The sequence below is a fragment of the Phascolarctos cinereus genome, unplaced genomic scaffold (assembly GCF_003287225.1).
Source record: "Phascolarctos cinereus isolate Bilbo 61053 unplaced genomic scaffold, phaCin_HiC Scaffold_9;HRSCAF=440, whole genome shotgun sequence".
Classification (NCBI taxonomy): domain Eukaryota; kingdom Metazoa; phylum Chordata; class Mammalia; order Diprotodontia; family Phascolarctidae; genus Phascolarctos; species Phascolarctos cinereus.
The window spans coordinates 89,921,988-90,066,166 of NW_027556402.1; positions in this window are offsets into that span (position 1 = coordinate 89,921,988).

Consider the following 144,179-nt stretch of genomic DNA (forward strand, 5'->3'; position numbering starts at 1 on the left):
CAAGCTTTTAGATGAAAAACTCATTTGACACATACTGCTAGGAAAACTGGAAAACCATATGGGAGAAACTAGGTATTGACCAACATCACACACTGTACACCAAGATAAGGTAAAAATGAGTATATGATTGACAAATAAAGGGTGACACCATAAGCAAATTAGGAGAACATAAAATTTTTTATGTTCCAGATCAATGGATAAGGGAAGAACTTAGGACTAAAGGATATATAGAAAGGGCAGCTAGGTGACCCAGTGGACCCAGTACTTGCCCTGAAGTCAGGAGGACCTGAGTTTAAATCCAGCCTCAGACACATAACACTTATTATCTGTGTTACCCTGGGCAAGTTACTTAAACCTGTTGCATAACAAAAAAAAATAGAGAGCATTATAAAATGCAAATGGGATAATTTTAATTACAGAAAATTAAAAAGTTTTTGCAGAAAGAAAAGCATTGAAATGAAACGTTAAAAGGAAGGCAGAAAACTGGGGAAAAACTTTTTTTGCAACAAGTATCTCTGATAAAAGCCACATTCCTCAAATATATAGAAAATTGAGTTAAATTCATAAAAACACAAAACATTCCCTAATTGATAAATCATGAAAGGATATAAACAGGCAGTTATCAGATGAAGAAAGTAAAGGTATCTATAGTCATATTAAAAAATGTTCGAAATTACTCTTGATTGGAGAAATGCAAATTAAAACAACTCTGAGGTACCACCTCACATCCAACAGATTGGATAATATGTCAAAAACAGGAAAATTGTAAATTTTGGAGTGCATGTGGGTAAGCCGAGACACTAATGTACTGTTGGTGGATTTGTGAACTTATTCAACTATTTTGGAGAGCAATTTGGAATGTTATCCAAAGGGTTATAAAAGTGTGAATACCCTTTGATCCAGTGATACCATGGGAAAGAGAATGTGAATTTGGGAGGTAGGGAAATGAAAAAATTGATTAATAAATCAAGTCGACTTCTGTTAAATAAAAAGAAGAATAAAAAGAGAAAACTAAAAATAAATGATGTATTTTTGTAAAAGTAATTCCTCCTTTGAATCGTATCTTTGATTCATCTTCCCCCCATTCCTGCTTTTCCCACCCCCTTTTGGGATTGTGGTCTTGTACCATCTCAATAGATTATTTTAATATTATCTCCAATGATTTCCCTTCTCCCATTTTAGCTGTCTTCTAAGCCCTTTTCACTACATTATAGAATGACAGTGGAACAATGATAGAATCAGGATAATTGCCTTTAAAACAACTGCGCAACTCTCTAAATTAAAATTGCTTTTTGACCTAGTGATGTATCTCTCCATCTACTTTCAGATGAAGCAAGTTCCAGGTAGGTTTTTAGGCTTGCTAGAATCACTCCCTGGTTGATCTCTAGCAAGTCCCTTCACATCTTTGAAACTGTTTTTTCATCTACAAAATGCAGGGAATGATCTGAGCACTGCCTACCTGACAATTTTCTTGTGAGAAAAGCCTTGCAGGCTGTCTGTATAAATGAGCAGTAGTATTGCTTTACTTTTAGAGAGGAAATGGGCTGCTTACATAGGTTTTGCACCAGTTATCTAGTTGCGAAGCATTAGGCCATGATGAGAAAACTGATGTGAAATCTGTCACCATAGAAATACCCAAGCCGATATCCTGATTCCTAAAACTGATGGTGTTAACAAGGTATTTTTCTTTCTGTGTTTACTCCTTGAATGAGTGAGTCTCTTTGCTTTACAGCTTAAGAGTTCCTCAGTGGACATTAAGTTCAAGTATTTCATTTTACAGGTGAAGAAAGCAAGTACCTCAGATGAAGTGAATTAGCCAAGGTCACACAGATCCTACTATAGTCAATGGACATATTCAGGTTTCCTGTCTCCCCAGTCTTATGCTCCTTATTCCTCTATTTGATATCCCTGTCTATACCCTTTGTGCTGATTTTTGTCTTACTATTGATTACCCTGATGAACTGTGGGGGAAAGAATGAGGCTAATGAGTTTGCACAAAATTGGCTCACTTAAATCCTATTCATGCTAAGTGAGGACAGCACATTGTGATGTCTTTGGACCTCTTTGAAAATAAAATATGAACAACCGCAATATCTCTATCTTTTGATCTCCAATTTCTGAAGAGTTACAAACTCTTGCTTGAGTGGGATTTCCATTTTTGAATTCCTTTTTATTTCAAATGATATTCTTTTTAATTAAAAATGGTAAATATGTAAGTCTAATATTTCTTTGAGTCATGGTACCATTCACAAGTATTTTAATTACATTTAACTCATAATAATCTTATTTTATTGTTTCGTGAAAGTGCATCTGGAGTTGGAAGGAACCTCATGGATTATTTAGTACAGCCTATTTAGTTTACAGATGAAGAAACTGAGTCACAGGAAAATTTAGTAACCCACCTACGATTACTCAGAAGTCAAGCCTAGGTTTTCCAATTCTAGAGGCATTGTTTTTGTTTTTCGTATGTACCCCACTACTCTCTCCATACAACAGCACATAAATGTCCTTATTAGAACTAATTTTAACTTGAAAGGAATAAAAAAGAAATTAACATCATTTATATTTTATGTACAGAAAAAAATACTAGCAATCCAAAAAAAATAAACATGAAGCCTCCAATATTGAATTTAGTAATGTTTTTCTTGTGAAAATTTGCTTCCATGAGATTATGGTGTAATAGAAAGAAATCTGAAGTCAGAGGATGTGGGTACGAAGCACAGCTTTGACATTTGCTACCCACGTTACCCTAGGCAAGTCACCTCTGTTGGTCAAAATTTTCTCTTCTTAAAATGAGGGGGTTTTGACTAGACTCATTCACTTATTCAGCCAGGTTTTTTTAGGCATCTACTTTGGTTTAAGTATTGGGGACATAAGTTGAAAAACCTAAATAAATTTGCTTTCAAGGAGTTTACATTTCTTTAGCAAAATCTAGGTTAATTATTAGTTCTATCCCAGCTCAATATCCTTTGAGACCACTTTTGTAGTTTCAAATTTGTTTTCCCTCTTCTGTTTGGTTCTCATGGCCTTCCAGTGTCTATAGAGCCACAGAGTTTGATTATGTACTACATGTAATGAAAAGGCACGTTCCCAACTTATATGAGCTAGTGCATTCATTCTGTAGTCATTTGGGTTGTAAACAACTCTTCATTTCACAGTCACAACTTTGGAACTTTATATAAGCTCGTGTTCTTTGCTTTGCACCAACCCTGGAGCCACACGAAATGTCAGGTTCCTTCAATCATTAGAATAATATGTATTTTGTATAGCCCGATTTCATGGAAGGATGGATATTGTCCCTGGGTATGTGCTTTATTAAAAGATATTCTTTGTGAAAACTTTAGGTGGAGTTACACAACTATTGATCACAGTTCATAGAACAGGTTGTTGACTTTATTAACCATTTCAAATGGGATAAAAAGGGTAATTTAGTGTTTTTAGCCCATATGCCTTCTTTTGCCCTGAATCTTGAAATAAGGAGTATCACAAGATCATAGACTCATAGATTTAGAAGAAAGTATGTTAGAGTCCAACATCTCTATCATGTTACAAATAAGAAAGTGAAGACCCAGATATGTTGGTGGACTTGCCATAGTTAAACACAGTTAGTGAGCAAAAGTGCTTTCAGCTAAAAGGTGCAGTGTTATTTCCAATAGGAAGCCGGTAGGGAGGAATCAATGATGTTCATTTCTCCCCCCCCCCCCAATATTCAATATGGTACTAAAAATGTTAGTTTTAGCAATAAGAGAAGAAAAAGAAATTGTAGGCAAAAAAGAGAGAAAGTATAAAACTTCGAAGATGATATGATTATATCATTACAGAATCCTAGAGAATGAAGTAAGAAATTACTTGAAAGGAACTATGGCCAAAGGATTATGAATATGTGCATACCCTTTGACCCAGCAACACTTTGTTCACGTCTGTATCCCAAAGAGATCATACAAATGGGAAAAAGTCCCACATGTGCAAAAATATTTATAGCACCTCTTTTTGTGGTGCCTAAGGATTAGAAATTGAGGGGATTCCCATCAGTTCCGGAACGGCTGAATAATTTGTGGTATGTGAAGGTAATGGAATGTTATTTTGCTATCAGAGATGATGAGCAGGCAGAATTTATAAAAACCTGAAAATACTTGAATGAACTAATGCTGAATGAAGTAAGGAGAACCAAAGGAGCATTGTACAATGTAACAGCCACGTTGTGCAATGACCAACTTTCATAGATTTATTTCTTCTGGGTACTGCAACGATCCAATACAACTCCAAATGACTCATGATGTAAAATGCTGTCCACATCCACAAAAAGAACTATGGATTCTGAATGCAGATCAAAGCATGATATTTGTCCTCTCTTCGTTTTCTTTTTTTCCTTGTTTCTTCTTCCTTGTGGTTTCTCCAATTAGTTGTAATTCTTCCTTACAATATGACTAATGTTAGGATGGGTTCAATGTGGATATATGTATAAATCTGTGTCAGATCACATGCCATCTTGGGGTGGGAAGGGATCGATGGGGATAAAATTGGAACTCGACATCTTAGAGAGGTAAATCTTGAAGGCTGAAAATAGATAAAAAATTTTTTTAAAAATGCACATTGTTGATACATAGAAAATAAAATTAAGGGAAGTAGTTCAGTTGGCTCAGCTAAGGATGCCAATATGTTGTAAAATAAGCAAAGCACTCCGTGCAGCCAGGTGTCACAGTGGATAGAGCAGTGGTCCTCATGTCAGGAGGACCTGAGTTCAAAATAGGTCTCGGTCTAAACCCTTGATGCTTATTAGCTGTGTGACTCTGGGAAGTACTGAACCCCAATTGCCTCACCAAAAATTAAGAAAGAAAGAGAGAAAGAGAGAAACAGAAAGAAAGGAGGCAAGGATAGAGGGAGTAAGGGAGAGAGGAATGAAGGAAGGAAGGACAAAGTTAACCTGGAGTCAGGAAGATCTGAATTCAAATATCACCTCATAGTTTTTTACTACCTCTGTGTCCCTTGGTAAGCCACTTAATCTCCTTCTATCTTAAGTTTCTTCATCTTCAGAATGAGTACAATTACAGCAACTACCTTCCAGGATTGTTATGAGTATTGAGTAAGATACTATTTTGTGGTTTTTTCAAACTTTAAAGTATTTTATAAATAAATGCATCATAATGTATTACATTGTGACCTCTTTAAGGGCAGGTAGTGTCTTTTGCCAGTATTTGTAGCCCCAGCACTTAGCACCGTGCTCGTATAAAGTATGCATGTAATAAATGCTAATTGACTAGCTCTGGTGACATTAATATTATCAGTAATATTATTATTATTATTATTATTATTATTATTATTGTTATTATTAATATTAAGCATAGACCCACTTGTAGTGATCTTAACAGGTATGATATAGATAATCTGTTTATACATCCACTCAATTCTTTCTTTATCTATATAATGTTAGAACATCCTGGCCATATCAACGTGTATCTACATGTAACAGATTTGAGCCTGAAGTTTTCTTTGAGGTATTCCATTGTGAGTTGAAATGTTATTTAGGGACCAGTGAAAGTTTGTATTCATCGTGAAAAGACAAACAAATTCATTTATTTTAACTGGAGTTTATTTCCAAAGAAATCTGAGAGTCCTCTAGCGGTATGGCTTTTATCCCATATCTAGAAGAGGCATGGTTCATTAAACTTAGATCTCCTGGGTTTAAGTTCCATCCCCGATTTCTATGATATGTGTAGCTTCAAGCAAGGAACTTCATTTCTCTTTGCCTGAGTTTCTGCTCGTCCAAGATAAGGATACAAGCCTAGATGATCTTCTAGGTCATTTCTATCTCTAATATTATCTCATGATGTAATTCAATTATTTAACAGCCCATTGTTTTATTGACTCAGTTTTTTTGTATTGATTAGATATGTGAGCCTTTTGCAGAGAAAATCATAATTACTACACTAATCTTACCTTCACATTGATATCAATAAGAGTATACGGACTGAACCTAAGATTTTATTGTTGTAGGGATGTCCCAGTTAAATATTTCTTTTCTTCCAGGCCATCAACTTCTCCATCATTTATTGTGCTACAGAGTTTCCAGAAGACTGAAAGGTTGACTTGGCCTAGGTTACATTGGTCTGACCAGTATTGGTTAGAGATAGGACAGGAAGCTGTCATTTTGATATATGTGGACCTCTACTACATTGAATTAGTGGGCTATTGTAAACAGAAGTTTTCAAACTCATGTATTTTTTTTATTTTCAGGAAATGTACCCAGGGCTAGCTTTGAGAAAAGACACAAATTTTGGATGTTGCTGTGATTTCATAAACGACTGCTGTATTTTGTAAGTTTTTCTATATTCCTTTAAAAGTTCAGTTCGATCTCCAGAGTACAAATCAACGAGAGAATAGAATAGGATTTTTATTTCTAAAAGCAAATAATGGATTATATATTCTTCAATCTTGATTTTCCTGAATATCATTAGGTTTTAGGAATGAGTGGGATGGACACTTGCTAATTGTCTTAACCTGAGCATATCACTTACCCATATTGACCTCAGTTTCATCATGTATAACATGACCTGGGGAAGGAAAAGGCAAATTACTCGATCTTTGCCAAGAAAAACCACCAAGTTCTGTCATAAAGAGGCAGATATGATTGAAATAACTAAAGAAAAAAAGAAAAAGAGTTAGTTCCTTCAAAAAACAGATGTATGTCTTTGATTTGGCCTGTCAGCTTTATTCTTGATGGATTATTGCCTATAATGGATCAAATAATCACATTCCTACGCTTTGAAACTCCTGGATTTCACAGAGAGGCCAATGGAGAGGGTCTTGTTTAAAGAAAGAATCTTGATTTGCTCCATAACCTGATCCAATCACATCATCTGCCAGGTGGTGAAACTTAATCATTCATCCTCAGTAGGGTTGAAATTGATGAACTGAGCAACTTGTTAAGTTTACAAAGATAGAAGCCATTGATTTGGGTTTTAGGTTGCATCTCTCCAAGAAGAGCGATGACCTTCCATTAGATCTCTGATGACCACGAAGCAGCAAGGTAACTCATAAAGTCCCTCCTAGCTCCAACCCTACAATCCTAAAACAGCTGCTACGCACTCATTTTACAAATGAGAAAATTGAGGCCCAAAGCACTTTCATATTACTTGCCCTTGGTGAAATAGGTGGTAAGTGACTGAGCTGGGAATTGAATACGTGTCCTGTGGCTTTAAATCTAGTGCTTCCCTCCCTAATAGTACATCTTCTTGGCCTCTACATTTGACAATCCATTTGGATCTTTATTAGGATGAGTGATACATCTGAGAAATTTTTAATTGACTTAGGTTAGGGGCATATAGAGCCTCCTTCTTTGAGCAGAGCATATAAAAGGGGTAGGTAAATAAGGCAGGATTTAGAAAATGTTGAAACAATTCTCTAATTCTTAATCGCAATGGTTGTATAAGTTCCCAGTATGAGAGATAAAATTAGTGTCCTCCAGAAGGTGCTAGTGGATATATATAACGTGTACACATAGAGACACACACACACACACACACACACACACACACACACACACACACACACGCAAATATGTACCCTCCATTGAGAGATTTAATGTGTATTTATCCGCATATGCATACACCCCCTCCACTGGGAGATTGAATCAATGTCACAATCCATGGTTCAGCTTTCTGTAATCTCACCAAGATGGTTAGGCTATCCTGGTTAACCCTGTACATTAGAATACATCAGAGAAAAATGAAAGCATTGTGTTTCAGTATGTCCGCATGAATTTAGGTGAATATTATGTATCTGTAAAGAAGATACCAGTTCATCTAGATATTTATTTAGTCCTTGGATGCTCTGTGTAGGTGAGGAGGGGTATAATGTTACTCCAAAAAACATACGATGAATAAAGTCCTAACGTGGGGAGCCAAGGATTAAATTCATTTCACATGATACACAGACCTCAATCTAAAACTTAAGATGTATGGCTCTGAGTCTTTAAATAGTAAAATCTTTCGTGATCTGCTGACGTTGGGAAAATGTGCTGATTTACTCTTCTTATTGACTTTTACCTTTTCTGTGCTAACTCACACGTTAGAAATCAGCCATAACTTCCCTTCTCCTTTAAAACTGCCTTGTGGGAATGAGAACAAATTAGCTTACGCCCCTTTCATAATTATCTAACTATTAGGTTGAGGGGAGGGTTAGATGCCATCTGTCTTTGCAATAGATGTGTAACACTTCAGTCACTCAAAATACATTTATTAACAGGTAGGAAAAGTACATTGCAAAAAGCAAATTTCAATACAACTGTCATACCCAGACGTTGTAGGCACTGTAGCCAACTGGAGGGGATTCATAGTGAGGTTTATAACCAAATATTATTAGCTGTCTTCCCTAATGCTTGGGTATGATCAGTCACATAGAGAGTATACTCACTTTGTGGACAATACCAAGTAGAGGAGTGGTAGACCTATTTTGGAGTCTTATAGTAAGTGAGTAATCAATTTACAAGTTGTCAGAAAAACCGGAAAGAGTGAAAGTTTGTGAAGACTGAATGCCAGGTACTAAACCTTGGGGAAAAATCATGTAATGTAAAAGTGCACAATTTAATAAATGTTCATTGTATTACATAGAGTTTCAGTGAACAAGTGTTTATGAAGTGCTTACTATGGGACAGGCACTAGAGGCAACTGGTGTTTGAGTGACTGTAATGCTGGGCCTCAAGTCCGGAAGAATTGAGTTGAAATTCAGCTTCCCACACTTACTAGTTGAGTGACGCTAGGCAAATCATTTACCGTCAGTATTCTTCCGTTTCCTTAAATGTAAAATGAGGTTAATAATAGTATCTATCTCACAAAGTTATTGTGAGGATCAGGTGATATAATGGTTGCAAATAATGCTTAGTGCAGTGCCTGACACATAGTAAGTGTTATATAATTGTTTTTCAGTTATTTAGTAGTAAATCTGTCTCTTCGTGACCCTATTTGGAGTTTTATTGGTAAGAATACTGAAGTGGTTTGCCATTTCCTTCTTCAGCTCATCTGACATGTGGGTGAACTGAGGCAAACTGTGTTAAGTCACTTGCCCTGCGTTACACAGCTAGCCTTTGTCTGAAGCCAAACATGAATTCACTTCTTCTTGAGTATAGGCTGGGTGCTCCATCAATTTTGTAACCTAGCTGCCCCTAGGTGTATTATGTAAATGCTTATTCCTTTCCTTAATTTTCCCTATTCCTCCCTCCCCCTTCCCTCTAAACCCTCCCGACTATACTAAGCAATGAGGGTAAGAAAAAAGGCAAAAACTCAGGCTCAGCTGTCAAGTAGTCAACTTATCAAACGAGAGACAGCAGGCAAACAACCATGCACATACAATATGGATACAGTCAAAATGGAAGGAAATCTCAAATGAAAGGTACCAGCAATGAGGGCGGCAGGGAATGGGAAAGGTATTCATAGAAGGTAAGATTGAGCTCTATGTTTCCTCACAAGATGCATTATTCAATTCTTTATTCAGATTTGTGACCTGTCCCTGAACATTCTCCAGGACCCCTTGATTCCATGGTCTAGAATAAATCACAAAAGTCAAGTAAACATGAAATGAAGAAGTGTACTGACACAATTACCTCCTAGTTGACATTTCTTCTCTCTGTTTTAGTATTGTGTCTGAAAACCACGCTTGCTATAAAGTTGTCAAAAATCTTTCATTTCTGCACACAGCTCCTCCCTGTCTAGTTATACATACACATACACTTATCCTTAAATTCGATACTTCAATTCAATGAATATTCATAAAATTTTTTTTTAAGTCTAAGTCACTATGCTAAGCACTGGGTATACAAAAGTCTTTGTCTACATAGAGCTTACCTTCTATTACATCCTTAAGAAAGTTAGAAGCCTCTTTTAGTTCTATGTCTGTATAAGGGTCATATGTATCTTCGTTTTCCAGGTGCTTTTGGACCATAGTATATATGATGCGCCCACATACATTATCCTTACTGCTACTCTATCTCTTGACTGAATTTGTACTGGTGGCCTCCATTTCTGGAACACTCTCCCTCATCATCCTACCTTCTTGGCATCTTTCAAGATTCAGCTTAAAAGAAAAAAAGGAAGAAAGGGAATGAAAAAATAGTTTTCAAGTAACCGAAGGATGGAGAGAAAAATGGGACCAATTTTACTTTTTTTTTAAATGTTATTAATGGAAGAACAAGTGGAAGTAGATTTATATAGAAGAGTGAGAGAATTCAGGAATGACGTCTTTACCCATGAGAATGGGTAAAGAGTGAAATAATTAAAATGAGAATTTGAAGACTCTACTCTGGGGAACTTTTTAAAAACCAATCTAATACTTCTTTATGAATGGTTTAGCAACTGGAAGATTAGGAGAAATGAATTATCTTATCTCTCCATTTCAAAATTTGTACTTCTATGATCTTGAATATCTCCTCTCTCTCTGTCTCTCTCTTTTTCTGTCAATCTGTCTCTCTCTCCCTCCATTTCTCTCAGTTGTAAATACTTTAATCACATTTGTTTTCTTGTAATTCAACAACCTAGCCACAGAGTTTCCTTGGCATGCTATTTGCTTTATGAGGTTTCAGTTTGGCAAAATTTTCAAATTTTTATTTTTCCTGTGAGGTACACTGATAAGTGTGAGGCCACAGTTTATTTACCAAGCATTTCTTTACATTGTAAGGTTTTGGCATGCCAAAAGGAGACACATTCCACACATTTTATATGAAGTATAATAAGTTGAGGATGTTAAAGGTATTCCCAGATTTGCAGAATCTCAGAATTGGAAGGGTTCCATCAAACTATATAATCCAACCTGTATCCCAGTAGAAATCACTTCTACAAAATCGCTTGTGTATGATTAAGCTGTCAGTTCTTGGACTTCAAGGATAATGAGGTCAGTATCACTAAGTGCAGCACATTGCAGTTTTAGGGAAGAGCTACTTGTTAAGAGTTAATTTGATTATATCATGCTATAATTTGGCTTTGGGAGCTTCTACCCATCTTTGCACCTCTGGGACTGAGTAGAGAAGGAAAAGTAGACTGTACTTCCCCCCATTACAGCCATTCTGTACTTGTTTATTGGTAGGGCTGTGGATAGAATTCTAAACCTGGAATCAGAAAAGACACAGTTTAAACCCTGTTTTAAATGTTTCCAGGCTCAACGACTTTGGAAAGGTTAGTAAGAGACTCTACCTCACAGTATTGTTGTGTGGATCAAATGAGATTCATCTATAAAGTGCTTTATAAACTTGATGTGCCATATAAAAATTAGCGATTACTATTTTTGTTGTTGTTCAGAAGTTACAGTTAAGACCACATCCTTACAACCTTTTTTTGGGTTTTTTTGGCAAAGATAGCAGACTGCTTTGCCATTTCCTTCTCCAGCTCATTTTATAGATGTGGAAAGTAAGGCAAACAGGGTGAAGTGATTTTCCTAGGATCACGTGGGTATTTACACTGTACCATACTATTTACTATATACAATGTTTCAGGTCACATTTGAACTCAAAAACATGAGTCTTCCTGACTTCAGGCAATACTGTATCACCTACCTGCCAATCCCTCTTCCCACTTTTTATTGTTATTTTTATTCTAGTTTTTTGAAAAATATGTTTTGTATTTGGCTTTCATTATTATATCTACCAAATTCTGAACTCCTGACACATTAATTCATTAAAATCTAAGAGTAGGTGTTTATATTTACAAGTTTGAAATTTCTTATTTTCAGCACATAATTTCTGATTCAGATCATTTTTAATCCTTGCTCTGTATTTCAAGTGTATGGTTTATTCCTTCTAGCTTTATCATTCATATTTAATAGGTGCACCATAAATCCTTCTATCAAGTCAAAATGACTTTTTTCTGTCTGCATCCCACTTCTTATCTCCGCAGCAGCTCATTTTGTTAACTAGTCCTCTGAATTTCAGAGAGCTTTTTCTCATTCATTTGGTTCTCAAGTCTTATGCTGTCATGCACTGGAGTAAAATAGGTATCTGACTTCTAAGGTCTAAGGTGGAATGAGGTCATACTGAAAATAAGCTATGCTTTTGTAAGCCAGATCTGCACTGGAATGTGTATTGAATCTGGCTGGTTGAGATCCATGTACTAATGATGAAAACATTCAATGGATACATTTTTTATATAGGCGGACAGCCAATATAAAAATAATAGTAATAGGTATGGTATGTGATCGATGGATAGAAGAAATATTTTAAAAGACTTGGTGACTTTTGAAATTTAGAGGATGATGAAGAATAGCAAGTTAAAGTTGACTGTTGAGTTTTGAGTGATTGAGATGATTGTTCTACCATTGATGAAAATAGATAAGACAGGAAAGGAAATCAATGCAAGGAAAATGATGTTTCATAAAGATTTTTTAGTATTTAAACACATTTTAATAACTTATTGACAAACATCACTTATCAATTTACCATTGCCTCAACCTCTTCTTTTTGTCTTTCATTTTATGGGCCTTTGAGATAGGAGAGAAATGTGAAGTGAGGAAAATTGTTTTGTTGTGGTTTTGTTTCTGGCATTTTTTTTCTCAGTGTAGCTGTTGTTAAAGTGTGAATGCATTCTTAAAATATTCAAAAACATGAATAAACTATCACTTCCTGGAAGATCAAGAGAAATGTTGATGAATTTTGTACTAGTTTTTACATACATGGAGCCCAGAGGTAACATTCTAATACATTTTTTTTGCTTCAATTCAGCCATAAAAATATGTTTTTTCTGCATATAAATATTTCCTTACAGTTTATTTCAGGTAGAATGCCCATATGGAAGTAGATCCTAGTTAACCCCTATCTACTGATTTCCTTTTTGCTATAGTGAGCAAAATCATGTAAAAGATTGGACACAACAAAAAGTTTCAGGTTCTCGGTTTATACATTGTTGGAATCATTGTTTTTCCATTTATTTATTCATTTCTCACATGTTTAGCCCACTTTCAACAACAAGTGAGGATGTCTGTGAGGGATTTCAAGAAATGTTTCTTTGTCTTTCAGAAGTTTAGTTTTGGTAAGTTAGAAAAATAGGAAAACTGGAAAAATTTAAGGTAAAATATAAGCATATATATGTAGAAGAGTATGATATAGATTTTAGTGTTATCATGAAAAGTGTGCAGAAGAAAGAAAAGGGTTAGGAATTACTTTAATACCCTTGTTTCCATGCCTCCTTCATGAATTGTTGTAGGAACTCATGAACTTGGGATCTTTTATCTTTGTTATTAAGTGTTTTGGCAGAGTGAACCTAATGATTACAGAGATCCAGGCAAAGAACCGTGAAAAGAATGTTGTATGTATATAAAATATCAAAAAAAATCTTTTGGAGACTGAGAGGAAATAATATCCCAAAGACACATATGCAAAACAGTATTCATTAGCAATAGGGAAATTGCTTAAGTAGGTGATTAGAGTAGGAATTTAGTTCTAATAATTCCTAACATCCATTTTCATGACACAGTCAAGCAAAACAAAGAAACAAACAAAAAGACATGCATATAGAAAAGGAAGAAAACATACAAAGAGACAGAAAAAAGCAAAGAATAAAGTAAAATCTTTGTCTTGTGTGGAAAGCATCGCTAGAGAAAAAGAAGCCAGTAAAAACCAATACTCCACTTTGGAGATGCACTGAGTGATTTAATAAACATTTAAGTTTCTTCTCCATTAAGGGAACCCAAGGAAAAAAGAGAGCAAAAAACAGTGACCAGAAGAAAACAAAAGGGGGGAGAGGGGTAAACAGAAAAAAAAGGGCAAAAAATCATGAGGCTGTTAAGTTTTATTTTAGGGGCCAACTTTCTTCTTCTCCTCTTTGTTCCTCTAGGTATTAGTGCATGATGAAATTGAAAGCTACACTGGGAGCTAGTAAAGACCTGAATTGTCTGGAGTGTTTTCCATTGCAATGTAGTACGGAGGGGAGGTACCTTCTATGACCCCAAGTGAAGTCTCTTGAATTTCATTTATGTAGCAAATGTTTAATTGTCTTTCTTCCATTGCATCTATTATTTTGCTGCTTTTCAGGCCCTCTAAAGGGCTAGGTGTTTAAAAAAAAAGGATGAAAGGGGATGGCCCCTCATCTTATTTCTGGTAAACCAAATGAGTTTAGCATCTAGGCCTGTGGTCAATCGTTATTCCTTAAAAGAGAAGGCTTGTTTCACCCTAATAAAAACTGCTTTCTAATATTTTCAAAGGAAAAAGAATTTTCTTTTTCTGAATGCAATTTGTAGTGAGGATAGGTAGAATAGTTCATCCACTCTTCATCAGTGAAGTCTTCATAGTGATGGGTTTGGGATGTGGGCCCCAGAAAGGAAAAACTCTGGACTTTTGGACCAGTCTAAATCTCCAGTGTTCCTCTGAGGCGATAATCCCATTAACTTGCCTTTCATTCTGGCTATACCCAATCTCCCTTCCATTCTTATACCCTGCTATAAATGGCCCCCTGGACATTTCCTACTTATCTAGGCTCCATTCTCCCTTAGTCTTGAGGTCCAGGATCTAGGAGTTCTGTTCACCCAGCTTACTGGCCACTCCTAGGTCCCTCCTCACAGTTTTTCTGTATATAATGTCCACCTCATCTCCATTAAGATGTTGAGATTCTTATAATCTAACTACTGCTTAGATTCCTATAATCTAGCCACTGCTCAGATTCTTAACATCTAGCTAATAGCTTCCTAATGTTCAGACTCTCAATATGATGAAAGTTCTAATACACCTTGCCTTTGGCTGCAAGAAGGGTTGGGTCGAATTCTTTGAGGTAGGACCCGTGTCTTGTGATATTGGGGTCCCAGCACCCCTAAACCCCTAAACCACATCGATAGTACATCCTCATTTTAAGTGCTAATTTTTACTTTAATTTTCTTCTTGAAACTTTTAGTACCCTTAAAAAAATTCCAGTAGCAAATCACAGCTGGTATTATACTTCACATTCTCGAAGCTCCTGAAAGCATAATCTAGGTGACTTATTTTCCACTGTTTCTAAATGTTTATCTAAGGCCAATTACTTGACAGATTGGGTTCTTGGATATTCTTATTGTGGCTCTATACCTCATGAGTACTCCATTAAGTACTTGAAATCTGTTAGGAGATCACTCATTTCTCCCAAAATATATACTGTACTTTGGGAAGGGGTCACTCTGCTTACCCCCTACCCCAATGTTATCTTAGCATTGGCATTATCTGTTTTTTAAGGAGTTTCCTAAAAGCACCCTGGCAAGACTTTCTTGAGTATCACTGTGTCGTAGTCTGAATTAATCTGACATGAATGCAGTGAAGATAATGGAAATATGGAATTCTAACGTGTTTTGAGAGGATCAGAATGTAGAAGTTGTATGAAGTTGTTAATCATTTATCGTAATAAAATTAATAGCAGTTTAGCATTTAAGTGCTTTTAATGTTTAGATCTTTAATTCTGTCAGAATGGCTGCAGAATCGTGTCACTTTTAGATAGCTCTGGGAAAAGCATATTTTTTCCTGTACCTTGTCTTTTTATGTCTCCCCATCACTGGGAGTCGTGGCAGTTTTGTTAGATGGTGAAAAGCACTTATAGCCTGTTTATGGAAAATTGCTATATAATATAAATATAAATGAAGAAGATCAAAAATTGATATGTGTCTAGAGTGACAATATGAAGTATCTATTGAGGTGATCAATATGGTGAACATCACTTCTCCGGATAACAAATCTTTACCTTCTATTGATATCTCCTGAACTGCAACCAAGTTTCTTTCAAATTATAAGGTTGACATTTACTTCTGCTGCTCTGGTCATAATTACTGTCATTGTGTCAGAAGTATCCTTGGGCATCCCAGATAGTACAATACCCCCAGGCTAAAGTTTTCCATCTTCTCATGTGCTTAAAAAAAAAATTCTTACATATTTCTGATCAGACCTTCAGCCAGTAGTAGAGAACTATCCTTATCTTTGGATATGGCTGATATGACGTTTTGTTTTTTAATTTTCTTTTAAGCATGATAAATTTCAGTTTTTTTCTCCACATGGTTAACTGCTTTGGCTCCCATTTTAGTTTGTTTTAGCATTCTTACTGATGAATTAACCTCTTGTCCTCTCCTAAGTGGTAATGTTAGAAAATGTTTCATGCTTCATTGCTTCTTAATATTTCTTAAGCAATTAGTTCACCGTTATAGTAGGTTGGATGGTCCTTATCCAACATATTTAGGGGGAAAGAAAGAGTATTATCAATAGACTCGATACCACAGTGATGCAAAATTGGTCTTATTTCAAGGAAAAAAAGGCAATCAAGATTCATGGAAAGAGCTTGGAATGAAAGTCAGTGAAGTTGTAGAAATTAAAGGCAATTTCTTTGAAAAGGTCCTTGTATTTACACAGTTACTTTCCTTGATCAACTCAGGTTTAAATATTCAACATTCAGCTAATTTACCCTCTTGCAAGCCTTGTGGAAAGCCCTTTGCAAGCTTCCATGATGAAGAAAGAGAATTCATAAGCCTTACATTAAATTTCTTTATGCCCATTCACCTTTATTCATCCTATATTTTTTCAGTGGTTAGCATGAACAGCCCTGGACATTGCTGTGTAAAGAGCCCAAGGATCTTTTCTCATTCCTTCTTATTTTTTTCTTGAGTATTTAAAAAAAGAAAAAGAATAACTACTCTCAATGGTCAATATACTGGGGCCGCTGACTTTGGTACAGAGATTCTTTGCACTTATTGGTCAAAGTTAATATTAAAGCAGATTTTTTGTATGAGGACCACTTTCTCCCATTTGAGACTTTGTGTGTCACATTATAGGGCTATGTGTAGGTAGACTGTAGAGAGCCAGGAAATCTGACTTTAAATATCTACTGCAAGTTATTTTCACAACTCCTTGACTTTTTCCAGTATTATCGCTCATATCAGCCATCCTGAGCACACCATTCAATGCATATTGACAGCAGTTGGCAATTCAGGACTGGAGTTCAGGAGAGAAATGAGGACTAGATATAGAGCTGCTGGAATCATCTACATGGCTGTAACTACTAAATCCAGGGGACTTGAAGGGGATAATGTAGAGTGAGAGGATGATGGATTCCTTTTCTAAATGTTTACTGACCATCCCCTTCATTATACATTTTAGAATTTTTACATTAATTTTCATTAATTTCATTTGCACATAATTGGTGAACTCAACCCCCCCTTTTTGTAATTCAGGGCAGCATTTGCCCATCTTTGTTCCTGTAAGAGCTCTCCATCTGTCTGAAATCTTTTAAAGATCATTGATAGTAGCTCAGCAGTCACATCTTCCAATTTCTTCAGTACATTAGAGTGTTGGTCATTTGGGTCTGGTGACTTGAATGCCTCAAAGGCACCTCTCACCATCTCCTTACTTAATGGATGTCAAATTCGTTTTAGAAAATTTTGCTCTCTCCTTTCTGGTCCAATAATCATACTTCTTTTCAGAGAAAGACATGAAGTAAAGCTTATAATTGCCTCTGCTCTTGATCCTAAGCTTTCTTCCTAAGATCCACTTTGACTTTGTTTCTTATACAGTAATAGATAAATGAACACCTAGTATTTAAATTTGAAAATGGTATTTTGCCATACAGTCAACATATACACATGCCCATAATTTGCTGCCAAAAATACAATTTGCTTTTATTGTTTATGTGGACAACACAGATGTTAGCTATTTCAAATAGGCATCACCAGTATCATGAGATCATTTAAATTGCCATCTCAGTTTCTTATGTTGTTTTTATTGAACAGCTCTACTCATACTTAACTTTCTAAGTCATAAGTTCTAAGGAAATTTAGCTGAGATCTGTATGCCAGTTCTATCATATTTGTATTTTAGGGTCAGTTATTGCCATGACATTTTAATATTCATAATTTGAAATCTCCTACTACTATATTTCACTGTATAGATACCATTGGACCATGCACATTTTTCAATAGTTTTATCTTGATTTAAGACTAGCTTCTTACTGTTTTTCCTCTCATGCTTTTTTTTTGATGATAGCATTTATGATCCTTTTCTTACATTTTGATTTCTAATCTTGTTCAATGAACTCCATTGGTTTCCTGTTACTGCCAGGATCAAATAAAAAGTCTCCTTTCATGTAGAGGTGTTCATTACCTAGCTATTGCCATTTTTTCCAGTGTTTATGCACATTATCTTCTCTTTATACTTTATGATCTAGCACCACTAGCCTATTTGTTGTTCCTCACTCATGACATTTTATCTCCTATCTCAATGTCTTTGAATTGCTGCTTCCCATTCCTGGAGTCCTCTCCTTACTCATATCTCACTCTTGGCTTCCCTGCATTCTTTTCAAATTCAGGTCAGATTCCACATTGTGGCAGAAGCCTCCTTCCTCTAACCTCCTTGTGCCTTCCTCTCTTCAGTTACCTTCAATATCCTTTGTATAACTTCTATGTACCTCATTATTTACTTGGTGTCTTCCCTATTAATATGTATGCTTCATGAACATAGGGAGTATTTGTGCTTCTTTATATGTCCAAGATTTATCACATAGCCCAACAGTAACATAATAAGCATTCAATAAACTCTTGTGAAACTAGGTGGAAAGAAAAAGAAATAATATTGCCATAAGAATATGCCATGGAGAATATCAGTTGTTAACAGACTGTCTTGGCTTTTGCTTCATGGAGCCTCTATTTTTTCTGGGTTGAGACTAAAATATCACCATTTGTAATCCTCAGAGGTAGTGTTGCATCATAGGTATAATGTTTACCTCAAAAACCAGAAGAGTCTGGTTCACACTCAACTTTTGTCATGCACTGGCTGTGTGATGGAGGATGAATTGGTTAGTATCTCAGTACTGTAGATGACTCTCTATGGTATAAGTTGAAGACATGGTACCCATGGAAATTGGTAGTAGCAGTTTACTCAGCGAGTAGTCCCCTATTATCCAATGCTTATGTGTGCCTCATATGTCTGAGTCTCTTCTTGGCACAGATTTGTTTCTTAGAATTTATTTTTTTTACCTGAAAATAGCACAGCACCAAAATTAGTTTGTTAATCAAGTGGTACCAGAAGTAATGATTTGAAGTATAGTGTATTCAGCCCAAGACAACCTGGAATGTCAACTGGATGGTTCTGTTGCACCTGGCTGAAAGTACAGCACAGTCTAGTGCAGGTCTCCTGATCACAGACCCAGCCCAAGTCATCCTGGGGAGACTGAATCACTAGTAGCAGTAGTCACTTACACACCTCTCAACCTACAAACACCAAATACACCTTAGGTCAATAAGAAAGATCTACTGGACTTGGGTGGGAGAGAAGCATGATCTGCCCTTGTCCCAGCAAATCAGGAGTAAAGCTGTGGGAATGACTGAATGTGCAACAGCAGTAGCTGCTCTTGGAGCCTTCAGGCCACAAGTGGAATATTTGAAAGTCAGGTATTTTGACTTTTGGTAGCAAAGTCAGTGGAGTAAGTAAGAAGTATCTCTCATCTTTCCTTATTGACCTTGAAAAACCCAGAGAATAGTGTTCTAGGAAAAATTCTGGAATGGTGAATCCAGCAGAAAGATGAGATACAGCAGTCTTTTAGCTCTTGAGGCTAGGGGGTTTAATGGGAAAAGTCCCTGTTGTTATGGCTGAAGGAGACCAATACAGGTTGGACCCTAGAAGTACCACTTCAGCAAACCAGCAGAAGTTCCGCAGCCCTGGGGTGGTGGAACAGGTAATCACCAACACCAGCCATATATATAACAGATATCACCAGTAGTTAAATATCAGCTCCAGATAAACTACCATATGCCTATAGCCTCCAGCTGCCCCAGCACACTAAACCTGTAACCAGGCCCCTATCCACAAGCACCAGAAGCCTGGATTAGTGGCTCCTGTGCCCTAGAAGCAGAGATCAACTTTAAACGACAGAAAAAAGGCAAACAACATGAACAAGAAGTAACAAAGGAAAACAATGACCATAGCAAAGTATCTTGGAGGATCAAAACACAAATTCAGGAGTGTACAACATTGTCAATATAACCACAAAGGGGAGTAGGAACTGTTCTCAAGCCCAAAAAATGCCTTTGTGGAAGAACCTAAGAAGGATTTTAAAAGTCAGACAAGAGAGGTATATGAACAACTGAATAATTCCTTTGAAAATACAATTGACAAAATGGGAGAAAAAAGTACCCTGAAGAAAAGAATTTTTAGAAAAAGTAGAATTGAGTAAATGTTACCAAAAGAAAAGAAGTTACCAAAGCTAACTGAAGAAAATAATTTGTCAAAAATTAGAATGGGGTGGGGGGCAACTAGTTGGCGCAATGGATAGAGTACCAGCCTTGAAGTCAGGAAGAACTGAGTTCAAATATGGCCTCAGATATAACACTCAGTAGTAACCCCAATTAGTTCATGAAACAAAATTTTGCATTGGGAAAGTGGAAGCTAATAATCGTATGAGACATGAAGAATGAGTTAAACAAAATCAAAAGAATGAAAAAATAGAAGAAAATATAAGATACCTCATTGGAAAAACAACTGACCTGGAATAGATCCAGGAGAGATAATTGAAGAATTATTGATCTACTTGAAAACCATGATCAAAAAATGAGGTTAGACAGCATCTTTGAAGAAATCAAGAAGGAAAACTGCCCTGAGGTCCTGGATAAAGAGGATAAAGTAGTTATCAAAAGAATGCAGTGATCACCTCCTAAAATAGATCCCAAATTTAAAACAACAAGGAATATTATAGCCAAATTCCAGAATTATCAGATCAAAAAGACATTTCTGATAGCAGCCAGAAAGTAACAAATTCAAATAACGTGGAACCATAATAAGGAGAATTCAGGACCTTGCAGCTTCTACATTAACAGATTGAAGGACTTGGAACATGACATTCCATAAGGCAAAAGAGGTTGGATGACAACAAAGGATCAAGTATCCAGCAAAATTAAGCATAATCTTTGAAGGGAGGGCTTGGACCTCTAATGAACTTGGGGACTTCCAGAGTTCCCTGATGAAAAGATCAGATCTGAACTGAAAATTTGATCTTCAAATACAAGACTCAAGAGAGGCAATAAAAAGTTAAACTGGAAATAGAAAAAAATATGTTATTGAATAAGGGAAAACTATTTCCATCTCTACATGGGAAGATAATACTTGTAACTCTTCAGAATTGCAACTGTATTATGATATTTAGAAGGAATATACTTAGGCAGAGAGAGTGGGTTTGAGTTGACTTTGATGTGACAATAAAAAACATAATGAAGTGGTGAAAAGGGATTGTAATATAAGAAGAGAAAAGGAAGAAGAAAAAAGGGTAAATTACATCACATGAACAAGAACAAAGACATATTACAGTAGGGGATAGGAAGGGCTGGAGATGAGCATTGTTTCAAATTTACTCTCATGTGATTTGAGTGAAGGAGGGAATAATATACTCTGTTAGGTATAAAAATCCAAATTGTCCTATAGGTAGTAAGGGAGGAAAAGTGGAAAGAAAAGGGAGGGGGTGATTTAAGGGAGGGCAGAATGAGGAAGGTGGTGGTCCAAAGCAAAGCTATAGTGTTGAGGCAAAGGAAGAAAGGAAAAGGAAAAGAATAATCAGGGGTGGGTGGGTGAGGGTGGTGACAGGATGGAGAGAAAGACATAGATAGTAATCGTTACAAGCTGATAGCAGAATGGATTAAAACAGAAGAAACAAAGAAATACATACAGTGTAAAGGTATGTACCGCAACTTATCACAAGAATACAATGTGACTTCATTGGATTTATACTAGGAATTCAGCACTGGTTCAATATTAAGAAAACTATCAGCATAATTGATCAGATTAACACGAAAACTCACAGAAACCATACCATTATTTCAATAGGTACAGAAAAAGCTTGTGAAAAAAGTATAATACGCATAATATTAAAAACAATAGAGAACATATGAATAAATTGAGTCTTTCTTAAAATGACAAGTAGCATTTATCTAGAACCTTTATTTTTAATTTTTTTTTATTTTTAGGCAATTAGGGTTAAGTGACTTGCCCAGGGTCACACAGCTTGTAAGTGTCAAGTGTTTGGTCTTAGTATAGATGTGTACTCAGGTCCTCCTGACTTCAGGGCTGGTCTGCTATCCACTGTGCCACCTAGCTCCCTATCTAGAACCATTAGCAACCATTATATGTAATGGGGTTAAGGCAGAAGCATTTCCAATAAGATGGGGGTGAAACAAGGATGTCCATTGTCACCACTGTTATTTAATATGGTACCATAAACATTAGCTTTAGCAATAAGAGAAGAAAAAGAAATTGAAAAAATTAGACCAGGCAAAGAAGAAACAAAGCTATCACTCAGTTCAGATGATATGATTATATACTTAGAGAATCCTAGAGAATCAAGTTAAAAAACTAATTGAAATAATACATAACTTGAGCAAATTTCTAGGATATAAAATAAACCCAGAAAAATCATAGCCATTTGTATTCATTACTGACAAAGCCCAAAGACAAAAGAAAGAGAAATTCCAGTTAAAGTTACTGTAGACACTATGAAATATTTGAGATTCTACCTGCCAAAATAATTCCAGGAAGTTTATGAACACATTTCCAAAACACTTTTAACATAAATAAAGTCTTATCTAAATAATTGGAAAGATACCATTTGCTGATGGGTAGGCTGAGCTCATATAATAAAAATGATAATTGTAACTAAATCAATTTACTCATTTATTGCCATACTAAACTACCAAGAAAATAATTTATAGAGCTAGAAAAAATAACAAAATTCATCTAGGAGAACAAAAGTTCCAGAATATCAAGAGAAGTAATGAAAAGAAATGAAAGGGAAAATGGCCTAGCCACCAGATCTCAAATAGTATTAAAGCAGCAACCATCAAAACTACTTGGTACTAGCTAAAAGTCATGGATCCGTGGAATAGGTTAGGCACACAAGACACAGTAGTCAATGACTATAGTAATCTACCGTTTGATAAATATAAATTTGTGGGATAAGAACTTACTATTTGACAAAAACTGTTGGGAAAACTGGAAAAGAGCATGGCAGAAACTAGGAATAGATCAACATCTTATATCATATAACAAAGTAAAATCAAAATGCGTACATGATTTAAATATAAAAGTTGATGTTATAAGTAAACTGGGAGAGCAAGGAATACTTTATCTGTCAGATTTGTAGAGAACAGAAGAATTTATGACCAAACAAGAGCCAGAGAATATTATGAAATGCAATATAGGTAATTTTGATTAAATTAAATTGAAAAGATTTTGCACAAACAAAGCCAATGCAGCTAGGATTCAGAGGGAAGCAGAAAATCGGGTTAAAATTTTTACAACAAGTGTATCCGATGAAGTATAATGTATTAACAAAATTACAGAAGAGTATCTAATATCTAAAACAGTGTTTTAAAATTTTTTGTGGTTTATGAGGAAGACCACTAGAGCAAACTGCAATAAACTTGGGTTTAAGCCATTGCTTTGTCATTTAGTTAAAAACATGATGTGGATTACTAGATGCAGAGTGAGGAAGATGTTTTCAATAACTAATTGAGTGAAGGCAAAAGGGTTATCGAAAATGGAGTATACGTCTTTCAGCAGATGGCAAGAAGTCACTAGCAAGAAGATGGGCTGTAAAAAATCTTAAGAAATAATGAGATTCATGTGTATCTGTGGAGAAAAAGAGTTTTCAAGTTCCATTTTGATTTCTTATTTAGTATTAATATATCTCGTAGTATTGCCACATATGAGTGATACAGTGAATAAAGAGGCAGTGATAGAATCAGGATGACCTTTAAAGTCCCATATCTGACATGTACTGGCTTTGTGACAATAAGCAAGTCACTTAAGCTCATCATACTGCCAGGAAACTCACTAAGACTCTAAGTTGAAAGCTGTTGCTCGCCTGCATTGTTAGAAACAGTTTGCTCACTGTTAGTTCCATATTCCAATGAAGTCACTGACATAGTTTAAAAAAAAAAAGGATATAGAGGAAACATAGGGGGGAAAAAAAGTAAAGATAAATGGGGAGGAAGAGCACGTAAAGTAAGAGAAAGGAGATGACAAGAAAAAGAGAGAAAATATCAGAATATTTCATAGTAGATGAGGCATAGATGTAGAGTTAGGAGTGATCAGAGTTAGAGACCTGCTTATGATGCTTCCTTATTCTATGGCTATAAGCAGGCTGATTCATTTCTCTGAACATCAACTTTCTTATCTGTAGGAGGATGAAAATAGTTGCACTCACTAAAGTCAGTCAGCAAACATTTAGTAAGTACTTAATATGTACCAGACACTGTGCAAAGCAGTGGTAATACAAAAAAAAGCACCAAAAAGAAAATCTGCCATCCAAAATATTGTAGTGTAATGGGAGAAGACAATAGAAAAGGAAGTTGAAAAGTGGGGTGAGGGAGAAGAGTGAAGGTAGCCAGCCTGAGGGCGTGGGAGAGAAAAATCCATGGTGTAGCCTCTGTCTGGTTTGGGAAATTGATGTCCTCAGGGGGTTCTAGAGCAACCATCCAATCAGAGGGAGAGATATGTAGGGTACTTCTGGTTTTGTGAATTCCAGGACATGAGTGGGTTTTCACAATGAAGATGTTTGTGGGGCATGGTAGAAAAAGTCCAGAGGGGTGTTGAGAAAATGCTTCACAAATTTTTAATACCAAGTTCTTATTAATAACTGTGTGGTATGGCATCAGGAAGACTTTATTCCACATTCAGCCTTAGGCACTTCCCACTTGTGTGTCCCTGTGCAAGGAAGTTAAACTCTTACTACCTCAACTTGCTCTGTTCTAAAATGGGCATAATAATAGAATCTACTTCCCAGAGTTGTTCGAAGGATCAAATGAGATAATGTTTATAAAAAAGCATTTAGCACAATGCCTAACATCTAGTAGGCACTTGAGAAATGTTTATTTCCTTCCTTCCATGGATGGGCAAATGATTTCCTCTCCCCGAGCCTCAAATTCTTCATACATTAAAAAGGACTGACTACCGTCCTACTTTAAATGACTCCTGTCCTGGGCTGTAGTGAACAAAGGATTTTATATGCTATAAAGTGATAGATAAATGTAAGTTGCTATGATTTGTATATAATTTGTAGATTTCAGTATGACACGGGCTGCTATTTCCCTCTTATCATGTGTCTTTGCATGTATCATTTTCTTTATAGTTAGGTTACTGCACTGGATTCACTTTCTGAGCAGTGTTCATGAGTTGTCTCAGCACCAAATTTTTGTGTCTTCCTTTTTCTTACTCTGCTGTCTAACTTGATGTACTGGAAAGAATTCTACATTAAGAATCACTCATTAATAAGCAGTAAAAATTTTTTAAAGTGCTTATAATGTGCCAGGCAATGTGCTAAGTCCTGGGGATTCAAAATAAGGCAAAGGCAAGTTCTGGCCCTCAGCCCTGAAGATCCTCATTTGTTGGGGAAGACAACACGCAGACGCATAGAAATAAAGCATGTTACATACAGGAAAAATAGGAAAAAATGCATTGAAGGAAGGTGCTAAAATTAAGAGGCTTGGGAAAGGCTTTATGTACAAGGCAGCAGTTTTAGTTGAGACTTAAAGGAAGCCAGGAAAGGCAATCGATAAAGATAAGGAAGGAAAGAATTCTGGGCATTGGGAATATCCAGAGAAAATGCCTGTGGTTGAGAGAGGAAGAAAAGCAAGGAAGTCAGTGTAACTGGATTGAAGAGCATGTGGCAAGAAGTAATGTGTAAGACAGGATATTAAGGAGGGAACTGGGTTAGGAAGGGCTTTGAATGCTAAAAAGAGGATTTTGCTGGCAGCAACAGGGAACCACAGGAATTTATTGAGTTGGAGAGGTGACATGGTCAGATTTGCACTGTGGGAAAATCCCTTTGTTGGCATGGAGGGGAGGGACTTGATCTAAGCAGACCCCCCAGTTGCTAATGCAGTAGTCCAGGCATGAGGACCTATACTAGAGTAATGGCAGTGTCAGAGGAGAGAAGGGGGCATATTCGAGAGATGTTGCATAGGTGAAATTAAAAGGTGTCTCGGCAACAGATTGTATGTGTGGGGGGGTGATAGATAGTGAGTAGTCACAGCTGACTCCTAAGAAGCAAGTCTTAGGGATTGGGAAGATGGTGGTGCCCTCTGCAGTAATAAGAAAGGTAGGAGGGGGAAAGATATTGAGTTTGGTTTTGAGATATGTTTGATTTAAGGTGTGTATCAGGCATCCAGTTCAAGAGGTCTAAAAGGCAATTCTACATGTGAGATTGGAAGTCAGCAGAGAAGTTAGGGCCGGGTAGATATATGTAAAGAGTCTTCAATGTAGATATGGTAATTAAATACATGCGAGCTGCTAACATCTCCAAGAGAAGTAGTATGGTTGGATAAGGGAATTTTGAAATTCTTGATTGTGGAGGTCGTATATTTGTGGGTGATCAAAAGATCAAGGTTATGACCACTTTTGTGTATGGCTGAGGTGGTCTGGAGGAGTAGGTCATGGAGGTGAATAGGAGTAGGAACTGAATAGTTCTGGAGTTTGAGGGAAAGTCAGTATGTATGTTGAAGGTATGTATGTTGAAGTCCCCCAGCATGAGAACAAGAATTGGGGAGGATAAACCATGGTCTCTCCTAGATTAACTATATGACCTGAAGTAAGTTGTCTACCGCTGAGTATCCTTTTCCTCTCCAGTACTTTCTACAAAGTACTATCCCTATAACATTACTATAAGATAAATAGCCTAAGTTGTATTACTTCCATTTTATAAATGGAGTAGGTGAAATTTAGAGCTGTGAACTGGCTTTGCCTTAGACCACATAGCATCTGAGGACAGAATTTGAAGCTTTCATCCCAAAATTATGACCCCTAGTGCACTGACACACTGTTTCTCCTTGGTTCCTTCCAGCTGGGCCATTTTATGATAGTTAACTGTGGAAGTAGGCAGAGACCCCTAAGAAGAACCGAAGTAAGTGGAAAATTAGGCTATTGTAGTCTTATCCCTAGATTCTCTATTTCCTCTTTGGGATACTGGGGAAAGAGGAGAATATAAAAGCAATAGCCTTAAATGACTGGAGAGTTTCCACAGGTTTAAATTTCTCTTAGGTATGTAAATGAATGTCCTTGATTTTTATTTAAATTACTATTTGGCCTAGAGCACAGAGATAGGAGATAATTTTCCTGACTAGCTAATTTATTCTAACTTTTCAATGTCCTACATATAATAGGAAGGAATGATTTTTGTGTAATTGATCTGGAAAGCAAAACTCAGAGGGATTAAGTAGTTTTTCTTCGTTACACAAGGGAGCTGAGAACATATTAAGAATATATCATCTACCTACAGAGTCTCAGTCTATAGTTTTTTGGCCTTGGCCAAGTCACTTAATGTTCCATTTAGTTTAACACAATGTGGCTTTGGTTCTTGCCCAGGAGCTTGGTTTAAGAACAAAGGACTTCTGAAATTTTAACTTTAGCTCTCTTTTCTTAGAAAGGTTTTCCTTGGGAAAGTAAATCCATAAATCACAGTTTAGATATTTGCTCCTACAGAAATGTACCAAATTTATTTTTTGTAATTGATTTCTTTCTTTCATATTGAAAAAAAAATTATTTTGGATTTCAAATTTTTTGAAAAATCCTATGCTGTATTCCTTTTTTTTTTTTTGCTTGTACAAATCGTTAAAGTACCTAATGAGAAAAGCATCTCAGTTCAGAGGGCATTCATCACAGTCCCTTCCCTTAATAGAAGATAATATTATAATACAGGGAAATGCAGTTACTTGTCCAGGTATGAGGTTTATGGCTTTAGGGGTACTGGGACCCTGAAATCACAACACAGGGATATTTCCTGAAAGAATTTGATGCAAGTTTTCTTTCAGCCAAAGACAAGGTGTATTAGGACATCTATTATATTCGGAAGACTTTTAGGGAATCTGCACATTATTATGCTATTGGCCAGATTTTAAGAATCTGAGCAGTAAGTAGATTATAATAATCTGAGCACTCTTAATGGGGACAAGAGGGAACTTATATACAGAAAGACTGATGTAGAGGTCTTGGAGGCCTGGAACACCTTGCCAAGGGAGGATGTAGCCTATGTAGGAGTAAGGGTGGGTAGTAGTAATGGGGGCCATAGGGAGGTAAAATAGTGGAGGGCTTGACTAGGTGAAGGCTGACAGAGAATTGGGAGATGGGGTTTAGCCATAATGAAAAGCCAGTTTTGGGGGTTATAACCTGGGTTGGGGAGTTCCAGAGATTTGGCCAAGTAGGAAAGTCCAGGGTTTTTCCTTTTTGGGTTCTAGATCGTTTTTCCTTTTTGGAGTCTAGATCCCATCTTAATCACAGGGTTTCACACATAATATCAGAGCCCTGCATCCAGGCCTCTTGACTTGTGTACCACAATGCCTCTAATTGGATAGTTTGCCTATAAATACAGTAGACTTATGTGAACATTTGCCATCCTTACAAAACATAAACTTAATCAAAGGAAATTCATTTGATTTTCCCTTTGATGGTACTTGTTCTTTTGTATTCTACTAATTTAAACATAAATGAACCAATTTAACTTTTTTGAAATGAATAACTTGTATCATTTCCCAAAGAATACTTTGATTGGAGCGGGGAAATATGCTTGGTGTTAGAGAACATCTGAAACCCAAGTATTGGTCCTGTCAATTTCTTTTTATGATCATGGCAATTCATGACTTCTTTCTGGATTGTCATTTTCCTCAACTACAAAATGATGGTGCTGGCTAGATAATGTCTTTGGACACTTCCATTTCTAAATCTTTCTAATAACATGATTTCAATTTGGGTATTCCAAAAAGTTGTTTTAACCTTTGCTGACCACTAAGGCATGTGAAGACATAAACTATGAAGAAAACCTAAGATTTCTCACTTGCATAATCACCAAATACATAGATAGGGAACCAAATTCTTGATTTTCTTTGATTTTCCTCAGGGCAGCTGAATAACACAGTCAATAGGGTGCCAGGTCAGAAGTCAGGAAGGCCCACCTCTCTGAATTAAAATCTGGCTTTAGACACGTAGTTTGTGGGACCCTGGACAAGTCACTTAACCCTGTTTGCCTTTAAATCAAGCTGTAAAAGGAAATGGCAAATCATTCTGGTATCTTTGCCAAGAAAACCTCACATACAATCGTGAAGAATCAGACACAGCTGAAACGACTACATTAACAGCAACTAGAACAAAGCTCTCAAGTCTTAATGATAATATGTAATATTGACGATAATAATCACTGTTGGAGAGATGCATGTATGCAACTTGAGCCAAAAGTCTTAAGCTTTAATAAACTTCAGAAATATAAATGCTATAAATTTGGAAAAAATCACCTGAAAACTTTAACATTTAAATTTCTTATGTTATTTAACATTGTGAACTTTGAATAATAAATCTCAAATTTAAATTAAGCCAAATTTAAATTTACATCTCACTATGCATCATTTTTGGCTGTGGCTACAGCCATTTAGTGATCAAGGTAAGAAATGAAGCAAAAGAAGTCCTTTTTTACCTACTCAAAAACAAAAAATTCAATCTTTGAGGGGATACACACAAGCATACCCTGAGTTTATTCCCATCTCTGATTTTTTTTTTGTTGGAGTAGGTAAAAGAGCCTTCTTTTGCCTTGTTTCTTGCGTAACCTTAATCAGTGAATTGATATAGGCCCAGACAAACCAGAGACTTGGAAAAGACCTCAGCTTAAAAAGCCCAAAGTCTTCCAGAGCATCCAGGGCCATCTGCAGTTCTGATCCATATCTGGCCACTGGACCCAGATGGCTCCAGAGGAGAGAGTGAGGCTGGTCACTTTTCAGAGCTCTGTCTAACTTAAATCCAATTCACTTGCAAGTGACGACATCAGCTTCCTGAAGTCATTGGTCCAATGAAGGACAAGAAAGAACCAGAGCAACCTGTTTCTGAATGACACTTTATCCAGTGGTTGAGGAAATCCTACTGCTTGGCCAACTTGGTGATCTTATCTTTGTTAGTTAGCTAGGCTCTTTCTTTGAAGGGGAAGGAGAGGGTCATGTTAAAACTGCCATGGGTACATCAAAACCTTTTATTTTGGGATGATGTTATAGGTCCAAGATGAGAAATGCAATGTTTTTAGTTATTGAGAACTAGATGTTAAAAGTTTTAGAAAGTCTGATAATTTGTGAGAGTAAATGTTAGTATAAGACAGATGTATGTTGAATTTTCATGAAAAATATATCCATATTTTAAAATTCAATAAACTTTCAGATGTTCTTGTAAACTTTTATAGCATTTATACTTCTGAAGTTATTAAAAGCTAAAACTGCAGTAAACTTTTGGGATATATCATACATATAATATTGTTTAACTAGATAGAATTGTCTCCTGAGAAGAAAGTTGTAGCTGTCTTTACTCTTTTAAAATAAGTAAGTTGTACATTATTTTTTCCCCTCCACCATTTTTCTTCTGAGAGGTATGAAATTATTTTTTTGCTTAAAACCACCATATTTAGGGCATTTGTTTATCTCCAACATGTCTCTAGATTCTAACAGTCATAACCCTCCACAATCTGGCTCCAACCTACTTTCCCAGAAGTATTTCATAATTATTCTCCTTCAAACAGTCTATATTCAAGCACAACTGGCCTCCAACTCCTAGTCCCTCTCCCACATTCAACTCTAAGCTGTGCATTTTTTTTTCAAAACCTCTGCTCAACCGTATTTCTTAGAATATTTTATCTTATTTCAATTCAGTGTAACCTACTGCATGAGAAGCACTATGCTAGTCTCTGGGGATACGAAGAGAATCAGAAATAATCCCTGCCTTCAAGGAATTTTTTACATTCTGTTGAAGGTTCAGCTCATTTCACTTCAGGTATGATATCTTCCATGAAGACTTTTTTATTTTTTAAGCCTATTTATCTCTTTCCTCAAATTATTTTATATACTGCTTTTTTTGGGTGTCAGTCTCTTGTGTAAAATCTGTGTGCTGGAGTTGGTTTAAGTTGCTAGGAAATCTCCAAACCCTCTTACTGCATAGGTTCCATGAGTATTCTTAAGTCAATTTGTAGGTAAACAATGAACTTGAATTAAGGATGTAGTGAGGGATCCTTCTATTTCTCCCTAGATCATTCTAAGAGTCCAAAAACTGAACCAACAGTTTACTGTTGCATTCAGTCATCGACTCCTTTATCCACTGAGTCTTGAGGTGTTTCAAATTAAATTCCTGTCTTCATAAAACTGTGTTACCATTAAATTGCAGTGCCATTTTCAAGATGTTAGAAGAACATTGCCTGAAATGGTCAAATTTTACTGCCCTCACCTTCATTAACCAAAATAGCAGGTTTATCCTGTTGTTGAATTGCTAAAGTAAATAGACATTTCTTATTTTTATTCTCATCAATGCATCTATTGTAATGCCTTACCTCCTATATGGCCTATTTGGATTTCCAAAGAAAATCTCTACTCACGTGGCCACATGAGAATTTCTTGCGGACATGGGATCATAGATACAAAACTGGGAACAGATCTCCCAGGACATGGAAAACAATCTCCCCCTCCCCACACCCCATCCCTTCATTTAACTGTTGAAGAAACTGAGTTCTAGAGAGGCTTAGTCACGTAATTCGTAGGAAGGGAACAAACATTCATAAAGCACCTAATAGGTGTAACCTTGTGTGGTAAACACTTTCCAAATATTATTTCATTTGATCTTTAAAACAGCCCTGGGGAGGAGGTGTGATTACTATCCCATTTTGACAGATGAGGAAACTAAAGCAAACAGAGTTAAGTGACTTACCCAGAGTTACAGAACAATAAGTCTGAGGCTGATTTTTAACTCAGGACTTCCTGATTTTAGTCATAGGACTTTAACTACTTTCTTATGTAGCTGTCTGTAGTAGGAAATAGAGAAGCAGGATTTATAGGGCAGGTAGTTGCGCAGCAGATAGAGCACAGGCCCTGAAGTCAGGAGGACCTGAGTTCAAATCAGGTCTCAGACCAAACATTTGACAGTTGCTAGCTGTGTGACCCTTGGCAAGTCACTTAACCCTAATTGCCTAAAACATAACAAAACAAAGAAACAACAAAAAAAAAAGAAAAGAAAGAGAAACAGGACCTGAACCCAGGTCTTCTCTTTCCAAAGTCAGTGAGTATACTTTCTACAGTGGTTGGAACAAGGGCATGGAAGAAGAGAGAATGTGTTGTCCACATTTGATGGATGAGAAAATTGAGCAACATGTAATTCAGATGACTTTGCCCGTTAAACTGTTATTCTAAGAGTGTTATTACCTCTGAAAAGATACAGGTATACAATTTTTGGTCCATGCATGAGAAGCTAAATTTGAGTTAAATCTTCAATATAAGGTTCAGTTTGAAGGGATTGGGGGATGGCTTCAGAAATGATAAGGATTCGAAAATACAGTTAGCAATGGTAACTGGGAAAACATTTTTGAAGCAAATTTCGTTGTACCTCCTACATAAAGCATGGTGGTATGTAACATATCTACAATAAATAAATAGTATTCTGAAGCTATCTTAAAGACATATCTTCTGATAGTTGTGAAATTGGCCACTATCAATACTAACAATAATTAGTCAACAATCAACAGTATAAAAAAGAAACTTCATTGTAGTTTGAATTTTTAGTTGTGATATCTTAGGAAAAAAGAATAGATTAATTTTTTTACAAAGTTTACAGGAGAGATTGTTCTTAATAGATATGAATAGTTCTCATTTATGTAGGTACACACACAAATAACTTTATCCTATACCACTTTTCAAAAATTCATTACCTATTGTTCGAGATACAAGTCTACAGAACAGCTACAGATTAATAGATATTTGATTGGATGGACCACATGGAATGTGACTTTTTCTAATTGCAGTTGGTGTTTTCTAAGGTACTGAAGAAATCCATTTAATGAAAGCTGTTTTCCTCCACTTGAAGAAAAGAACATTAGTACTGGAGGGAATGCCTTTTCTTTCCAGTTATCACTTAAGTGAACTACAAGGGTAATAAAGTTTTAAATATAAGAGATGCTGTACTAGGAAATACGTATAAGATACCTAGTTCAACATTTTGTTTCTGATAATGTTCACAGAAATTGAATCATCTGTGCCTTTATTAGGTTTTTTGTTATTTGTTTTTTTTTCACCTTGTACCAACTCTTAGGGTAACTAAATGTAGACAAGTACTTCATTGTTATTTGTCCCAAACGTAGTCTGTTCAAATTTTAGGAATGTATGTCAGAGTATATTCCCGGGATTTGATTACTCGGCCCATCTTCACTTTATTCATCCTTTTTGTAATGTTAAAGACTTCAATGATATTTCTTCTTGGCCTTCTCTTATTTTTTTCTAGGCTGAAAAGTTCTAAATGCTTGTTTGACTTTGCGAATCAGAGGGCCATATTTTCCTATGAAAAATGACATTTTAGGTTCACAGAAACACATTGAGGTCTTGGTATTTTGATTTTCAACTTCTCACCCTAAAAAAAAAATCATCAAATGCTAGTAATAGCATCCTAGGGCTCAAAGGGACTTTGAGTGGTAAATTAATTTATATTCAGTTCTCCCAAAGTTAGGTTGCAGATGAATTATTTTGGACAAATGAGTGATTAATTCATTCTTAATGACCTTAACAGTATCCCTTGGAAACAGGTTGTGTGTCATTTAACAAAGTTCCAGATAGATAGATACAGATAATCTGGTTTTCAAATACTGAAAAACTTCAAAATACCCAAACATCATCATCATCATTATCACTACTATTTTACATACCATTTTAAAATTTGTCAACCACTTTACATATATTACCTTAAGTTCTTCACAAAATTATGAGATAAAATATTAATATTCCCATTTTCCAAATGAGGAAACTGAGGCTGAGAGAGGATCAGCGAATTCTCAAGGTTCATACAGCTACTAAATATTAACTTCAATCTTCCTGACTTGAGGCTTAATATGTCTTCTACCTATATAGATCACAGCCTATCTTTACCTTCCCATTCTGTGTATTAAATTCATAAATCTCACTGTGCATTTCCTTTTAATCCTTATAAAATATTTCAAAGATTCCCTAAGTCTGCTATCCCTCACAATCCTAACAGAGCATTTGTTTAGCAGATGCAAGTTGTCCTTGGTATTATTTCTACAATTTGACAATGTTAATCATGTATTTTTTTATATCATTTTAGGTTATTTGCAACTGTGTTACTTGAAGGATCATAGAGTTTCATGATTGAATGCCAAGTCATACTAATAAAATAATTTGTTGTGGTTCATTAGTTTAATTGTATCTGACTCTTTGTAAGACCACGGACATCATGTCCACTGAGTTTTGTTTGCAAAAAAAATTGCAATGGTTTCCAATATTATTCTCCAGTCCATGTAGGGAAACAAAGGTAAAATTACTTATTCAAGGTCACACAGCTAGTGTCTGAGGCTATATTATATCTGGCCTCATAATAACCCTAGGACGTAGATGCTATTATTACCTCCATTTGGATGATGAAGGAACTAAGGCAGATAGCACTTGAATGACTTGCTGAAGGTTACACAGGTAGTATGTTTCTGAGACTGTATTTCAATTCAGGTTCTTCTTGATTCCTGTCTTAGTACTTTATCCAGTATGTTACCTAAGTACCTTGCAGGTAACGAAGAAGAGACTATTAAAAGCTGCACAGTTTCTGAAAAGAAAGTCAGTATTCCTCTCAATCAACTTTAAATTCTCTTTAGTATTTACCTGGGATTCTTTTCCATGATATTTTGTACTGATGGACTAACTCAACGTATTACCATTGAACTGAAAGTTACAATTTGGAAAAGATACGTATTTTATTTATATTATTTTTCTTGTGTGAATTACTAGGTTGTTTTATTTTCAGTAAATATGGTTCCAATTAGAATGGCCCTGTATATATTATCCAAAATTTGATGACATCAATAAAATTTTATACATAAACAAGAACCTCTTCAATGAGTTATCCCTTTCCTATTTGTAATTTTGTATGTACAATACTCCATGACACTAGTCAGTATTTTCGGTGAAGTAATGCTTCCTTTTGCGTTGTTATTTTATAACATTAAAATTAATTAGTATAATTGTATATATTATGGACCATTGTTTGTGTTAATATGTGAATGGATTTCACCTTTTTGAAGAAAGCATTTTGTTCTACTAAATAAAATATTTCTCTTTTATCAACAAAGAAATCCTACTAGGATCTTGTCATTTTCATACATTTTAGTTAATTGTCTTCCGTGGAAGATGTGGCCTGCTGGAAAAAAGCTATTAGTGAAACAATGCCTCTTCTCTTCTCATATTTTCATCTAGAAAACCTCAGTCTGTACATAAACTAGTACTATAAAGGTTTTACAGATGTGGAGTCAAATATACTGGCTAAGGAAATGGCAAATAATTCTAGTACCTTTGCTAAGAAAATCTAAACTGGATTCACAAAGAGTCAGATACAAATGAAACAACTGAACAGTGACAAAAATTGCCCTTACAAGTTGGTATTTGGAGATGTATTTTAATTTTTTCTCATATATTACTATCATTTTTAATCGTTTAGAATTTTTACCTTTTTGCTATAAATGACACCCTTTGAAAACTTACACCCTTCTGGCTTGAAAATTATGACACCTCCAGTATGGATTTCATTTTGTGTATTCAATGAGATCCAAATGTTCTTTTAATTTTGTCTTCTACTTCATCAGTGCTATTTCATTCCACAGTATACTTGTAGTAAGTTAATGGCATGTAAATAAAGTGTAATTCTGCTATGGTAGCTGATGAAAATCAGATAATGCTGTTAGCGTTTTCTTTCTGACAATTTGTTTTCATCTTTCTACATTTATTTACACATGCTCTATGGAGTAGTTTAGGAGTTATCATCACAAGTATTCTGCCTGTTTGCATTCTTCTTACTTGCATTTCATTGGTTTGTGATCATAATTTTCTATCTTCCTACTCCAAATTGTGTTGAAAATGAGCTTGTCTTCAAAATTAATGTTGCCCTTAATCATCATTTCCTTCCATTTGGCCAGGTCTATAATTTGTTGACTTAAGTAGATCTTGTTCCTTTGAAGATTCACTGTGATAACTATTTTTGCATCTGTTGATCTCTAAGAAGTGCTGAGTGGGAGGATCAATGTTTTCAATTTTATCTCTTTCACATTTTTCACTATTGACATTTTATTTAACATTGTTGTTTTGGAGCTGGTGTTATGACAAGTTCTTAGGAACATTGCTTTAAAAGTGAAAGCTCAGATTCAGAATTCATCCAATAACTCATTTTACACATGAGGAAACTTGAGACCCAATGATTTTGAATGGTTCATCCAATATCCGGAAGAAATAAATTATAGAGATCGGAATTGAACCTCTTTCCACTGATCAAAAATTTAGCCCTCTGATTTCTTTACATTTGATACTGATGACCTTACACTGTAGCTAATTAGTGGTCTGATTGTGTGAACGGCTAATTCTGAAATGACTCCTCAATTATGTAATCACTTGTTTCTTTTAAGATGCAAAGAAGGGGTAGCTAGTTGTCTCAGTAGGTAGAGCAGTGACACTGGAGTCAGGAGGACCTGAGTTCAAATTCATCCTCAGACACTTGACACTAGCTGTGTCACCTTAGGGAAGTCCCTTAATCCCATTACCCAGATTAAAAAAAAAAGATGTTGTCAAGTTCATGTTGTGTGGCGCTTCTCACATCTAGTGGGTTTCAACCGTTTCCTTGAACAAAATATTCTTGAGTACAAGGTCAAGGCTTGTGAAAAGCTTGCAAATAGAAAATAGTCTATTTCATATTTCATTCTTTGATTCCAAATCATATTTTCCAACATATTTTTGATCCCCCGTCCACAGTTGCCTTGAAGCTATAGAGATTCAAGGCAGATCTTGTTAAGTTTATAATAAAATTTATCTACATCTGTTTCAACTGATGTTGGTGTATAAGCTCCAATTATTTTCATTGTGCTTTTTTGTTTATTAGCTTGATAAAATGACAAAATATCTCAAGAAAAGATGTTTCCTACTACCTTGAAGAACATTGTACCAATAAATAGTATTGTAATCTTTGCTAAATGTTTGGCATATATAATCTCATTTGATCCTCAAGATAACATTGTGAGATGGATATTATAGATATTACTCCCATTTTACAGGAGAGAAAATTGAGGCATCATAGATGTTAAATGAGTTGCTCAGAGAAGGTGTGACACAGGACTGAAAGCTGGCGGTCAGTCTTATCTGTTTCATGAGTTAATTTAGTAAAATTAAAAAGAAATAAATCTAAGTACCTAACAGCCAACACTACAGAAATAAGCTTCTCTGTACTTAACCATTCTTTTAATATCATACTAAACATGACATCAGAACTGACCTTGAACAAAACCTTTCCTACTTATTTATGATCTTGCTTACAGATTATGAAAAAGAACTAACTAATAAAAAGGTTTGTTATGTCTATTCTAAATTACTTTATAATTTGTTTTATCATTGTGTATTCTTGAGGAGTTTATTTGGGTTTCAAATATCTGTTCATGTGCTTAAAGAAAATTGCTAGATCATTCTTCTTTTTAATGTATGCTATCAAGTCTGCAGAGTGGGCAGAATCTTGGCTTTGTTTCTTAGTGCTTGTTTAACCTTGGGCAAGTTGATTTATCACTCTGGCTCTCAGTTTTTTGCAGTTTCAAATGAAGTAGTTCTGAAAGTTGATTATTCTAAGATAGTGTCCAGCTCTTTAATTCTCTGAGCCACTGAGTTATTCTTTCCTGCATATACCCAAACCCTCCCTCTTTGTTTCTCTTTCATTATCAGCTCTGTGACTCCTCAAGGGTTTGTGTGTGGGTGTCTGCGTGTCTGTTTGTGTGTTATAAACCCTTTCGAGAAAAAGGTTCATAAGTGCATAAAGCAATATATAAGATTATAAAGCAAGTATATGATATTGAAATTAAGAATCTTTGCTCTAGATTAACAAATTTTGGCATTAACAGGGCAAAAGATGAGAAGTCTTACTACCAGAGACCAGTTTGTTTGTATAATTTTTTGTGTGTGGTATACTTCGGTAGACAAAGTCCTTTCTCAGGATGACCTGAAAATTTATTTTTATGCTCATGTTGACTCAAATTTCCTGAATCTGTGGTAGGATTAAATAGAGCATTAATTAAGCACTTACTATATGCCATCTCTATGCTAAGTGCTAAGGACACAAGTATGGACATTTCTTGTCCTTGAGGAGCTTATATTCTAACAGTGGAACAAAGCACATGGAGGAAACCATAATTACGGGTTGAAGAAGTGTGGTTAGTGTATGCTTGGTTGCATGGAATGGAATATGGTAGTAGAGCGGTGTAGACACAACCTGGCTCCTGTGATATGAGTTAAAAGCTGATCATTTGATCAGTCTTTGGGCCCAAGAGTGGAATCTGGATTGCTGGTTGGAGGTGGGGAAGATATGGTCCAAAAGGAATCTGAAATGTAGATTGGGAATGAAATCAGCAAGGTCTACTCATCTCCCTCTAATTCAGATACATCCTTTCTCAGAACAAGATCTACAGTCCTAGAGTTGAGCTAGAACCAAAAGGTCATCAGTGGGAAGTCAAAAAGGAATAGCTTCCTGTGAATACTTACTTCTTTGCTCTTGCAGGGTATATTATTCTTCCCTTACTTTTTTTTGTTTTCCTGATACTCTATCCCACTCTACTTTCTATTTCTCTCTACCTTCTGTCCTTCTCTACTTTCTATCGTTCTGTACTCTCTATTGCAATCCATCTTCTACCTCTCTCTACCCTCTATCTCCCTTTGCCCTCAATTCGCTTGTTACTCGTTCTCTTAACTCTGTTCTGTCTCATTTTCTTTGTTATTTCTTTGTGTATGATGGAAAAGGAAACTATGATCTATTTAGTTGCTGTAGGTTCAAGACCAAAATGAAATGCTGCCTGATCTCAAGGAGTTTATATTTTATTAAAGTAAAAACATCCTTAAAAATATTTTTTCTGTGATCCCCAGCTCAGAAAGTTTGATCATGTTTATTTTGTTGGTGAAATTTTTGTATTGCTGTGATGATATTAGTTCTGGTGTCATTTCCTTTCAGTCAATCAGTAAACACTTATTGAGTGGCTACTATTTGCTAGGCAGTCTGCTAAGCACTGAGTATACAAAAAGAGTCAAAAGAGAGGCCTTGCCCTCCTGAGCTTACAATCAGTAAAGGAACAAGAAATTCCTCAATAAGTACTCATGACAATTCATTGCAATTTGACAGTTATATATTTCTCCACCAAGGCAGATTTTAACAATGCACTATAGAGAGATTTCGTAGATTGAAAAATTTGAAGTTTCATTTGCCTATGAGTGACCTATAACTATAGTTCCTATCTCCTGAAAGTTTTCGCTCTAGGTAACTAGGCATCATTTTTTACAAAAATTATAAAAGAACCTGAAATTACAATTTTCTAACTTCCCTCTGTGCATTCATTACAGTGGGCAGTTGGTAAATGAAATGAATATAAGGAGTTAGTAGGAGGGAAAGTGTGTCTTACTGAAAGCATACTTTGGGTTATTGCTATTTTGTGCTATGAGGTATGAGAATATGTAATTCCACCATGTTATACCTGATTATTCAGTCCCTTAATTCATAACTCTTATCATTATTTCAAAATTGTGTAGGGTGAAAGAAATAGAAGGATCTCATGTCTTTCTTATGTATTAGAATACAAAATGGATCTTAACATGGTGGAGAATATGTGACCCAGACCAAGTAAGTATAATGTAGAAAACCAAAGTACCCCATAAAAATGAACATTTTTCACCTATTTAACTAAGAATGTTCAATATATGACTTACCAAGGCATAAATTGGATTTGTGTCCAGGCCTCCAGAAGTTAGATCATGATCAGTAAAGTTGGTTTTGAGTTATGTAATATGAATATTGTATTGCAGATTTCTTTTTCATTTCTGAAGTAGAAGGTACTGATGTGTTTTTGAAGTGGCATGCTAAACCAGAAAAATGAGAATAGTTTATTAAATTGATTAGCGAACAGAAAGCTTAATAAAAGTTTGTATTATGCTGAAGAAAATAAATAGGTGAAGGGATTAAGTTAGAAAGAATCAGAGCTATTTTTGATATAGTGTAAGAAAGTTTTTGTAATAGTGTCAAGAAAGTGACACTTTATTTTATTTCTTTACAAATAATTACTTTTTATCTTAATTAAATATGATGAAGTCATTATTCTACTGCATGATAGCTGGTGAAATAGCTTAGATAGTTGATGCGATCCTTTAATGTATGATGATTATTCTTTTTACACTAGTAGTGTTTCATCATTTCAACAACCATAGAAAAAAAATCCCTGCAAGGCTGTGTCTTAGGAGCTCAGGATGCAAGACAAAAAGGAAATAATTTTTGTTGTCACCTTAAGTAACTTTCATTTTTTTGAGAGAGATAAAACATGAATAAAAGAAAATAAATATAAAAGCAATATAAATTAATAACAGTAATTTAATTAAAACAAATCCAAGTGGAAAGAGACATACTTTACAAATATGATCCTGCTAGACTGTAGCCACATTTTATAACCTGACTAACTTCTCAAAATTGACAATGAGATATGTTGTAGTTTGCATTTTTATAAAGCTTATAGATATTCATCTATAGGAATGGAAACTGTAAACTCTAGTTACTTGAAATAGATTTGTCCAGGACTACATTATTCATTTTGTCTATAAAAAGTTCATATGAAAATTCATTTGTAAGGCCTTTTGCTTTCCTTTTCCTTTTTCCCTTCTCCTTGGAAAGGAATTGGTAATAAAAACAATGCATGAGTCTAAATTTTTATAAGCAAAATACTCAGACTGCATATAGACTTGGAAGTAGGATGTTGAGGACTAGTGTTAACTTAAATGAAAATCACAAATAATATTTCATTTTTGATGTTTTCAGCTGTAGAACTCATGTTTTTGATGCACAGATGTCTTTGTGACAGAATAAACTTTATTAATAGTTAATCATTTAAAATAAGTTGACAAAACACAGGATGATGCTGCTGAGAAATCTTATGAAAATACTGGATAATATTATACTTTACTGTTATAGTAAATATACTGAAATATAATACAGGCCAGAGCTTAGTCTTTGGAGAAATACAATGAATGGCACATATTTAATTTTTCAGGTAGGCTTTTGTGTTGACCCTGAAAATCAGTAGGAAGAGCACTGAATTCAGAATCAGGAGACCTGGGTTCATATCCTGGCTTTGCTATTTGTTACCCGTGAGAGTTCATGGAATTATTTAACATCTTTATGTTTCCATTTCCTTATCAGATAAATGAAAGGTTTCAACTAAGTGAATTTATTGGTCCCTCTCAACTTTAACTGTGTTCTGCTGGTTTGTTGTTTTTTTTTTTTTGGACTGAGATATTCCCTTGAACTTTAAATTAAATTAATGTTGTGTAGCAGTGGTTTTATAGTAATAGGTAATGATATATGAATATATTATCTTGTATAATTATACTTTTTAGTAGATTAATATTTTAGCATGTTTTAATAAAGTATATTATAAACCGGTATGTTATATTGTATATACTACATGCCATAATATTATTATATATAATACTTTAGTATATTCCATAGTAGTATAACATAATATGGAGGAACTAGATGGCACAGTGGATGGAGTGCTGGGCCTAGAGTCAGGAAGGCTAATCTTCCTGAGTTCAATTGTAGCCTCAGATATTACCAGCTGTGTAACTTGTCTACCTCAGTTCCTCATCTGTAAAATGAGGTGGAAAATCAAATAGAAAACTTTGCCGTAGCTTTCCCAAGAAAACACAAAATGGGGTCAGGAAGAATTGAACACAACTGAAAGTACTCAACAATACTATAACAAATAGTGCATTTTGTGGTATTTACACACCGCATATAGTATTCAATATTATAGTTTATAGTGTAACAATAGTATAATATACAGATACAATATATATGCTCCATGATGTTTATAATATATGCTATAGTATGTAATGTACATAATATATACTATAATATAGAATATAGTATACATGGTATCATATACTGATATATAATGTGTTATAATATTAAAATATAGATTATAATAACATATCTATGCTTATATGTGGTGATATATACATGTATACATATACTTCTACTGAATTATATATTGTTTATAATATTAGTATGTAATATAATATAGTACTAGTATAGTATCTATAATATGTAAGTATGCATGTGCATATATATGGCTTGATATGGTATGGTATGGTAGGGTATGTTATGGTATATATCACACAGAACTGTCAGCTGTGATCCTATAAGGTTGTAGGGAGGGCTAGTAGTGAACTTATGGCCTAGCAAATATGACATGAGATGAGAAAGCTCCTCTGTCATCAGTTTAATTAAACAAGTATTGCTTAAGTACTTGCTATATGTTAGACACTATAGTAGGTGCTACGTATATAAAAGAAAAAATGAAATAGCTCCTGTTATCAAGGACTTTAGTCTTCCTCAGTTATGTGTCGCGTGAAATCTAATTGTTTGGGACTAAATGGATATGATGGAATCCTGGTTTAATGATTTCTGAATTACTGATGTCTCTCAGAAGAAGTCTCGGAGGATAAATACAGAGTGAGGAAATATCTGACTAAGCCAGTTCAGCCCTGATATAAGAATTATCTCATAATTTACACAATGGTAGTGGATCATTACACGTCATGTTAGAAAAAGAATGCCATGAATGTTATGTCAGTTATCCTTTAGATAGAGATATCTTTTTTTCGATATTAATGGATAATGACAGTGAGATTAGAACAATACATTAGAATGCTGATGTTCTTCTTTGTTGCTAAACCTGACTAATAAATAGAATGATGGTATTTAAAACACTTGAATAATCAGGTTATTTGTTTATTTTAAGAAAGTGAAAGTTGGGCCAAAGAATAGATATTGCGTGAAATCAATCTCTTGTTTTGAGACTTCCAAGTGAAAGTATTCTTTGAATGTGTGCTACTTAATTTTGGATTTGATTGAAGATTTGAAAAGAAGCCTGATTTGGAAACTTAGTGTATGTTTTTGGAATAGTGTAGTTAAATATATAGAAGATTATGAATAATTGATATTGAGGAAAGAGAGATCTGAGGGAGGTAAAACAGCTAAGGCGCCAAAAAGCCAATTGAGCAATATGTGGATGACAGAAAATTGGAGCAACTATAGGAGTTAAATGACAACAAAGAAGGCAAATACCGAGACATTTTATATAAGAAGAAAGATCACTTAAAATAGTCATTATCTTCTGGATGATACAACATTTGGCTATGAAAGGCCCAACTAAACCTATAATGTATTCACTTTTGTCTCAAGATCATCACCTCTTATTTACTGAGTGCTAGTAAATATTGTTACCCACATAAATTAAAGTAAGAAGCTTTATCAACTATTTAATGTTTCATATATTGAGTTGTATATCTTCTTTGATGAAGCCAGATACAGGTCAATTCACATAAAACCAATTTGACTAAAGTCAGTCTATATAAAGAGTAGTTCACCTTATGCCATATTCTCCGTAATTGCACCCCAACCCCATAATTTTATGTTAACAGGACCATAATCGTGACCCTGTATTTTTGCCCCAATTGCATGGCATTGTAACTGTGACCCTTTGGCTCTTTTAACTGAACTCTATTATTATTCTTTTCCTCCTCCTACCCCTATTGCCTGTCCCTTGTAGCATTTCTATATTGCTTTTAAATTTTCAAAATGCTTTAGAAATATTATCTCATTTTATCCTCACAGTAATCTTGGGAGGTAAATATTATTATTATCCTTGTTTTACAGACTAGGAAACTGAGACAGCCAGAGGTTAAGCGATTTGCTCATTTGCACAGCTAGTAAATATTTGAAGTAGGATTTGTAATCAGGACATCCATTTCCTTTGTCCAGCCCTCTTTTTATTGTGCCAGCTGGGTATTTCACATATATTTCCCACTAACTTCAGCACTGAACAAGCCAGGAAAGACTACAGAATATCAAATATAGTTCTTTAAAATAAAATAAAAAAATGCAGATTTCCTGTTAAGATGATGGAAATAGTGTAAGTGACCTCAGCTCTCATATTCCACCAAAGATCTGGAAAGGACACACAATCAATTTAATAACCAACTCTGGGCTCCCTTATCCAGTCGAGGATTAGACAAAAAAAAAGGTAGAAGAAGCCTACAGGAATTGGAAAAGATGTTCTGCCACAGAAGCCAATGCAAATTACAAGATGTCAGTGTTGAAGCTTATTGCTCTCCCTCTGACCAAAGACACTCCATGTACCTGAATAATATAGTGTGCTATTCTCAGGAGGGCAGGAATCCAGTAGTGAGCAGATGGTGAATATCCAGGGGAATCAGAAACCACCAGCTGTTTTACTTTTAAATCTGGGCAGATTTATCTCTGATCAGAATTACTGAAGGCAACCAGAAGTCTGCAACACCTTAACTTGAAATGTCCCATTGGGAACTAAAGAGTATAGTTTTTTATATCCAGATCATCCAATGGGGCATTCTAAAATCTTAAAGTATTCAAAGCATAATGGAGATGTCCAGAAAAGGAAAAACCCATTGTTAAGAGCTGAGGAGATCAAGGTGAAGAGCAAAAAGATCCAAAGGTACAAGATGGGGAAGAGTCTGCCCCTGGTGAAAGCTCAGGTTGGAAATACTAATAAGAAGAATGAGATAACAAACACCGTGTAGAAATACTACCAAGAAATGAAGAAAAGCAATTCCTAAAGAAGCAAATAAGCACAACTACAAGCAGATTCTTAGAAGGGAAAAAAAGGCTTTAGTGATAAGAACTTTAAGAATATCTGAAAGAAATTACATGAAAAATAAAACAGCTTTGTAAATGAAATAAGAGCAATGGAGGAAAAAATTAAATGACATGTGGATCAAAAGACTAAAAAATCATTTTCCATTGTTTGAAAATTAAAAACTGGTAAACAGCTCATTGATTCCTTGACATAAAAAGATATATTAGAATAAAATGATAAGCATAGAAAAAAGTAGAAGAAAATTTAAGATACCTGTCATCATTAGTTACTAACCTTACAAATAGGTCAAGGACTGATGATTTAAGAATAACCAAAATCTCTGAAAATTAAGAATACATAAAAATCCTGGATGCCTCATTTTAAGAAATCAAAAATGAAAACTAGTCAAGTTTATTAGAAGTGGAGTTCAAAAAGAGGGGTGGGAAACAATCCATTGATGACTTCTTGAAAGAAATCCCAAAATGAAAGCTAAGGAATGGCATATACCAAATCCAGGCAAAGAAAAAAATACTGCTGGAAGCCAGAAAGCAATTGTTCAAATGTCTAGGAAATATAGTGCACAATAGTTAGTAGCAAATACTATACAGGAGATCATATTTTGGAATATAACATTGCAAAAGGCAAAAGAAAAAAATTAGCTTACCCTATAAACCTAAGTATGATACTATGGGAGAAAAGAGGTCTTTCCTGATAAAAATACCAGACCTGAGAAGAAAAGAAATAGACATTAGTGAAGAAAAATTAGAAAGTTAAGTACATTTAAGTAAGTGAAAGGTACTATAGGATGATAAGATGCTCATATTCTAATGGAGAAGTGACAAATGTCCATTCAGAATTCTAATGTCTTCCAGGAACTTCTTGAGTTATGTTTCAGTCATCTCTAACTGTTGATGATTCCGTTTGGAGTTTTCTCGGCAAAGATGCTGGTATGGTTTTCATTTTCTTCTCCAGCTCATTTTACAGATGAGAAAACTGAGGAAAACACATTTAAATGACTTGCCTAGGGTCACACAGCTAGTAAGTATTTGAGCCTGGATGTTTACTCAGGAAGATGAGTCTTCCTGACTCCAGGCCGAGCACTCTACTCTACCAGGGCTTCTTAAATGTTTTCCACTCACGACCCCTTTTTGTTGAGACATTTTTACATGATCTCAGGTATATAGGTATATAAAATATTTATACAAATCAAACATTTACTGATAATAAACCATAAAGAAATTTATTTCAAAATAAATCTTGGGTATACATCAAATTTTACCATTTATTGAAGATGAAATCAAATTTGGATATTAATAAGACTGATATGCCTGTTCAATTTTACATAAAGAATTAAACGTTAGTGGCATATTTGACTTTACGGTGTATAGACCATTTTCAATTGTTGTCAGAGTTCATCAATATATTGATTTTATTATTGTCAATCCTGAGAATACCATTTTGCATAAATACATAGTGAAAACTGATGGAAGTATGTTTAGCGCCATTTCAGAAAGTGTTGAAAATTCTGTCCAAGCTAAAATCAATGTAATAACTTTTTAGGAAACTCAAGTTTAAAACTGTGTTTTTATTAAGTTGGCAAATTCTTTGTGAACTTTTAATGGCAGATGAGTGACGTTTTTTTATTTCAGTTGAGCTCGGTTTATATACCCAAGTTAGTTTTTTAGAATCAAAATTTGAAGGAAAGAGTTTCTGCAACTGAGCATTCAGGCACTTTAGATGATCACATCACGCTTAGAGTTAAATCATTCGGAAGGTTATTTTAAATTATAAAATCTTCTATAGATGTAAACATTCCTAAAACATTTTGCACCTATTTTTCCATGTTAACTTTTGAAGTAAAACCTTCAATTCTATCTTTAACATCAATTTTATAATTTTGTCCATGAAGTGACATGTTTAAATCACTGAGTTTAAAAAAAATCCAACAAATAACAGTTTTGAAAGCTATAAGTCATTTTGAAAAAAATTAACAAAATTGGATTTCTACTTAGTCAAAAACAAAACAACTCCATCTTTCAATTTCAATAATTTGTTTAAACTTTGCCCTCTTAAGAGCCACCTTATTTCTGCATATGGTAATAATTTTTTGTTTTTGTAATCAGAGGCCATGTCTTTCCAAATGTTTGAAAACAAATTACTCTAAAGGAATGACTTTTAATGAAGTTAATGATTTTGATAGTATCATGAAGCACATCCAACTCGGGTGATATTGTTTTTTGGCTTCGAGTGCCCCCTGGAGGAACATGTAGTGAGTGAAAGTGATAAGTTTATTGCCAGCAGTTTTAAATTTTGCTGCAAATGCAACATTTTTAGGTATCATTGCAGCATCATTTATACAGACTTCAAGTCAATTTTTCCAATATAAACCTTCATTTGTTAAAAATTAGTCAAAATTAAGATATATATCTTCCCGTCTTGTGTGCCCTTGCAAAGGCTGACTAAACAATAATTCTTCATGTATGCTTCCTTAATAAGCATATCTTATATAACGTAACAACTGTGCCATGTTAGAAATATTAGTTATTTCATTTAACTGAATTTCAAACTTTGGTGTGCCTTTAAGCCTGGTAATAAAGTGCTGGAATTTTTAATTAGTAATTTCAAAAATTCTTTTCAAAACTGTATCTTTCAATAAAGAAATTTTTATAAATTTCATCCTCATACTTTTTCCTATGAAATATTTCTGACATTTTAATAGAAGTAGGTAACATGAGAACTGCTATCATATTAGGCCTTTTCGTTTTTGCAATTAAATAAAACATCTTGCAAGATGCAATAAATAATTTTGGAATTTGACATATTTACACTCAGATGAAACAAATTTCTTTAAACATTGTTTTTCTTTATATGAAGATTTTATTAGTCATTCAAAATATTCCTTTGGTTTATTAAAGTTAGATGCCTGTTTGGTATTAAGATGTGTTTTCGCTTTGGTTGGTTTCATGCTCTCCACAGCCACAACTTCATTACAAATTAAGCAATCAGGTTTTTCCATAACATTATCATCATCATCATCAACATCACCATCATCATTATTATTACTATTATTATTATTATTATTAATATCAGAAGTAAATCCATAATGTAATAATGATTCAACATATTTTCTTACTCTTTTCAATTTATTTCCACTACTACGTCATAGCAAAGACTCTGGTGCATTGTGATCCGTATTTTTAACTGTTCTGTCCAAATTTAGCCAGTTATGTATAACTAAAAAATATTTTTGTCCTAAAATATGAATCTTGCAAATGATTTCTCATTCTAGCTTTGGTGAATGAAATTATATTTAATTTTAAAAATTGATGTTTATATCTAGTTACACATACAGTGGTGATAGTAGAGAAATATTATGAAAGAACTTTTGCCTTTACTTCCTGCAATTAAACAGTTAGGTTTGTGTAAAAGAAGGAGATAGCAGCAATTTATAAAATCAAATATTCCAACACAATATAATCCAAAGTTAGACTAATTTGATACTTACATGCTGAGGAATGCCAGTAGGAAAATATTAAAAGTCTTTGTTTTCCATAACTACACTTATAATCTTTCTATAAAAGCAGAAAAATTTGTATGTACAATAAAATGCTGTAATTCATAACATACAGTAGTCTCAAATTTGAGCAGAGGCATTCTGGCAGCATTCATTAGTATTTCATGGAGTGACAGTATTTGCAGTGCAAAGTGTATACATGTTCACATGTTGTGTTTTCAGAACCAAGGTTTCAGTGAAGTCACATGATGCAACATAGGCAAGTGCTTCCAGAAACATGTTGTATTTATTACCCATTTGATTTTTAATTAATTTTTGGTCATTAACCATTTAGAAAGCTTTTACTGCCAAATTTTCTAAGATCCTATGTGGAGTCATTACCCACATTTTAAGAAGCACTGCACTACACCACTTAGGTCCTTTAAGGATCTTATAGGGAATTAAAAAAGGAAAATAGTGCCTAAGGGTGGGTTTGTTCTGTTTTGATGGTCTTAAACTAAGAGAGGAAGAGGAATTCACTAAGAAAGAAATGAGAGAGTGGAGATGGAAAGTAGTATTTCTTACAATTAGTGCATATAAGAAGAAATATATAAATACACACACACACACACACACACACACACACACACACACACACACACACACACACACATATATATATATATATATATATATATATATATATATATATATATATATGCATTCATTCACACATACAGACTGTGGTGTAGAAATATTTTAATCTCATCAAGAATGTATATAGAGACAGGTAGAGGGGAAAGTATAAGTCCAGAAGGAGGGATACAGTATTCAGAAGTAAAACCAATATTAACTTCAGAAGGCATATCATAAGGAAAGAATTGAAGGAAAAAATGAAAAAGTTGAGGGTGAGGGAAAGAATCATAGGATTTTTTATGTGGAGCTAAAAGAAAATTTAGTTGTCATTAAGTTAAGGTTGATTTTACATATAATGCAGGCTCAAGAGTTTTCCTAATAAAATTGCTAATAAGTTTGTGAGGGGAGAATTAAGCCCAGGTTTTCTGACCTCAAGGGCAATTCCCCTATCAATCAAAATATGCTTCTCATTGCAAATTACTTCAACTGTAGATCAATAGTAATGACAACATTGCTTCTTTTTAAAGTGTGGGGTTGGGTGTGGATTGTGAGGAGGGGAAAGGAGGGAAGAGGAGACAAAATGTAGTAGAAGATATGGACGTGCAAAATGCTCACTTAGCAATCATAACCATGAGCATGTCTGGGATAAGGTCAATGATAACAAAAGAAGTTATGGAACAGATTAGAAAGCAGAAGCCAACAATATATTTAGAAGAAACATAGTAGAAATATTAAGATTCACACAGAGTTGAAGTAAGAAAGAAGGGTGAACTATTCTTTAGATTGTTGGTAGACAAACTATGGCTTAAAAGGCAAATCTAGCCTGTTTTTGTTATGGCCTACAAACTAAGAATGATTTTAAAATTTTTAAAGAAGATTTTATTGTATTTTGAAATGTAAAAATCAGTCTTAGTTGTTGACTTATATGAAAAATAAGTGTAGCTCAGATTTGGTGGCCAGGTTGCATATTTTGACCCCCACTTTGGATGATCTGAGTAGCAGTTATGATTTCAAACTATATCATAATAAAGTTGATATGGTCAAAAGATATAAACATGGAAACTTCCTTATGCTTAAAGACATGATAGACAATGAATTAATAGCACTATGTCATAGAAATAAATATAGGTATGCCTGTATCTATCTATGTATCTTTAGATTTAATGTAATAGCATCGTATTTTTAAGAAAAAATTAGATTAATCCAATTATAAGGAGAAATAAATAGCATAAATGTTAGTATTCGGAAATTTCGGTGTATCCCTTTCATACCTACACAAAGGTAATAAAAACATAAACATAAAATAAGAGCAGGAATAGAATTTTAAAAAACTTATATACAATAGGTCTCTGGTGATTAATGAATAGAATTTAAAAAGAACATGAATATTACTCAATTATAATTGCAAAAAAAGTCATATAAAAATGCAGAAACGTAGAAATATTAAGTGTTCTTTACTGACTACAATACAGTAAAAATTATAATAAATAAATAACCTTTGAAATAAGGATCCAAATATAAAGAAGAGATTAATTTTATCGAATTTTAATGAAAGAATCAATCATAGAAAAACCACAGATTGGTGAGTGAAACTAACAATCATATAAATCATATAAACTAGTTAAAGAAAATCATAACAGTGAGACAATATACCAAAACTTTTGTGATACACTCAAAGCAGTCTTTGGAGGTAATATTTTCTCTTAAACAATTTCATCAGCAAGAGAAAGAAGAGATTAATGAATTAGACATGTAACAGAAGAATAACTAGAACATCAGGAAATTTAAAATCCAAACTAAACGCAAAAATAGAAATATTTAAAATGGAAAAGTGACTAATAAAATTGAAAACCAAAGATGTTCAGAAATAAAACAATCTATAAATTGCATAATAGTTATTGAAAATTGAAAAAAAAACTACCTTGAAAGGAAAGTTTTATATTTAATGCAAAATTTCCTTAAGACATCATGTCACATGTAAAATGTGCTATCTAGTCTTCAATGACTCTGTGATTTATTTTGAACCAGTCCTTAATATAAGCTTATGAAACTGTACTTGAGTCTTTCCTCTAATACTTGAAAATTGAGGGTAAGGGGAATATTTCTATTATTTCTAACCTTTTTATTATTGGTATGTCAGTGTTTTGTTGGTTGCAAGGTTGAAATCTGGAAAAACAATATTGAAGTGCTCTCCGGACCTTTTGAATTCTCAAGGTCATAGCCTCCCTTCCTTTAACTAGTTACTTGAGAAAAAGAGACAGTAGCGGAAGAAAACAAATTGTGTTAAATGCATCCACAGGCAATAAAAGAGCCTCTTATTCAACATATGAAAAGGAGCAACTCAGAACCAGTTATGGAATATCTACCTAGGCTCCTCACTGTCTCTTTCTGACATTTTCCTTATATGTTATCATGATTTTCTTGTAAATGGGCTTCTCAGGTTCTCCTTTCCTATAGAGATACCATCCCAGCTTCTGTGTTCATGTCTGAAAACATCATTACACTTATTTTCTGATAGGGCAAATAGATATGGGGGAATGATATGTAGCAAAAGGTGATTTGGGTTGTAAAATTACATTGATGCTGAGTGTAGCTACGTTGGGGAAAGACTGATACATCCTTTCTCGGATTAGTAACTGGGGTAATTTGGGTAAAGTTCAAGAATTGGAAAGCTGGGAGATTATAATGTCACAAGAGTATTATTGAAGGGGCTGGTCAGAAAGTGGTCATCCAGAATGTAAAGCATGGCTGGAGCTAGTCTAGCTGTTCGTATTTGGCAATCAGTTCAACAGGAACACAGAAGAGGGTCCAAAGGCAAAAGGATAAATTCCTCCAGACTCATATCTCTGATCCTGATGGCAAAGTCTTTCAGATGGCTTCAGGAACAAGAGTGTTTATTAGGGAGTAAGGGAACTTTGTAGGCATCCAATTAGTGTAAGTAAAGGAGTTCTGTGATATATTTTAAGGATTTTTGCAAGGTGAAATGATATAGATCAAAAATTATCAGTGCTGGAAGTGGCCTGAGAAATTATCTAGTTTGAGTCATTTTAATAAGCATGTATACAACACCCAATATTATATAGGCATTCTGCTAGTTGCTGGGTAAATAAAGGGGGAAAAGAAGTTCCTACCTTTAGGAAGCTTGTATAACACCTCTTTAAGGAAAACAAAGATGTCTCACTGCTCAGAAACTCTTTCATTATATTTTAAATGAGGTATTCCTTGGCCCTCTGTTTCTGCTTACTTAAGCTGTATAGAATTTACAGGATTTTTCAAGTTGGAAGGGACTTTCTAGATGATTTAATCCAACCTCTTCATTTTGCATTTTGAGAAGCATAGGTCCAGAAAGGTTAAATTAGAAGCCTACTGTCACCTCACCAGTGTTAGAGAGAGTGGGGATTAGGTTTCAGGTTCCTTATCTATAACTCCACTTGTATTTGCATTTTGCCTAACTGCATCTTTAACTTCATTTCATCATCCCTGATGGGGTTCTAAACTTGCCCATATAAATTCTTGCCTGACTTTTCGTAACAGAGACAGTATCCTCACACAAAATTGACCTCAGCTCCTGAGCAAGCACAAATCTATGCATGATCCATAGCTACCACTCATTTCAGTTAAACAATATCTCATAACTCCCTAGCACGATGTGCTCATTCCGCAAAGACATCTTTCCAGTATGTACATCCCTGACACGAGAGCTATAGCAGAATTATAGAATTTGTTCCAGTGGTCCAGTCCATGTACTGAAGTATTCAGTGCAATTGTAACACACATGACAAGGCTGTGCTTAAAGAACTTGAAGAAGCGGAAACCTACCTTTTATTGCAGTAGCCCGTTCTACTTTGGGGTGGCTGTAGTTGTGAATATCTTTTTTTTCTGAAATTGAACCTAAATTTCCCTGTGGTCAATTTCCACCCATTTCTCCCATTTCTATCTTCTGGAGCCAATCAAAACACACTTTGATTTCACTTTACATATGCATACATATGAAATGTAATGAATATTTACTTTGATAATTCAGCAAATCCATGATGTCATTAGTAGAGGGAATACTTTCGTCAATTACGGTTCATTCCTGCTTTCTAATACTTCATGATGCTTATTCATGGCTTTCCATAAACTTTCAAGCCAACATGCTGGGAACATTTCTCTGCTTTGGAATATTTTATGATTGTCATTGGGTTTGCCATCTGTTATCCCTCATAGTGAGTGTATAACCCACTTCATTTTTTAGTTACATTTATCTTTGTTCGATATTTAATTTCTTATTGGTGCAAAGCAATTCTTGGTAGCATGCTGCAGCCTGCTCATACCCACTTTGTATTTTTCAGATACCTTTAGGTCAGGCCTGCAAAACTTGGCAGTAGGTAGGGGCCATAATTAAAATAGGCTAAACTTCTTCAGGTTGCAGATAGATATGTAGTGGGTCACTTTCCAAGTAAAGGTATAATTAATGATTAAACTATTTTTGCACAAACTTTATTTTAAAAGGGAAATTTCAATTAATGCCAATTAATTATACTTATTACTTTATGTTTTTATTTATTATGAAATCATATTAATGTTAAAAAAATTACTTTGCTACGTGGCATAAGTTTCAATAAATTTTTCAGGCTTTCTTTCTGTTTACATTTAGTTTATGGATCATATTACTCTTCTTGTCAGCGATCAGTGTATTGTATCCTGGAATCATGTTTGAAAGTGATTGAGTTCACTTTCTTAAAATCCATTGTTAACCAATGAGAATTTTTCACAATTTGGTGGCTTTAATCTGTTTTTTTGTTTGTTTACAATTTGCTGAAATCAGGATGTTGTGATTTGAAATAGTGACAAAAATTGTATTCCTTGGAGTGGCTGTTACTTCTGGGAAAATAAGGCATGATATTTTGTTTCTTGTGTAAGTAAAGAAGCACATATTTATTACTCTGCATTAAACACTCTATGTTCTGATTTCATGTTTTGTTTCTTTTTATCACCATTTTATAAAATAATCACAAAAACTTTAATGTTAGAACCAAAAAACTGCACAGCAACTGCTCACATACAAATAAATACCAAACTGAGCGTCTGACCTTGGAGACAGTGTGAGACACTCATGTAACTTGGAGAGTGTCAGCTCAGCCAGGGAGAGGAAGAAGCTCTCACATTGTTATTACTCATTGTATAGAGGGTCTCAGCTGCATTGGCACATGGCTGCACTCAGTATCCTTGTATAGTGCCAGTAACAACCAAAAACACAGTGAAAACATACAACTCTTGCTCCCCTTAGGTTAGAGTCAAACTGATGATGGTTGCTTGCTGTTGGTCATCTGAAAAATAGGAGAGAGTGTGCAGTGGCATCCTACCCTCCAAATTACATGATAGGCACAATAGTGACTTGTAGAAGGAGGGGGTTAAGCAGGGCATGGACAAAACACTTGTTATATCTTTACTTTCTTTTACATTCTCTACATTTTTCACAGGCCACCCAAAATCTTTTTGCTGTGCTGCTTTTGGCCAACCGGACATTTGTTGTGCAAGCCTACTTTAGGTCATTAGATCCTTTTGAGATCTTGGTATAGCACCTTAAGGTGAATATTAACAATAAAAAGATGGCCTTTTATGGGATGAAGTAGTTCTTGATTCTTCAAAAGCACTTCACAAATCCTACTTAGCCAATTTTCTTTCTCTGATTCAATTTTGAGATTAATTAATAAACTGTGTGCTTGTCTATGTGTCAGCTGATGGACTAACTTAATGGTCCCCCATGACCTCAGTCATATGAATTATTTATCTACTCTTTTGATTGATCAGAACTATCTTTGAGAAGATCTATAGTGTTTTGGGCTTTTTTTCACTCAGCACAATGGTTTCTATACACTGAAGAATTTGTACAATCTCACCATCATAAGGGCTCTCCCTACTTTTTGGATATGGCATCCTCTTGGACAGTGTTGAATGCTTTTAATAAGCATACAGCTCCCTGATTTGTGCTTACTGGATTTTCTCCACCACTTAGTACAGTGCCTTGTACATAGTAGGTACTTAATAAATGATTTTTTACTAACTAGTTATACCTTATATGGATATATTCTAAATCTCACATAGATGGTTCTATGTTGTGTCCATCATTAGACTGTTTTATGCATGAGAACAATGATTGTCTTGGTTTTCTTTTTTTTTTTTAACTCTAGTGCTTAGCATAGCTCCTGGCATTGAGTCTTTGTTTAATAAATGATTATTGATTGATTTGATACTAGAGTCATCTGACAAAGTTATCTGAGTTCTTGCATCTGTCTTATATTCATGTATAAAAGTACTATATTAATAAAAGCTAGTTTGGAGGTTGGACATAAGGCTTCATCTTACTCTACCAAGTGAATTTCCCCCAATCAACAAACAATAAGCTCATTAAGATCTTACATTCTCTTCATCTGTATTTAATGAGTAGAGCATATTAAATATGATACATTCACCTACATTAATGGATTTGAAGAGCTTTTGTAGACCTTACAAGCTAGTTAATCATTTGCTTTCATTTTGTGAATGGGAAAATTATGTCTCAGAGAGGTTAGGTGAATGGCCAAAACTCAAGATATTAGTTTGTGGCATAGCTGAGAATTTCCTGACTCCTAATCCATTGCACTTCTCAGTATGGTATGATGTATCTGCCAGAGGGTGGGCTTGCTTTTAGCATAGTATTTTGTACATACTAGTTTCTCATAAATTTTATGAGACACACCTTTGTGTGGTCTCACCACACCCCCTGGAACACATATGCTTTAGTCTTTGATAATCTATTTATGAAAATTCATGCCAGTGTGAATAATGAAAAATTTGAAATCAGGATAGAATGATGTTATACATAAATTCATTCATGCATACATAAATACATATATGTATATGTGTATTGATACATGTAAATGTATACTTATATGTGTACATGCATATGTGTGGATATGCAAAAGCTCTAAGAATCCACATATATACATGTGTGTATGTATATACATACCAGTATATATGTATATCCATAGATTTAACTTTATTGAAGAAAAAGACTATAATAAGAACACAAGGGAAAGGGGTCTGGTACACGTTCTAATTTAAAGATTTTGCATGAATGCTTAGGGTTTGTTGCAGTGATTTGTCAGGGCCATGCATTATTAAAATCTTGTTTCTCTGTGCCCAAAACAGATGATGAATCAGGATAAAAAAGCACCAAGGTTGGTTAAATTCCAAAATAATGTAACTTTGCAGTTTATGAGTTTGAAAAAGATAAACAATTCATTCAAGAACTGATTGGCATTCAATCCATCCAGTGGTTTAGGACAGATAAGAACAAAGACACAATGTTAAAATTCTCACCTGTGTTTTGTAGAAAAGCTTTCAGATGGCATACAACATTCAATATAAAATAGGAATAATAATATTTGGATATGAGTTCTTCTGAGACAATCTATAAATCTCATAAAGAGTGTGAAGTTTTGTTTGTGTCTGTTTTATTTCCTAAAACTATATAGTTGGCACCTCTTAGACTAAAAGACGAGCTTGAAGACTAATTGTGGGGGTGTACAGTTGAAGGATGTTCATTTGAATGTTTCTTACCTATTGATTAATTGTTTATTATGTAATTTTTTTTAAATATAAAGACTACAATGGGTCTGTAAATTGATATGTCTGAACTGATGACATGAAGAAATGTAACATCTATCCCTAGAGTTCTTGAGAATAATTTAGTTCACTGAGACATAATTTCATGCATTGTTAAAATGAGAACTCCTGACTGTTGAGGTGAAAAGAGCAGATAGGCTTTTTTGGAGAAATACAAACATCTGTGTTTTTAACAGAATTTGATATTTAGAAGTAAATATGCATATGTACATAGAACCAAGGGAAGACTTTGGGGAGAGTAGCCTCCTAGGGTATGTTAAAGCTGTTTGAGGTATTTGGAAAACACTACTTCATTAGTAAACTTTCCTTGCTCTGCTGGCAAGGTGTACATGATTACATTCGTAGAACAAAGTTAGAAGACATATGTGTTCTTGCTGGCCAAATGGCACAAGTGAGGCTCTTAGCAGTGTCCCCAGTTGATGTCTCCATTAAACTTTTCAGTTCAGATGACCAGTCGTCCAAATGTGCTCCACTGAAGCTGAGAATAAATTTAACATATTAGGGTTTTTTTCATTTTGAAAATCAAAATTGAATAAATCAATTAAGACGAGTTTATTAAGCACCTACCACTGTCCTAGGCACTGGGGATAGAAAGAGAAAAGTGAAAAAGTTCCTACCCTCATGGAGCTTTCAGTCAAGCAAAGGGAGAAAACTAAGTAATAAGGCGATGACAGTACAAACTGTTGAGGGGAATCTGAACAGGCAGACAGATATAAAAAGTATGGTTTAATGGGTAAAAGTTCCAGACTTGAAAGGAAAATACCTAGATTAAAATCCTGAGAGTCAGAGAAAAATGTATTACAGATCTGTACATCTCCAATGATCCATCTTAATGTCTTACCTTATTTGATATAAAATCAAGGGTCCTATGAACTCTCCCTATAAATGTATATTCAAGAAATATGTACTGTAGTTGGAAGATAAGCTTAGAGAGGATCATAGACCAATTGGTGGTGCTAGGAAAGGCTTCCTGTAGAGAATGGAGTTTTGAGCAATCTTGAGGGAAGTCAGCATTTTTGGAGGTATAGATGAAGGAGAAAGGTCCAGAAATAGGGGTCTGCCAGTAGAAATGCATGGACATGCCTTTGCGTGATTCACAGCAAATAGGTCGGCAGGTATGGATGTGTCTTCGAATGTATGAAGATTAGTGTATATAAGAAGACTGAAAATATATATTACTTATGGCCATCTGCACATTATGACACCTGTATTCCTGCTATCATTCTCATCATCCCTCTCATCAGAACCTTGCATTTTGTCCTTGGTACACCAAGCTTGGTGGAATGAGTCTTTGCTGTATCATAAGCAAAACTAGCCATCCATGACACTTCCCAATCGTTTTAATATCATGTTTTCATGAGTGGCCTTCCTCAATTTTGATTGTCATTTTCTTTCTCTGCTAAGAATGTAAGTTTCATGAGGGCAAATATTGTCTCACCTCCTTATATTTTTATCCTTAGTGCTTATTATAATACTTGGAAATAATAAATGCTACATCTGTTTTTAATATGGAGCCAAGATGTGAATAGTTTTAAATGCCAAATAGAGGTGTTCATATTTATTCTGGGAGGTAATAAGAAACTACTGAAATTTATCATGTAAAGACCTGAGGGAGAGACCTAGAAGTAGATTTATAGATTTGGAAATCAGCTGGATGGATTGATAATTGAACCCATGGGTACTTATGACATGACCAAAGAAGATAATATAAACAGAAAAGGGAAAGGACTTAGATCAGAGCTGTAGAGAAGTTTCAAAGTTAGTTAGGCATTTATGGATGCCTATCCAGCAAAGAAAATGGAGTAGGAGTAGTCAGAGAGATGGGTGTAGAACCAAGAGAGAGGCGTGTCACAAAAATCCAAAGAGAAGAGAATATCCAGGAGTAGAAGAAAGTCAATAGTGTCCAATGATGCAGAGGGGTCAGTAAAGGATAGGGATTGAAAAAAAGTTACAAAAGAGAGACAAACAAGGGAGAATTGGAGAGGGAAAAACAAATGATTGAAAATTGAAAAAAAATTAAATATCACAAAGAATGAAAGAAAAAAAGACATAAAAAAGAGAAAAAAGAGAAACAAAGTAGGAAAAGCTGAGGCTAGACCTGTCCCAGAGTGAGACCTAGAAAGAACCTTGTGACCCTTTGTTCTAGTTCTCAGAAGAGAAAATTGAGCAAAAACAGTAATCAATGAACACCTGCCTCATTTACTGTCTGGTTGGGTCATCTGCAATGACCTTGCCTTTAGCTAACATCTCACAAACCTATTCCTAAGGTCAACCCAAGAGTTTTAAATAAAATTTGCAACTTCCGCATTCTAAGGTGTGTGTCACTGCTTTACAGGACCATGTTTTGGAAGGCTAGTATGCTTTTTGTAAATATAGGTCAGTTAGGAATTAATGAAGTCCTTGTTTGTTAGCAAGAGAGAGCTAACTCTTGAATCTGTTCTTCTTCCAAGGTTACCCCATTTTCAAAGTAGTATTATTAGTCCTGAAGCTAGGGATAGGGGAAGAACCCCCGCCCAATACCTAGAAGTCTCAAATCAACTGTAATGGGAAACTCAAATGATTCCCAGAAATGCACTTTTTCTGAAACACTTCAGTTTAGCTCTGTGTATTTTGATGTAGTGGGTGGGGTTGGGGCTGGGGAGGGTATAGTAATGACTTTTGAAGTCATTTAGCATTCAAAGGTTTTATTTGTTCTATAAATGTAATTGTATTTCATCACAGATTTTAGAGTCCACTTGAAGCTTAAAATCTTTTAAAAAAGTATAAGTCAAATTTTAGGATATAAGTAAAATAATAGAACCTCTGTATTTTAGAGGTAGTAGAAAATTTAAGCATGTTCAAACCATGCTTTCGATAACATATGAAAAATATATCTGACTTCGATATTTTCCAATACAAATCATTTTTCTATTTGAAAAATAAAATTCTAACTGGATTTTGGTTTCTTTATTTATGACTTAGGTTCATCGCACTAAATAAACGTTAACTTTGCTTGAGCTCAGTGTATAGTTCAGCATTCTTTTCCTTTTTAACTGCCAAGATTTCCAGAGATTCTCCGAGAATTTAGGGACCTTCAAAATGTTCATGACTTTTGCTAAATACAATTGTGTTCAGCAATTATACATGTAAAATATGTAAAAAATGTAAAGTGTGAAAGTGTAAAAAATATAAATCCCACTTTATTAGGTTAGTAGATAGGGATGAAAAGAAGCACATGGACAATATTTCTTGGAAAGTAAAAGTAGAAGAAAGTGAAAACTTAGAAGCAATATGGATCAACTCCAATGGGAAAATCATCATACTTTATGCGAATGCTTCCAGTACTTAAGGTGGGTCCATCTCAAGTATCCCTTCCTTCTTTCTTCCCTCCTTCCCTCTATTCCTTCTTTGCTACTTCCTTTTTCTTTCTTCTTTACTTTCTTCTTTCCTTCCTTCTTTTCTTCTTCCCTCTCTTCCCTCACACCTCCTTTCCTTCATTCTTCTATTCCTTTTATGTCTTCTTCCCTTCCTTTCCTTCCTTCCTTCCCTCTTTCTCATTTTTCCCTTTTTTTCAAAGAAAAGGAAGAGAAAAATATTTTTTATAGATTGTAATTGGCATTGGTCTTGTTATGTTTAAAACTATTCTGTGTTTCCATTACGTAGACATTTCTTTGTAGTAACATTGTGAAAAGTAAGGTTAATTGGGACTAATAATTTATTTTACAATACAGATGCTATGAATTTATATATACTTTTAAACAACAACTGTACTGTGGCCACTGAAAAATTATAATTGGTTTAAAAGAACAGTCACATTCAATTGGTTTACTTTCAAATAAGTATTTCAATCCTATTATATGCATTTTGTTATCAAGGAACCCTTTGTTTATTCACTGAATTTAGAATATCTGTAAAACTTCCCCTTTTTCTATTCTGGTAAAATGACATCATCTTTTGTACTTTTGGAATATGCAATCTATTAAAATGTGTGCTTTTCCTCTGTACAGGCAATCTAGAAACTAAAGTATAAAACATTCATTCTGCTACAGATATTCTATAAATGTTACTTTGTATAGCCTGAAGAGTTGTTTATTTTAGTGACTTGACATATATCATTGGGATCATTCATATGAGGAAATTTAACAATCATTGAACAAGTATTTATCACCTATCATGAGGTAGGTACTAAGCTGGGTAGAAAAGGTACAAAAACAAAATTGAAACAATCTCTATACTCAAGGAGCTTCCATTCTATTGGAGGATAAAAGATGTTCAGAGAAAAATGAATATATGGCCACCCTGGACAATTTACTCCACCTTTTTCAGGTTAAGTTTCACAATCTATCTAATGGGGAATCCTAATTGCATCTACTCTATAGGGTTTTATTAGGATTAAATGTAGTTATATAACATTTGTTAAGCTCAAAGAACCATGTAAATGTTTCCCATTATTTTTTTGTTGCTGTTGGTTTATTTGGTGGAGGGTAGAATTAACAAAGAGCAGAATGGAAAATGGCTTCTTGAAGGACAAAGCCTTCAAGGAAGCTGGAGTTTATAAAAAGAGTAGGTCAGGAGGAAAAGCTTTCAGTCATGGGATTAACATAGGAGAAAATAAGAAGTCAAGAAATGCAGTGTTGTTTGTGGGGAATAGCAAGTGGACTAGTCTGACATTAGATTTACCTACAAAAGATAGGGTCCACATTGTAAATGCATTGTTTGAAATATCTAATAGAGATTTTGTGTTTTATTAAAGGGCACCCAACTTAAAGGTTTTTGAGTAGGCAAGTTACTTGGTTAGTTCACATAATGAAATATAGATTAAGTTCATTTTGCCAGTGTTTCTAGTTTTTGAAAGTTGCATTTCTTTAAAAATGGATTTTTTCCTCTTTGTTTTTTTTTTTTGTTTCTCAGTACATTATAAAAACATTGTCAAAATAGGTTAGCTTAATATTAAATGAATTAAAGTAAATAAAAAATCTTCTTGTTTGGGTACAGTTTAAATATACTTTATGTGTTATGCGAGGGCCCTCTGACAACATTGTTAAAAAATATGTAAAATTTGTTGATTTTAGTTAGAGGAAGAGATTTATAATAAATGTGCAAGGAGGAAAAATTGTTGTTGAACTGGCATTCTTAAACAATCTTACATGTTCTTGTTCTCCTGAGGTATAAGAAACATTAATTAATTGCCTGGGGAGTAGATTCCGTGGCAAATTCACCATATCTGAATATTACGTATTTTTCAATGAAAATATGATTTTATGCCCTCATATTGGTTTCATTTATCTATTGTTTAAAAAAAAGGTAATATTCATGCTATCTAAGAAAATGATTTGGAATCACATCTTATTATATGTTGTAAGAAATTGGGCTGTGGCTAATTTCTACCAGACTGCTTTCCAATTTTCCCAGAATTTTTCCTGAAGTAGTGAGTGCTTCTGAAAAAGCTTGTTTTGGGGGCTTTTAAAACACTGAATTACTGTGTTCATTTCCTGCTATATATCATGTACCTAATTTTTTGTGTTGATCAACCACTCTATTATCTAGTATCAGATTGTTTTCATGATTCCTACTATTTAGTATACTTAGAAATTTGTTACTGCTAGGCCTTTGGTGGGGTTTCTGTGGACTGCAGGCCATATGTGGCCTTGTAGGCCTTCAAGTGCAGCCCTTTGACTGAATCCAAATGTAACAAAACAAATCCCCTTAGGAAAAGAATTTCTTCTATAAAAGTTGGACTCAGTCAAAAGGCTTCACAAAAGGTCATAGCATCCCACATATGGTCTTAAAGCCACAGATTCCTCACCCCTGTGTCAGGGTGTCTCTTTTCACATTTTTCAAAATTAATACTTTTTCCATTCTTGAACTTTAGTTCATCCAAGTGAATTTTATTTTTGTTTTTCCTAACTCTGTAAATTAATTCCTTGGCAATTTAATTATGGTGCTAAATAAATAAATTAATTGATATAGAATTATCATTTCTATTTTATTGGCTGTGTGTACCCATGAGCAATTATTTTCTCTGTTTGTTTTAAAGCCATTTGTATTCGTGTAAAAAGTGATTTGTAATTGTGTTCATGATTCCAGGGTATATCTTGGTAGGTAGACTCCCAAGTATTTTATACTGTCAATATAAACATATAATTTTTTTTCCCCTCCAACTACCCTAATTCTCATAAAGGTCTCATGAGTTAGAAATATCATCTTTCCAGGTACATGATTTCGACTTGTGGTGATACCATAAGCAAATCAGGAGATCCCGGATAATATTGACTCTTAGGTATATGGATCAGGGAAGAGTTTATGAGCGAACATAAGGTAGAGAGAACCAAGGGAGGTAAAATGAATAATTTTCATTACATTGAAAGAAAATCTTGATACACATACAAAACCAATGCAGCCAAAATTAGAAAGAAAGCAGGAAAGTCAGGGGGAAAAAATACAGCCTGTTTCTTTGATAAAGGCCTCATTTCTCAAATGTTTAGGGAACTGATCCAAATACATAAAAATAAGTGCAATTATCCAATGGGCAAAGGATATGAATGGGCAGTTTTCAGAAGAAATCAAAGCTATCAAAAGTTATATTACAATTAGAGAAATGAAAACACAAGTGTGAACTTACACATATTCGATTGATTAACATGATTGAAAAAAAGTACAACTTCCGTCGATGTAAAAAAATAAGCATATTAATACACTATTGATGTAGTTATGAACTGGTCCAATCATCCTTGAAAACAATTTGGAACTATGCTCAAAAGGCTATAAAACTGGTCATACACTTTGCCTCAGTACACTCCTATGAGGTCTATATCACGCAGATATCAACAAAAAAGAAAAAGGACCCATATATTCAAAAATATTCATAGCAGCTCTTTTTATTTCGGCAAAGAATTGGCAATTGAAATGATTCCTATCAAGTGGGGAATGACTGAATCTTGATTATGGTACATGATTATGATGGAATAATACATATAAGAAATAATGAAGACAAGTGTCAGAAAAAACCTGGAAAGGAGTATATGAACAGATGCAAAGTGAAGCAATCAAAAATTTGAAAACTTTGCACACACTAACAGCAACTTTGTAATGATAGCAAAATATGAAAGACTACAGTTGAATTCATGATGAAAAGACCTCAGCTGAATAGAAAATTTCACTTTCAAATACAAGACTCAGGAGATGCATGAAAAGCCAGACATGAAAGAGAAATTATAAGGGTGTGTTAAAGGTGAACCATTTTATATTGTTTGAATTTAGTTTAAGTGGAGTTTCTCCTATCTCATCTTGCTAGGTTTTATCAATAATCAATTGTAATGCCAATGATTTTTGTGATTTTATTTTTTATCCTGAAACTTTACTGAACTTCTTCATTGCTTCAACTAGTTTTTGTAGTTCATTTTCTAGGGGTCTCTAAGTGTGCCATCATGTCATCTGGAAAGAGTGATTGTTTTGTTTCCTCATTGCCTATTATTATCCCTTCAATTTCTTTTTTCTTGTTTTATTGCTATAGCTAGTATTTCTAGTACAATATTGAATAATGGTGATAATGGACATTATTTCTCCACTTCTGATCTTAGTGGGATGGCTCATTCTCATTACAGATCATGCTTGCTGATGGTTTTAGATAGATAGTTCTTGCCATTTTAAGGAATACTCCCTTTATTTCTATGTTCTGTAATGGGTATTGTAATTTGTCACATATTTTCCTGCCTCCCTTGCGATAATCATTTGACTTTTGTTGGTTTTGTTAATGATATGGTCAATTATGCTTATAGTTTTTCTAATATTTCTAATATGTATGCTTGGTGTAAATCCCACCTGGTCATAGTGTATAATTTTTGTGAGATATTACTATAATCTCCTTAAAATTATTGCTTGAATATTCATTAAGGGAAATTAATTTATAATTTTCTTTCTTTTTTCGTTCTCTTCTTGGTTTAAGTATCAGCACCATATTTGCGTTGTAAAAAGAATTTGTCTGATCTCCTTTTCCTATACTGCCAGTTTATATACTATTTGCATTAATTGTTCTTTAAATGTTTGGTATAATATATTTGTGAATCTAGATTGTCCTGAACATTTATTTTTAAGAATCTCATTGTTGTCTTGTTCAATTTCTTTTTTTCTTAATAGGTTTCTTTAAGTATGATATTTGTAATTCTATTAATCTTGTAAACTTATATTTTTGTAAATATTCATCTTTTTCACATGGATTAACAGATTTATTTTCATATATTTGGGCAAAATAGCCCTTAATAATTGTTTTGATTTCATCTTCATTGGTGGTGAATTTACCGATTTCATTTCTGTTAATAATAATGTGATTATTTTAAAAATCAAATTAACCAGTGGATTAGTTGGGTTTGGGGGCTTTTGCAGAAAAATAGCATTTTATTTGGTTTTTTTTAAAAATTTTATTGATCTCTCCTTTGATTTATAGTATTTCAAATTTCGTGTTTATTTGCGAATTTTAAATTTGTTCTTTTTAATAGTTTTTTTAATTGCATGTCCAACTCATTGATCTGTTCTTTTTTTATTGATGTAAACATTTAGCGATCAAATTTTCCCCTAAAAGCTGCTATGGCTGTATCCCATAAATTTTGGGAATTTTTGTATTCTTTTTTTCATCATTTTTGTCATTATCTTCAATTAAATTATTGATTGTTTCTATATTTTATTTTTTGACTCACTCATTCTTTAGGATTAGATTATTTCACTTCTAATTAATTTTTAATCTATGTTTGCATGGCACTTTCTTGAATGTAATTTTTATTTCATTATGATCTGAAATTAGGTGCCATAGAGGGAGTTAGGTGGCATAGTGTATAAAGCACCAGGCCTGAAGTGAGGAGGACCTGAGTTCAAGTCTGACCTCAGACACATAATATCCACTGGCTGTGTGACTCTGGGCAAGTTACCCAATTGTCTTAGGGAAAAAAAAAAAAGGAGTATTAGGTGCCATGTATCACTGAGGAAAAGGGATACTCATTTGTATTGCCATTCAATTTTCCCCAAGTATCTATCATAGCTAAATTTCTAAAATTCCATTTATATTTTCTTTATTTTTTGGTTAGCTCTATATAGTTTTGAGAGGAGAAAGAAAGTTGAGGTCTCCCACTAGTATAATTTTACTGTCTATTTCCTCCTGTACGTCATTACATTTTTCCTTTAAATATTTGGATGCCATAGTATTTGGCGCATATATGTTTAGTTAGTATTGATATTGTTTCCTTGTCTATGGTACCTTTTTTTTTATCCAATTGTGATTTCCTGCAGATATCTTTTAATTTGATGTATCATTGCTTTTGTTTCGTCTGAGATCATGATTATTTTCCCTGCTTTTTTTTCAAGTTCAGCTGAAGTGTAATAGATTCTGCTCCAGCACCTTACCTTTACTCTTCACTTAAAGCATGTTTCTAGTAAATATACTGTAATATCATGGTTTTTGTTTCACTATGATATCCAATTCTTTTCTATGGGTGACTTAATCTAATTCGCTTTCACAATTATTATTGCTGTGTATTTTTCTCCATCCTATTATTCCCCTGATTCTCTCTCTGTCTATGTGTCTTGTGTGTTTCTCTGTGTCTCTGTTTCTGTGTGTGTGTGTGTGTGTGTGTCTCTTTCTCTCTGGGTGATTCTCTGTGTCTCAGTGTGTGTGTCTCTGTCTTTCTGTCTTCCTCTCTGTGTGTTTCTCCCTATTTTTATATATGTTTCTCTCTCCCTGTCTCTGTCTTTATCTCTCTTTTTGTGTCTCTGTCTCTGTCTGTCTCTCTGTGTCTCTATTTCTCTATCTTTCTCTCTGTCTCTCACTTTGTCTCTATGTCTCTCTGTCTCTTCCTCTGTCTCTCTGTCTCTCTCTTTCACCTAGTCCCTTTTCTTAAGTGTTTTGGTTTTGGCCACCATGTACCACAGTTTGTTCTCCCTTCTATCAGTTCTCATTTCTTTTCACTTATCCTTTTTCCTGTCTGCTCCTACTTCTTCACAAGGTAAGATACATTTCTATACCTAGCTTACTGTGTATGATATTCCCTCTTTAATCCCGTTCCAGTAAGAGTAAGATTCAAATGTTGCCCAGCACCACCTTCCACTTTAGTGTGATAGCTCTTTCGCAACTGTTTTACATGAGTTGATTTCCCATTCTGCCACTCCCTTCTCCCTTCTCTCAGTGCATGTCTTTTTTTTACCAACAGAAACTTTGGATATCATCCTATTATAGTCAACTCATACTCATCTCTGCATTTGTAAAATTTTTCTGACTATCCTAATGATGATAAAGTTCTTCCGAGTTACAAGTATCATCTTATATTATAGGAGGGTGAACAGATTATCCTTATTGAATCTCTTGTGATTTTTCTTTTCTGTTTACATTTTTATGCTTCTGTTGAGTCTTGTATTTGATAAATCACATTTTTTAATTCAGCTCAGGTTTTTTCATCACTAATGGTTGAAAGCCCTTTATTATATTTAATATCTATTTTCCCCCTGAAGTATTATACTCATTTTTGTTGAGTAGATGATGATTGTAATCCTACTTTCTTTGACCTTAGTAATATCATGTTCCAAGCCCTTTAATGCTTTAGAACATGATAAATCTTGTCTTATCCTGCCAGTGGCTCCATGATATTTGTATCATTTCTGATTGCTCATAATATTTTCTCCTTGACCTGGGAGTGCTAGAATTTGCCTATAGCATTCCTGGGAGTTATCATTTGCAAATCTATTTTGGGAGGTAGCGCATGGATTCTTTCACTTTCTTTTTTACCATCTGTTTCTTGAATTTCAGGGTAGTTCTGAATGATAATTTCTTGAAATATGATGTTCAGGATCTTTTTGTTTTAATCATGGCTTTCATTAGTTTAAAACTTATTAAATTATCTGTCTTTTGTTTTCCAGCTCCATTTTCCATTGTTTTTCCAATGAGACATTTCACCTTTTTTAAATTTTTTTATTCTTTTGATTTTGTTTTATCATTTCTTGATGTCTGATGTAGTGAAAAGCTTCCATTTGCTCACTTCTGGTTTTTTCTTCATATGTCTTTGTTTTTGTACAATTTATTTGGCATTTTTCTTTAATTACCTGTAAAAGCCATGTTTAACGTTTGTCTTTAAAAGTTTTGACTTCCAAATTTTCTCCCTTCCTCCCTTTACACTCCCTCCATTGAGAAGGTAAGCAATTTGATATACCTTCTACATGTGCTGTCATACAAAATATATCTCTATATTAGTCATGTTTTGAAAGAAAACATAAACCAAAATAAACCTTAAGAAAAATAAAGTAAGAAATATGCTTCTGTGTATATTCAGACATCATAAGTTGTTTGTCTGGGTATGGATAGCATTTTTTCATAATAAGTCTCTCAGAATTGTGTTGCATCATTGTATTCCTGAGAATACCTAAATCTTTCACAGATGATCGTCTTACAATATTGCTGTTAATTTTTACATCGTACATTTCACTTTGCATCAGCTTATGTATGTCTTTACAGGTTTTTTGAGAGCATCCTGCTTTTCTGCACAGTAGTATTCCATCATATTTACATAGCAGAATTTGTTCAGCTATTCCACAATTGATGACATCCTTCCAATTTGCAACTCCCTGCCACCCTGTTATAAATATTCCCAAACATACATGTCCTTTTCCCTTTCGTATTTTCTTTTAAATCTCTTTTTGGATGTAGACTTTATAGTGGCACTGCTAGGTTAAAGGGTTTGCACTGTTATATAGACCTTTGTGCAAAATTCCAAATTGCTTCAAAGAATGGTTTAATCACTTCACTACTCCCGCAATTAATGTCTCATTTTTCCCATATCCTCACCAGCATTTGTCATTCTTCTTTTATGTCCTGTTTGCCAGAGAAATAGGTATAAGGTCTTTCCTCTAATTAGTAATGATTTAGAGCACCCTCTCATATGATAACAGATACCTTTGATTAATTCACCTGAAAATTATCGATATCCCTTTATCATTTATCACTGGGGGCATGGTTACTTTTGTTTTTAATATAAATTTGACTGCATATTTGAGACAGAAAGTGTTTATCAAAGAAAACTTGCTTCATTTCTTTTTCACAATTTGCTCTATTTCTCTCCATCCTGATTCCCTCCCTGTTTATTCTATTCTCTATCTCCTTTCACTCTGTCCCTCTTCAAAAGTGTTTTGCTTCTGACTTCTACCTCCCCCAATCTGTTCAGCCTTCTATCAAGTCCCCTCCCCCACTTCTCTTATCTTTTTCCTTTCCTACTTTCTTGTAAGGTAACCTAGATTTGTATACCCAAATTGAGTGTGTTTGCTGTTCCTTCTTTGAGCCAATTCTGATGAGAGTGAAGTTCACTCACTCCTCTTGCTTCCACCCCCATCTTCCTCTCCACAATGAAAGCTTTTTTGGGCCTCTTGGGATAAATTACCTCATTTTCTCCCTGTCTCTTTCTCCTAGTACATTCCTGTATCCTTAATTTTATTTTTTTAGATACGATCTCTTTATATTTTATATATATATATATATATATATATATATATATATATATATTCCTACCTGCTCTAACAGTGGAGATGTTTTGTTTAATTATAAGTGTCATCTTCCCATGCAGAAATGTTAAAAATTTAACCGTATTAAGTTCCTTATGATTTCTCATTCCTCTTTAACTTTCAATGCTTTTCTTGATTCTTGTATTTGAAAGTCAAATTTTCTATTCAGCTTTGGCCTTTTCATCAAGAATGATTGGGAGTCCTCTACTTCATTGAATATCCATTTTTGCCCTTGAAGGAAATGCTCAGGTTGTAAGGCTAACTACCTTGCCCTCTCAACACCATATTATAAGCCCTCTGATTCTTTAATGTAGAAAATGCTAAATCTTGTGCTATCCTGACTATGGCTCCATGATATTTCTTTTCCTTCTGGCTGCCTATAATGTTCTCGTCTTGATCTGGGAGCCCTGGAATTTGGCTAAAATATTCCTTGGAGTTTTTATTTTGGGATTACTTTAAGAGGTGATTGGTTGATTCTTTCAATTTGTATTTTACTGTCAAATTCTAGAATATGGCAGCAGTCTTCCTCGATAACTTATTTATTCATTCATTTGTTTGTTTAGTTATTTATTTGTTTGTTTGTTTATTTGTTTATTTATTTTTATTTGCTTTTTGGTGAGGCAAGTGTGGTTAAGTGACCTGCCCAGAGGTATACAACCAGTAAGTGTCAAGTATCTGACATCTGATTTGAACTCAGGTCCTCCTGACTCCAAGACCAGAGCTCTATGCAATGTGCCACCTATCTGCCCCAATAACTCTTTGCGAGATGATATACAGGCTCTTTTTTTTTATCATGGTTTTCAGGTAGTTCAATCATTTTTAAAATTCTCTCTCCTGGATCTATTGTCCATGTCAGTTGGTTTTCCAATCAGACATTTAAGTTGATCTTGTATTTTTCATTCTTTTGGTTTTGTTCTATATTTTTCCAACTTCTCATAAAGTCATTAGCTTCCATTTGCTGAAGTCTAATATTTAAGGAATATTTTCTTCAGTCAATTTTTGGTCTTCTTTTTCCTTTTGCTCAGTTCTGCTTTTTAAGGCATTTTTCTCCACACTGGTTTTTTTCACCTTTCAATATTTGGTGTAATCTGCTTTTTGAGTTGCTATTTTTTTCACTATTTTTTGTGCTTCCTTAACCAAATTATTGAATTACTTTTCATGAGTTTCTTCTATCACTCTCATTTGTCTTTCCAATTTTCCCTTTACCTCTTTTACTTGAGTTTCAAAATCCTTTGTGAGTTCTCCCAATTCATATTTTTCTTGGGAGCTTTGGATGTAGAATCCTTGACTTTTGATTGTGTTTGTCATCATTGTAACTGTCTGTGGTTAGAATTTTTTTTTGTTGTTTGCTCATTTTTCCAGTCTGTTTCTTGTCTTTTATCTCTTTGTTAAAGTGTGTCTTTGCTCCAGGAGTGGAGGGTGCATAGTCCCAAGCTACAGGAGCTTTGGGTAGGTGTTTTCAGAGATACTTCCTGGGACCTGTCAGTTTTCAGTTTTTCCAAGGTGGTACAGAGAGGTGTGTTTACTATTCTTGTGGCCTGTACTTTTGTCTGTGACCACAACCAGTCTTTCCTGTTCTGGAACTGTGCAAAGGATCTCTGCTCCACTCTGGCCATTAATTGCTTGTGCTCCTCTTTGTCCTGGAATGGCCACCCAGGCCTGTGACCCAGATCTGAGTACGGACAAAACATTAGAGGCCTGCTCCCAATACAGCAAAGATGCCACATTACTGAGTGTGAGCAGAGAGCTGTGGAAGCAGCCGCTGCCAGTTCTGATTCAGTGGCCCCCAAGGCCTGCTGCTGGTTTGCTGGGGGTCAACTAATGTAGCCTGTACTAGACTGTGCTCTATTATCACCCAGGTGCAACAGACCTTTCTTGCTGACCTTCTAAGTTGTCTTTGGCTAGAAAATTATTTAACCCTATTCTTTAGTGGGTTCTACCACATCAGGAATTGTTATATTTCAAGATGATCTCAGATGGGGTTTGGCTTAAGATAACACAAGTTGCTACCTTTTTTCTGACATCTTGCTCTACCTTCTCTTCATAAGTTCCCGCCTTCTAATTTTCAAGGAATTCTTTTCTTTTTTAAAATTTTTTCTTAATTTATTTTGATTTATCAACAATCACTTAGATATGCTTTTGAGTTTAAAACTTTTCTCCTCATTCTCCCCCCCCACACACACACACCCTTCTTCGCAAGATTTCACACAATCTGATATAGGCTATACATATACCTTCCTTTTAAACATATTTTCACCTTAGTGATGGTGTAAGTAAAAATTAGAAACAATAAGAGGAATTAGCAGAAGAGGAAACAATAGTCATCATAAGAGAAAAAAAAATAGCTATTTAATTTCCTTATTTCCTTCTTTGCATGTGGATAGCATTTTCCATCAGGAGGCCTTTGCAGATCCTTGTATTACTGTGAAGAGTTAAGTTTTAGTCATCACACAATATGGCTGTTATTGTGTACAACATTGTTTTGGTTCTGCTCACTTCACTCTGCATCAGAGCATACAAGTCATTCCAGGTTTTTCTGAAGTCAGCCTGTTCATCATTTCTTCTAAGACAATAGTATTTAAGGAAATATTTTCTTCAACTAGCTTTTGTACTTTCTTATCCATTTAGCCAATTCTGCTTTTAAGTAGTTCTTTTCAGTGTATTTATCTGCCTCTTTTATGATTTGGCCTATTCTGTTTTCAAATTATAATTTTCTTCAGTATTTTTTGTATTTCCTTTACCATACTGTTGACTCTTTTTTTATGATTTCCCTATATTACTATCATTTCTTTTCCTAGTTTTTCCTCTCCTTCCTTTACTTGATTTCAAAAATCCTTTGTGTCTTCTTCCAGAGTTTAAGACCAATTTACATTTTTCTCTGAGGCTTTATGCTTGGGTTCTGTTGTTGTTGTTGTTTCTCATTTTCCAGCCTATTTCTTGACTTTTAAATTTATAGTAAAATTGAATGCTTCTCCCTAGTGGCTGAGGCATCATCCCAAATTTAACTTCATTCCAGCTGCTGTTTTCAGAACTAGTTCTCGGAGTCTCTTAAGTTTTTAGTTCTTCCAAGGTAGTATGATCTAAGGAGATGTGTGGTCACTGTTCTCCTGGCTTGTGATTTGTTGTGTGAGCAACCAAAAGTATCCTTTTTCACTCTAGAATTGTGAACAGAGTCCCCTGCTGATTCAATTGCTGCCAAAGCCTACTCTTGGCTTTTCCGTTCACCTTGTCCGGGAATGCCCTCTACTCTCACCACAATGAGACAGACCTTTCTGCAAACCTTCTAAGTTGTTTTGTGCTGGGAAATGGTTTCACTCCATCCTTTTTTTGGTACTGCCAGTACAGAATTTCTTTTGAAGAATACTTCAATAATAATTGTACATTCTTTGAAGGAAAATTTGAGGGAGCTTTCTTTCTTTTCATTAGGAACATTGTAAACTTTTCTATTCCATTAAAAATTCCATGGGTTCCACCCCTGCATTATAGTGAATTTTGTAGGCTAAGTTTTTTTTCTTGATTGCAACTCTAAATATCTTTTGCCATTTTGGATATTATATTTTGAGGTCTCTCCCATATAGTGGAAGCTACTAGGACTTGTGAGATTTGGACTGTGAACAATTGGTTCTTGAACTCTTTCTTTTGGGATGCATGTGGTATTTTTTTTCTTTGATCTGGATGTGCTGGATTTTGCCATGTTACGTTCCTGATACTTTCCCTTTTGGTATTTCATTCAGGAGTTGCTTGGTGGATAGTTTTTTATAGATTCCCTTTACTCAATTCTAATACATCTGCATAATTTTAGTTTGAGATTTCATTATGGAATAGATTGTCTCAGAGTCAGTGATTTGTATTTGAAATATTCTAATTTTTAGACATTCTATTACATGGGTACGGCTTATTACTTTCTCTTCTAAGCTATCTCTTTTCAATTCTTTCCACCAGAACTTTTACTTAATTTTTAATTTCTTGCTTCATTTCTTCTTTATATTCATGTAGTTTTTGTGAATTTTTTTCAACCAACATATATACATATATACACAATTGTAATTTCATTGGTGTAGATCAGTGATGTGAAACTCAGATACAAATTGGTGTTATTAATCTGCATGCATGGATCCCTATGGGATGCATCATGAAGTAGTTTAAAAATATATCATTATTTATGGTATGCTGTAGTGTTATTATGTGAAATGTTTCCTAATTAAATTTTAATCTGCTTCTGCAATAGTAGGAAGTGTTATGAAACTCATGGTTGACACAGCTGGAGTGTATAACTGTGTAGACTTATGGACAATAGGTAATGTAGGTATTAAGGAAACTGATGGAATAGGGAGAGAAACCCTAACATCTTGCAGCTTTTGTTTGTTTTAACTGTAAGTAATTTAGAATGCCAGAAGTTATGGGCTCTTTTGTCCTTGGTGTTGGTAACCCCACAAAGTCACTGTATGTAATCTATATGCAACGATCCTGTGGGATGTATATTGAATTAGTTTTAAAATATATTGTTATTAATGATATACTATAGCTTCATTTATTTTTGTTAAATATTTCTCCACTACATTTTAATCTCATTATGTAGTAGTAGGGAGTGTTGTAAACCTCATGTTTGACACCTCTAGTGTACATAATTGTGTAGAACTGTGATTTTTTGCTTTTGAAGAAGAAGTATTTAACAGGGATCATAAAAATATCAACTATATGGGGAATTCTTTGCTGAGAAATAAACATGCTCATCTAATATAAATTTTAATATGTGATATTTCAAGTGGTTTCTATATAATAGCAAATATTCTGAACAATAAGTCCAGAAATACTCAGGTACACAATTATTCTTATTATGAAGACAGTAGTAGCTTATCTTCCTGGACCAGTTGGGCATTTCTGGATTTCACCAAGAGAAAGAAAGAGAAGTAGAGGGAGAGGAGACATAGAAGGATAAGGGGGAAAAAGAGGAGAGGGTTACTGAGGGGAGAGAGCGTAGGAGCGAGGGAGAGAAGTGAAACGGTGAGCAAGGGGACGTAGTAACAGAAAGACACATAACCTGGGAATGATTTGTAACAATTTGAGACATAAAATAACATAGTGTAAAGTGTGATAAATTTGGTATAAGGAAACCTAGATTAAAATATGGATTCTGTTACTTATTATTCCTGTGACTTGGGTAAGTCACTTTGCCTTTATGGGCTTTAGTTTCCACAGCTGCAAATGAGAGGATTATTGTCAAAGTCAAATTGAAATGGATCTTCATAGGCCACATATTGACTTCAAAAACTACTAATTAACATTATCAATGTTGTATTTCATTTTTAATTTGCAAAATATTTCATAATTACATTTTAACCTGATTCACTGGTACCTTGTGTCCAGGAGTCCGTGCGTTTGACATCTCTGTGCTAGATACAAATTGTGTAAGGTCCCTTCCAGCTCTACATCTATGGTCCCATGCGTTAGTTGAGTAACATATGCAATAAAGTGTTTGATATAGCATCAGTAAGTCTTGGATTCAAATCCCACCATGGAATCCACCTGGGCAAATCACTTATCCTTGCAGTTCTCTGTGCTAGTGATCTCCAAAGTATTTTTTTAATGCACATATGTCTTATTACTAATATATTTTGTATATAAGCTCAGTATATATTTACTTATAAATTATATACACATAGAACTGTATAATTTTGTACACATTGTTGTAGCTTGTACTTCATTATGGAAGAAGAACCATGACCTCAGGAAGATGATTCCATGAATTGCAAATGAATTAGATTTAAGTGAGGGAGGGCTGTGGAAAGTCACCAGCCTTGCTTTTTTCCTGCAGAGCAATCCGGGTCCAGTGGCCAGATATATAAAGCTGGATAGCTAGAAATCGCCCAGGATGCAGTTTGAGAACTGGTCTATTTATGCTAAGGTCTTTCTGAGTTCCAACTTTGACTGAGGCAAGGGCCCATTCAGTGAGTAGGGCTGTTGAAATGTCCGTTAATCCAATTAATCAGTCAATCAATCAATGAATCAATCAAACTGGGAGGGTAAGTCTCTAAGGGTTTCTGGCCAAAAAAGAATCAATTGCTATTTGTGTTCACTCTGAGCCATCAGGGCCCAAACAGAAACAATTAAGTGGTACTTGGGTTATTGGCTCACCTGTTGTTAGTCAATTAATGAGAGACAGCATGAATTGGGTTTAAGGTATGGTTCTTAAGAAAGAAATCTATCCAGTAAACTCTTAAGATATCTAGACAGGTTTCAGCCTTCAAAATTTACCTTCTTTTGGGCAGAGTACCTTAGATAAGGTCATGGTACTGCATATGAAGAGAGGAGAAAAAAAAGGAGAGGTTAAAGGTACATTGATAATTATATACATGATAAATTTTACACAAAAATAGAAATTTAACATGAGAAAGTTGAAATAATATTTGATTCTAGAGTCATTAGGGCACCAGTGCATGTTTTTTGCATAGAGAAATGACCCAATGATATCTGGACTGGAGGCAATTGTGTGGTGCATTAGACTCTAAAGATGCTTGAGACAGAGAAAGCAATTAGGAAACTATTGAAATGCTCCAGGGAAGAGGCATAGAGGGCTAAAACTAAGGTGAAGTCCGTTTGTGTGGAGAGAAGAGAGATGTGAGATATGTTGTAGAGGTTGAAATGGAAAATTTGGCACGTGATTTAAGAAGAGAGGTGAGGAAAAGGAAGAAGTCAAATTCAACCTGTGTGACTGGAAAGTTGATAATGTGTTTAAAAGAAATACAGAAATTCAAGAACCAGTTTGATTGGAGTGGGGAGGGCACTTGATACAGTGCGTTGGGGATTAAGACCATAAACCATTCATAACTCCTTACCCTATCAAAGTATTGTCTGTCTCATTTAAAATGAAAAGGTTTGTGGAGTGGAGGGTGAGAGAAGGTGGAAAGTATATTCTTTCTCCTCACTAGTCACTGTGAGGGAATAGAGCTTGCCTTTCCAGGTGTGCTAATGAAGCCAGGGAGTGATCCAGAGGCCAGAGGCTAAATTTGTTGAGTGGAGGAGAATTTCCCAATCGTGTTTATGAAACAGCTAATCTGTCAGAGAGGTGCTTAGGTTATAAGTGCCCTGATGTGCCTACCTATACTTTAATTAGAAGAGGTGTAACCTTGTACCAGAGTGGGAGAGAGCAAGTAGAGTTGTGGAATCAAAGCAGGTATGGTTGCGTTAGAGAAAAGACCAAGTTATCCCCAGGAATTGTGGGTTAAGAGTTGGGTCAGTGCCTCATTTTTTGAGATCAGTTCCCTAGGCAATTGTCTAAAACAAAATTTCTGTATTAGTAGAGGGAGTTTTATTACTAGCAGTTAAAATCATAGTTCTTGACCACCTTTCTCCACATAAATGATCACAAGGGCACATACACCAAGAGTATTTTTAATTCTTTTAGTCTTACTCATACAAACATTTCATTAATTATTCACTCATTTACTCAATATATTCCCCATTATGTATGACACTATACTAGGTGCTTTGGGAAACACAAGAGATGAAAAAGACACTATCCTTGACTTCATTCATAATTACTAGATGACAGGGAAAAGACTTTAATGCAAATAATTATAATGTAAAATAGTACAAAAGTTAAACAAAAGGCCAAATTCTTCTTTTAGAAGGACGGAAAGTCTTCCTCTTTTTCAGCCTTCAGTGTCAGAACCTTTCAGTGAACAAAGACCTCCTCTTCTGATGCTAGTATCTTCTGCAAGAAGATATGACAGTATCATAATGTGATTCAGCCCCTGGTATTTAGGAACTGGCTCAGATTCAACAGTTTATTTTATTTGATCTAAATGTGGTTTTATTTCAAGCCAGTGAAATAAATTTTCAACGGCTGATTTGTTTAAAAGAAAACACAGGGAATAACAACACAGAAAAGACAGACAGTTCCTATCCTGAAAGAGCTTACATTTTTCTTAGGACACAGTTTTTAATCAGATAAATGAATACATAACTTTTGGAGGAAGGGGAGTGATATGGAAAATAAGGAGTACCTTTTAAGATGAATCTTGAAAGAAGCAAAATATTCTACAACGTGGAGTTGAAGCTGGAGCACACACTTCAGGACCATGGGCAGCCTGTACTGTGGTATGAAGTTGGGAAATGAATGTGAAGTTGAGGGAATAGCTTTTTCCCGAGACTCCTTTTAAGGTAGACTGTGGGGAGGGGAAGGTGGAAAGGTAGATGGGAGCTAGATTGTGAAACCATAGTATACTGATATTAATTCTCCATTGATTAAGTATATCTAATTGGAATATTTTTGTTGGGATTGATGGTAGGAGCCAAGTATTTTTTCTTTTAGGAAGCAAGGATGCTTAATTAGAAGTAAAATAAACATTTTTCTAGTACCTTTATTTAAATTTCATGATTTTGCTGATTGCTGATTTAATTCTCTATATGTTGAAGCACATCGATCTACTGTATGCATTGTGTACTGATGAGGTGAAAAATGAAAATGTTTTCCAATTAGCACATGATGAAAGATATCCTATATCTATAGTAGTATGTCAGTTCTAGTAACCTGCTATTAGATTAAGTTTAACATATCAGTTGAAGATGTTATTGTTATCATATATAATAGTATAAATTTTAAAAATGTTCTTGTACTCCTGTGCTTTTGGGATGGAATAGTCTAATTTCAGTCACTAAATTGTACACCATCATGTTTTTTGAGAACATGTGTCATCTTCTGCTCAGTTATTAGCCTTTCTTGCTTATTGGTTAAGTATATTTCTAAAGTAAATTGTATGGAGAAACCATCTTTTCTTTTAATCTGCTATGAAAGTCCTCCCATGACATAAAAGAAGGATAATTAGAATGGAAAAGGGCTCTTAGTTTACAAGGTGTCTTATGTTTTGGTTTCCCACTTTTCTTACTTTAAGCTTCAGAGAAATTTTACTTTTATTAGTATATGAGTCCTTATAGTAGATTTAATCATCATTAAGAACTGGAAGAGAAGGGACATGATATAGTCTAGAATCATGTTTTCTTTAGAACTCTTTACTTTGAATTTAAAAGGTATGTTATTTTGATAATGTTAGAAACAAAAACCAAATAATAATGGTGGTTTATAATTGAAGAGTATCTAAGTGGCACAATGAATAGAGTGCTTGGCTGGGAGTCAGGAAAACCTGAGTTTAAATCCAGCCTCAGACACTTAGTAGCTATGTGACTTTTCACAAGTCACTTAACCCTGTTTGTCACAGTTTCCTGATCTGTGAAATGAGCTGGAGAAGGAAATGGTAAAACCACTCCAATATCTTTACCAAGAAAACTCCAGATATGCTTTTGAAGAGTTAGACACAACTAAAATGACTGAACAACAAAAATATGTATTCAGCTTATAACTCTCATTAAAATAACAGCTCCATGTAAGAAATGATGCTTGTGTTATTATATCTGTTGTACAAATGAGAAAACTAAATTTATGAAAGTTGTGATTTATCCAGAGTAATGCCAGCTGATGAGGGTGAGCTAGAGCCAAAGATGACTGATTTCAAGGTTATAAGTAGTCGACTAGGACAATGTTCGTTCCGTTATGGAAAAGGAGAGAAGCATGTATTAAGAACTTTACAAATATTATGTCATTTAATGCTCATAACCACCACAGTAATGAGGAGTTGTCATTATGCCCAATTAAGAGAAATGGAAACTGTAGGCAAGCACAAGCTAAATGAATTACCCAGGGTCACACAGCTAGCATCTAAGGTTAGATTTGGACCCAGGTCTTCCTGACTGTATACTGTGGCTAATCCAGCTCCTTAAAGAAACCTTTCCTGCTCTTCCAACTTGTGTGGTATCTATTTTATATTTACTTCTCTGTTTCCTGTTGTCCTAAGAGAGAACACAATCTGAAGATAGGGACGCCTTTCATTTTTGTATTCCTAGCAGTAAGCACCATATCTATTATGTTAGCGATGCTCAGAAAAAACTTGTTGAATTAAATGGAATCATTCTTTCCCCTGCACCAAGTTGCCTTCTATGTTTGTCATTGCTAAGGCTTGGATCAGAAAGCAGGTTCCAGTATTGGTATCTCTAACCTCAAGAAATGGTTTGTCAAAAAGCTATGGGGGATCTGGAGAATCAAATACACACAGACCTCCAGAAATGGTATATCAGCACTGGCTATGCCTAGTAACAGCTGTGAATGCTCAAGGCCAACACTTTGAATCAGATCTGGTTGGCTGTCTCTGGTTTTATGGACATATTCCAATGGCCATAGTTACTCTGGTCTGTGGATTAAAGGTTGACTGGATGTTTCACTTCCCAGGCTGCTCAGAGTTTCAGTTCTGGTCAGAATATCCTTACTTTATGTATAAGAGAAACTGATTAACCCAGTTAGAACTTTCTCCTGTAGTTTAACAGTCCTATACAGAGACTTCCTAATTCCCATAAAAATTAAATGTTGTTTGTCTCTTTTAATTTGGATGGGTCATCATCCTTTTAATTTTTTTTTAAAGGAAAAGGGAAAAGATGTGAGTGAAGAAGGAAAATGAAGGAAAAAAAGTCTCCTTGGCAACAAAGACAAATGAAAATTGGTAATAATAACTGTCTGTCTATGATCATTTAGGTGATAATCTGTTTATACCCAGGGAATAGATTATATTGTCTCTAGGTACCTTTGAGCTTTCTGTCTAAGAGTCTTTGGCTTCCTGGAAGGTGTTCAAAGTAAGGGTGGTAGTTAAAATGGATTTTATATTCCTACTTGATTTGATTTTGTGTGCTTTTGTTGGGTTTACAATCTTTCTAAAGGTACCAAAAGCCATTGGTTTGATTCCTTATTTAATTAGCAACAGCCTCTCCTTTCCATGGTGTGAATTTTTCTACCTTTTCTTCTTGATTTGTAAATTTGCACTGTGCAGTGATGTGTTGTATGAAGCAGTTTAGAATTGTTATCATTAATGGTAATATTGAGCCCCAACCATATGTTAGGCTCCTGAATAGAATTTAGAGGTGGTATCCATTTAGGGAGTGGAGTTAATAAATGAGAGAAGATGAAATAGGCAAAGCAGTAACAATGGATCCCTGTGGCCAGAATTTGTATTATTATTTGTTTATTCAACTTCATGCCATAAGCATTGTGTAAAGGCCTGAATTGTAGAAGATATTGTGTAAGGCAGCAGGGAGAAAAAGTGAAGTGAAATATCTTCTCTGCTTCCAGGTTGTCTACTCTCCAATGAGGGAGTTAAATATGGGCTAAGAGTAAAGGGAGAAATCTGTGTCAAATGCTCTCAGAAATATGAAGACGGTAGAAACTAATTTTAGTAAGCTAGAAGGAGTCTCTAGGGTCAGCTCGGTGGTAAAGTGGATAGAGTGCTGGGTCTGAAGTCAGAAAGACTCATCTTCAGACATTCAAATCTTTCCACAGACACTTACAAGCTGTGAAACCTTGGGCAAATCACTTAGCCCTGTTCGCTTTTGTTTCCTCACCTATGCAATGAATTGGAGAAGAAAATGGAAAACCATATCACTGTCTTTGCCACAAAAGTCCAAAAGGGGTTAGAAAGAGTCAGACATAACTGAAAAATGTGGAAGTAACAAGAGGGAACCTCTGGGAGGCCTGAGCAGCTGGGTACTGGACATAGGAAGGGTTTCATCAAGTAGCTATGGAAGGGGACACACTCTAGGTGTTTGGGACAGCTTATGTGAGATCACAGAATAAGATGGAATAATAGCAAATAGGTGGAATGTTGAGTTTACAGAGGAAAGAAAAGTGAGAAGAAGCTCCCTTCTAGCATTTCGTTCCTTCACTCATTCCCAGTATTCTACTCTTTCCGATGATTGTTGGTAAAAATGATTTTGTGACTCTTTTTGAAACCTTTTCCCCATCAGCATAGGCAGGTACATAGTATAGTGGGTAGGGCATTGGACCTCGCATCAGGAAGACCTGAATTCAGATCTAGCCTCACACATTTGCTATTTGTATGACCCTAGGGAAGTCACGCAACCTTAATTTGCTTCAGTTTCTCCAATTGTAAAATGGGTAAAATAATAGCATACCACTAAAGTTCTTGTGAGGATCAAATAAGATGATATTTGTAAACCACATAGGGCAGTGCCTGGCACATTAGAGTAGGAAGTTGATAAGGGCCTATTCTCTTATTTCCTTTGTTCCTCCCTTCCTTCTTCCTCTCGCTTTCTCCTTCCCTACTTTATTACCTCCTTGCTTTCTTCCTTCCTTCCAATTTGAATGTAAGTTCATTGTGAACAGGCAATGTTTCTTTCTTTTTACTTTCTTCCCCAGTGCCTGGCACAAAGTAGATGCATAATATAAATACAGTGCTTGTTTTCCAAATCAGAAGACAATAAATTTCATTACAAAGTCAACAAATTTGTCTCAGATATTATAGACAAGCTCAGTCAGTCAGTCAGTCAGTCACTAAGCATTTGTTAAGAACCTCCTATGTTCCAGGCACAACAGGCTCTGGTGATATAAAGAAATCCCAGGAAGCCACATTCTAATGGGGGGTATGACAGGGAAACAAACATTAACCAAGAAGTCATATACAGGATAAATTGGAAATGATCAACAGAATGAAGGTTTAGAACTAAGGAAGTTGGGAAAACGTTCTATAGAAATTGAGATTTTAGCTGGGACTTGAAGGAAACTAGGGAAGCCATGAGGCAGAGAGGATAAAGAGAGAATTATGGGTTTGAGGGATAGCCTGTTAGAATTCACAGAGTCAGCAGACGGAATGTGTTATTCGAGGAACAAGGAGGTTAGTGTTACTGGATTATACAATATGTATGGGGGGGGAGAAAATGGATCAAGTACAAAGAATGGAAAGAGAGGAGAGGGGTGTCTGGTTACAAAAGCAGCTGAATGTCTAACGGGATTGTATATTTGTTACTGAAGGTTTTTAATAAGGAACCATTGGAGTGAATTGGGGTATAGGGGAGTTGACATAGACATGCCCTATGGAAAAATCTCTTTCACAGCTAAGTTGAGGGCAGGTTGGCATGGGGAGAGACTTGTGACAGGAAGACCAATTAGCCAAGTTTGAAGTGATGAGGGCCTGTCCCAGAGTTGTAGTCATTTTAGAGGAGAAGAAGGGCAGCTGGAAAGGAGTGGAACATATTTTAAGACAAATTTCTTCTCTAAAGGACCTTAAAATCCATCTTAGGAAATGATATTTACTCAGGAAATGATAAAAGGTAAAAGAGACTGACAGTAAATGCCATTGGAATGCTGGAGGGGTAGAAAGTGTCTTTGGCTGGGAGTGTCAGAAAATGTTATAGGGAAGGGTATTAGGTTAGGTGTTGAAGGACACATATCATTTTTATTTTATTTTCTTTTTTTCAACCAAAAACAAGGTTTATTAAACATGCATTTATATAGGCCGGACTGTTAAGTAACCTGAACACTTGTCAGATATTTTTTAGATTATAAAAATCTGATTCTTTGGCTAGACTCTTAAACAATCAGCAACTTAAAGGTGACAAGATGGACCTTATATACAGAAAGACTGTGGGAGGGATCTAGGGAAGATCTTGATGGCAGTGAATGGGGTGGGGTCAAGAGAATTCCATTGACCTGGACCTTGTGGACAAGGGAGAATGGAGTCCAGATAGGATTAAGGGTGGGAAATGGCCTTGGGCCATAGGGAGGTGAAACATTGGAAGGCTAGACTTGGTTAAGGGCAGGTGATTTTGAAAGGCCCGTTGATAGGATTATACCTTAAGGTGAACACCAGAGATTTCATTTATGAAGTTGGAGAATTCAAGGAGAGTCATGTAGACAAATAGGACACAAATTATTTTTGGGGTGAGGGGCTAAGATTAGCTTGGGTCCATACTCCATCATTCCCCTATGAAACAAATGGGACCCAAATTATTTTGGAGTATGGGGCAAAGGTCTCAGCTTCTGAAACTGCTTCCTGCTGGTAAAGAGTTCAGTTCTAAGGTTCAGAGTTCAGGAACATGGGGAGATATGGCGCACAGAGGGAAAAGGGAAATGGGAAGCTTAGAGAAAATTGGCTCACAAACTTCACCTTCCCTACAAGGGGTCAGGGTAAGAGGAGAGATTAAGGACTGAGTGTTCAAATATCAGATCCTCAAATAGGCAGGAGAAGGGATATGTCTGGAGACATCCCTTAGTTTTCCTTTTAATGCCCATGACCTGACTGGTCAAGGTTCGGGTATAGCCAGAGTAATTGGGTAAAACATAGAAAGTAGCTATGGTAAAGTGGATAACCTTACCTTCAGCATCGATTTTTGTCTAGGGCTCAGCACGAGAGATGGAGAAAGTGGGAGCTCTCCCAAGCCACAGCCTCCCGTGTCATTCTCAATCTCAAGAAGACTGGACTATGGGATAGTAGGGGGAGTCTGCACCACTTTCCCAATCTCGGGTACAATCCTTCTTCCAATGTCCCTCCTGGTCATGTCTTGGGTAAGGTCTCAGAAACATCAATCCTGGGAGCTTTCTGGTGGGGTGGGCACCCTGGAGGAGAATTCATTGGACCAGTGACCCTCCCTGGAGGCATCGAAAGTAGGTTTCCCCACTGCCTGAGTTTGCAGGAGTGCCCTTGGGTGTTTTCCTGGCCATAGCTGCTGTCAAGAATTAAGCATGTTCTCAGTTTCTAGCCCTTTCCCTGCATTATTTCTCCTCTGCTGCTACCAAGTATCTACTGTTAAAAACTCCAAAGGCTGTTTCCAGAAATCAGGCCTGAGGTATTTGGGGTCCTGTTGTTAATTCCTGAAGTTTCCTCCTAATATCTGAGGCAGACTGATTAGCCATGCTAAAGTCTGCTGTCATTTCTAGAGAGTCAGCATTTAAATTCGTGTGCTTTTTACAGCTTCTAGTCTCCAGTCTGGGAAAAGGGCATGGTTTCCTTTTCCCTTTGTGTAATTTCCATATTTTTTTTTTAAATTTACTTGCTTTCAAAATGCAGGTCCTGGGCCTTATAAAGAGACGAATTAACAAGTGGTTTCTCTTTCTCCTATTCTCATTCTTCTGACAATCCCATCCTGGGTCACTAGTGGCAACAAGAGGTGTTCCTGGGGGTTATTTTGTGGGGTCATCGATTGCCAAACAATCTTCAAATTTTTGGTCTCATTCCTAGATTGTCCTCTTCTCCTCAGTGGTGCAATACATGGCGAAGAACATATGCAAATCACCCTAAGGAACCTCAAATTGTAGGGATATGTCTCTGAAGCCCTCAGCCCTCAGTAAACTCAGTGGGATCTTCTGAATATTGCCTGAGTTCCTCTTTAACCTTAATGAAGTCTGAAATGAAGAAAGGAACATGCACCCTGATTGTCCCATTAGGTAATGCAGGAACTTCCCTTAGGGAAAAAGCCCTGAAGGGGCTATGGGAATGGGGGGGATAGAAAGTCCCACTTCTCCTGAGTGAAGGACTGGTGGTTGCTGGATGAATTGGACTGGAATGCAAAGCCAGGGGATCTGGTTGAGAAGGGGAAAAATCAGGTAGCATAGGAGGAGGAGGAGGGGTCAGAGGAGGAGACACCACTCAGACTACCATGGCAGCAGGGGCCTAGGCCAGGGTCTGGGTGGTCCTTGCCTTAGGGGGAAGGGCCACGGGAGGAAATGCTGAGGCAAGGCCCTTGTCTGAAGTCTGAGTAGGGTCCCCTGGGGGGGGACTTAGGCATCTAGGGAGGAGGCATTGAGGTGAGGCCATTTTTCAACACTTGAGTAGAAGTCACCTCCAGAGCATGCGGTTAGGGAGGCAATGCCGGGAAGGAGATAGGTATGGTGAATTAGGCAGGAAACTAAGGGGGGAGGGGCTAGAGAAAAAGGTAAGGAAAACCAAGCGAAAGAGGGAGTGGGCAAGGAGGTTGTGGCCAGGGGAGAACAGGGAGCAGCCAGAGTGGCCGGAGTAGAATGGGGTGGAGATAGGACCTGTGGAAGTGTTGTTAACAGAGGCTGGCAAGAGGGATAGACTTGGGGCCCGTAAGAAGAGAATCATTCAAAAGTTCCAGTTGATCCCCATTCCTTGTTTGTGAAGTGGCTCTAGCTATGAGCATCCTTCACTGAAAATTAGGGCTGGAGAAACAGTCATTATGCAGGAAATCTCCACCCATTTTCCTTCTCTGCAACAATATCATTCTAACTCTGAATGAGTTTTTTGCTGTAATGTCCCAAAAACGGGCCATGCCTTGCAATTTTCTAAGTGACACTGAGGCCAAACAGTGTTGCAAAAGAACACCAGCCTGTTCTTTTTAAGTTCTTTAGAGAAACCTTTTTTTCCCAAATTTTGTAAAAGACAACGCAAAGGCTAATCTTTGGCAATTGAAGAGGATTGACATTTTGCAGGGATGGGGGATGGAAGTACCTCCCTCCTTAAATGAGGATTTGGGAATACGTCTCAGGAAAGAAAGAAAGAAACAGAGAAAAATAGGACTAAAAAAATACCTTAAGTTTGCCCAATTCACTAGTCCTTAGAGAATTGAGAGGATTGGGCCTATGTTTCTAAATAGGGAGTCTGCAAGGGTGCCTAGGTCCTTGGCATCAAATAGAACCACTGCACCAAGAGCCTGAGAGAGTCAGGCTGAGCTTGAGACAGGCTTGTAGCTGTCTGACCTGACCTGAGCAGGGACCTGACCTAGGTCCAAAAAGCATTTCCAAGCCAAGCCTTCCTATGTGCTTGGAAATCCAACAACTACAGGGAAAGAAAGGGATTAAGGAGAGGGGTGAGGTTTACTTACCTTCCTGTCTTAGCCGGAGAAGAGCTTGAGGTTGGGCAATTTTTTCCAGTCAGGGAACCATCTGTTCAAGTGTAGGGGCTTAGGGTGCTAGGACCTCAAAATCACAACATGCGGGTTCTACCTTAATGGACTTGAAAGAAGCCTTTCACCAGCCAAAGAGAAGGTCCACTAAAGATCTGCCACATTGGTTAGAATTTTAAGCAATCTGAACACTTATGAGCTAGTGACTAGATTATAAAAATCTGAGCCCTTGGTTAGACTCTTAAAGAATCTGAGACCATTTTTATAAGAAAAGAAGAGAGGAAATTACATTTTAAATATGAGATGACACAAAAATATGATGGCAGGAGGGTATTAACCTTTTTAGAGGAGTTAAGTATCAAAGGAATAGTGATATAAAAGTTTAAAGAATTCATGAGGAGAATTGTGGGAAATTAAGTTAAAATGGAAGGTTGAGTCAGATTATAAAGAACTATTTAAATGTACACCTCATTTTGTGTTGAGGATCCATTAATATTGTTGAGTGTACAAGTGAAATGATCACAGCATGTTTTAAAGAATAGTCATTCAGATATTTTCATAAATCTATATCATAAATGAAAGTTGAAATCTGGAAGGGACCTCAGAGATCACCTAGTTCAGGAGTGGGGAACCTGTGACCTCAAGGGCACATGTGGCCCTCTAGGTCCTGAAAGGGCCATTCGACTGAATCCAAACTTCACAGAATAAATTTGCTCCCCACTCCCTGATCTTTAATTTATTGGTTTCATTTTGCAAATGGGGAAACTGATGTCCAGGGAGATGGTGACTTGTTTAAAAAGCATGTAGGTAGTAAGGATCAGAGGGGTAGGATGTGAAGAGAGGTTCTTTGACTACAGGGTTGCTGTGTTTTCTACTGAACCCCACTGCAGTGAAAAAAATGAATTCATGTCACTTTGTACTTGATTGATCCAATGAGATCTGTAGCTAGGTGATTTTGATCTGCTAGTATTGATAAGATTGGAATATTAGCATATTCATATTACCCACTTAGAAACATTCCTTAGAAGAGTACCATATGTTTCCAATGTGCTTTCCCTTACCACCCATGAAGATGTCTTTCTCTCCTAATTTAAACAGCTCTTCAAGCCCTCTTCCTTTCTCATGAAATCTTTCTATCCCAAAGAAAAAGAAACAAAAAACCAACAAAAACAAAATCAAAAATATTGGTCATCTTTCTACTGACCAATCTGGATATAGAATTCAGGGTTTTTTTCACCAATTTTACTTCTATGTGTGTTTTTGTTTAAAAATCTCATTCTGTGATTCTGCATATTCCCTGCCAATGAGTTCATATTACTATTATGCAACGTGTATGGGAAATTCTCTACATATAATATTTGAATGGAGGAGGGAGTTGTTGCCCCATGTAGCCCTTGCAGGAATTATGGCACTGTGTTATCTCCACTCACTTGTTCTCTTCATTATGAAACTTGCACTAGTTTAATTAAGGTAATGACTTTAATGAACCTCCATTACAATTGTACCTGGTTAATAGATTTAATAGTTTTCTCTTTCTCTCACCCACACCTACACCTACAGGCTATAGCTTTTAAAACCATCCCTTAATGAAATCAATGCAGGCAAAATAAGAAGGGAAATAGAAAAAAAAATGATAGAAAGTTTCTATGATAATGGTCTCACTTATGAAATATGTAGGAAACTAAGCCAGAAAAATGTGTGAGTGTGTATGTGTGTGTTTAACAAGCCATTCTGTAACATTAAATGGTCAAAGGATATGAGTAGACAGTTTTTAGAAGAAATCAAAGGTATAAATAGTAATATAAAAATACTCTAAATTAGGGTTTCCTTTATCCGCTTGTGACCTCTTTTCACTTGAGAAATTTTTATACAAGCTCACATCTATAGTTATATAAAATGGGTATAGAAATCAAACATTTACTGATAATAAATCATAAAGAAATTTATTTTAAAACAATTCTTTGTTATGCATATTATTTTGCCAGTTCTTAAACACATAAGCAAATTTATATACTAATTCGATAAATGTGCTTGTTTATTTTTTCCTAAAGAATTAAATATTGGCAGAATATTTGTTACTGCAGATCACAGAGCATCTTCAACGTTTTTCAGAGTTGGTCGATATGTTGATTTTATAATTGTCAATGCTGAGAGCTCTGCTTCGTATAAATATACAGGACAAAATGGCAGAAGTATGTTTCAGGCCATTTCAGAAACTGTTAGAACTTCTGTCCTAATCCCAAGTCAAAATTCATTCAGTCTTGAATCTGGGCTGAGGTGTTTCTGACAGTGTTTGTTGGTGTTGCATGGTGTGATGGCATGCGTAGTGCAAAGTACACATGTGCATTTAGAACCAAGGCTATAGTGAAGTTCTTTGACACAATATGGGCAAATGTCACCCAAAACCCCTTGGATTCACTATGTGTTTGAATTTGAATTAATTTTTGATCATTTCTTGTTTAGTGGAGCCAAATTTTTCATGACCCCTACATTCATTTATGTGACCCTATATAGGGTCATGACACACAGTTATAAAAAGCACTGTATTAGGTGGATGGAGGTGCCTATTAATACTAAATGTATAATTACATATTGAACACATTAATAACCAGAGACAGGTATCATTTATTTTGTGCAGCTAGTGTGGCACCTGAGGTTTCAGGAAGACTTATATTCTGGAGTTCAAATCTGGCCTCAGACCCTAGCTGTGTCACCTTATATAAGTCATATAACCCTGTTTACCTTAGTTTCCTCCTATGTAAAATGACTTAGAGAAAGAAATGGCAAACCACCCCAGTATCTGTGCAATGAAAACCCCAAATAAGGTCCCAAAGAGTTGGCCATGACTGAAAAGAACTGAATAACATTATTACAATGAGGATATTGTTTACCTGTTTAGTCTGCTTCATATAATAATAAGAGCTTGAGTGCAGTAATGGAAAGAACACGGGATAAGGATGTCAGAATCTTGGATTGTAGCCCCAAACCATGGTAATAACCAGTCGTGGAACATTGGCGAAGTTCTTAATGTTTATAGTTTCCTGTAATATAAGAGGGATGGATCAAATAATCTCTAAAATTTCTTCCAGCTCTAAAATCCTCTGGTCTCTGACCAAGGCTTTATATACACTATTTCGTGATATGAATGACACAATTTCGGTTTGTTAACTTGGAAAAAAACAAATAAAACTGGGTACAATTTTCCAAAGTCACCTGACTGAAATCAGAGTCAGTAATTGATTGAAGAGGGATGAAGGCTAGTTTATCTCCCCTGCCTTGACCAAAGTATATGAGGAATGAGAGATTAGAAGTATTTCTAGACTATTGGGGCCCTTAGAGATGGAGGTAAAGTTATTTTATCCATATGGAAGACCTAAAACTCGTTTTACATGACACAGGCCAATTTGGCCTTCATCGTCATTATCATTGACTGAGTCAAAGCTGTTTCTTTGAATATCAGTCATGCCACATAAGGATCATCGAAAAGCAATAGGGGCTTTTAGTGGGATAATGCTAAGTGCAGGTATGAATCAAGTCAACAAGCATTAATCAAGGTGCTAGGCTCTATGGATACAAAGAAAGGCAAAAGACAGTTCCTATTTTCAAGGAGCTCACAGTGTAATGGAAGAGAAAGCTTACAAATAACTATGTACAAATAATTACATACACATTCATATACATAGTTCTATAAACACATGCATACATACATAGATATTAACACACATACATATGCATATACACTTATAAATATTCATTTGCAGAAACCCATTTCTTCCGAAAAGCTTTTGCCAATTTTACTTAATATTGGTAACTACCCTCTGCTGATTATGTTAAATTATGCATACATACATGCATATGTGCATATGTAGATATAATATTCATATCACATTATTATATGCACATTACGTATGTGTTACATAGCTATGATATAGAACTATTTATAATATACAATATAGTATACAAATTTTATGTTGTATATACTTCTATTTGATGTAAATATATTTATTTGTAATTATATGTATATATCATAACATTTATATTATATGCACAATATTATATTGAGTATTTATGTATATGTAAGCATGTTTTTGTAAACTTAACATACATATACACATTATACATATATATTATTACATATATTCATATTTATATAAGCAATGTAAAGATTATATCATACCATATTATTACATGTAAATTATATATTGCCATTGATTATGATTATTTAATATATCATATCATATGCATACAAACACACACACACACGCACACACATACACACACACACGTATTTACAAGTGTGTATAATTGGAGATAACCAGCAGAGTGAAGGTGCTTGTGTTAAGGATAGCTGGTAAAGGCTTCCTTTGGAAAAAGAGCTTTAGGTGGAACTTGAAGGAAGACAAGAGGTAGAAATGAGGAGGAAGAACATCCTTGGCATGGGAGACAGCAAGTGAAAATGCCTGAAATTTGGAAATGCAGTGGTATGTTTCTGGAACATCAAGGAAATCAACCGTCTTGCAGCAGGCATCCCTTCGAAAAGTAGAACTAGTTTTGGAAGGGCTGCCCTATCAAAGATGGTTCACATTTGTTTTTCCTTGATCCAGAAGGCAAAAATAGGCATAATGGTTAGAAGTTGTTAAGAACAAATTAATGCTTAACGTAAAGGAAAAACCTCCCAACAATTAGAGGTGCCTAAAATTAGAATGGATTGTCTTAGAAACTAGTGAGTTTCTCCCCATTAAAAGGAAATGCTAAGTGACCACTTCAGGTATGTTTCAGAAAAGATGAAAACCATAAGATCCTTGAGATCAGTCGCTACTCTTTTCATTTGTCCTGTATCTACGTTACATAACACAGACCCTTACATAAAGCATCTGACTAACAGACGTGTATATATTTGGTTGTTGGTACTGGAAAGTTTTCTTGAGACATGAGTTGGTCTAGAATAAATGGCCACTGAGGTCCTTTTAGCTCCCGAGATCCCATGATTCCGTCTGTGGCTTATTGCGATTATCTACATTCTTGGTACATATGATTGTTGTTTATTTGTTTCCACATGTGGAGGCTGAAATCCAATTCTCTGCCTGCATTAAATAGCAGAGCTATGGATTCATTTGCCACCAACTGGGAACAGGAGCAGTCTGGCTTGGTAACAAAGCTCGGGGGTGGGGTGGGGGAAGCAAACTTAATGTATCCTACTCTTGCTAATGAGCCCAAAGTGTCACTTATAATTACCTATGAGATTTGGTATGGAGCTTAGACATTGTGTAGTAATGAAACTGAGCTTTGTAGGAAAAATGGCAGGGGGGCTGACATTCTCTTAACATTTGCTTGTAAGGTCTTCATGGATTGGGGCTTTTGGCCCACCCAGTTTTATTGGCCTAAATGTGATATTGTAATGCACAATTTAGCCTTTTTGAGCTGCATTCTATAACATTCTTTGGCTTAGGTTTTCCTTCCTAAATGTAATTTGTACACTGGCACTCACCAAGTCCAAAAATCAAATAAACAAAGAAAAACACACCTCTCTGTTTAGTACAGGAGTAATAAAAGTAACAGCAAATGTGTTTGTTCTTGTTGAGCAAACTCTTATTTTTAGTATTAACCAGAAGCAGATTGTGTCTAATGTCTCTATTCAGCAGAAAGCCCAGCTTGACACATGTCATTCTCCTTCCCGTCTCTTTGCTTCCGTTCTTCATGTGGAGTTAGTGGATCTCAGCTAACTTACACAAAAGCTCAGGAAAGTCCCTTTACCTTCACTAGCCTTCAGTTTCCTCAGCAGTAAAATGAGGGGTTGGATTAGAGCAGTGATTCTTAACCTTGTGTGTGTGTGTGTGTGTGTGTGTGTGTGTGTGTGTGTGTGTGTGTGTGTGTCTGTGCGCGCGCGTATGTTTGATGGATCCCTTTGGCAGCTTGGTGAAGTTAATGGACCTTTTTTCAGAATAGGTTTTTAATAATTGAAAAGAAATGGTAAAATTTAAATTCCAGGTTACTGAAAATAAAGGTGATTTTTTTTCCTCATCCAAGTTGACACAGTTCCTGAAATCTATCCATACTTAGGGTTCTAGTAACTCCAGGTCAAGAACTCGTGGACTTAATGATCTTTAAGGTTAGTGCTATACTTAGACATTTGATCTTCCAGCTCCCCCTTTGAGAGACCATTCAAGGTAAGTTTTCCTCTCCAAAGCATGATTTGATCCTTTGAGGGCAAGATTAGTTTCCATACAATTCCTTAGAATTCATTGTGGGCTCAGGTTTGTTATTCGAGTGGTGAAATGTGGTACATTTATGAAGTCATACTTGACCAGCAGTTTGTGCCTGGATTTTCTCAAGATTTTCGGAAATATTGGGGCTAAGTGATGAGCTGGAGGTGACAAATAACTTTGAGGCAGTGGATAGGTAAGCTATATGTAGCACTCCCCTGGATGATGTCATTTTTCTTTCTCCTGAAATGGAAGAAAAAGGAAGGCAGGTAGAATTTCTCCTTCTTTATTACTGTAACCTGATTTCAGTCAGGTGCGATATAGTCGGTTGTTACAGGAAAGATCCATAATGATGCAGTTGTACACTCTAGCCTCCATTTTCACCCTATTCTTATCCTCTCAGTGATATGCTTTGCTCACACTACACCCATCCCTTTCACCTGAGATAGACTTCTTTCTTCAACCCCTCACTTTTGAGGTCCTCCCTTCTACCTACCATGCCTTAATTAGCTTCCAGTTCCTCTGAGTATCTTTTCTGATTCCTTCTAACTCCATCCATGTGTTGAAAATGATCTCTCGTCCCATTCAAATGACATACATATACATATACATATATATGTATATATATATGTATATATATATATATATATATATATATATATATATATATATATATATATATATATATATATATATATATATAATATAGCACTTTACCTCATTCTCTCCACTCTTATATCATGTTTGTTTGTATACATGTCATAGGGTTTGGGATACAGAATGTACCTATGATTTCATTGGTATAGGGAAACTCGCAGGTGAGGATATATCATTCATTAATGCAGGTTGGTCCTTTTTATGAAACCTGCAGCCTTAGTTGCCTAGAGAACCAAAAAATCAAAGAACTTCCATAGGAAAGGGTTGTCACAGATAGGACTAGAACTCAGCTTTTCCTACTTTCATAGATGGCTCTCTATTTACTAAGCCATGCCCACCTTTCTTACACCCATATTAGTCTACACTTTTTCAGCAGGAGCTATCATTATTTAATCTTCATATAACAGGGACGTTTTCATTGAACAGTTTTCCCCCATGGATTCTGATCAGAATATATCACATAGAACATGTGTGGAGCTAAGATAAACCCCCATAATCAAAGGCAAATATGTCTTATTATGTTACATTAATTATTACATTATTACATATGTATATGGGTATAACACCTTCCACGTATTAAAACTTCTAATAATAATCATGGAATTTAACAACAATAACCACAATATCACCCAATGGCAAGGTTTTGTAAAGTATTTTACGTCCATTTTCTCTTTAGATCTGCATTGCAAGTCTATAGATAAGAAATTTATCATTTTCATTCCCCTTTTGCAAATTAGTGCAATAGACCACAAAGCTAGTAACTTTTAGAGGCTAGATTCAAGCCCAGATCTTTCCTAATTCTATACCTAGTTCACTACATACCATGTTATATCCAATAAAAGTTTATAGAAATGAATTGAAATAGTTTTTGAAGTTAGAGAAAACAGTGTGTTCTGTGTTATGAGGTAAGGTATTACCAAAAATCAAAACAGAAGTTCTGGCTTCAAGGTGCCTTCTCTTCCCCTTGTGTATCATTGCAAATACCAATTCGTAGGTGAGTTTTTGAGCATGAAATGAAGAGGATGAGAGATTTAGTTAGTTGTGATTAAGTACCCCTACAGCCCTCATATTGTTTCACAGAGCACATAAAAGCCTTCCTATATTAACGACATCCCCACTCTCCATCTAATTTTGTTGTATAGGGACTTATTCTGTTACATGGGTAAATGCAATTTCAATTCAATTCCTGTGTGAATAGTGTTATCGACATGTCTAAGGCAATATGCATCGCTCAGTTGAGAGAAAGAAACTCCTTGACTGGTTACATTCCAAGTGTATGTTTTCCAGAGCATTCATTTCTCATAAAAATTATTAACAAAAAAAATTGAATAGGAAAAAATATCAATATTCGGTGCATTTAAAAACACAAGCCACACAGATGGGGTTTCCTATATGCATAATGTTTAACAACCTAAGGTGTAAGATACATTGTTCTATTCCCAATTTTTTTTGGCAAAATTTTTGGCATTAAATTCCACATTAAATATAAACCATTGAAAAGTTTGCATTGAATCAATGGAGGTAGCATAGCTTTTTGGAAGGAATCTTGCATTTATAGTCTAGAGATGCGGGTTAATATCTTGGTGTTGATATTCAGTCATTTTAGTTGTGTCCAACTCTTTGTGACTCTATTTGTGGTTTTCTTGGGAAAGATATTGTAGTGGTTTGCCATTTATTTCTCCAGCTCATTTCACAGATGAGGAAACTGAGGCAAATATCGTTAAGTGATTTGACCAGGGTCACAGAGCTAGTAAATATTTGAGGCTGGATTTGAATTCACATCCTTTTGCATTCAGAGCTTTGGCTGTATCCACTATGGCACCTAGCGGTGCCCTAGTTTTCTCATTTTTAGAAATGAAGTAGATTGATTAAAAAACATCTAAGGCTTCTTTTATCTCCAGCTTTTATGGATATATAAGATATAGTTATTTCTAAGTGTCTTTCTAATTAAAAAAATCCTACACTCCTGAGTGTTCTTATTAATGTTTACATCTAATAAGCCTGAGTTAGTGGTATAATTTACTGTGGGAATGTTTTCTAGGCAAGTATATTTTGTATAACAGTAGTTAAACCATGAATTGTATGCACTGGTTCCCAAAAAAATACCTCACAGTTTAAAAAGGAGGAGTCATGGAAACTAATGAACTATCAAATCTGACTACCATTTCTTTTGTGTGTGTGTGTGTGATTCTTTTTAAAAATTTATTTAATTTTAGTTTTCAACATTTTCTTCCACAAGATTTTGAGTTTCAAATTTCACCCCATGTCGGCCTTCCCACCACCCCAAGATGAGATCCATTCTGAATATCCCTTTCCTTAGTCTGCCGTCCCTTCTATCTCTCCTCCCACATTCTCTTATCCACTTCCCCTTCTACTTTCCTGTAGGGCAGGATAGATTTCTGTACCATATTTCCTGTATTTCTTATTTCCCAGTTATGTGTGAAAACTTTCTTTTAAAGACTGTTTTGAAAACTTTGGGTTCCAAATTTTCTCCTTTCTTCCCTCCCCACCGACCCTCATTGAAAAGGGAAGCAACTCAATCTTGGTTATACATGTGTAGTTATGTAAAACACTTCCATAGCCTGACTATGTATTTCTTAGAGTAAACCAATGAAAATAATTTCCTTCTCTGAAATTTATATCTCAGTTATTGAATTGCTGAGAGGATAAGTACCTTTTCTCGGATTACCCAGCCTGTAGGTGTCAGAGTCAGGACTTGATCCCAGGTCTTCCTGACTCTGAAGCCAACTCTCTATCCACTATACCATACTTTTTGATATTCCTCTTTCATTAAACACACACACACAATACTGGAATGGAAGAAAAAGTCTTCTAAATTACATAGGGAATGCTAGAAGTCATGAGAAAGAAGCACGATATTGTGAAGTTAATCATATTCAATGTTAGATGATTCAGGGCTTCCAGTACTATTCCTTCCAATTTGTCGTTGTTCAGTCATTTTGGTTGCATCTTACTTTTCATGACCCCATTTTTCGTTTTCGTGCTGGAATTTTTTTTTTTAATTTCCTTCTCCAGCTCATTTTTACAGGAGAGGAAAGTAAGATAAACATGGTTAAGTGATTTGCCCCAGTCTCACTTAACTAGTAAGCATCTGAGACTGAATTTGAACTCAGGAAAATGAGTCTTCGTGACTTCATGGTTGGTACTCTATCCTATGCACCATCTAGATGCCCTAGCACTTTTACTTATTTATTATGTAACCTTTGTTTAGTTATTCAAATTTAATGGACCTATGTCATTATCTGCAAAATATGAATAATATTTACACAGTATACTTCATGGGGTGGTTATAAGGATTAAAACAATACCAGGAGATCCCCTGATGTGCAGACCATCCATTTCTATAAATGCCTTAAACTCAAAAAGTTTTAAAGAAATGATTAATATGGCAGATATAGAGTAAATATAGCTGAATCTACAAGCTAAGAAGATACAAACCACTGCAGTATCCAAAGTAAAAACCTAATGAATTAGATACACAGAGAACTCTTGTTCTGTGTCACTTTGGCTCTCCTCTGTTCCACCCATGAATCTGCCCTCACTGAAGTGATCATAAGCAATCTAGGGCTCTTGTGACTTTAGATGTAGTTGTAGGGATCTTTTATAGCAATGATTAACCTTAAATGATCTTTGATTAGCCTATGATAAATGGCAAAAACTGATTTTGCTTAGCCAATGAGAAAGTGGACAGAAAGGAGAGAATAGACAGAAAAAATTAAGCAGATATAAAGACTTGCCACGTGGACCATTCAGGGACATAGACTAGAGGATAATAGAAATTAGGGCCTGATAGAAAAAGGTCTGGAAACCAAGTGAAGGCGAAATCTTCTAGGTTTCTCAAGGTAGGTACCTAGGATCGTGTAACCTTCATATGTATCAATGGGAGAAGACCCACCAGCCCAGCTTGAGGAAATTCTGTGACATTGGAAAGGAGAAGAATTGAAAATTGACAGAGAATACAAGGGAAAAGGTGAAATGCACCCGAAAGATTTTTTAAAAAACTAGGCAAGAATTAACATAGAAGCTAAATATACAACTGAGAAGATCCTGAAACAGAAAGTATAATGAGGAAAATGAGTAAAGTGAAGCCCTATCATGTTAAAAAAAGAAAGAAAGAAAATGAACCAATATTGCCTAATGAAAAACAAATTTCTTTTTACTCTCAAAAGATAATGAACAGCAGTATAGAATTCCTGAATGGTTGATAGATAGAAATGAACTCTTAAGGAAATGTGGAGGTTTTCAACACAGAATTTAAAAGTGTACATACAAATAGTGAGTAGAAAAAAATTAAATATCGAGGTGAATGTCTTTAAAGTAGAATGTGTAAGAAAGAGAAAAACAGATTTCAAACACAAAAATTCCAAAATGGAGGAAAACCAAAAAAGATAAGCAAATGGCAGCAATATTAAAAGAACATATAAGTTCTGTACAAATTACCATGAGTGCATTTGAAGAGAGGTTGTGCAGAGATAACTTAAAAATTTTGGGGCTCCCAAATGAATATAGCAAATTACAAAAAACTGATTATAATAAGAAGGAGAATAATACAAGAAAACATGTTAGAATTTTTGATTATATATAACAAAGAGTCATTTTGGAGAATCTGTACAATCATAATGACAACCACAATCAGAAATGAAAGCATATAACCTACATTTAAAACTTTAAGGCGTGTAGCTATTTAATTTAATGTTAAAAGAAAAAGATCTAATGTAGGTAAGGTTTTTATTAAATGAAAAAGAAATATAAGTTATTAGATAAATACCATGTTTTTGTTATTAATTAGCCATTATTATACTATTTTGGGGGAGATGAAAAAGGGAAAAGTATGTGAGTATGCCTGAAAGACAATGTATTTCCGAATTTTGTGTAAGGTTGTTCCCATCCACCTCTAAACACCCCCTCCTTATATAAACCAGATAAAAGGGTAGAAAACAGGACCCCAAGGGGAGGAAAATTATTTGGCCTTCAAGTAATCCATTGTTTTTCTTTGAGCAGTGTGAAATAACAATAAGAGTAAGAAGTGTTAGGAGAGAAATACTAAATAATTTCAGATGCCACATTTACTCCACCAGTTAGAGATTTTTTTGTGTCAAAAAAATAAAATAAAATACAGAGAATTCCTAGGAATAAATCTAATTAGTCATTGATACCTCAGTATGAATTATTTTCCCTCTGACAGGAAGGAAATTAGACAGGACAACTTAGAACATAAATGGATATGCCAGATAAATTAATGCAATTGTCTTTGAACAATGCATTAGGTATCTGGAAGGGAAGAAAAGAATGGTAGAAGGAACAATGAGAAGTATGCAAGAGGTGAAGATAAGGATCAGGCAGGATGACTGTGACATCTTACTTGATGTTGCATTCCTAGAATTTATTTCTTCAAGCACACAAATGAAGTGGATAATTAAATATTTTTACTTATTTTGTTTAGTTTCCAGAGAATACTTGAACGTGTAATAACTTCTGAGGAAGCTTTAATATAACAACAGAATCAATAACTGTCAATATTATAATGGTATTCAGAGGTCATCCATTCCAACCCATACCCCAGCAGGTACCTCCTGGGAATATTCCAGAAAATTATTTATTCTGCCTTTATTTGAAGACTTCATTCTTAGGAATGAAACCTTAATTACTTTTATTCTAACATTTCAAATCTAGAGGTCATTCTCCTTGGTAGGAAAAAAGAAAATGAATAGATTAGATATATGTTTTTCCATCCTTAGTCATTATAATTTTGACTACAAATAAAAGTAGATAAAATCAATTGTATCAATGAACAAATCTTTAAAAAGATATAATCTGTCGGAGAAAAAGATTTGGAACAGAAAAAGTATTGAAATGGAGAAAAATGTAAAAAAAGAAAAGTAAAAGGTAGCAAAATTAAGGAACACAATATTAAGAAATAAGTTTTCAAATGGTTATTTTCTGAGGAAACTGAATACATTCTCAGACCTGATGCAGTGTGAAGTGAACACATAACAGGGAATAGTTTATATGTAATGAAAACAAAGTTATAAAATAAAAAAAACCCAAACAAACAGAAACTTTGAAAGACTTTTGAACTATGATTAATGCCATGATAAAATACAGTTTAAAGGTTCGAAGGTGAAGCATGCTACCTACTTCTTGACGGAGAGGGGTAAGACTTAAAAATGATAGTATAGCATAAATCTTTGGCCATGGCTAATGTGGGAATTTTCTTCATTTGACGATACACACTTCAGTTATCAAGGGTTATTTTTTATTATTATTGATGTTGTTCTATTTGTGAGGATTTTAAATGATAGGGAGTAAAAATAAATGCTTGCTTTTGAAAAAGGAAAGGAAATGAGAACATAAAGAGGATAGGCTGTTCATGTAACAATAGTGAGGGAATATGGAGAAGTCAGGTGAAATACTTGTATCCACAAAATGGAAAATACCTAAAAGATCTCCAATACATTAGGTAAATCCTATGTGGAGGATTTGTTGGAGAGTATAGACAAGAAGTGTAAACGATGAGGGGGAATGGATGTGTTAGATATCACAGAGCCTTTTGAAGTATTGAAATATTGATAATATTTTTACAAGAATAATGTTCCTGTCCTGTGTTCATTCTGCCTCCCTACACACACCTACCTTTGCTACTAATTTTGTATTTGTATGTTAAATATCTAAATTAATAAGTTCCCTTTGCAATGATATGGATCTCTTGAAATAGGTACCACTTTTCTTTCTTATTGGTTTGACTTCTGTGATATTAGAATTTTGTTATTAAGAACTTCCCATCCATCCTAACCCAATGTAGCTTTAGGATTTTTTCTGTTTTATTGGAAATTTGCAAAGTGTACTTCCACAAAATTTAGGGCACGTGTGAAGCCATGTTGTTTCTCTCTTTTTCTTTATCCATTGGGAAGGTGGTAGAGGAGAAAGGGAGATAGTGTGGTCACACATTCTACAAATATCCTCAGTACCCATCATGTCCATGGATTGTTGCAGGTCATCTGAGGGATAAAAAATTGAATAGATATTGACTGTCTACAAGGTTCTTTTAATAAGAAACATGGAAACAAAATGTTCACAATTCAGTATAAATAAGACAATTTTTTATAATATATTTATTTTATTCTGAACTAAAGAAATAAAACCAGCATTTCCATCATATATTAGAATAGAAAAAAAGATGATTGTACATGACACTGCAAGTCTGTTATGTACAACTTGCTATTCCTTTTAAATACATAATAAAGTTATCATGTAACTTTCTTTTTTTTCTTTCCCCCCCAATCCTTGAGATAGCTACCATCGGATACAAATATGTGTGTGTGTGTGTGTGTGTGTGTGTGTCTAAAACCAATGTATATATTTATTTATCAGTTCTATTTCTGGATCCAGATAGCATCTTATTTCCTATGATCTTTGTAGTAAATTTGGGTATTTGTGATAGTCAAAATATCGGGGTCACCCAATGTTGTTTTAAAACAATGTTGCTGTTACTACATACAACATTCTCTTGTTTCTGCTTATTTCACTCGTCATTACTTAAATATAATTTGAAACTTAATAACCAGAAGCTTTGGGAGTTCACAGGTAAAGGAGAATCCCTTCCATTGTAGGAATCAGTAGAGGATTCTGCAGAGAGAAGGGGAGATAGCAGTAGAGATGAAACTTGACATTAGAGAAGAAGTTGAACGTCACCAATCCAGGAAAAAGAAAAAAGCGTGTTTAAGAGAATGACAAATAAACATACCAACTTCATTTTTTGGGATACTTTGTCATTTTAACTGTGCATGCCTCACAATATAAAAAAAAAGAAAAGAAAAGAAAGAAAAACCTGCCTTCCTGCTAATGCTCTTAATGTCACTTTACATCTAAGGAGACCAACTTACCTAAAGGTTAAATGGTTTGGTTGAAATCAACTCTCCTATGTTGAAGCCAGTGAGTGATCCTTCTGTTTCACCTGAATGAAAGGGGATCATTTGAGATAAGGCCTGAGAAAGGTTGATTGATAGATGAGTAGAGCTGGAAGATATTTCAAAGGAAAATTAATCCAAGATTCTTTGTATAGATGAGAAAACTGAGCTCGAATTCAATAGGTGATTTGCTTAAGATTACAGAGCTAGGACTGAATCCAGGTTCCTATCAGCTGGTTAAAAATTCTTTCCATTTCAAGATTCCATACTCCCCTGGGAAATAGACTAGCAGTTAGTACATTGCCTTGTATGTAGGAGTTTTTCAGCAAATGTCTTTTTATTAAATAAAAATTAATGAATGACCTTTGCTTCCACTGTTTTAGTTTATATTTTTATTCTAGACAATGTCTACTTTAGTATTTGACAAATAATTCCTGAGGCAGTGTGGGTGAGGTGAAATTTGACATCAGGAGTAGAATGATACTAAAGTATATATAACCCATGGAAATTTGAATTACTTGAAGGAAAACATAAGCATTTTGTTGCAGGTTCTAATTTAAAGATTCTTTACTTATGCTAAAGCTTTGCAGCAATTGGTGAGGTGTATGCTTCATTATAATCTTATTTCCTAACACCCTAAAACAGATGATTAAAAAGAAAAAAAAATTCAGGTTGGTTAGATTTCAGGATAATTACACTGTCATTCCTTTAGTTTTATTGAGTATAGGCACTAAATTCAACAATTGATTGGATTTTAAACTATCTTTTTCAGATGCATGGCTCCTCAACTCCTCATGTGTCTTTTGTACAATGACTTTAAAATGCTACACAAAATTAAACAATGATTAGAAATAATATTTAAATATGGATAAATATAAATGTAGATTTGGAAATCTGTAAGTCTCTGTGAGAGAGAGTAGTTTAAATCATGTCTCTTTCACTTTACAAAGTTTAATTAATTTTTCACCAGTATTAACATTTGTATTATACTCCTGAGACTGTGTGGGCTCCCTCTAGTGGTTCATTTCCATGGAAATGTTTTGTTGTTCTTATACTTTGCTCCTTAGGGGTTTTCACTGATGAAAAATGAAAGTTGGGATTCAAATCTTGCATGGAGAAAGTAGTGTAGCAGACAAAAATGACTGCTCAGGATTAGGAAGCAAAAGGAACGGAATGGTAAAAGTTCACAGGAGTGAGAGATTATACAATTCTGGTGATACCATTGTTGAACTTGCTGACCATGGCTTCTGGTGATATAGAAAAGTTAGTGAACCCAGATGAACAAGATCTATAGTGAGATGATGAGGGATTGGAGGTCATTATGAGGACAAATGTTATTGTTGGCTCCATCTCAGGGAATATTAGAAGTATAAGGGGAAAAGAATGTTATCCTGTAGAAAAAATGAGTTCAGAGTTGTTGGGTTTTTTTTTAACATCACAGTAATTTCTCTGTAAACTGTGCCCTTTTATACTTCCTTGAAGCTTCTTAAAAAAAAAAAAGCAGGAGTCAGCCAAAACAGCAACTGTGATTTTTGTAGTCACCATCATTTAACTGACACCTTTATCATATCTTATAACATTTGCCTTTTTACATACCTGTATTAAACCGCCTTCCTAATGAAGAAACTTATTGTTCTTTTGAAGTTGAAGGTGCACTGAGCTGAGTTCCAGTATGCTTTCATATTATTTTTCTGTTCATTATTGTCATAATTGTATACTGTCTCCTATTAGTTCTACTTACTTTGTTCTGCATGAATTCATGTCCCTCCATATTTCAATGAATTTGCCTTTAATATGTCACAGTGTTTCATGACTTTCATAAATGATTCTTTGTTTAGCTGTTACTTGATGGGTACACTAACTTGTATTCAGTTTTCTTATTTTTATAAATTGTCAGGGCATATCTTTACTGGAGGGAAGGGTTCACTTAAGAGAGGTAGAAGTGAAGGTCTTTGGAAATGAGAAGGTCAAAGAAGTATTAGAAGTTGATATTAGTATGAATGTTGAAATCATTAAAGAAGGTGCCAGGCCTGGAGTAGAGAAGGGGATGGTGAACCAGATTCATTAAGAATTAAGGCAGGAGAGTGATGTGGAGGTGTTATACCGAGAAATAAGCGAGTTGATGACCCGAGCTAATTTTAAATTGTGGACTTTATTAGCGCGCGGCTGCCAGGGATATTCACATCCAAATCAAGCAGCCCCCATCAGGGGTTGAGCTAGGGTTTATATAGGGAGTATACAGGACAGGAAGGGGGATGGATCTTTGAAGTCTGGCTGGTCAAGGACACCCTTCTCCCTCTGTGTAGATATGATAATGCTCTGTAAACTTTCCGGAGCAGCCAGATAAGGGTCTTGCTAAGGAATTTGGAGTTTTCCAGAGATATGATCTGAGGGCTAAGACCTGAGCAGCCAGATAAGGATCTTGCTGAGGCCCATGCATGAATACTGCTAGGCACAGGTCCTTGGGCTGGGGAGTGGTTGTTAGAGATAGTGTTTCTGAGACTAGGGAGGCATTTTGGGGCAAAAGTATAAGCACAAGCACCCGAGCACCCCATCATTACAGGTCAGGGATCACACAAACCAGACCAGGTGTCCTGGTTTCTGGTATAAACATAATTATCTAAAGCCATTGTATTGCAAGTTTTCTTATCTATTTGCTTTGGAGGTATGGGCTGTGCTTAAGCCATGCAGGAGTACATTTCACTATTGTTTAGATTTAGGAGGAAAGAGGTCTGGGGCAAGATTAAGCAGCAACTTCTGCTTTCCATTGCCTAAAGGGCCCTACTACCTAAATGGTAAAGTAATGTTCTGCATTACAGAGGTACTTAGACAGCTGGATGGGGCAGAAGGTGGTAAATTCATATTCGAGTGACAGGAATATAAATTACAATATATGTTACAAGCTTATTGTTTAATTTTAACAAAGAAAACATTTTATTCTTGAAATAATACAAACTATACTTAATAGGTTAAATATCTTTCAAACCAATAACTAGAAAGTAATCAAAACTGTATTCTTATAGGACGCTTTTTTTTTATCTCTGTATCTTCAGTTCATTATACAGGGTATTGACCTTAAAACATATTAACAAAGCCCTATTAAAGGAATAAATTAATAAATGAATGATTGAGTAAGTAAAAACTAGGTCAAAAAGAAATTGCAAGATGTTTAAAAAATATGTTTTTTTTCGTTTGTTTGTTTTCTTAGTGCCTTTTGACTATACCAGTCTTAGAATAAAGAGCTATGGATTTGAGTACTAGATTTAATATTCACTTAATAATTGTATAACTTCAGGAAAGTCTAAAATGGAGACAACCATAGAAATACCACTTATCTTACAGGGTTGATGTGAGGCATGTACCTTTTTTTTCCCTCACTCAAAGTCTTATGTGTGAGCTCTAATTTTAATTCGAAGTACATTTATAATTAAGGCAATTATCTCCCCCCCCCGAATAGCAACAAATTTCCCAATTTTAGGGTCTATTCCCAACCATGTAGATTCATTAATACTGAAAGTGGAGTTTTTATATCAGACTAGAATGCTAAACTTTATTTCCGTTTTTTGGATATAATATTATAAACAATAATTTAATTTCATTATACTACCTGTAGCAAAATATGAAATTAATATTTTAAGCTTTTTTTTTGTTTTTTTTACATTTGCAAAATGTAAATGTAAAAAAATCAGACTGATTTTCCCATTCTTACAGTACTTGGGGTAATTCAGAAAATTATTTTGGAGTTGCGCTTTATTTAATTATATTTGTCACTTTTATTTTGCTTGTTCATGTTCCTCATAAGAGAATTTCTATTCATATTCTCTCAAGACCATGTTTTTATTCTCGCAAGTCTTCCCAAAGGTATCTTGTTGTAACACTGTAAGCAAGTTAGTAGGATGGAAACATTATTTGGGTGTTTGAAAGTTTGGAATCCAAAGGGAACTGTTTCTTCATTAAAAATGTTTGTGTCCTTGTTTCTCTAAGGGTGATATGCATGGCTGAATTGTCTGAACTTCATCATCATTATGAAAAGAAAGCATGTACCATTCATGAAAACATTTCAACAACTCTTTTTTCTTTTGTTGTTAAAGAAACAAAACGTAATAAATTGGATCTGATTTCATTAAGCTTCTCATGCATGTATAGCTTAGTTGGACCTAGGGAATCTGCCCTGTTTGAACTCAGTTGCCCTTTTAAGAATATTTAATTACTTTTTGCCTATGTCAATGTTTCTATTATCCTCTTGAGGTAAGGTAGGTTCCCTCTGTTGGTTTATTTACATGCAAATGTTTGCTGCTTCTTCCCTGAAACTGTGAAATAAGGGGTTTCCTCAGCAGAGGAAGACATTGGGGGTTCAGAACTTGTATGTTTTTTCAGTTAAAAAAATTCTAAGTAATATGTATTTTGCTTTGCATAAGATATAGGAAGTTCAAAGACAGAGTGAATAAGCATTTATTAAGTACTTACTAAAGGTGGGGAATCTGTCGCCTCGCGGCCACATGTGAACTTTTAGTCCTGGGGTGTGGCCTTTTGACTGAATTCAAATTTTATAGAAGAAATCCTTTTATTAAGGGGATTTGTTCAGTGAAGTTTGGATTCAGTCAAAGGGCTGCACTGGAGGATCTAGAAGACCACGTGAGGCTTCGAGGCCACAGGTTCCCCACCGTTGGAGGCACTGTGCTAAGCAGTGGAGATACAGAGAAAGGCAAATTTTAGATAGTATGAGATAGTTAAAAAGTAGGTTTAATAAATTTAAAAGTTAGGTTTCAGTGGTTTGTTTTTACAATGCTCATTTTAGTAATGGTCTGCTAACTTCAATTTTGTTGGGAGAAAGAAGTTTCTTTAATTAATGTTTGGGTTCTATTACCTGCCACACCCCAGTTGGACACCCCCCTCCTAAAAAAAAAAAAGAACTGACTGTGTTTGGTTACTTTTCTCCATGTGGTTATTTATGTCACATTCTTTTTGAAGTCTTACTAAGTAAGTTGCAACTTTGATTTATGGTCTGAGCACTGGGAGCTTGAGTTACAATTGTGGAGAACCTGGTAAAATTATTTGTTGTTTGTTAATGATCAACAGAACACCTTAATATTCGAATCAACTATTCTTATGTCATCAGTTTTTCCAGCAGTGTCCCAGAAGTCTTTGAGAGTTGTCTTTGGTGAAGCATTTCAAACAATTCATTTTCCCCTAAGGTATTTGCAAACTTTTTCATTGATCAGGGATTGAAATGGGATAAGTTTAGGTAGAGGTCTAGTTTTCAATCAACTCCTTTTAGTGAGAATGGAAATGTATTTTTTTTTGAGACATTTAAAGGAAGGAGACCAATTCCTTTCCATGACAGTTGAGCTATGCTTACTTCTTACGTCATAACAACATTTCTGTACTGACATTAGTCTCGATCTTTAGTTAACTGTTTATTTTAAAGTCTTTGAAAAGGAGAAGATAGGAAAACATTATTTTAAATGTGAAATTCACTTTTATGGTTATTTAAATAGCAATGAGGGGTTCAAAGAGAAAAAAAGAAAAGAAAAAAGAAAATGAAAAAGCCTATTCATTTTTGAAGCACCACTTGGTTTCTATTTATTCATCATTAAAATGAAAATAATAATGATACACTAAAATGTATTATCTCTTTAATGAGGCATTCAGTGCTAAATGTTTTTTGTCTTTGTATTATATGATATATGTATAGAAGATTATAGATTGTAGCGTTTGGATCATAAATCAAGAACGAAAATTGCACCAGAAGAGAGTTAGAAGTCACTTCATTTTACAAATAAGGAAACTGAAGCTCACTGCAGGAACAAAGTCCTGGTAGAGTTGGGATTTGAAATCACAGTGCTAAATGATTTGACTGCCTATATGATTTGTAAAGCATTAAGTAAAACTATTTAGTATTAGAGGCATTGAATTGATAATTAATTTATACATTTATGAAACTGGGGCAGGTATACCTGGTTCTTTGGGAATTCTCCCAGAAATCTGAGGATGGCAGTGGGAAATAAGTCTGAAATTATACTTAAATAAGGCAAAGAGGGTAAAGAGACAAATAGCAAAAACGGTATGAAGGCAGATGGAATGGGAATGGTTTTTGGAGGTCTGATGTGTAAAAAGTTTGAGAGACATAATTTCTCATTAACTGGTCATTTTACTAATTACTGCTAGCAGGTAAGTAATAAGGGGGTCATTTGGCTATCTTTCCTAAACTAAAGACCAAGTATGGCAGCTTCAACCATGTGGCAAACTTCATTGTTGTCTTATTTTAAGAAATTGCCACAGCTACCCCAATCTGTAGCAACCATCACCCTGATGTGTCAGTGGCATCAACATGAAGGCAAAATTCTCCACCAATAAAAAAAGAGTACAACTTGCTGAAAGCTCAGCTGCTAGTTAGCATTTCTTAGCAATAGTTTTTTTTAATTTAAAAATTTTTTCAATTGAATACCTATATTGGTTTTTAGACATAGTACTACTGAACATAGACTACAGAACAGTATACACTTTTATATGCACTAGGAATCCAAAAAACTTATATTGCTCAGTTATTGAGGTAGTTCTTTATTGCAGTGGTCTGGAACTGAACCTACAATATCTTCTATGTCTGAATATATTCTTTTTTTCTCATTCATTGGTGTAATACAAATTTCAATTAAACTAATACTGAAGATAAATGGCAGTCCCCCTACGCACTTGTATTCACAACGACATGTACTATGAGTAGGGTTACATCATATAAGTGATCTCATAATAGAAGCAATATGGTATGGCAGACAGAGTCTCACAATTGGAGTCAGGAAACACAAGTCTCAGATATCGCTATGAAAATTATTAATTTAGTGACGATTGATTTTTCACCTTACTTTTGTATGTTGCCTTATCTGCAAAATGGAGTTTAATAATTCTTGTGCAGCTTACCTCATAGTCTTTTTGAGGTCTTTGTGAAGATAGAGGACATAGAGTAGAAGCAGCCATGTTAATGGCTACAGCCTCTATCATCACAATATAGGCTATAGGCAAGGTAAAGTACAGGACAAGCAAAGGAAAAAGTCTACCTTTCCATATGTACAGGGGTGTATGATGTCGATTCCATTTGTCATTTGAAACTGGTAGTTTCTCCCAGGTTAATGGTTTGGGACATGGATATTTCTTTCTTTTCTCTGGTCCAGTATTGATTAAAAAAAAAAACAACAAGGGTTGTTCAGTTGTTTCAGTTGTGTCTGTTTGAGACCCCATTTGTAGTTTCCTTGGCAAAGATACTGGAACAGTTTGTCATCTCCTCCAACTCATGTTGCAGATGAGAATAAGGAGGCAAATAGGGTTTAGTGACTTGCCAAGGGTCACACAGCTAGGGTCTGAGGCAAGATTTGAACTCACAAGGATGAATCTTTCCAACTCAAGGCTCAACACTTTATGCACTGTGCCTAGGTGCCACAAGAATGTTGGGAAAAGTTTTAAATTTAATAAGCTTTTTAATGACACCCAGGATTTGAAGAATTAGATAGGGAGTATTTATTTATTTATTTGACTTTATACCCCCATCATCTCATAAAGTATCTATCACAAAGTTGTCGCCTATTTTAAAAATGCTTGTTGGTTGATTGACTGGTGGGAAGTTGGTGATTTTTTATCAGTTCTCTTCCTCTCAGTTATCATTTTTAGAAATAAATCTCATAGCTACATAACTAGGTTTGGTCTTCTCTAAAAATCCATTCACACATCAATTCCTTATTAGATGTTTCGAAGCAGTTATCCAATAGGCATCTTCAAACTCACTGTATCTAAAATAAAATTCTATGCTTTTGCCCCCTTTTTTGTTCCTAACTTCCCTTTTTGTCTTACTGGCACCTGGCCAATCTTCCTATCTCGTAGGTTTACAACAATCTGGTCATCTTCACCGTTTCAATCTCATTCTCAACCCACCACACAAGTAGTTATCTATTCTTGTCATTTCTACCCTCACACTATCTTTCTCATTGGTCTCTTTCTCTACACTCATCCGTCCATTACACTAATTTAAGCCATCACCACCTTTGACCTGGACTCTTGAAATAACCTTCCAATTGATCTCCCTATTGCCAGAACATAAAATATGAAGTCTTCTCTTATTTATTCAAAACCATTCTTTGTCTGATTCCAGTCTGCCTTTTCACCGTTATTATACATTAATCTCTTTCACAAACTATGGTCCATCTATACTGAGTCACATGTTCTTGAAGCATAGCTTTCAATCTCTTATTTTTCTGCCTTTGTATAAGTGGTCCCCTAATTCTGGAATGCATTTCTTTTTCCCTCATCCCTACCTGTTAAAACCCCAAGTTTGCTTCTAGACCCTGCTCAACTGCTACTAACTACATGAGACTCGTCCTGAAGTCACCTTCACTCTTTGTGTTGTTTTCTCCAAACAAAATAATTTACTTTGTATTTTGTATTTATTCAAATGAATACATATTGTTTGATCCAATAGGGAATTAATTTCATGAAATAAGGGGCAGTTTAATTTCGAAGTTTATATCCTTAGCATCTAATAGTTTCTCGCACATAATACATAAACAATGTATAGTAGGTGATTAAATTATTGATCTTCTTTTAAGAGGTGGAAATTGAGGCAAAATAAAATAACTCTACCCAGAGTTGAGTGCAATACTTGGGTGAAATGGTATAAATTTTGATTTGCTATGTATTTAGTCCAAAGTGTCCCTCTATTTCCCATGTACAGTTTAGATATTTGAGAATTAAATAGGATATTGAGAATCGAAGCTTTTCTCATTTTGAACTTTTTATCAAGGATGACTATTTTAGTGGAATAATTTATATAATGGATTTCAGAAGGGTAGGGGAAGGAGAAGAGTCTTTTTTTTAAAGACTCTACTAATGTTTCCTCAAAGGCTATATATCATGATAATTAATTCGGTATAGTTACTTATTTTGGAATTTCATTTTTAGTCTGTTTATCATCACCATTTAGAATCTATTATGGCCTCGCAGGTACATGGAATAGCATTATTTTATGCTAGAGAATAGATAATTCAAGCACACAGTCTTAGTCTTCAATGATTTTGCAATGTATTTGAAGCAGCACAAATAAATACACACACACAAATCAAAGAAATTAAATATATTTAGAGTGACATACTGAAATATTGTGACACAGGTAAGCCCTAATGTTCTGGAGAGATCATAGAGAGAAATCTTGTCTTTGTGTAGAAATATCTAGAAGTAAATCTATTTCCTTGATATAAAGCTGTGAAGAGTGTAGGAAAGTAGTATTACAGCAAATGATTTATATTTACTATAATAATATAATAATATGACAAATAAAAATTAATATTATACATATTATACATTTTCCCATTATTTGCTCTGCTAATTGAAATGAGTTTGATTTTCTAATGAGTAACAAACTAATACTGAAATGTGCTCGTTAAATTATTCATATGTTAGTAAGATCCAGGAGATTTCTTCTGGCATTTTCAGTGCTCTATTATCTGGACACATCTTGCCTATCAAACCTAGGGACTTAGGATCTAGTCAGGATCTTAGCAATTATCAATTCCAAACCCCACTCCTCCCCCATCTTACAGATGGAGAAAGTGAGACCCTTTCAGATGAAGTGAGTTGGCTGAGATTTCAGAGGTAGTAAGCTGAAGAGTCAGCATTCATTCTGTGAACTCATCATTCTATGGCCAATGTTCTTCTCATTCTACCACACTGTCTTATCTTCTCTCCTTCATCGCAAATCTCCCATTCTGTTAAGGACTGCCTGCTTACTGTCCAACCCAAATATCATGCGTATTCCACCTCCATTTCTTTGTCCTGATATTTCTTTTACATGGAATATCCTCTCACTTCCTTGTATCTAATTACTGCTAATGGGAACAATGATTGTTGGCAAGTTGAAGAAAACGTGATGGTATGGGATACAGGTAGCAAGAGAAGGGGAGAAGGAGATAGTAATGGAAGAAATCTGAAGGATATGAGATGAGGAAAAGTCAGAGGATAAGCAGAAACTCTTAGCAAATAGCTTCAGCTTCTTCAGTGATGTGTGAGGTGAGGTTCTCAGATGAGATGATGCCATGGAAGGTGTGAGGAGGGAGAAAAGGCTTTGAAAAGGAGATAAGCTGAGTGGGACAACAAATTAATTACAGTGGTGTGAATGATTGTCCTGCTACAGTGAGGGTCCAGTTGAAATTACGTAACATAGTAAGGGGACAAATTCCTTGACAAAAGATCCCATGTCTCTTGTGATACTTCTAACATCCCGGCATTTAGCACTAACTAAATACTTGTTTATGCATTGATTATTGAGAGGCAGTATGATGTAATGGATTTGTGGCCTAGGCTTGAAAAAGATTACGATTCAAATTCTCCTCATCTCTAAAATGTTCTAAGTAATTACCTCACAGGCATCATAGTCAGATGTATGTGTTTGTGTGTGCAAGTGTGTATGTTATGTGTATGGTGGTGAATTTATACATGTAGGTGTAATACATGAAGTGCTTTAGAAAGGTTAAAATATTATAGAAATGCCAGCTATTATTACTTACATCATGTATTGTGGGGAAAAAGCACACTGATTTCCTCTTCAGGCAGTGCTTCTTATAACATGTAGGTTTGAACTCCACTTAAAATAATAGGAAACATGAAACTTGACTGATGCCTGAGTTTTAGAACTAGTGGTTATACCTGTTCTTTTTTCATCTTCATTATGAATAGACCAAAAATAAAAGGGCTTACACTTCAAATAATTTTTAAGTAGTTTATATGCGGAGTAACCAGCTCTGTTCAGGTTGTTAAAGAAATAGGTCTATAGACTTCTTGTTTAAAAATCTTTTCGAAAGATGAGTTAGGTTGTTCATTTGTTCAGTATGAAATTGCAACATGTTACCTCCTATCTTTTCCCTTTTTTGTCCCTCTATGCCTTTAGCACAGAATGATGGTATAAGCATCTTTTAGTTTTGATATCACTTTTTATAAGAGGCAAGTGATAATGACATAATTGTTAGTAAGACTGACCTTGACATCAACATCAGTGGTCAGAGCTCTGTATCTGGTACGTACCAGCTTAATACCACTTTCTTTGTCTTTCAAGTGCCCTGAGTAAATTTGTAAAATTGTACAATTGCAGATGACGTGCCTGTCTGCTTCAGTGAGGTGATTATCACTTCCAGAAGTTCTTTAAACAAAATAAAATTGTAGATTCAGAGCCAAAAGAGATCTTAGAGGTTAACTAGTTTCACCGCCTCATTTTACAAATGAAGAAAGTGAGATTCAGAGGAAAGGAAATGAGTTACCCAAAGTCCCTTGTGTAAGAAATAGAAAAGCTGGAGATAGGATTCATTTCCTGACTTTAGATCTGGGGCTATTTTCACCGTACCAGAGTGGCTACCAAAGATCTAAACCGGACCTGCACAACTTGGCAGTAGGTAGAGGCCAAAGAATAGGGTAAACTTCTTTAGGCTCAGTAGGTGTTTAGCAACTCATTTTCTGAGTAAAGGCATAATTAATGATTAAAGTATTTCTCAAAAACACTTTTTTGAAAATCAGATAATAATCCAAAAACTTCAATCAGCAAACACTTCTTCATGAGGCAACTTTCAATAAGAATAAGTACCAGTAGCAGAAATGTCTTTAGAAATCTAAAAACTAACCTTAGTAGTTACCTCATTTTCTCAGTTTACTTTCTTGAAAAACCATTGTTCCCCACTGAGACTTTTCAACAATGTGGACACTTTAATTTGTTTTTCATCGGTGTCCAATTTACTTATGTCAGTATGTTTTGTTTCAAAATGGTGACAAAGATAGTATTCCTCTAGCTATTCTTGGCAAACAAGGCACAATATTTTGTCTCTCATGGAAGCAAAGAAGTATCTATTTGTCCACTCTAAAGTAAACACTTTGTGTTCTAATTCAATCTTACATTTCTTTTTATCTCCCCTTTTACAAAGTCATCTCAAAAATTTTAATGTTAGAACCAAAAAATTTCCACAGCAACTGCCCATACACAAAGAAATACTGAACTGAATGTCTGATGTTAGAGAGAGCACCAGACCTCATGTAACTTTGAGGGAGGCAGCACAGCAAAGGAGGGGAAAAGGCCCCTATGTTGTTGCCTCTCATTGCAGTGGGTGGCTGTGGCATTGGGAAGTGGCTGCACTCATGTTTGTCCCTCTTCAATGCAAGGAAGAACCAAAATCACAGGGAACAGATATGACTCTCTCCTCTCTCAGACTACAGACTGACAGTGGTTGGTTGTTTCAGGTCACCTGACAAAGAGGAGAGAGGAGAGTGCACAGTGGCAACCCATCCAGCAAGTTACATGAGGGGCACAATAGTGAGCAGTGGAAGAAGGGTTAAGCGGGGCATAGACAAAGCACGAGCTATATGTTAAATTTCTTTTAAATCCTCTACATTTTTCACAGCCTTCCAAAATCCTTTGGGAATCCGTATATTGTACAGGTCTGGCCTAGACTCTAGAAAACAACCAGCAGACAAAAATAACTTTTGTATTCAATCATTTTTTTCTTTCACATGTTTGAATGTATGTCTTTGCTTTTCTTCTTCCATATGACTAAAGGAATAATTTGGAGGGGGAGCAGAATCCTATTTGCTACCCAATGAAAAGATGTGTAGTGGTTACATAAAAACCTATTTAAATTACATATTCTTTTACAGAAAACAAATAATTATCTTATTTGCTATTTCTTCCATACTGACACTTGTCAGTTGATCTTCCATAAAATCTGCAGATAGCAGTTTTTTTTTTCCTATGGGGGAACAAAGTCACTAAAATTTTATTTTCCCTTTTTAAGAAGAAAGTTCTATTAAAATGGATTCAATCTTCTTAAAAATGAAAAAAGTTATACCTGATGAAAAGAAATCTCCCATCTCAGAGACTTAAAGAACAAGAAAACACATCAGTAGATTTTTAAAAAGGAATATTTCAGTCTCTGAGAGCCCAAATGACTTTTTCAAAAGAATTGAATACCTGGTTCCTACAAATCCAGTGCATCAAATTTAGCAAACCGTTAGTAGCTAAGGAAGTTTAATATATAACATATGCCTGAAATGAATTGGAACATTTTCTGATAGAAAAAGCTCGACCGTAGTTGTATTTTAAGAAGTGTGAACTCTCAGCTCACTAGAGAAGAATGATACATTCACTAGAGAAGAACGGCATGAAATGTTACTGTGTTGATTTGGCTAACTTTTTCTCTCCTCTCCACCTCCGCCAAAGAGACCCTTTTGGCAAAGGGAGGAAGGATTGATAGGAAGGGTGATATGGCAAAGTAATATTATTTTTTTAACGATGTGGTCAGTCAGTGACAGTCATTCAGAATCAGAGTTAGGAAAGCCTGACATAGTAGATCTTTGTTCTGGGAAGATCTCTGAATTTCCTATTTATCATCACTTCACTTAATTAAACCCCAGGTAACTCTTGAAAGCATAAATTGAATAACTCTTGCCTATCTGCAGTGTTAGAAGCAGTTTACTCTCTGGGAGTTCCCTGTATAAATTGAAAACAAATATCTGATTTTAAAAAATTAAAAAATAATAATAGCAAAGAAAAAAGGTAGAAAATAATGCTTCCTAATGAATGTTTGCATTCCACATGTTTCTGGAAATAATCATTCTGATTTTTAAGGTCATTCATGGCTTCCAAAGCATTTTCTTATAATACCATGGTGAGTAAAGTAGTTAGAAGTATTTAAGCCTCAGTTTTGGAGCAAAGTGAGGCATAGAGAGATAAAATAATGTGTCTAGGATCACATAGTGAAAAGCAGAATCATATTTGAACTGAGGTTTTATTTTTATTTTTGTTTTTCCCCCTGATCAGGAAATTGAGACTTAAGAGATTATCCTAGTGATTCCGGTATGTGTTAGTTTGAAAGGATTTCATAGAACTAAAGACAAAGGTATAGCCACAGTGACCAAGCTTGTTAGCTTACTAGCTTGATTAATACATAAACTAGCTGGGTGAATGTACTCATCTAAGAATAGTATGTGATATGTGAGCCTCTGCCTCACTGCCATCTCAGGTTCTGCCTTGGCCTGTTGGGGTAAGTTAAGCAAAGATTGTCAATTCCCAATTTGAGGGCTTGGCTCTGACAACCAAGTGGTAGCAAATGACCACTGGAAACTGGAATGGGTGATATAGGAGTTATAATGAGGTAGATAATGAGAGCTAGAGGCTCCAGTCTAGGGCAAGCAAACCCTGGCAACTTTTCACGATTCCCTTGATGAATAGGCTGCAAAGGAATATGGTATACGATATGATAGAATTCATGAGTATTCATCAATCACTTTTGTTGCATCTGTCAGCACATTCCTTCTCCTTTTGGTAAAGGAGCTTCTAACCAGATTTCATTTCTGATAGAAACAGAGTTCATGGAAACAACATGGTATTTGAGCCATCACTCATATTTGTTGTTGTTGTTGTTGTTTCGTGGTTTCCTGCTCTGTATGACCCCATTTGGGGTTTCTTGGCAGAGATACTGGATTGGTTTTCCATTTCCTTCTTCAGCTTATTTCATAGATGAGGAAACTGAGGCAAACAGGGTTAAATGATTTGCTCAAGATAACACAACTAGTAAGTGTTTGAGACTAGATTTGAACTCAGAAAGATGAGACATGCCACTTAGCAGGTGGCAAGTGTAAATGAACACATTCTGGAGAATCTGTAGATTAGAGTGCACCATAACCTAACCATTCTGCTCCTTAGAACAGATCATGCTGTGCTTTCCTATCACTGATTCTATCTATGGACTGCTTAAAACAATACTACCTATTTAAGACCACTCTGGGAGGCCGCATGTAGGCATGGTCAGTATCATGTGATTCATAAGCACTTCAGAAAGATAAAGTTAGCTCTGTAATCCTTGGTAACCCAGATTCAATCTACCATTCATACCCAATGGAAATTTATGTAGAGATCCATGAGATGTGTGACTATCCATATTGGATGGTATGGGGGTGGAGGATATTTGATAGGCTACTTGAATATAACATTAGGAGTTAACCAGAATAATTATAGAATCCCACAATATGGACTAAGGTCTAGATTGGAATAGTCTCAACTAGGATTCATGGCAGTCTGCAAAAGGGTATCTAATGAATTTGGCTACTTTCTAGGGATATACCAAGATAGAAAGAAGTCAGATAGCTGGATACCTTTGGGGATCACACAGATAGTTCTTATTGTGATTCTGCATACAAATATCAGTGTCCTTGTTCTTCCAAATGATATAATATTTATAAAGCACTTAACACCCTGCCTGCTACATAGTAGGTACTTAATAAATGCTTATTTTCCTTCCTAACCCACATGAGTTCCATGAGATAATTGGAACCAAGAATTAATTTCATAGATTTAGAGGTGGAACAGTATTCATAGGCCATGGAGTCCACTTCCAACCCTTTCAATAGATAAGAAAACTGAGTTTAAGTGATTTGTCCACAGTCTTGTATATCCCAAATCTGAACTAAGGCCCTCTGAAACCAGATTAAGCATTCTTGAGGCTGCATTTGTGACATAGCTACTTCAAGAAAGAGAAATTTGCGATGATGGCTTTGAATTTGTGGTCAGGTAATTTCCTCCCATCAACTCTAGTACTACCAAGAAAAATGCCCTGATCATGTGGAAGAGAGAATACTATTTCCTATTCAGCTGTCTTTTGTGGCATTTTTAAAAAAATCTCGTTTAAAGTCATACAGAAAAAAGTGGATGGGTAGGAGATTTAAGAGACATCATTACAGTATCTCTTTCCTGAAGACAAGTTGGTCATCACTCATTCAGGATTATGTAAACAGACCCTTCCAACTTGCAGAGAGTAGAATCAGGCTCATTATTCCTTAATCTCTTTCATTCATCTTGATCTGGATTTGTATAACTCTGTTTCCAAATATTTGCCATGAGTCGAGTCATCTGGAAAATGAAATTGTAAAAATACTCAGTTTATAATGATAGATCTACTACATCTCTTGAAGACATTTAGATTTGTTCAGCAAGGAGAAAGAGTGAGCCAGTTCCTCAAATTGCATCTGCACTTGTATGGCACTAGTGAGTGTTTGTTATGTTTTAGGGGCTTATCGCACTTCCCTGGCTCAGGACCCCCCATTCAAGGAACTTGGCATAATATAGCACTAAGATACTAAAAGCAACCCCTCCCTTGTCTAGCGACAGATAGAGTACCTCTAATTATCTCTTCCATGCCAGAGAAACTGTCAGAAGAAAGAAGTTGGGATTATTCAGATCAATTTAAAATGCCATTAACTGTAGATGCTGAAAGCCTTGAACTCTGTCATCTCTCCAGAATGCATTTTTCAGGCAGGGAGGGAAGGAGAAAAAAAGAATGAAGTACTTACAGGCCATAACTATGCATATCAACAGACCACCCCAGACGAGCAAATTCAAAAGCAGTGTTCAGGTTCCCCACCAGAGGTCACTTCTCCTTTCCCCAGCCAGGTTCAACATCTCTACATCATCACAATTGTTCCTCTTCTTGATCACTGCATGGTTCACATCTGATCATCGAGGCCCACCCATTCACTCTCCATCATCAATTCTTATCTTGTCAAGAAGGTAACTGAGAAAGCCTTTGGCTGAGTGTCCGCTTTACATCTCTCTTATAATTGCTGGTGCCTTGACTTATCTAATTTATCTACCTGAATTCCTGGCCTCTTGTTTATGCATGACTGCTACTCCTCCAAATCTTGACCACTTAAATTTTTGATCCATGGTCTAGCTACCCTTGGATACTCAACCCACCATCTTGCTGATCTAGAATTTGTATTACTAGCTGTCCCAACCTCTGTCCTTCCCCGGTATTCTTGGCTATACCTGACTCAGATCAAATCCCTGGTATCTTAGGTTTGTTATTTAAGTGAAATGAGATACTTAGAAATTTGTTCCATAAGTAACAAAAGGAGATTTATATAGTTATAGCAGGGAAAGTTTATTCAAGGAGGATAAGCATCAAGGATATGTTTCTTTGTTTCTGTGTTGCTCATGATGGTCTACCAGCCGTGTATCAGCAAGAGCCTCTTTTGTACTCTGGCAACCAAGAAGTGATTCTAACAGCCTAAGCTTTAGTTCTCTGAGCCAACTAAGTTTCAAGGCTGGCTTTGACACCTTTCAAGGAAAATATAGCCTGAATTACACAGGGGTGAGGATAAAATATTGCTGACACCCCACCTCATGTCCTTAAAATGCTACCTTCCACAATTTTAACATGGCATATGTGTGGTGTGGAAGGGGGAAAAAAAGAAAAGAACATATTCTAATATAATATTGGGGGGGGGGGCTCAGGTACCAGTTGTGAACAATGGAGTGGCTATAGCTGGTTGAGAATGGAAGAACTATGAACACAAATTGATTCTGAGTAAGAAGTGCTTGATAGCAGATTTTGACCCTTTTTAGTATTATCACTGAATTGTCTCCTTTTGGATAACAGGTAAATGCTATACATGTATAATTGTCTTAAAAGAAGCATTGTTCTGTACTCAGAGCTGATGGTTTTGGCAGTTGAGGTTGACCAAATATAGTGAGAAGAAGTTGAAGAGAGACATGTTAATCCAATTAAATTTAATAAAAGCAATCAAGAAATAATGAGTAATCTTCAGAGAAGATATTTTTACACAATCCTAAAAGATTAGATTTGCCTAATCCCAGAGAGACAGTGATCCTTTAAGCAAGTTTATTCAGGAAAAAGAGAGCACCTTCTATTTAATCCATTTTAAAAACAATCTATATTGTCATCCTACCTCTAACTAGGGATCCTAAGTACCTAGGGGAAGTACCACAAACTGTCAAGTTAACTAAATATAGAAAATTGAGGTAAAGGTAGGTCTCAATTGGTGACATTAATGAATCTCCTGAAGTGATTGTGTATATCTGAATTCACATTAAGGAATTATTATAAAAAATATTGTAACTAGTTCCAGCCAAAAGGAAATATACTGTGCTGATTCCATTAATGTGACCAATTCTAAGGATACATATTGCCACTGAAGGGGACTTAATCATAGCTTCTTATTTGGTGTAATTACGCTTTCTAAGTAGTTGCATTTAAATGTGATGTGTAAAAATGCAGAAAAGACAGCTGAATAGGCAAAAACACTAAGTTGGTGTTTGTTACACTGCTGAAAAAGTTGCCAGTAGTGTTAGTGCCTTCTATATTTTACCTCCCTGGCAAAGGTCCTGCTTGCCCCTGCCTTAGTTACAGCTCTGATAATTGCTAATGAATAAAACTTCCTCTTTCCACTTAGAATATTTTTATGATGTTTAGCTACTATCATTAATTCCTTTTGTAGTCATAGGATCACAGGGTTAACAGCTACAAGGAAAGGACTTTAGGGATCTTCTAAGCCCTATCCCTTAAGTTGAGGAAACAAAGCTATAAGGTTGAAGTGATTTGCTTAAAATCACATAACTCATTCAGCAGCAGAAGTAAGATTAAAAATCCAGTTTCCTGACTCCTGATCCAGCATCTTTTCTCCTCCACCTCCATATTTGCATCTTTAAAACTGTTGCTTTTGTGGAAGTTTTTTGAACAAGTGTAACAAGGATTTGGCTTGTTTACTAACCCCATTAATGATGCAACTTTCCCATGTGGAGAACATGAGAGCCTGTTTGGAGAGAGTTATGATGGCTGAAAAGGTAGCTTCTTGGAAAGACTCTGGAACATGTATAGACTTTTGCCATTGGTTCTGATCAGCTCACCCTAAGTTTAAGAGGAGGCTCTTTGTTGAAACACCTTCATCACCTCTTTGATCACTTGCTGAGTTATTAAAGAAAGTCCTGTTTCAAACACTACTTCTTTGAAATATTCATTTATTTCTTTGGGAGCTCAGTGATTCTTTTGTTCATGTCAAAGGGTGACAGACCCTGCTGTAGGGGAAGAGACCTTGATTTCTTCTTCTCTCTAAGATCATGATCTACCAGTAAAGCATCTTCCTTGGTCTCTGTGTTTCTTCTTCTTTTTTTCCCTCAATAAAGATAGTGGAACCTCAACGAACCTGTGAATTTTGAAAGGTCCAGCACCATCTCATCTTCCTGATGTTTTAGAGTCTGAGTTGGTAGATCCTGATTACCAAGGTTTCTTAGAAAATCACAACTTAAATAAAATAATTTATGTTTTTTAGAGTTCATAAAGCTCTTCTCTTCCCAATGAGGGGAGATGTAGGTACCTTGTGGGATAAGTTGTGGAAGTATTATTAACCTCATTTACCAAGTGAGGAAACCAAGACTCAGGATTGTTGATTTAGACTTGGTTCAAGTTACCTAGCTCGAATGTGTTATCTAGGAAAGAAAGAACCAGAGCTCTTTCCACTTGACTGAGCTTCCTCTGCTTCACAAATAACAATTTATTGTGGTACTAGTTCAATATCTATCATATTGCTGATAAAGTTTTGTACTGTTCCATTAGAAGTCTATTACTTTGCAGATAATGTTGAATGTTTATTAGGGAATTGACCTTAGAGGCAGCTGGCCCTGGAGTAAGGAAAAGCCGAGTTTAAATTCAGTCTCAGATGCTTACTAGATGTGTGAATCTGGGTAAGTCACTTATCGTGTTTGCCTCACTTTCCTCACTTTGAAAGTGGGTAATAACATTACTAATCTTGCAAGGTTGTTGTGAGGATCACAAGAGATAATATTTATAAAATCCCTTAGCACAGTGCCTTGGCACATGGTAGGAACTGTATAAATGCTTATTGCTTCTTTCCTCTTCTCTTCCTTTTTCCTTCCTTCCATCCTGCCATAAAGGAAAACCAGGAATTCTCTTTTTTTAATTGCATGAAATTATGCAATTATGCTCAGGTTCTTTTACCAGTATCAAATACATACATATATCTCATTCTATGGCCAGGGAAGAAGCTGCATTTTGTATTATCCTCAAATAGTTCTTTGGTTCCAATATAAATTCAATGCAGTTCAGCAATTATTTTCATATTTTTTCTTAGTCAGGTAATTATGTTAACAACAAGAGTAGTCAAAACAACGAGCTTATTCATTATAAGTACCACATAGAAAGTTAAAGTTTTACATTTGATTTCTTTATTTTTAAAATATTCATATTCTTTGAACGTTTTATGTAATTTACCACCTAATACCTCTGACAGTCAAAGGAATAAATTAAATTTCCTTTCTGCAACTCAAGCACCATTGATGACTGTTTTTGACATCTATTGTGAGACTGCCATCTGTGAAGATTTTCAGGAATTAATGGTTCATGGAATACCAATATTTCCAGTTCACACACTCATCATGTTATTTAAAAAAAAAATAAAGATAGAAACTGCCAGGTTCAATTAGTTTTTCATCCATTTAAAAATTAATTTTCTAGTTGTTTGACCTAATACTGCCAATCTATTGTCCTCTGACTCCCAATGGACACCTCATTCTTGGGAAGTTGAGGATACAGTCCAGGAATTTCTCATAGAAACACATGAAAGTTTTAATTTAAAACTTTCTATCCCTAGCAGTTAAGTGGGCACCTTGGATTATTTGGTATTGTAGGATTGCTTTTACCAGATTCTATGATAATTGTCTTTCATTTATTGATTACACTCAAAGGCTGAACTCCAAGGCACAGTAAGATTTTGGTCTATTTACAGGCTACCAGTTTTATACAATGAAATCACTACAGCTTCCTAGAAACTTCTACTTAAAACAATATCAGAATGTTCTCCTTCCCTCAAAGCTCAACTCAGAGGACACTTCCACTTAGAAACCACCTTGTTCCCTGCCCCAATTCTTAATGCACCCCCCTTTGTTTTTCTTATATTTTATTTATTTGCACATGTACATGTTTGCATCTTCCCTAGTTTTGCCAAATTCTTGAAAGCTGTGATCATTTTGATCTTTGTGTGTCCTGTATCTTCCTCTTACCCCCCACTTTCAGTTGTATTGATATGTTTTATTTTTTACATTTAAAAACATATACAGTTTACTGCCACTTTGTGAGATGTCTTTCATAAACAAAAGAAAAAAGTTAAATAACATTAATAAGAGAAGGATCTGATATGAATGTTCATTCAACAATTCCCATCTGAAGCAACTTATGCAACTTTGCCTCACTTATATGCAATTTCTACACAAGTGAAGACATCATACTACAATGTCACTGGTCTCTTCGAAAATGAAAGTAAAACTTGCTATAACCTATATTCTTTTTAAAAAAAAGATCAATTTTTTTCCTTCAGAATCGGTCAAACTATTAGGGGGTAATAAAGGGAAAGAAAGAAAAGAAAGGAAGTTTCTTGGAACAAGTATACATAGTCAAGAAAATAAAATTCCCCTAATGCCTACATGTAAAAATATGTACATATGTCTCTCTCTGCACCCAAAATCCATTTGATCTGCCATGGATAGCATGTTTCATCCTTGTTCTTCTACAGTCCTGAGTGGTCATTGATTTGTTAATAGCTGTTAAAGCTTTCAGAGTTGTTTGTCTTTACAGTGTTATATACATTATTCTCCTAATTCTGCTTATTTCATGCCTGATTAGTTTATAAAAGTCCTTATTTTTTATTTCTATATTATTAATGCTATAGTATAAATTTTTCTAGTTTTGATCACTTCACTCTGTATCAGTTCATAAAAAGTCTTTCCTTCAAATACTTTTCCATTTATAGCAGCAGTTTGGTTTTCAAAAAAAAGAAAAGAAAAGAGAAAGGAAAGAAACTAAGAAGATGCCTAAAATTTGAAGAATGGCTGAATAAGTTGTGGTATGTGAATGTGGTGAATCAATATGAGGCTGTAAGAAATGAAGAAGTAGATTATTTCATGTAATAGTCCCTTAATTACTGTTTCCTTACTTGCTCCATTGAATTAAGTTTTTATCATACAGTATGTCAACTTCTGGTGTCTGACATTTCTTCAGGTCTATAGTAGCAGAATAATTGATTGCTCATAATAATGGTCCTAGGGCAGTACCATTTCCTGAAGTGCATTTTGATGTTAAAGAAAGCCTGTACTTTTTCCATTATAGTTTTGCTATTATGTATATTTGATAGTATTTTAATTATTTCACAACACTGAAGAAAAGTAGTATGAAGTATGGATAGAAAGCTAACTGGCCTAAGGGTCAAGAAGACCTGGCTTTAAGTCTTTATTCTCTCCATGCCCCAGGCAATGTTTATGACCCTAAATTGAAGAGAAGGTGCTCATTCTGCCTTGCTAGAAGTTTCCATACTAAGAGTTTCCTGCACCAAATGAAATCATACTTCTTGTTATATTTCAAACCAAATGCTAATTAAGTCAAGGCTATATGTATATATTGTGTCTTTAGCGATATAATTTTACATATATCAGATGATATATATGATATATGTATAAATTTTATATATATATACATATATACATACACACACATATATATATATATAGACACACACACACACACAAACATATATATATATATATGAGAAGAACAGGAGCAGGGAAAGAGGAAAGAGAGAGAAAATTAGGGAATGAGGAGAGAGAGAGAAGAGAGAGAGAGAGAGAGAGAAGAGAGAGAGAGAGAGAGAGAGAGAGAGAAAGAGGATGTAGATTAATTTTGAATCTCCACACACACGGATTCCTAGTTTTGTCAATTTGAGAGTTCCCTCCAAACATGTAAGATTGCAAACCATCCATCATTGTGGATTCTTTTATGCAACCGTCATCCATGTCCTTTCAAAAGTTCACCACAGAGGGTCCATGTAACATGCTAACAGTTAGGCTTCTTTACTCTGTTCTTGCATTATGAGGGTAGGAGTGGAGAAATTAGCCTGTCCAACCATCATCTCTGACTCTCTTTTTATTTTATATTTCTTTATTTTTGGTGAGACAATTGGGTTAAGTCACTTGCTCAGGGTCACACATCTAGGGTCAATTGTCTGAGTTCGGAGTTGAATTAAGGTCCTCCTGACTCCAGGGCCTGTGCTCTATCCACTGAACCACCTAGCTTCCCCTCATCATGTCTTACTTTCACCATGCAACCAGCCCATCTTACCTTTTTGTCATACGAATCCTCAATGGCATCTTTTAGTTATGTTCTTTGGAGTTCCTCATTGGTTATATGCTATAGCCTTGTTACACCTGTGAGAAACCTTTCCTTTGTCTTTTGGGTCATATTCATATTAGTTCTTCAGAGACAGCAGTGTTTCAATTCTTGTTGTATATAGCAACATAAGTAAAATGTTCCTATTGAAAAAATGTACCTTTTCTCTTATGGGGAGCTGGGTCACTAAAAGTGCTGTAATTTCCCCAAAGCAATTGTATTCCTTCACATTTTAAATTCTCAAGTTCTTTGTCCATTCATACTGTGTGTCCCAAATATGCATGTTGGATAAGCTCTCTATGGCATCCATTCACATGCAAATTGAAACCTAGGCAATAGACATTCTTTCTTTTGATCTTTCTTGTGTGGATGTAGAGGCCAAACTCATTTAAGTCATCTTAAATCTTTTCCAGGAAACCTTGTAGTGTCCTATGGCTTAAGGAAATCAATATAATTTCATTCACAAAAGGGAATTTCTGGAGATATTCACCACCCACAAAGAATATCTTTTTAACATGGATTTTTCTTTGGATTTCCTTTATTATAAAGGCAGATATTGTTGGCAAGCATGAGTGTCCATGTTTTTTATTTCACCAGATAGTTTTATATATTTACATATTTATACATATATAAATTATATAAATATGTATATATAATATTACATATATATTATATATGTATATATGTAATATTATATATATATATATATGTCACATGTTCACATATATTTATATTACCTCTGATTGGACGTTACAAATAATCATGTCAAGATTATGTGTATTATGTCTTCCAAAGAATCCTGAATGACTTTTATAGATGGATGAGAGATTTTTTGTGGTACAACAACCTGTAAGTCAATAGCCTTTTGTATTAAGTGGAATGTGTTTGGTTGTTCTTTTTGGTTGGTTTTTTGATCAACAAACAGTAAAGACCATGAGATCTTGTATTCTCTATCTTTCATTTAACTGTAAGAGGTTCACTATGTGATCCTTTGTTGACTACTTATTTCAGAGGCCTGCTTCTTCCCTATTGCTATTTTTAAACCCCTTGGTTTATGCATAGATGACCTTAATAAAGCTTGTGTATTGATAGAATAGTCAACATATACCTTGGTAGTTACTGATGTTCTCTTGAATGCCTTTTTAAGGATATAAAATTAAAGTTTGATTCCCACCCTCCCTGACCTTCACATCACCAACCGAGGCACTTATTTTCTCTTCCTATAGATACATTACATATCAGTCTCTTAACCTCACTAACAATTTGAACACATTTAACCTGGATCTCCTCCATACATACCAGATTAAAACTAGTATAAATACTTTAATACCTAAATCCAAACTAGCCTTTTCCATCTTTGTTCTCTTTAGTATGACTTCTATCTCTACTGTAAGCACTTTAGGGACTGTGATGCAAGAATCTACTTGCCCTGGAAAAGGATTCTCAATATTTTTTTCATTTTTCTTCTGTTTGTAGTGTAATTTCCATTTTCATTTGTGAATGTCCCTGTGATGACTTTCCTTAGTTATCTTTCAGTGCTTTCTTTAAACAGTTTTTACCCTCCACTGCTTCTGTGTTTTATGAGAGGATGTTGCTCACAGTCATCTATAATCATTCTTTATGCAGCTTTACAGACAAATTTATAGGATGACTTGGTGTTGCCTTTGACAGCAATCATTGTCTCATTGACAAGTAAGTCAAATGTTTCTTGATTAAGGCACATTTATGGACTCTTACAGCCTATTTTTAACAGTTAATTTATTTTGATTTAATATTTGGATGAAATTATTATAGCCAGTGTGAATTTTTATTGTCCATTTCCCATTTTTTAAAATTTTCTATGGCTTATTTAAACAATTCAGGGTTTCATCCTTTTGATTGTATACCATATCTTGTTCTCATGATTATTTTTTCTTATTTATTATGTTTTTATCTTAGCTCTGATATGTGAAAGATTTGACTGCCACTCAGTTGACTTACAAAATCTTCCATGTCAACATTAGATATTTTCCTTCCAGTTAAAATATATTTAATTTCATTCCTTAAGATATTATTTGGTACTTTTCAGGTCCAGTGCTACTTACTATTTATGAAAGTGTTCATGATATAGAGATGTGATTATGATGAGGTGTAGACATTAAGAGTACTGGGACTCAGAGATCATGAACACACAGGCCGTACCTGAAAGAATTTGACCCAAGACTTCCTTCTGCCAAAGTCAAGGCTTATTAAGGATCTGCCATATTGGCCCGACTCTTAAGGAATCTGAATATTTCTCAGCTCTTGGCTAGGTTCTCAGGGAATCTGAGCAGCGGCTAGAGTGTAAGAATCTGAGCACCTTAATGGAGAGAAGAAGGAAATTATATACCAAAACAATGTAGGAGAGATCTGGTAAGGATGTTGATGAGAGTGACTGAGAAGTTGAGATTGGGGTCTGGATAGGGTGGTAAGTAGCTAGGGGCTAAAGGGAGGTAAGACAATGGAGGGCTGGGCTAGGTTAAGGGTAAGGGAATTGAGAGATTTGGCATAGATGATAGCAAAAGGCCAGTTTATGGGATTGTAGCCTCAGGTAAACGCCAGAATTTTGGCAAAAGTCAGGTTTTTAATTTCTGGGGTCCAGATCCCAACCCCAATATTATGTCATATAATCTAACACTCATCTGACCAAAGTCTAACTAAAGTTGGGGAAACCAGGTCAATCTACTGTTATATTGTTCAGAGTGGATATTCTTAGTCAGCCTAATGTCGATAGAAGCCTGCTTGACTGTTGCCTGTCATAATACAAAACCGTATTAAATTATTGCTTTTCCTAAGTCATCCAAATAATAATGTAAATGGTAGAGCCTCCAAAATGACACTTAGAAGAAGCCTCACTAAGCATACAGAAAAAGCCAAGTGGATAAAGAATGCCTATTATGCAGACTATAATATGCATCCATCCATCGAGAGAGAGAGAAGAGAGAGAGAGAGAGAGAAGAGAGAGAGAGAGAGAGAGAGAGAGAATGAGTCAGTCCTCAAATTTGCATATTTAATACTTGTGACTTCAAGCATTTGTGTGATTTTCTTCATAACTTCATTTTCACTTTCACTTTGGCAACTGCACATATTCCTGGATATATGCAATAGAGAAAAAAAGAATGAGAGGTTGAACCTTTTCAGGTTTGTGAAGTGGCTGGTATCCGACTAAGTGGTTCTCTGGTCTTGTTCATTTACTATTCTAAAGAGCTCCCCATGTATTTAGTGTATATTTCCTTTGTTTTCTTTTAAAACTCAAGTTTTGCATTTCAATTATGCTCTCCTTTGGGCTCTAAGGCCAAGTATGTGTGAAATTAGCAACTCAACTTGTTGGGGGGGGAGGTATTAGATGAACTTTATGCCAGTCTGCGTGTAGCCATTTCTAGCAGGAAAGATTATAGTTTTAGGTGGTCATGGGAACCTATCCCATATTTCCCCATTTCCTATTTCAATGTATCAATGTTTGCTTTTTTGACTTTTGGACCATTTTCTAGGAATGTTACTACTGCGAAAGTTGAGGAATGACTGTACACATACACTCATACATATATGTATGTGGAGATATACATCCATATATGTGAAAGGTGTATATGAGTGTGTGTGTATAGATATGTGGCATAGTGCATAGATTGCTTTTTGCACACAAAGTTAATAAACTTTTAGTTTGAATCCTGAATCAGATGCTCCCTAGAAGTATGATAGAGTGGGAAAATCATTTAAATCACCTCCAGCCTCAGCTTTCTTATCTCTAAAATGTGGCCAGTATCTATCTCATAATTGCAAAGATCAAATAAGGTAAGATATGTGAAAATCTTTACAGAGTGTTATACAAATGTTTATTGTTTTAAATAATTATACTTATAAAATATAAATCATATAATTTTATAATAATATTTACAATATCTTGGGCAGATAATGCAAATGGACACCATCCTGGGTGCATAATTAAATAGGAGTAGAGCTAGATGGATTGCCTTTGGGAAGTTGCAAACTTTAGTTAGTGATCTCAGGAGTTTTTCTCAAACAAAGGCATATCTTTTTTTTGGTACCAATATTGTTTGGGTGATTTGCAGTAGTGAATTATGAAATATTACACTTTCAAAAATTGAAGTTTAGGCTCATTCAAAGGGCAGTAAAGAGTTTCATAGAGGTTGTGAATAGGTTGCAAGAAATTACAAAGATGGAATTACATGGGCAAATTGGTATAATGTCATCAAATGTATGAAAAGAAAAGAAAAAGAGCTATTTCCATAATAAGAATGAGGGAAGATAAGTGGACAGACTTTTTACTCCATTGGCCACTTCATGGTATGAAAAGAAAACAAGGAAGTCCAAGGAGATTTTATGGGAGAATAGAAATGAGAGTCACACAGGATGCTTTGTCATGGATAAGTGGTGATCTGTATCCTTAGAGAAAGTACCATTTTGACAATAATGTAGATATATCAAAGTGCACTGTGATATCTCATCTTATCATTCGGGTATTCCTTCTAAATATTCAAATCACAATTCATTATTGTCTACCCCATGCTGTGTGACTCTCATCTATGTCCTTGCATATAGTCTCTCCGGGGATTGTTTTATAGAGAGAGGGTACCTATAAATGGTACACCATTATTTAACATAGGCTCATAAAAGGCAATACCATGAGTACACTCAGGTGATTTTATGCCTTCCCTGTGTTCCGGAAAGGTTGTGTGTGAATCGGTATTCAGGAAATTAAATCATATTCCAAATTCACTAATGCAATCCCATGCATGAAGGAAAAAAACAAAACAAAATATAGTTTCGGTATTTTATACTGCAAAATCTTAAAAAGTAACACACAAAGATAAAAAGATGTAAAGTTATACTAAGACTTAAATGTTGGAGTTTCCTCATAAATATAATTATTGCATATATTTAGATTTTTAACAATAGCAATGATAACTTTTAGCCTTATATCTTTAGGTAGAGGGTTGTCTGACAAAAAATCCTATACATGACAGATGGAAAGATCTAGGAATGGATGAGAAAAAAATCCAAAACCTCAATAGTTCAACACACTGACTGGGAGTGAGCAAATTATTTCTGCTGCTTGCTCTCTTGTAATTTTTTGCATTCTTAAATGTTGTGATGTTTGGAAGTAAGCACTAAATATCTGACAGAAAGGAGTAAAGAGACATGTCCGATAGATATTTACTAGTGTTAACAGGATACTCCATAACTTGTTTTCAGTTTGCGGATGATGTGTTAGGAGTGTTAAAAACAGGTGTTGCTAAAGTGAGAAAATGACACCATGTAATCAATTTATACCACAATGATGTAAAGGAAAGCAACTTTCAAAGAAGCAAGAATCTTGCTAAGTGAGTTGACTGATCATAACTCTAAAAGCCTAATACATCTTATTTACTGGCAGAAAGGTGATGAATGAGATATATATTCTCATGTACAGCCAATGTGTGAATATGTTTTGTTTCCTTACATTTATTCATTATAAGAAAGGAGTTATTTGGGAAGGAGAGGAGGTTTCTTTGGGGGGAGGAGGGGGGAAATTCCGTGAGGAGTGAGTGGTAGTAACAATGATTGGGGGGATGGAGAAGGGAGAAGGGGAGAGAAGAGAGGAGGGGGAGGGAGAGGGGGAGAGAATGTTTTAAAAAAATACAAAGAAGAGATCAGAAGAAAGTTCAAAAGGGGACTCAGCAAACAGGCCAATGGTATGGTCATCTTAAACCCTTGTGGTGGGGGTGTGAGGCTGTTGGGGAAGCCAATTTATTTCAGTCTGGAGAGGCAATTCTTAAATTTTCAATGTAACATTTACTTATAGATCTGAAACATGCAAACGCTATATATCGGTGCTTGATTTGTTGTTTTGTTCATTGTGTATGCCACATGTGGCCTGTGGAATGAAGGTGACCCATAACACTCCAGAGTGCCACTGAATGAAATGAAAAAAAAAAGTAATTGTGAAACACAACAAAACAAATGAGAATACCATAAGAAATAGATAATATTACATTTTAAAACTAAGTCAATATGTGGCCAGTAGGAATCCTTATTTAAGGATTAGTGTTCCTTAGTTGTATTTGAGTTTGATACCATTGGTCTATACTTAAGAAAGTGATGGAGAACATTTTTAATAATGCAGATTAAAATTAAAAGTGGGTTTTTTGTACAAGTGTGTTGGACAGCCAGTTTTTAAATATTTAGCAGAACACTCGTGTTAAACTTAATAGAGACAAAAACTTTACATGTAACAGCTTCATGATTTTCATATTTTTCTTGTTCTTTTTTCTATGGCAATGTGTATGTTTGTTAGTTTTAATTAATTTCATAATAAAAAAAATTTAAAAATTATAAGGTGTGATGGCAAAGAAATTTGTGCTATGGGAATAGAGGCCGGGGAAGAATTTAATTTATAATGGATTAGAAGATTGGAGAACTGAGGATTTCAAAGTTTTTTCACAGACTGTACTTCTAATTTAGCATCTGAATTTGAGAAAAGTAATTTGTTCTACTTAATCTCCCCCTTTTAGTCAAAAAATGGGTAGTGATTGCCTTCTGCTGCCTGATAATAAATTAGATACTGCCTAGAACTTGTTTGAGTTCTTTGAAAGAAAATATTGGTACCTATTATTTATTAGGTTACATTTACATAGAACTTTGGAAATTGTGAAGTGTGTGTAAATATGAGCCATGTTATGATGGAAGAGGAAAAGGAGGATGAAGGGATGAGAGAAAAGCAAACCAGAGTAGGGAATTCTATGTGTGGAAATTTCTCTCAGTGATTAAGATCAGCAAAGCATCTGCCTGCAATTTATGTGAGAGTTGCCCAAGTAGCTGAGAGGGTAAATAACTTCTAGAAGGTCACAAAGCCAGTATGTGTAAGACACTAGGCTGGAACTCTCAGCTTTCAGAGTCCAAAGTCAACCATTCCATCCATCATCTTACACTTCCCCTCAACCAATATTAGGACAAAATTTCAAAGGTAACACTGGTACTCCATTACCTAGTTTCATGTTCTCTTGTTATTTTAAAACAAATATTAACTTTGGGCAGCTTGGCCATGAAGTGTATAGAGCACCAGGCCTGGATTCAGGAAGACCTGAGTTCAAATTCAGCCTCAGACACATAATACATACTAGCTGTGTGACCCTGGGCAAGTCAGTTAACCCATTGCCTAGCCAAAACAAAACAAAACAAAATTAAAAAATAAATATTGACTCTTTAGGACTGTGTTTTTGAAAAGGTGAATAGTGTTATTTGAACTCATTATTTATTTTAAGATTAATTTGTCAGTGAATTTACCATACTGTTTTCTATCAAGGCCTTCTTTTACCCAGCTGGGCAAGGAAAAGTTGCATTTCAATTTAGAGTAGTAGATAATAATGCTATCAGATGGGTCTGTCAATGGAGGTCACATGCCTGACTGAAAAGAAATACTAGAAAATTCTGATGGAATCCCAGATGATATTTCTAGGCACCCGCAGGGAATATATTTACCACTTAAAGAAAATGGGTATTATAATGGTATGTTGTCAAAATAGTCAAGAGACTGTTTTGTCAACTTGAAGCTTTTTGAGATCTATTTTTCACATGGGTTTCTACTAATGTATTTCTCAAATTTTATAGTTTCATCCCTAACAAAGTCACTGAGTTTCCGAAACTTCGATTCCTCAAAATCAGAAGACGCCTATTATTCTGTGCAATATAACTGCATTGCTTTAGAATCCTTATTCTTAATGTTGTTGCTTCGAAGTGGTAGCATTGTTTCCATTTTTATTAAAAAATAAAAGAGGATTGAGCAATGATATCCTGTTTAAGTAGGTGCAGGGTAGTTGGTGTTAAAGGAGTGTCATTTTCCATGATTTAGACCATTTAATAACATTCCTATATGTTTGAGGAAATCATGGGGACAAGGGTACACTACATGTATGTCTGTCAATATCATATAATGGCTATCATCAATTTATTGCATCAATTAATAACCAATATTATTAATATCACATGATAATCTGCTATTACTATATTAAATCTGAGGTGGTCTTTTCGAATAATGGGAGATATTGGTGCTAGGCTCTACTAATATAAGTGATGGCTTAAATTGAGACTGTTCCTATAAGACATACGTAAAAATGTTTCAGTACTTTATGATCATATCTTATGCGGACAATAACGTCTTAGAAGAACTCCATACTTGTGGCTACACATGGCTATCACGCAGTTATTTTCATTAATTTAAGTTCATCAATTGTTTTAACATTTTATAGACATGATCCATGGATATACGCAAATCTCAAGTGAAATCATCAGCTGAAATAATAATCCTTTCATCATAAAAATCTAGCACAAATGTAGAATGAAGGTTATGTAGATCGATTTTTAGCTAGGCTTGGGAAAAGAAAAGTTTACATAGCTCAAATTGGGGTTGGGGATATGTGCAAAATTAATATATGGACAAGAATGATCCAAGCAAGCCAGTTAATTCCTATGGGAGACATTAGGATACAAAGGCATCAAAAATCAGTTTTGTCTTTAAAAAAAGGTTATATTTTATGTTCAGGTAGGGCATGAAACCTGTTTGCAGACAAGTGAATCCACAAAAAATTAAGGATGAAGAACACAAATAATTAGAAAAATGGGGAAAGCTTCAGGGAGGTGATATCTAAGGAGTATAGCAATTCTAAGAGGCAGAGAAGAGAAAGGATTACATTCTAGATTTGAAAGGCAACCTGGGCAAAGTAATCAAAGTGGAAAATAGAAAGGTAAGGAGTGAGCTAAAATGTTAATTTGGCAAAAAAGTACTATGTTGTTCAGTTCTTGTCCATCTCTTCATGAAGGAGGTCTCTAGTTTTACACCACAGCACTCTTTCCTTGGCCCTGTTTTGTTTATTACTTTTATCAATGATCTGAATAAATAATGTAATACATATTCAATATATATATATATATAAAAGAATATATAGAATAATAGATTATATATAGACTATATGTTGTGTCCTACATAAAGTCTCTTAATACTGTACTATACCTTTTTTGGTGCCCCAGAGTATGGAGAGGAATTAAGGGATTAATATTTTCTGGCTTATATCAGATTGTTGCCTTGTTAGTGTTCTTGACTTCTTAGCTGTGAAAACAGCTTCAATTAGTTTGCTTCTTGTTTGTTATTTTTATTTTAGAGAGTTTTGAACAGTCAGCAGTGTATAGAAAATATCCAATGTTCATTGTTGGCCACTTGAGCTAAAAGTTCCATCTTGTACATTCCTTATCTGTGCCTTTCCTTGTATCTTCCATAGAAGATCAATTTCTGGAAGCCTTTCTTCAGCTCTTTTACTTACAAAAATACCTGGGCCACACTTAGATTGTGTATCTACTTAATCTTTCCCCTCAATACATGATTTATCTGTCTTCATTTCTCCTACTTGCCTTGGAAAATATATGTCACTTCTTAGGACCACATTCTCCTCAGCTGGAAATTGATGGGAGGGGTTTAGACTGCATATAAGTGACCTATGAATTCCTTTCCAATTCTAAACCCTCTTATTTTATGTCTTTTACATTGTTCAGTTGTTTCACTTATGTTCGATTATTTGTGATGCCATTTGGGGTTGTCTTGGCAAAGATACTAGATTGGCTTGACATTTCTTTCTACAGTTTGTTTTACAGATGAGGAAACCAAGCAAATAGGGTAAAGTGACTTTCCTAGGGTCACACAGGTAGTCTGAGGCCAGATTTGAACTCAGGTCTTCTTGACTCAAGGCCTAGTATCCTATCCCTGGTGCCTCCCAGTTCTCATGTATTTTATGTCACTTCCTTAATGGAAATCTTATCTAGTAGGTAATTTTCTGCGGCTATGTTAAACTTATCATGCTACGAGTTATCTATCCTGGAACTGATGAACATGATACTAAAATAATTTGACACATTATGTTTATTACTAGGAGCAGCAGACAAAAATAAGGGAGAAAGTGATGTGTATAAATTATCTATAAACAAGATAATATACTCCTGAATTAAGAATTGACTGCCTCAGGAAAAAAAAATAAATTCATTCAAATTGTTGTCTAGGTCTAGTTCAAATACCATTTCAGACATTTCCAGATGTTTTACCCAGAACAGTCTCTTCTCTTTTGGGAGTAAGGTTTCTCATGTATGAGGAATGGAGGTATTGGATTTTATTTGATTTCTCGATCTCCTATGCCATTCTTGATCTTAATGGGATAGAATGGGAATTTTGACTTTAGATGCATCATCTCCCTGCAGCCAATGATATAAGAGGGAGGGATGCTCCTCGTATTGGTAGTTGTTATGCCTTATGCATAGAGATCAGTGAAAAACCATCCAAGCTATTATTCATCAGCCAAAGTAAGGCACATCTACCAATGTGGGATTGCAAGTCTGAAGACCTAAATATTAGTTTTAGTCTTGATTACTATGGATCCTTGAGTCAGTCACTTATCTTTCTAGGGCCTCAGTCTCCTTATCTGTAAAATGAAGCACTCTCTCTACAACTTCCTTTTAATTCCCATTTTTAATGTTGTTATTAATGTTCTTGTTCCTATTATATGTTATTTTTAGTTACAACTCATAATTTCAAAATGAGATGCCTCATTGGCAAAATATTTGACGAAAATATTGCATTATTCCAAGTTTATATTTAACTCCCTAACAGTCGCCATCCTTACTTCTTAGCTTCTTTATTCTCAAGTGGGAAGATAGAATAACAACTTGGAAAAGTTAATGAATCCAGTGATGTTAAGCAATTCCAGAGTTACTGCAGGTGGATTATGTTAACTGAAATGATCAAGATATTTTCAAGTACAGATTAAATTAAAAATCCATATTCATTTTACTATGTACTGCTAATTTTCCCTTTTAGGTTCAAATTCAATATTAATGTGGGATTTTAATTCTATCTTTCTGTCTTTCTACCCATTTATCTATCATCTAGCTACCTATCTCTATATCATTTCTTTGTGAATGCTTTGTGGTAACAGGATTTATTCTCTGACTGACAGGTAATCATTAACTGTGAAGCAAAATGTGGATTATATCAAATCAACTATTCTTCCAAAAGATCTAATGCTTCAGACCAGAATTTTTTGTTTTTGTTTTGTGAAAAGGAGTTATTTCTATTTTGATCACTAGGAGAAGAGTTGAGAGATACTTTATATTAAAGTTCTTGTGGATAAGCCCTGAAAGGAATCTTTATACTGGGCTTGGGAGGGAGAAAGATTAAGGGATCTTTGAGGGGATGTTAGCTGTGTGGATGTTTTGTAATCTGTAAGGGATAGGAACTGGAACTGTGATTTCCTTCTCTTGTGGAGTTTTTGTTAGGAACTTTCTCATTCTAAGTTGAAATTTTGTTTGTGATTCAGGTTTGGGGAGTTGCCTGGGTGTGCTGAGAGGTTTAACAACTTACCCAGCCAATAGTGTGAGAAGCAAAACTTGAATCTAACTTTAAATTAAAGCCTGCTCTTTTCTCTACCCTGATGCTTCTTGTACCGTGTAAAAGATGATAGAAATAGAAATCTCTCATAGTGGGAGTGAGAAAAGAGGGATTACAGTTCACTGTTGAATTCCAGAAAAAATCAAAAATGGATTTTGTAGGAGGGTGGGCTAGTTAATCAACCTGGTAACATATGAGGAGGGTTTTACATTGAAAAGTAGCTCGTGGTATTCGGGTTCAGGACAGAACCATATTTTGCTCTATGAGCATAGAGTTGTGTCAAGCACTTTCAGGCCTTTCCTACAGTTGGCTTTCCTTTTTTTTTTAATGAATTACTTTGTTCAGCCAATATTTTGAGCATGAAATTGAACATTAAGGAAAAATTATTTATAATGATGAAGTACTTTGCAAATTTTTTTGGTTAGAATTTGGCAGTATGGTTACTCCAGAAGTACCAACTCAGGATATAGAATAAGACTTTTTTTTTTGCACATGTTCAGTTTAGGAATTTGTTTTGCTTGACCATGAATATTTGTTACAAGGATTTCATCTTGGGGGTGGAGGATGGGAGAGGAGTAGGGGTGTAATGGAGCTAGCTATGAGAGTATGTTAAATTTTCAATGTAAAATGTTCATTTATACCTCAGAAACTGGCAAATGCTACATATCAGGAATTGATTTATTATTTTGTTGAATTTGAGACTTAAAGAGATGAAAAAAAATAATGCAGATGAAACTTAAATGTATATATATTTTTGAGAGCCAGTTGTAAATATTTTACCACAGAAAACTAGGTTAGGGAGAGAAAACAGGTTTTTGTAATTATAAAAAATTAATAAAACATTTTAAAAAAGAGTAAGATAAGCATGGAGACAACAATACTACCTTCTAGGGATCTTGGGAAGTAAGTAGCATAGAAAGATAATAATAGTGGAGTCTGGGAGGCATTTAAAGTCTTTTGCCCAATAAACAGTCAGAATGTTCCAAAAATAAGGGAAACATTGGAAATTCCAGGCCAAGCTTTTGAATAAATTTATTTGCTTGGAAACTCTCCTGATTGGCACCTACTTTCCAATATCCATGGTGGCCTACACCCAGGAGCCTGCCCTGTAGCTAGGATCTGCTGGATGTGTGTTTGTACAGTTAGAGAAGAAAGCTTTTTGTCTTCGGTTATCAAAATAAATCCCATAAGCCCAGAGCCCACTTTCAATGTTTTATTTCAATGTCGAAAAGAAAAAGGAAAACTTCAAATTGGATTTTTTAAAAATCCAGCTGGCAAAGACTAACTAAACCTCTTAGAATGTAGTCACTGCAGTATTTCCACAGAGCAAATTAATCTCAAACATTGGCTTCTTCTTTCCTGATTACTCTTCTTCATGCAACTTCACTTTTTCACACAATTAAATTAAAAGTTTCTTTTTCCTGTAAAGAAGCAATAAAAGCCCACCATCTTAATATCTAGATAATGTTTCCACTGGCATTCTTATAATATCAGCTGGGTATAGGGATATGTGGGCAGGGGAATAGAGAGACACAATGCCTCTGCTCATTCGTCTCATTTCAGTGACTGATGGAATAACCATAAAATTTATCCCAACTGGGAACCAGAGGGCCCTTTAGGTTCAGACATCCCAGGGGCCCTCCTTTACCCCTGTCCTGCTCCACCATTCACATACAAATGCACTTAGCTCTTTGTGTAGTACAGAATAAGTACTTAGTCAACATAGTTCCATTTATTCATTCATCTGATTGAGGTGATTGGCAAAGACAGCATTCCCCCAAAAATGGTGGAAGTGAATGAATTGGCTGTGTTGTATAATCTGATTCATCCATGACTGAAAAAAAAAATTAGTTGAATTTAGGATAGTACTGCTGAACATAGCTTAGTGTTCAGAGGCAGTTTACATGATTTGGTATTCTGCTTTCTGAAAGGTGAGTGACGAATACCTCAGGAAAACTGGTATCCACTTCATTTATTCTTTGAAGAGAGTCAGCTTAGCAGAACATAAAGTTTTGGGCTTAGAGTGAAGAAGACCTAGATTCAAAACCTGTGTCTCACATTTATGTGATAAATTGGGGAAGTCACTTAAGCATTCAGTACCTCAGGCTGACTTCTTAGGACTCATCTCCATAGTCATAGATGGGTTTAGACTTGTTGCTGTTGGTGAAATTGACTCTCAAAGCAGCAGTTCTGTATGCCAAGGATTTCACAGATCTTTTTTATATTTACATATAGAAACTGTTATTTCCAGGAATCCATCATCCTGTAAGTGGAGTATGTATATTCCGTGTTTTATCAGTGATAACATTGACTCCATGGATGAAGATGTTGATCCACCCATGTCTGCTCCTTCAGAATCATTCTTGCCTGTTATCTTTCTAAAGAATCTACCTAAAATATTGGCAACCTTTCTCTATTCTTTTAAACTTTTGCAGCTACCATGAGCACAACACTGAAGACTTTTTATTTGGTACTTCTCATTCTTAATACTGACTGATTGATCACTTTTATAATAATATGGATCCTTGAAGATGACTTTTATGATACTTCTCATATGTAGTTTGCTGCTGGAAAATATGAGCAGCAACACAGCATGGCGAGAAGACCAACTTGGTTTCATTTTGTCTTCTGATCCATACTGGCCCAGTGAGTCTCGGCAAGGCAGTTATGTTCTCAGAACTGTTAGGCAAATAACTAAAATTATAACTTACAAATTAGTTTTTGAGCTTCGTTAGTGAAGGAAGCTTACATGAAGAGTTTGCTGTATTGATAAAAGTAGAAGTATTATGGGGTTTCCTGGTATTGTAATTCTTCTGAGATTTTTCCCAATACCTAAAAAAAGCTTTTAATAATGCACAATATTCTTAGTTCCATATAAGGAGGAATTATTTCATATACATAAATTGTTTCCCTTTATCTTATTTCCTCCCCACCCCGTGATTTTCTCTTTTGCCCATTTATTTGACTTATACTTCACATTCCCTCCTAAAAATCTTTGTGTCCAAAGCTATGTTTTTTTTTGATTGGATGTATGGATACTTTTAAAACCAAAACGTTCTTGAGTGAGTGTTCCATTGAAGTCTCCCAAGAAGAAAGAAAAAAAATTAAGAAAACTGACCAACATCCAATAATATATGCAATATTTTACATCCACAATGCCCTTTCTCTCCAAGGGAGATGGTCATATATTTTATGTTTTTCCTATCTTCTTCCTTTGCTTTTAAGAATCTCATGTCACAGGTTCATTATTTGTCACCAAAGTATAGACATTCTTATTTCCCCAGTATTGTGGCTAACTGACTCCAAAACAGAGGTATGGTCTTGAGAACAGGAGTGACTGAGTTTCCCCCTGTCTGCGCATTTCTCAAGCATTTGGTTTGTGCATCCCCAGGACATTGTTAGCTAGATAGTTGTTGTTTTTGTCAGCTGGTAGTCATTAGTTAACAACTGATATATAATAGAAAACATGCCAAAAATTGTGTGTTAACATGACTAATGTTTAATATGATTAATATGATTCTACATGTATAACATCAGATTGCTTGCTGTCTTGGCATTGGGGAAGGGAAGGAGCTAGGTAGAAAAGTTGGGAACTCAAATCTCATAAAAGTGAATGTTGAAAATTATCTTTACACATAACGGGAAAAAATAAAATATTAAATAGGAAAATAGGTATGTTTCCTAGTGCCTTGTATTCTTCAATGCTGAGACTAAAATTGAGCAATTCAACAACTTGAAACATTTATACGTTTATTCTCCTTCATAATAAAATGTTTTTTTTTACTATCCTCCACTTCCCTGCTCCCATCCAGTCTACTTCCAATTTTTTCCTGCAGTGAGCCAAAAACAATATTTAAAATTTAGTGATGTAACAGTAATGAACTATCCTGTGGTTAAGCTTATGGACCATAAAATAGTACATTTTTTTCTTAGTAATAATTATAGCTAACATTTATGTAGTACTTACTATGTGCCAGGCACCGTGCCAAACACTTCACAATAATTATCTCATTTGATCCTCAAAACAACCATGGGAGGTACTTGCTAATATTATTCTCATCTTACAGATGGGGAAATTTAGTCAAAGAGGTTACGTGAGTTGCCCAGGTTCACACAATTAGTTGTCGGTAGAATATGAACTCAGGTCTTCCTGAGTTCAGGCACAGTCTTTTATCCACTGTACCCTCTAGCTGCCATCATCTTTCCTGGCTCCTGAAATAATTGAAATATATCATTTCAAAATTTTCAAACTGTCTGGTGATTTCTTTTTTATTATAGTACTCGAAAAAAAATTCAGAACAAAGAACTACCAACTTTCACTAGCAGCTTGTTACAAAAAATGTTCTATATCGCATATTTTCATTGCTCTAATTCTCTTGAGTTCTTATAGTAATATTCAGATTTTTAAAATACTCTTTTTCCTTTAATCCATCAATTTACATTCTATTAGCATAACACTTCTCTTGATATTTTTTTTTATTTTAATGTTCTTTTTTCATTTGTATTTTCAGAACCGTGGCCTTCATTCTCCACTCTGATGACAAAGTCTCACTTAGTGTCTTTCCTAGTGGTTTTCAGATATTTGTATTTATTTCTTTTTAATCTTCTTATAAGGTATTGAATTCGCTGTCCCTGGAGAAGTTCAAGGAGGGATCTAATATTTTGCCAGGTGAGGTATGTCGTAGGCTAGATTCATATTTTAGACAGCTGGTGTAATAGATAATAGTCTTTTCTGACTGAGATTTGCATCATGGATAGAGTGGCGGAGAACATCAAGAAGATTTGAGTTTGCATCCTGCCTCAGACACTTACTAACTGTGTGATTCTATGTAATCCACTGAAATGTGTATGATAGTAGTATATATTTCATAAGGTTATTGTTAGGATGAAAAGAGGCAAGGTATAGAAAGCATTTATTTAATTTAATTTAAAGCACCATATAAATGTTAGCTGCTACTGCCACCACCACCACCATCACCTTGACTGTTTCTTCTGTTGCTGCTACTACTACTATTATTACCACCACGATTTATGTTATTACAGTTAGAACAACAACAATTGCTCCTCCACTTTCTCCTCTTCCTCTTTCTAAACCACCACTACCACCATCACCAGCATTAGTTATAAAAATCAAGCTCTTGACAATTCTCTCTTGGTGCCCTGGATAGGGTAATAAACATTTATGAGTTGTTGCAACATGGATTATCATTATTCCAATGTATGACAGGATATCTTCTTTATTTTATGTTTTCTTGTTTATGTTCAGTTATGCTTTATTGTAATTTGTACTAGTTTTTTTCCTTTTTTAAAAGTTTTGTAAGACTATTGTAAATGTACACATTTACATTCTCTCGTATCTTTGTTGTGAATGTGCATGCATTTGTGTATTTTCCACGTGCATGGAAGGGTTTTTCTTTCCATCAAGGTGATACATGCCTTGAGGGTTGAGGTCAGGAGTATAGCTGCATGATGGTGGCAAATGAAACATGACGAGAAATATAGCCCATTCAATTTGCCATAGATGGGCAGAGGGCTTGGAGAAGAGGGTGGTAATCCATGAATACCTGTTACACCAGATCAGGCCCAATGAGGCTTTGGATGACAGGTCATCCTATTGTGGTGTTGCATAGGGTCTGTATCTCTTACTTAGCTTGTTGCCCTAAGAGAGTTTGGGACAATCATCCTTAGTTCATGTGCCCATTATTTCTTAACAGGTCTTTTGCGACAACCTGCTCTTTGGTTTCCCAGTTTCTACTCTGTGCCGACTTCTTCATTCAGCCCTCTATAGAAGTGACAATTATTATTACAAAAATAAAGATATGATCATGCCTTTTGTTTTCACAAAAAATCTTCAGTGACTCCTTTTTGTGTCTTGGATAAAATCTGGCCTAGTAATAGGACCCCATCCACTTTTCCAGTCCTATTTCATGTTGATTTGTCTTCTGTTTGTTTTATTCAAACTCGCTAGCTGTTTTTTCAGAAATGTACCATCTCTATGTAGCCTCTGAGTATTTCCTCCTCACCTGCCTTATAGAAGCCCTGGTTCCTTCATAGTGGAGCTGAGATGGTAGCTCCTAAAAGATGTCTTTTGTTGGTCTTCTCCCATAGCCATCTCTAAACATTATAGCTTGTCTTGAAAATTCAATTTTATACTTGAATAGACTTAGTAATTATAGGAGGCATCATTGCCCAGTGGATAGGTATCCTTTGTGAAGGCATAGCTGGCTTCAGCACCAGGAAGATCTGGGTTGAAGTCCTGTCTTTGAAACTTACTAGCTGTTTAACCCTGGACAAGTTTCCTGTACTCTTAGCAACTCTCAAAACTATATGTTCCAGAGAAATAGCCATGTTGCATTGATGAGAATTTCCTCATCTGGGAATTCCCTACATCAGTGTAGGGACCACAGACCCAGTCCCTATCCTTAATAATTATTTGCAGGGTGGGGCAGTGGATTGAGCACTGGCCCTGAAGTCAGGAGTATCTGAGTTCAAATGTCTCAAACCAAATACTTGACATGTTTGACTCTGGGCAAGGCATTTAACACCAATAGCATAAAAAAAACAAAATAAATAACTATTTGCATGTGTTTGTATGGTATTTCCTCATTAAAATTTAATTCTTCCCAAGGAATGAGATTATGTTATTTTTTTTTTTTGAGTGCCTTACGTAGTGCTTTCCATGAAGTAGACACCTAATAATTGTTTATGGAATTAAATATGTGGTTAAGAAGAGAGGCTGTCTGGGCATATTCCATTATTTTGATGAAGGATTGCAGGTAGAATCTAGGGAGCTGAATTATTAAGTATGAGGGGTGCCATTGAGCATCTTCTTAAAGCCTTATTGTTTTATTTGAGTACCGTTCGGATGTGCTCAGTTGTGACTCAAGCCTTAGTGCCTGGTCATTGCCCTGGATGGCTGAGTAGGTACAGAAATTCACTCCTGTCTGAAAAACTGAGTGAGGTAAACAGTGCTACTTGCAGCACAAAGGGAATTCTTGTCTAATTTTTTTTTCCACTTCTTGATAAAATAATGAGTCAGGAAGAGAGCTGTGGTTGCCAAAGTATTCTTCATCAAAATACTTGACAAAAGGGGCCTCATAAGGGAAAATGTGTAATATTGCTAAAAGTGTTAGGCTGGTATGCACCCTCAGAAAGTGGAGTGTCAAAATATAGGGGATGCTAAAAACTTCTTTAATGAAGAAATATTCTTAGAAACATTAAAAATTAGAGTTGATAGTAATACCCATTGAGAACTGAGATACACATATCAAACATGTATGAATTACAGAAATAATTCTCTTATGTTGTTAAAACTTATTAACTTTATGAAGGTAAAATCAAGTGACTTTGGTTTGTGCAAATGTTCTAAAATTAAATATCCTTCCCCTGAATTTAAATTCCAAAGCTAAAGTTTAGAATAAAGAAGCACTAATTGAAATAACTCAACCATATCAAAAGGATTTGTCTGAAATTTAAATCTGATTTTTGATCTGATAGTAAACAAAGGATATTTTTACATGAGTAATGAGGTAGAGGATTGAGGCAATTATTAGATAATTGAAGCTAAAAATCCACCTTTGCCTCCTTTTTATGAATATATCTTGTAGAGGCATTTGAGGGCTGAATTATCTAGATAATTACTTAGTTATGTAGTTAAAGGTTCTATGTATAAATATAGTTTCCACATAAATTTCCTAAATGTGCTAAGGAGGTGTGGCCATAACTGCTTTAAATTTAAAGTAATTTTTTTAAACATTTAGAACTCATTAGAATGTAAACAGTATTATTTTTAGGCCCCTAGCTGTCCTCTAACATCAGGTGAGATAAATTTACTGGGTCTGGATTTTTGAGACTGTTGTTGAAGCAAGAAATATCTGATGTCTCTCTTCAATGCCAGGGCTCTGACAATACATGAGTCCTTAGCTTTTAAAATTTAGGAATTTGACTACGAAAAATGTCATTCTTCCAAGTTGTGAAATGCACAGATGTTCAGCAGATTTCTAGTTATGGTAAATAGAGTTTAGGGAGCATCCAATTCTAATTCCTTTAGAAGAAGAAAATAAAGTCATTTGCCTCCAAATTTAAACTTTGGATTAAATAATCAGTTATTATTTGTACGTTCAATAAATATGACTGATTTAGGAGTGACACAATGGTAGTCAAGTTCTATCTGACATAATATTAAAATATAAGTTTTAGTGAATTCTTAAATTAAAGGTGCCTAAATTTAAGGCTGGTTGTTTTCTTTACCAACATCCCTCCTACCTTTAAATCTGATTCTGTGACCTTCTCTCACTGCTTTTCTAAATTGAGTTTAAGCTAACAAGAGACATGTTCTTGCCCGACTTCAGGTGTTGTGGATTGGAAAACTAATTATAAAATACATTAATTGTAATTAGGAATTGCTTTGAAATGTTTTCCAGTGGGAGTAGGCTAGATCTACTTTTTTTTGGTTGTTTTTGATGTAAGATTATCAGAAATTAGACTTTCAAGTATTATTAACTCTTGAAATAAAATCACATGAGAAAAGAAATCTTAGAAACATAAATGACCGAATCTACTCTCAAACTGGAAACAATTACTATTTGAATTTTAATGATTGTTCATTTATACACGGAAGAAATAAAAGATAGTAACAAGGTTTAAAAAGATTTACCAAATTGTTTTTTAAACTTTGGAGATGGCATAAAAGACTTTTCGCAGTATTCTAGTTCGTGACAGAGATGCTGCAACTGGCTAAATAATAAACTTACAAAAACAATGTTTCCCAAAGCTGTTACAGGGTGTTGGGGGCACTATCTCCCTACTCAGACATATTCCTCTTCTTGTTTCCCTGAAGGGGGGAACCAAAAATAGTTAACTTTCTTTTAAACTCCTAAGGCCCCTTTGCAGTTATCTCTAACTCTCTCTTGATCTTCTTCACTCTTTCCCTCTATCTCTCTCCACACATACACAACCCCTCTCTTCCTCTTCCCCTCTCTTCTCTCCCTTTCCCTTTCCTTCTTTCTCATCCTCCTCCCACTCCCCTGCCTCATCACTCTTTTTCTCTCTTTTTCCCCTCTCTTTCCATCCTCATCTTCTCCCCTCTATAGAATCACTGATACTCCTCACTTAGAGGCAGCTCGTTTGAACTAAGGAGATTATTGTAGATGCCTGAAGGACACAGCAACCTGTACATGCTTTTTAAGGAGGGGATTTGGCTCGAAAATAAGACACTAAGCTTTTC